Below are 144,179 nucleotides of genomic sequence, written 5' to 3' on the forward strand. Positions count from 1 at the left end.
TGCCTCATTTTTCTCTTCTGCAACATGAAGTGGAGAAGAAAATGGCAAACCACTCCAGTATCTTCACCAAAAAAACCCAAAACTATATGAGATCACAAAAAGTCAGATATAATAGAACACACTGAACAACTATAAGGAAATATTTCGGGACTGATTTCACAGGCATAATTCATATTATATTGTTTCCTTTCTCTTAGTTGGAGAGGCCTGCGAGGGAGAAAGAGAATTTAGAACTCAAAAATCTGATAAACAAAGAGGAATATTAAAAATAAACAAAAAAATTCCCAAATAATAAAAAGTAAACATATTGGGGTTCTCCTCCTAAGATACATTCACAACTTATTTACCTAAAAATGCAAAACATTCTTGGTAGAAACAAAAGGAGATATACAATTAAAATGTTGTTTAATAGTAATAGTTGGGTTACATCAATGTACTTAAAATTATGATAGTATATAAATTAATTTACAGATATATTGACATACTAATTGAATTGCCAATGGATTATTTTATAGGAATTGAAAATAATGAAAAAATAAGATGGAGAAGGAACAAAATAAAATTTCTCATGGGAAATAATTTTAAAAGTAACAATAAAGGCAGTCTAGAATTGTTACCTTCACACGCACACATACACATACACACGTAGTGCATGCATGGGTGCATTGAAATCGTAAAAAAAATATTCAGGACTCGTTAAAACTGCATAGGTCAAATATGTGCATTTAAATATCTTGTAAAAGCAAGTATTTGTGCTATTTCACTTTCTAATTTCTTTTTCAACTAAGATCTTACAATGAAGTTTGTTTTTCTCCTTTTCAAGTCTATTCAGTATTGTCTGTACACCAGAATATTTTATAAAATTTTTATTTTCATGCCTTAATTTTAGAAAACAAATTTAGACTTTATATAATTATTTGCTGTTTTTTTTCTTTTATGGATTGTGTTTCCTTGAGCATCAGTTTCCTAATCCATGATGAATTAAAATTCCCCAATTGTACATGCATTCATTTAATCCATAGTAACAGAAAATTCCTGCTTTTCTGGTTATATCTTTATGGTCATATTGTAGTATTGAATTGCTTTATTCTAACTAATGATGAGTTGAATATTACTATTTCCAGGATCTGAGACAACTTATATTCTTCACCTCTTGTTTGTTTTCTAGTGTTGATTCTTTGCAATTGTTTCTTTAACATACAAATTCTTCATTTTCCTTTCAGGTCCATTCCTCACTCAGATGCCTAAGTACACCTGTAACAAACATCCATCAGCTATTTTACCATACTGTGCTTATGAGGCTTTTGCATATTACCTTTAAAAATTTTGTTCTCCTTTCATGTTCACAAATAGAATAATATTGTCTATTTTCCATTTCTCTACAGACTATTTATTAACTTTTGTCTTTAAATCTGTTATTGATATGATTCTCTTGCTGTTTCCCTTGAAGCAATACTAAAGAGGATGTTCCAGAATTAGTCAGAATTGGGTATCCCCACTGTTGGGCATTCATCTTTGTAAATGCACATCGACAGTATATTTTATTTGCATATTCATTAACTGACCAAAGGTGCCACTTGTAGGTCAAGAACAGTAAGGGTCATATGCATATCTGATATGTATGTCACACTTCTCACTTGTTGCAGACTGTCCATATCTTCATCCTCAGGTACTACTTCTTGACACATTAGTCTCTTTGGCTTGACTTTGTGATTTAGGACTCAGTGAAATATAGTAAGTTCAGGAAAAAGGAAGGTTTTTCCATCAGAGTCAGGGATTGCAAGTAAATTCCATCTGGGAATATTCACACTAACCACATCACCTCCAATGAATTGGTAAGATCATGTGGAAATAGGCAGAAGACCATAGATTTGAACATTCCCTGAACTTTTCTTCAATGGAGTGAAAGACATTAACGACAAAAAAAGCATGAGGCTTGCATTTCACATCCTTCTTAATCAATAAGACCTGGTTAGTGACTGGAAGTGACACCTGGTGGCTAAATTAAGCATATGCCATTTGTTTTCTGGAAGTTTTTACCTGCTGGGAATGGAAGCTCAATTCCATGTGGACAGTCTCAGGCGGGTAAAGGTGGGAACTTCTAAATCTTAGAGTTCTCACGAGGCCCCCCAGGAAATGACTGGGAATCAAGGTGAACCGAGCTATCTCGTGTATTTCCGCCTCTTCCCATGAGAAACGTGATGGGAGGAGCATCCCCACTCTCGAGGCTGTCCCAGATCTGGGCACACCCATTGTTACCTAACAGGCACGGTATTCAGATGCAAACTATGCGGCTGGAGAGCTTAATTGGAGTCAGGAAAGCCTGAAAGTTCTCTTGGGCGGAGGGGCCACGTGTGAGGACAGAAGGCTCCGCTTTTCCTCTCTCTGCTCTCCCCTCCCCCTCTCTCCCCACTTACACTTCTACTTCCAATCTCTTATTGTAAGATCTTTGCCTCCTTGGGAGATCTTTCTCTCTCCCTCCTAAGGAAGAATTCCCCCTGCACTTGTAACCAGAACCCTGAATAAAGCTCAACCCTTGTTTCACTCTGATAGGTCTCTTCTCTCATCCGAGTATCCAGTTTGGCCAGCCGAAGACCTGCGAGAAGTAAGGTAAGAAGACTCGGGTAGCCCACAGGCCTCTAGGCCTGGCGTTTACCAATAGATATTCAAGTTGCAGTATTATAAAGCTAGAAAAACTACTTAAATGATATAAAGGAGAATGATGTGTTTTCTCAGTAAGTGACATGTTTTCACAATTTAAAAATGTAGGATTTTCTTGGGCATCACTTAACTGCCCAAGTGTAAATTATCTTACAGTATAGATTTTTAATGAATTGTTTTACTTGGGGTCAGGATAGAGTCCTCAAGATCTGGACAAGATCTTTTTAATTTTAATTAGTGATTGGACAAGATTTGTTCTAGGAAGGGCATACAGGAAGAACGCTAATTATTTCAATTTAAAAGATGACATTTGGTATTTTAAAGTGAAGATTAAAATGTAAAATTTACACCTGAAGCTGGATTGTGGGAATAGAAGGTGAGGAAAGAAGTAGAGGGAGAGAGAGGCAGGGGGCTCAGAGAAAGAATAGAAATCTTTGTTATTTTTGCTTTTGATATTTCAGAATATGCCTGAATTCCAGTGAGACCATTACCATTTAAAAGTAAGAATAATCAGGAGTAGAAAGACGCACATACACTAACTCTGAACCCACAGCTCATAAAATACCCATAAAGAAGAACTCTTAACAAATTCTAGAGCAGCAGAAGCCACAGAACAACAGAGTGGAGGACATTTCTAGCCCAGAGTGACCTGAAAGACTGACAGAGAAGGTCTGTTGCACCGAACACGAAGCAGAACCCAGCCCAGCCTTGACTGCATGGCACCAGGAGGAGCAGGACTGAGCAGGTTTCAGGGACAGAATCTCTAGCAGTAGCACAGATCCCTCAACCCACAGGTGCTAAAGGTCAGTGAGAGGGTTTTTTCAGCTGGCCCAGAAGGGAGCAGGGTGTCCCCATAACTCAGGCCTCCTCAGGTGGCAGCAGTGGAGGCAGCAGCAAACAAGGGCTCCCAAGACAGGCAACAGCCTACATCCATTGTTGAAGGTCTCACCCTAAAGGCCCTGAGGGAACTGAGTCCTGTGTAGCAGCCCTGTCCCCACCTGAGCAGCTGATCTTAATCTCACACTGAATACCAGCCCTGACCCCACCTAAAGCCCCTGAGGGATTTGAGCAGCTCATCTGAATCTCACTCCCCCGTGCTGGCTTGGTGGAACTGGAGACAAGGTGGTTGTGGAGAAGAAACTCAGAAGTCAAGTAACTGGCAGGGAAAGGGCCCAAAAAAGGGGAAAAAAATAAGACCATAGAAGGTTACTTTCTTGGGGAGCAGATGTCCCCCCCATCCTTTTGGGTGAGGAAGAACAAAGCATACTGTCAGAAGAAGTCAAGGCCTCTGCCTCCAGGCCTCCAAAGGGAACTTAAACGAGGCTCAGGCAATGGAAGAGCTTAAAAAACAAGTTAGCAGCTTACTAAAGGAGAATCAAAACAATGCTGAGGAAAATAACACCTTTAAAAAGAGGCTAACTCAATTGGAAAAAGAGGTCCAAAAAGCCAATGAGGAGAAGGAGGCTTTAAAAAGCAGAATTAGCCAAATGGAGGAGAAGGTCCAAAAGCTCACTGAACAAAATAATTTGTTGAAAGAAAGAATTGAGTTCAGAGGAATGAATGACTATGAGTTAAACCAAGCAGTCAGCAAACAAAACCAAAAGTTTGAAAAAATAGAAAATAGTGAGAAACATCTCCTTGGAAAAACAACTGACCTGAAGAATAATTCCAAGTGAAACAATTTAAAAATTATGGGACTACCTGAAAGCCATGATCAAAAAAAGTGCCTAGACATTATCTTCCATGAAATTATCAAGGAAAACTGCCCTGATATTCTAGAACCAGAGGACAAAATAAATGTTGAACGAATCCACTAATCACCTCCTGAAAGAGACCTGAACAGAGAAACTCATAGGAATATTGTGGGTAAATTTCAGAGTTCTCAGATCAAGGAGAAAATACAGCAAGCAGCTAGAAGGGAAGAATTTGAGTATTGTGGAAAGACAATCAGGATAACACAGGATCTGGCAGCTTCAACATTAAGGGATCGAAGGGCTTTGAATGCTATATTTCAGAGGTCAAAGCAATTGGGATTGAAACCAAGAGCCACTTACCCAGCAAATCTGAGTATAATTTTTCAAGGGAATAAATGGCCATTCAATGATGTAGAAGACTTTCAATCATTCATATTGAGGAAAAGGCCAGATCTGTATAGAAAATTTGACTTCCCAAGACAAGAATCAAGAGAAGCATGAAAAGGTAAACAGGAAAGAAAAATCATAAAAGACTCTCTAAAGCTGAACTGTTTGCATTACTACATAGAAAGAAAATATTTATAACTCTTGAATCTTTTCTCAGTATTTGGGTAGATGGAGAGATTGTACATGCACACACAGACACATATATAGATAGAGAGTACAGGGTGTACTGAATCAGAAGAGATGATATCCACACAAAAATAAAATAAAATAAAATAAAAATTAAGGGGTGAGGGAGAAAAATACTGGGAAGAGAAAAGGAGAAATGGAATGGGGCATGTTATAACTCATAAAAGAGATAGGAAAAATCTTGTTCAATGGAGGAGAAAAAGGAGAAAAGGAGAGGGGAAAAGTGAAACTATTCTTTCCACATGTGACTGAAGGAGGGAATAACATGCTCACTAAATTTGATATGAAAATTTATATCACACCACAGGAAAGTAGGGGAGGAGGTGAGAAGTGGGGTAAGGGAAATGATAGAAAAGAGGGCAAATGGGAGAAGGGAGTTACTAGAAATAGACACTTTCAAGAAGGGACAAGGTAAATTGTGGGAAGAAAAATGAGGGGGGATAGAGTAGGACAGAGGGCAATACAATTAGTATTACACAACATGATTATTATGGAGGTCTTTAGAAAAATGACACATATTTAGTCGGTATTGAATTGTTTGCCTTCTCAGTGGGGTTGGGGAAGGAGGGGGGAGGAAGAGAAGTTGAAATTCAAAGTATTAGCAATGAATGTTGAGAATTTTTATTGCATACAATTGGGAAATAAGAAATACAGGGAATGGGGTGTAGAAATTTATCTTGCCCTATAAGGAAAGAGAGAAGACAGGGATAAGGGAAGGGTAGGATGTGATAGAAGGAAGGGTAAATTGAGGGAAGGAGTAATCAGAATGCAAGGATTAGGAAGTGGGGGGGAGGGGAGTGATGGGGAGAAAAATTGGACATGTTACTAAGTGAGATAAAAGCAATTAGTATTAAAACAATTGACTGAATTAATTACTAAGAATAAATCAATGACATCTTTAGTTTGGGGAAAAGAATGTTAGTCTAAATTTCCTAGAGGAAGGGAACCTCGAGTAAAATTTTACATTGATGGAAAAGTTAAAGTTTTAATGGTAAATTTGATTTTGTGATTGCTATTTAACCAGGAACTAGAACATGTGTAGAAAGGCATATAAACCACTTAAGACTTGCCTCAAAAGATGTTCCTTAGCCAAAATGGAATTATAATCATATTTGAAACATAGTTATTGGAACTTGCCATTTTTAGATGCTATGAGACTATTAATTGACCGTTCTTCTGAGCCTAACTCCAGGTATGGATAGCAAGAAAGGTGATCTGAGCCTCCAATCCATGATGCCAGTAAGCCTGTGAGATGCTGGTATGAACTGCAAAAGGTGATCTCATGGAAAGGGTGGGAGAGAGGCTGTTCAGCCTGGGCTGAGGCAGGATTCTCCTGACTCAATTTCCTCACTGACAACTGGCATACTTTAAGCCTCACTGAATGCAAGTTGGCAATCTTCTTCTTCCTGGAATTGACATGAAGTTGGGGAGATATTGTATCCCTGTAATGTCCCTACTCTTGGTGGCAATTTCCTATAGTAAAAGTTTTGTAAGCTTAATACTGGATCTATTAAAGTATAGATTATTGGTAGGGGAACATCTGAGGTTAAGTCTAATATTAAGCTATTAGGCTTAGGACTTTAGACCAACAACAATAAGTCAGGGTCCTTTAATTTTTAGTAATACTGTGGAGACAATTAGGTCAAGAACTTGTGAAGCTAGCAACATAAATATTAGTTGTGTCTCAATTGGCTAATGTTAAAAAAAAATCTTTTGTGGTCCATATTGTAATTGCTTTAAAAAGAAGTATCACCTGGCCAAAAGCGTGAATTGTTTTATCAGTTATAAACTGTGTTAAAAATGAAAAATAAAATTAAAAAATAAAAGTAAGAGTAATCTTATTTTAAATATCTGTGTACTAAATCCTTCATGTGGTTAAAAAATAGTTAAGCACATTAAAACAAAAGTCAAATCTTAGAATTTGTGATATTAATGTTAAAGATCTCAATATATATCATTGGTAATCATAGAGCAGAATTATAAAACTTCAGAGTTGGAAGGAAATCTCAATAGCCATCCAGTCTAAAATGGAGTCTTCATCTACAACATATTGGACAACTCATCAACCAATTGTTGCTTGAAGACTTTTGTGAGGAGAAGTCACTATTACCCAAGGAAGATCAGTACACTTCTAATTTTTCACTCAAATCAGAGATGTATACACTATCTCACTAACTGAAGTTTGAGTAAATTCCAAAACAGAGGAAAGGTAACTCTGCTTCTTAACAGGAGGTATAAGGTAAACCCCATAAATCTCAATCATCTCTCCTGGATCTACTATTCAGATCACTTGTTTTTTCCAATGAAATATTTCACATTGTCTTCTTTTGTTTATTCTTTTGGTTTTGTTTTATAATTTTTTAATTTCTCTTAAAGTCATTAGCTTCCATCTGCTCCATTCTAATTTTTAAAGAACTATTTTATTCAATGAGCTTTTGAACCTCCTTTTCCACTAGACCAATTCTACTTTTTAAGGCATTCTTCTTGTTGACTTTTTGGACCTATTTTGCCCATTGGGTTATTGTAATTTTAAAGGTGCTATTTTCTTCATCATTTTTGGGTCTCCTTTAGCAAGCTGTTGACTCGTTTTTCACGCTTTTCTTGCATCACTCTCATATCTGTTCCCAATTTTTCCTCCATCTCCCTTATTTAATTTTTAAAATCCTTTTTTAGTTCCTCCATGACCTGAGACCATCTCCACTTTTTGGGGAAGCTTTGGATGTAGGAGGCTTAATCTTTCACTCTTCCTCCAGTTGTAAAACTTTGGTCTGACTGATTATATGCTTCAATCTTCCTCATCTGAATGAATGGAAGAAAATACTTTTCACCGGGAAAGTAGCCTTCTATACTCTTATTCCTGCCCCCCATTTTTGGTCATTTCCCCATTCAATTACTTGACTTTTGAGTCTTTGTCAAGTGGAGGATATACTACCCTAGGCTTCAGAGGTTTTGTGCAATTGTTCTCAGAGATATCTCTAGAGAACTGTAAGTTCCCAGTTCCTGCAAAGTGGCATAGTCAAAGGAGATGTGTCTACTCCTCTCCTGCCTATGGTCTCATCTGTGAGCAACCACAAGCACCCTTTTCTGCTCTGAAACTGCAAGGAGGATTCCTTCTCCACAGCTGCTACCAGCTCCATCATGCCAGAGCTCCTCCTCACCTCAGGTCAACAACTCAGGACTAAGCCCTAGATCAGCCACTTGAGTCACCCACAGTCTATAGGCTGAGAGGTCCAGAAGTGACCATTGCTGAGGCAGGAATGTTGCTGCCCTGGGACCAGGGCACCCAGGTGAAAGAGCTTTCTCACTGACTTTTGAAGCTCTCTTTGGCATTTCTGGGTTGAGAAATCTTGAAACCATGGCAGTTGCTTGTGATTCAGTGCCTTTAAGCCTGTTCCACTCCCATCTGTGCTAGTGTGGCCCACACTGGGCTCCACTCTGCTCTGACGCTGGTGTGATAGACACTTGCTATTTGGCTTTCCAGGCTGTCTTGGACTGGAAATCCGTTTCACTTTTGTCGTTTTGTGGCTTCTGCTGCTCTAGAATTTGTTTAGAATTATGTTTTACACGCATGTTAAGGACTTTGGAGGGGAAAACTCGACCAGGTCCATGCTTCTAATCTGCCATCTTGGCTCTGCCCCAGCTAATTTTACTTTTTAAGAAGTTCTTTTCTTCAGTGGATTTTTTCCCCATTTGGCAACTCGTGTTTCTTAAGGAGTTGTTTTCTACATTCAATTTTTGTCCTTTCTGTTCCCAACTGTTTACTCTCTCTTGCATGCATTTTATTTCTTTTCCTTTTTTAGTTTGAAAATCCTTCTTGAGTTTTTCTAAGAAGGGCTTTAGGGGCTAAGAAGGGCTAGAGATCACTTTATATTCCCCTTTGAGGTTTCAGATTTGGATATATTGACAATGTTACCCTTTTCTGAGTTTGTGTTTTGATCTTTTCATCACCATAATAATTCTCTATGATTTGTGTTCTTTTCTGCTTTTTGCTCATGATGTCTTTCTATATCTTGGTATTTAAAGTTGAGTTCTCTTACTGGGGCACATGGGTCACCGTCCCAAGCTTCTTTTGCTTGACTTCAGAGCCTGGATAATAGCTTTGTGCCCTGGGGCCTCAGGTGCTGATCTCTGGAGGCTGTAAGTATCTGGCAGTTTACCTGGCACTGAGCTGTCTTGTGAGTGCTGAGGTTAGGTGGGGTTTTTCTGCATTTCCCCAGGGCTAAACTGAAGCACTGGGAAGTCTGCTGCTGGAAGACTCCTGCCTGTGGGGCTTTGCTGGAGCATGTGGTGGTTCTTTGAGCTAGAGTCTGCCACGTTGCCCTGGTGGCTCTGAGGCAAGGAGTTGTTGAAGGGGAGGGTGTTATGGTGTTGGCATTTACCTGCTCCTCTGCTCTAGGGCTCAGGATCTCCTGCTGGTTTATTGAGGTGGAACATGAACTGGGCTAGCTAGGCTCCTTCTTTCTTGGACGATTTTCCACTTTTAAAAGTGATATGGACCTTATTTGCCAAACCTTTAAGTCTCTTATATCAAAAGACTGGTCCACCCCATCTTTCTATGGTTCTGCTATTCCAGGATCTGTTCTTGGACACTGTTTTATGGGTGTTTGGGGATGAGAATGGGAGAGGGATGGTAACCTACTGCTTACTCTGTCATCTTGGCTCAGTAAGATAGATTTCTATACCCAATTGAATATCTGTTTTTGTACCTGTTCTTCCATGCGGACAATTCTACTTTTAAGAAGTCCTTTTTTTCAGTGAACTTTTGTACATCTTTTTCATTTGGTCAATTCTGCCTTTTCAGGATCACATTCTATGGATTTTTTTGCCTCTTATAGCATTTGGATAATTCTTATTTTTTGGGAAAAGGGACTGCTATTTTCTTTAGTATATTTTTATGCCTCCTTTACCAAGCTATTGATTCTCAGTTCACAAATTTCTCACATCAGTCTCATTGCTTTTCCCAATTTTTCTCTACTGCATTATATGAATTTTATCTCCTACAGGAATTTTTCTGGGGCCTGTGACCAATTTATATGTTTTCCTTGAGGTTTTATTTGTAGCTGCTTTGATATTTCTGCTTTCTAAATTTGTGTCTTGACCTTCCCTTTTTCTATAGTACTTTCTATGGCCAGGTCATTTTTTTTGTTTGCCCAATTTTCCAGACAATTTCTTGACTTTTAACTTGATGTTAAAGTTAGGTTTTGCTCCTAGGATGGGGATGGGATTATCCCAAGTTCAATCCTTTCTTGTTGCTATTTTTAGAGTTAGCCCTGGGTGTTTTTGGTCCTTACAGTATGGTATGATCTATGGAGAGATGTAGTCAGTGCTCTCCTGTTCTGTGTCTTTACCCATGATGGACACTGTCCTTTTGTAGTCACCAGAGCTAGCCCTCCTCCTGTCCCTGTGACTGTGATCAGATACCTCACTTTCTTGCAGTGCAGCTGAAATTGTTAGTGCTCTCTTCTGTCTTGGAATTGAGACCAGTGTCCCTTGTCCCTTGTGATCAAACACAGGCACTCTTTTCTACCCTAGAACTATGACTAAGATCCCTCTTTCCCTGTGACTGCAAGGGCTAGCAATTCTTTTGGCTCTGGGACTCCCACCCCTAGCTCTGTATGGACAATGCATTATGGTCCTTGACTCAAAAAGTCCCTTGAAATCTCCTGAACATACATCCACCCACCTCCCTCCTCACACACAAACATGCATCATGCATGGACTGAAAGCTTTTGAAGCTGCTGCTATTGCCAGTGCAGCCAACCCTAAGGCTTGGTCTGTGCTGCTTCTAATGTACTCCCAGGGCCCACTACAGTCACAGTGAGACTGATATCTCCTGTGACTTCTTAAATTTTGTGGGCTCGAAAACTGTTTCATCAGACTTTTTTTTAGTCAGAATTCACTTTGGGGATTTATTTTAGAGTTGTTTGGAGGGAAATTTGGGAGAGTTCTGCTGAGTGCTTCTTTATTCTGCCATCTTGGTTCTACCTCTCTTATATCTTGATAATCATAAAAGCAGAATGGAGAAAGACTGGAAGAAGAATATACTACCAAAGAAAGATTTAAGAGAATTGTCTCATACAATCAGAATACACATGCAGAAGTCCATTAAAAGCAAAGAAATGACTGACATTTGAATCTTATTCTCATTAAAACCAAACAAAATAACAAACATTAGGTAAATATGGTAGGGTATAGAAATACATTTAACTCAACAGAGAATTAGAAGAGAAGCAGGAAAACATGGAAGGAGGAATTAAAGGGAGCAAATATTAAGAGAGGAATTAGTCTTAAACAAAACAAACCCTAACTAATGATGCAAAAAATTTGTGACATCTTATGAGGTGGGAACAAATTGGAATCTGAGAGTGTACAGATCAATTGCAGGAATGGATGAACAATTTATTGAGGAAATTGAGTGAATCACACTGACTCTGTCCTGTGACTCAATTCTGAATTTAGCTCAGTACCCTTTCTCCTCAATTACGAATGTAGTCAAATTTCCATCTATGAGAAAACTTTATCAATTATGGGAATTCTGAGAAAATGTTATTTCATTTTTTAAATCTAGCCCTGCATAGCCAGGAATCTGAGAATTCTGAGAAACCTTAAGGCCTATGTGAACTGATACAGAAAAACAATTTATAAAATGACTGTAATGGTGTAAAGAGAAACAACTTTTAAGGACCAAAGAATTAAAGGACCTAAGCAGAATATACATACATTTCTATCTGTTTGTGTATATATGTGTTGATTCTCTGACGACTGAATGAGAATCAAAAGAAAGACACAAATAACTAGAGTTCTATGGCACTGTTATAAAACTTATTCATGTTCAAGGACACAAATTCAGAAACTTAGAAATGCAGAAATATCAAATACTTCTTTCTTTGACCTACAACAAATAAAAAACAAATAAAGGGAACATAAAGAGTGAATGAATGAAAAGCAGAAAAAAACAACAATTAAGTACATTTCACATTCCATACATTATGGTAAAGACAGTATATCCATTAAAAAAGCAACATAATCCCTGCATTTGAAGAACTTGAATCCTCATAAGGAAAGACAAGAGTCAGAGGGAAGTGGTGGGCATTAGATGGTATTTTATTCTGCAACATACTGTGTATGATGAGTGGAGTTAAAGGGAGATTTATTGATATGTTGTTTTCAGGAACATGAATGTTTACTTGACTACTGTTCCAAGAACAAAAGTTGGAAACCGGGGGTAAAGTGGGAGTTTGTACCTGGATGGCAACATGGCCAAAAGATGGCCAAATTTATCACCAATCATATGAACAGGGTGGTGAGATAGAGGGAAGAAGGAATTCAACAGCATAGCAGGAAGATGACCTATGCATATCTTTTAAGTAATATAATCCTAAAGACTATGCTGGCTGAAAAAACAAAGAATCTGAGAAACAACAGATAATTTCATTAAATAAAATGAAAAAAAATGAACAGGATAATAAAACTTTTTGGGATTCATCCAAAACAGTCCTTAGATGCAAATTTATATCTCTCAATATTTTCTTCAATAGAGAAGGAAAATAATTGCATTTACAACAAAAAACTTGAAAAGAAGCAAGTTAATACTACAACTAAATACAAAAATTGATATTCTAAAAATGTCAAAGAAGAAACCTGCAAAATATAAAACAATAAAAGAAACCATTAGATAGATCAAATAAAAGTAGGGTCTTTGGGGGAAGAAATACTAAGAAAATAGAACAAAATATCAGAAATTATTTTAAAAGACCAAAACAAATTACCATACACCAAAATCTCATATTGTAGAAGTGGTAGGAGAGTCATGTAAAGGTCAATAACTAGTGGTCTTTTGGTTACTTTTATTGGGGTCATTAACAAAGTCTGAGTTTTTCCCACAACTTTAATATCTTCCCTTCCTTCATATACTTTATATATTGATCTGTCAAAGCCAGGGAAATTATAATACTCCCATTCTGAATCTCCTTTAAATAGGGGATTTGATATTTGACAAGCTGCCAGCCTTTAATCCTCAGTGTTTCACTAATATTACATACTTTTAAAAAAGTGAAAAAAGGCAAATAATGTCAAAGCCCACCTACAAAATCACAGACAGAAATTATATAAATGCAACTACAAAACATTCTTTATAGTTACAAATACAGAGAAATAATTGTAAGGATATTAATTATTCATGGTTGGAATATGAAAATATAGCAATAATATTACCTAAATTAATATATTGATTTAGTGCTCTACCAATCTACAACAGACAATGTTATAGTGGCAGAAAAATAATTTTAAAGATAACTTGAAGAAAATAATGTAAAATATCTCAAGAGAAATAGTAGAAGAAAACAGAGGAGGAGAATAAAAGGGCTCCATTATCACTAGAACTCAAACTATGAAGAAGTAATTGTCAAAAATATTTGAGACATTGAAATTTAGAAAAAAATGTTTAATGAAACTAATTAAGTAGACAAGATATATAAACAACCCAAAAGAGTAGCATAGTGCTTAAAAAATCTCAAATACTATCTACTGAAAGGAGCTCATTAGTTGACAGAAATTTCTGTTATAACTGGAAAATGGCATGGCAGAAATTAGGTTTCATGTACCATGCACCACAATAAACTCTAAAAGGACATATAGTCTAAATATAAATGTTCAGATTTTTTTATAAATATAAATGTATGAAATATGTTTCACATGTACATAATACAAATTATAGAAGGAAATCTAGAGTATTCTGGGAAGATGATGGAGTAGGTAAGAAAATCCCAAGCTCTCAAGATTTTATTCACAAAAAAGATAAAACAGCACCTCAGGGCAAACACACATCAGTAAAAAATAAATAAGAGAAGGGGCAGAACATGGGTCCTCCTGGGACAATTGGAGAAGTTCTGAGGAAAAATCTTGGGAAGAAGTTTGGTCCCTGTGAAGAGTAACCACCTCTGGTCTAGGGACTGCTTAAATAACAGGTGGTAAGCCCTGGGATTAGCTGGTTTGGGAGGATGTCTCAGTCCCACCCACAATGACTTCTTCCCCCAGGACAGTGAGGGGAATTTCATGGCTGATCCCAGGAAGATCCAAGGAACCACTACTGACAAGGAACACAAGACCCAGCTGTGCTGCAGACATGTGACTGGGGGCAAGAAGGAACCAGCACACACTCAGTGAGTGCAGAAATAGTGGGAAGGAGACATTGATAACTGTGGAGATTTATAGGAGGCTGGAGGTTTGGTTTGGATTCAGTGTCAGAGAGGAGAGGTAACAGAGGTTCTGAGGCCAGAGACACCACCACCTATCACTCAGAACTAGAAGTGATTACAAAAATTAAGCTATTATAAATGCACAGGCATAAGAGAAAGAATCTAACCATAGAGAGTTCCTATGGAATAGAGACGACCAGAATTCATTGTCAGAGGAGGATATTGAAGCAAATGAACCCTCTTCTACCCAAAGGAATAATACCAAATGATCACTTGCCCAAAAAGAATTCATTCAACAACTTAAAAAAGACTTTAAAAATCAAATGAGAGAGATTGAGGAAAAACAAAAAAATCACGTACAATCAAAGAAAAACAAGAAGATTATGACAAGAAAGTCAACCAATCAGAATAGGAGATCCAGAATCCTTAAGGAAAAAAATGACTCCTTGAAAATCATAATTGGGCAAGGGAAGTCAGTGTAGTTATGAGATCAAGAAATCATAAAACAAAATATAAAGAATGAAAAATATAGAAGAGAATGTGAAACCTCTTATAAGACAAACACTTCATGTGGAGAACAGATCAAGAATAGAAAACGGATAATTAGACTACCTGAAAGTAATGCTCAAAAGAAAAATTGAAAAAATAATGCAAGAAATAATTAAAGTTTTCCTGAAACATTAGAAGAAAAGGAGAAAGTAGAAACAGAAAAAATCCACCAGTTACCACCTGAAAGAGATACTAGTAAAACCCACAAGAATATCATAGTCAAATTCCAAAACCCTCAACTCAAAGATCAAATATTATGAACAACAAGGAAAAAGAAACATATGGCTTTGCCACAATTGCAACCATAAAAGACCTAGCAGTGGCAACTGTAAAAGACTGTCATTCTTGGAACACTATATATTGAAGAGCAAAAGAACTGGGTTTCCAGCTGAAAATATCATATCCAGCAAAGCTAGGCATAATTCTGAATGAAGAAAATAAAAACATTTAATGGATTGTCAGACTTTCAGAACTTTGTTAAATAAATGAATAAACAAACTGAAATTAATAGATTTGACACATAAGAGCCAAGAGAATCATAAGGTCAAAGGCTAGTTAAAAGGACTCAGTAAAGACAGACTGTTTACTTTCCATATATATATATATTTATTATTAGTAATTAGTAGTATTATTAGTAATTGGATAGTTCATAAGAAAGATTGGAGTAAATCTGAACATGATATGACTCCAAAAACCAAAACCACTCAGGAACAGTTAAAAAGAGTAATTATCTTGTACAAATGAGGTACAAGGGGAAGAACCAACACAGGGGAACTAGATGGAGGAGTAGGGCTGTTAGTTCTGGAAACCTAGTTTCATGGGGAATGGGTTCAAGAGGGAATAATACATACACATCTAGAACAGTGTAAAAGTCTTCTAAATTTAGAAAGAAAGAAAATGCTAAGGTGATAGGGACAGATATTTAGAGATGATGGTGAGGGGATAGGTCAAAAGGGCTTTAAAGTGGTGTTTAGATTTATGGGAATAGGAGGATAAAGGACGGATTTTGGGGAGGGATTGAGCTACGTAATAGAAGGGAAAGATAATGGGTAAAGTAGAGGAGTCACAAAGGATAAGAAATAAGAAATATATAAAAATGTAAAAACAAAGATTAGAAATAGAATCTCTTAGGAAAAGTATATATATATATATATATATATATATATATATATATATATATATATATATATATATATATATATATATATACACACACATATGTACATACATATACACACATATATGTATGTATGTATTTATATATATGCACGTGTGTATATATCAACATCTATATATAATTGTAGACTGGGGGAGGGGGAGGAAAACAGAGTAAAGAAAAAAGTAAAAAATGTACAGCAGCGAACGAAAGAAAATCTACAAGACAGCAAAGAAAAGATGAAAAGCTATCAAAAAATATAGGCTTTTTAAAAATAAAATATATTGCTATATATTTTGAATCCCCTCTTACATTCTTCTGTGCACATATGTTTTTCATTCTTTTCTAATTTTATATTTAGGTTCTAATAATTAAGTTTCTAACGTGTTTCTTTTTCTTTTCCAATGTATATGTTTTAGTGTTTTTCTAAAATAAAAGATAAAAAAGAGATAAGAATAATTTCATAGTGATGACTAAGGGAAGGCTAACTAACCAAAGAATAGAGATTGTTATAAAGATAAAATGCATAATTTTTATCATCTAAAATTAAATTTTTTTATTTTTTAATTTATTTTGAGTTCTTAACATTCATTTCCACGAAATTTTGAGTTCTAAATATTCTCTTCATCTCTCCCCTCTCCCCACCCCAAAACGCTTTGGATTCTGATTGCCCTTTCCACCAATGTACCCTCTCTTCTAACACCTCTCTCCTCTCTTATCCCCATCTTCTCTCATCCTGTAGGGCAAGATAAATTTCTATACACCATTACCTGTATTTCTTATTTCCCAGTTGTATGCAAAAACAATTTTCAACATTTATCCCTAAAACTTTGAGTTTCAACTTCTCATCCCTCCTCCCTCCCCACCCATCCCCAGTGAGAAGGCAAGCAATTCAGCATAGGCTATACATGTGTAGTTTTGCAAATAACTTCCATAACAGTAAGGTTGTGTAAGACTAACTATATTCCCTCCATCCTATCCTGCTTCCATTTCTTCCATTCTCTCTTTTGATCTTGTCCCTTCCCAAGAGGGCTTACTTCTAATTGCTCCCTCCTCCCATTTGCCCTCCCTTCCATCACCCCCTTCCCCTGCTTATTCCGTTCTCCCCTACTTTCCTGTAGTGTAAGATAGATTCTCATACCAAACTGATTGTGCATGTTATTCCTTCCTTGAGCCAAATGTGATGAGAGTAGGCTTCACTTTTTCCCTCTCACTTCCTCTCTTTTCCCCTCCATTGGAAAAACTTTTTCTTGACTCTTCTATGAGGGAAAATTTGCCCCATTCAATATCTCCCTTTTTCCTCCCAATATATTCCTCTCTCACCCCCTAATTTTATTTTTTTAGATACGATCCGTTCCTGTTCAATTCACCCTGTGCTCTCTGTCTCTCTGTCTCTGTCTCTCTCTGTCTCTCTGTCTGTCTGTCTGTCTGTCTGTGTGTGTGTGTGTGTGTGTGTGTGTATGTGTGTGTATAATCCCTCCGAATACCCAGATACTGAGAAAAGTTTCAAGAGTTAAAAATATTATCTTTCCATGTAGGAAAGTAAACAGTTCCACTTTAGTAAGTTCCTTGTGATTTCTCTTTCCTGTTTACTGTTTCATGCTTCTCTTGATTCTTGTATTTGAAACTCAAATTTTCTTTTCAGTTATAGTCTTTTCATCAAGAATGTTTGAAAGTCCTCTATTTCATTGAATGACCATTTTTCCTCCTGAAGTATTATACTCAGTTTTGCTGGGTAGGTGATTCTTGGTTTTAATCCTAGTTCCTCTCACTTCTGGAATATCATATTCCAAGACTTTGATCCTTTAATGTAGAAGCTGCTAGATCTTGTGTTATCTTGATTGTATTTCCACAATACTAGAATTGTTTCTTTCTAGCTGCTTGCAATATTTTCTCCTTGACCTGGGAATTCTGGAATTTGGCTACAATATTCCTAAGAGTTTGTCTTTTTGGATCTCTTTCAGGAGGCAGTTGGTGGATTCTTTCAATATTTATTTTACCCTCTGATTCTAGAATATCAGGTCCATTTTCCTTGATAATTTTGTGAAAGGTGATATCTGGGCTCCTTTTTTGGGGATTGTTTTCATTTTGTTATTATTTTTTTTAATTTTTTTTAATGTTCTACAATCACTACCATAAAACTTAGATTTTTACCCCTCCCCACACACGCCTACCCCACACCATCCTCCTCTCTCCCCAAGATGCCATATATTTCTATGTAGGATCTACATATACTTTCCTATTGAATACGTTTTCACGATAGTCATGTAACGTAGATGAACTAAAATAAATGGAAGAAATCATATAACAAATCAAAACATAACACATACACACACACACATGCACACACACACACACACATGATCTGCTACATTCTGTGAATGAATTCCATAGTTCTTTCTCTGAGTATGGAAGGCATTTTGCCTTAGAAAACCATTGGGAATTTTTTTTAAAGTTCTTGTGTTATTACGAAGTTCCAAGTCTACCAGAAAAAACTCTCACACACTGTGGTCGTTGCTCTGCACAAACTTCCGCTCCTTTTGCTCAGCATCAGATCATATAAGTCCTTCCAGGCCTCCCTGAAGTCTTCTTGTTCATCGTTTCTTGTGGTGCAATAGTACTCCATTACATTCATATATCATAATTTATTCAGCCATTCCCCAATTGATGGGCATCCCCTTGATTTCCAGTTTTTGGAAACTACAAAGAGTGCTGCTATAAATATTTTTGTACATGTGGGACCCTTTCCCATTTTTATGATCTCTTGGGGATACAGTCCTAGTACCGATATTGCTGAGTCAAAGGGTATGCACATTTTTGTAGCCCTTTGGGCATAGTTCCAAACTGCTCTCCAGAATGGTTGGATGAGTTCACAGCTCCACCAACAATGAATTAGTGTTCCACCTCTCCCACATCCTCTCCAACATTTATCATTTTCCTGTTCTGTCATGTTTGCCAGTGTTATAGGTGTGATGTGGTACCTCAGAGTTGTTTTGATTTGCATCTCTCTAATCAATAGAGATTTAGAGCATTTTTTCATATGATTATAGATATCTTTAATTTCTTCTTCTGAAAATTGCCTGTTCATATCCTTTGACCATTTGTCAATTGAGGAATCACTTGTATAATTGTACATTTGAGTCAGTTCTCTAAATATTCAAGAAATGAAGCCTTTTTACCTGAGATTAGCTGTAAAAATTCTTTCCCGATTTACAACATCCCTCTGAATTTTGGTTGCATTGGGTTTGGTTGTGCAAAAACTTTTCAGTTTAATGTAATCAAAATTATCCATCTTGCATTTCATAATGCTTTCTATTTCTTCTTTAATAAAAAATTCTTCCCTTCTCCATATATCTGAGAAATATACTGTTCCTTGCTCCTCCAGTTTGTCCATGGTATCAATCTTTATACCTAGATCGTGTACCCATTTGGATTTTATTCTTGTGTACGATGTCAGGCATGGGTCTATGCCTAGTTTCTGCCATAGTTATCTAGTTTTCCAAGCAATTTTTGTTAAACTGTGAGTTCTTATCCCAGAAGCTGGGCTCCTTGGGTTTATCAAACAGGAAGTTGCTATATTCCTTGCCTACTGTGTCTTGAGTGCCAAGTCTATTCCACTTGTGTACGCTTCTGTTTCTTAGCCAATACCAAGTGGTTTTGATAATTGTTGTTTTATAGTACAATTTGAGATGTGGTAGCTCTAGGCCACCTTCCCTAGCATTTCTTTTCATTAGCCCTTTTGATATTCTAGACCTTTTGTTCTTCCAAATGAACTTTGGTATTATTTTATCCAACTCTAGAAAATAATTATCTGATAATTTAACTGGTATGGCACTAAATAAGTAAATTAATTTAGGTAGAATTGTCATTTTTATTATATTAACTCAGCCTACCCATGAGCAACTGTTGTTTTCCCACTTACTTAAATCTGACTTTATTTGTGCAAAAAGTGTCTTGTAATTGTGTTCATATAGTCTCTGGGTTTGTTTTGGCAGATAAACTCCCAAGTGTTTTATAGTGCCTACCCTAGCTTTAAATGGGATTTCTCTTTCTATCTCTTGCTGTTGGACTTTGTTGCTACTATATAGGAATGCAGAAGATTTGTGCAGGTTTATTTTGTAACCTGAAACTTTGCCAAAGTTGTTTATTATTTCAAGTAGTTTTTTACTTGAGTCTCTGGGATTCTCTAAGCATATCATAACATTATCTGCAAAGAATGATAACTTAGTTTCTTCTTTGCCTGTTCTTATTCCTTCAATTTCTTTATCTTGTCTAATTGCTACAGCTAACATTTCTAGTACCATATTGAATAATAAATAGTGGTGATAATGAACATCCTTCTTTCACCCCTGATCCTCTAGGCTCTTTTGTTGATCATGGCTTTCAGGTAGTCCCATAATTTTTAAATTGTCTCTCCTCAATCTATTTTCCAGGTCAGTTGTTTTTCCAATGAGATATTTCACATTATCTTCCATGTTTTCATTCTTTTGGCTTTGTTTTGTAATTTTTTGGTTTCTCTTGAAGTCATTAGCTTCCATCTGTTCCATTCTAATTTTTAAAGAACTGTGTTCTTCAGTGAGCTTTTGAACCTCCTTTTCCATTTGACTAATTCTGTTTTTTAAAGCATTCTTCTCCTTATTGGATTTTTGGACCTCATTTGCCGATTGAGTTATCCTGCTTTTAAAGGTGTTATTTTCTTCATCATTTTTGGGGTCTCCTTTAGCAAACTGTTGACTCACTTTTCATGATTTTCTGGCATTGCTCTCATTTCTCTTCCCAATTTTTCTTCCACCTCTCTTATTTGATTTTCAAAATCCTTTTTGAGCTCCTCCATAGCCTGGAAGCATTTCATATTTTTTTTTGTAGGTTTTGGATGCAAAAACCTTGACTTTTATTTCTTCCTCTGATTGTAAACATTATTCTTTTTCATCTGAAAGAATGGGAGACAATAACTGCTCACCAAGAAAGTAATCTTCTATAGTCTTCTTTTTTCCCCCCTTTTTGGGCATTCCCCTAACCAGTTATTTGACTTTTGTACCCTTTGTCAAGGCTATACTTTAAGGACCTGTAAGTTCTCTTTTCCTCCAAGGTTACACAATCAAGGGAGAGGAGTTTACTCCTCAGGTGCCTCCAGCTCCCCCACGCCCCAGGACTATACTCAGGGCTGATGTTCAGATCAGCTGCTCAATTCCCCCAGGAGCTTTACGCTGAGCACTCCAAGAATGGAACAATGGATGTTGGCTCCTATCTGCCCTGGTCAGGCTAACCACTGCCCAAGCCTCCACCATTGCTGTTGCTTCGAACTCTGCCTCTGCCTGGGGCTAGGAGAGGACCCTGCTCCCATCTTGCTCAGGTTGAAAAAGCCCTCTCAGTAACCTTTCAGGACTGTGCATTAAGGAATCTGTGAACCCCTACTACTGCTGAGGATTTCATCCTGAAGCTTGCTCCATTCCTGCTTCTCCTGCCACGTGGCTAAGGCTGGCCTGGCCTCCACTCCACATTTGGTGCGACACACCTTTCCTATTGGTCTTCCAGGTCACCTTGGGCTGGAAATCTCCTCTACTCCATCGTTCTGTGAGTTCTGCTGCTCTAGATTTTGTTGAGGTTTACAGGTATTTTATGGGCTGTGGGGGAAGAACTAGATTATGTGTGTCTTTCTGCTCCATCATCTTGACTCCACCCCCTAAAAAGTTTTTATATAAAATAAATCAATGCAATTAAAATAAGACCCAGAACTACAAAATGAAGAAGTTGAATATTCTTCAATAAAAGTGTAAGATACAAGGTAAATAGGGAGCTGTTATAATTACATAAGAACAAATGTCATTCCTCAGACTATGCATGGTCATAGGATATGACCATCCAGTCTTTGAAAGAAGTCATACAAGCAATCAAGAAGAATATCTATCTATCTATCTATCTATCTATCTATCTATCTATCTATCTATCTATCTATCTGTCTGTCTATCTATCTATCATCTATCTATCTTTCTATCTCTCTCTCTATCATCTTCCTTTCTACCTGTATGCCTATCTATCCACATACATACATACACTCATGTGTGTATATCCATATCCTCATATATAAGTACATACATATGCATAAAAATGCTACCTTACTGATAAGACAAAGCAAAAAAACAAAACAACACTAAACCAACTGGAGTCCCACTTAATATCCATCCAGTTGACAAAAATGAGGAAAGCGGAAAGTTGCAATTGTTTGAAGGAATGTAAAAAAAAAGTCACACTAATGCCCACTTGATGGAGTTCTGAGATTCAGTCATCCTAGAAAGCGCTTTTGGACCATATCTTAAAATTCACTATCCAGTAACACTAGCATAAGTAACATACCAGAAAAAGACAAAGAGAAATGGCCCTATGATATTAATATCATCATTTTTGGGGGGATTATAAAAAACTGGAAGCAGAGTGGGGTATGTTGTAAATGAATTGTGGCATATCAGTGTGGTGGAATATTGTGATGTTTTAACAAATAAAAATATTACAACTTCAGAAAAACATGGAAAGACTTGATGTATGAAATCAAGTTGCAAGGAAAAGTGAGCAGAACTAGGAGAACCATTTGGATAATGACTATGATTATGTAAAGGAAAACATTTATAAAATCTGATAACTGGTGAATATAATGATCAATCATAATTTTAGAAGACTAATGATAAATCATGCCTCCCATCTCTTGCTAGAAAAGTGATTGATTTGAAGTACAGAATGAGACCTACTTCTTAAAACCATAAAATGTCCTATTTTCTTTTACTTAACTAGCCCCCCCCTCCCCTTTTTTTTTTTTAACAAGGGAAACATTCCATTTAGAGATTGGGATAAAAAACAAGAAAAAAGCTTAAATTAAGCATTTAAAATAAAGAACAATTAGATTCAGGAGGAACACAGAAAAGCAAGGAAGTAAAGCTAAATTATATTTCTGTAAAACTAAATTTAATATACATTTAAAAAAACAACTCTGTAATAGAAACGTATAGTTTCACATTTAATTATCACTTGTGTTCTTTTTTCATATTTGTTAACTTCATAAATCAAAGAAATATTATACAGATTTTCATCTGGCCATCCTTTATATCACTTTTATCCATTTTATTTTTCCATGTGTATATGTTAAAATTGCTATAGTGTAGTTGTCAATTGTTCTAAATGTGCTCTCATTAAGCTTTGACTTTGTCTTTTAACACCCTCAACCTTAGCTTTTTCCAGAATTATAATAATAATAATATTTATAAAGCATTTACTCCATGTCAAGTGCTGTGCTAAGTGTTATCTAAATGCTGTCTCATTTGATTATTATTATCCTAATTTTATAGGTGAGCAAATTGAGGCAAATATGGGTTGAGTGACTTGTCCAGGTTCACACAGATTTGCAGTTAGGTATTTCTTAATCCAGGTCCTATCTATTGCACCCCTAACTTTATCATTGATGCATCCCACATAGAGAAGATAAAAGAATTTCTAAATGATGCTATCATCTATATCTTCAATTTGACATCTGTATTAAAGCTTTGTCTTCAGTCTTTTTTTTTTTTTCCATAGGAGTACATAAAGAATTTTATACTCATTGGGTATAAATGCAATTGGAGAATTTTCATGAGGTAAAGTAGCTATTTAAGCTATTTAAAGTAGCTATTTAGCTATTTAAAGTAGGTAAAGGTGCTTTTCAGTGGAACAATATAATTTCTTACATGAAATAATAAATTACTTTAATGTGATTTCTTGTTTGACTTGAAGCCATACTCAGTACAATTAAAGAATGATGATAATGGAAGCAATGCTAGGCAGAATTATAACTGACCTAAAATGTTTCCTTAGAAGAATATGCCATGCTATATATCAATTGTTCTTATGTTGGTGGTGTATTTGAAACAAAAATTTTCATTGTGGGCAGCAAATATTCTAAAACTTTTCTTATATTACAAACAATTTTATATATTTCTGGCAATTTACTTAGCCATAAGGGTCAAATCAAGTTAGAAGCTTTGTGATAACCAACAAAAGTAGCATAAATCTTATGTTCTTGCAATATGGCCTGTTAAATAATCACAAAATTGGTAGATGTTTTTTAAACTCTTTAGAAGTTTAGGGTGCACTCTTTTGTCTCCTTAGCTAATATATTGTTTTCATGTAACTCTTTATAGATTTCTTTGAGTTAACAAGTTCCATATGCTTTGTTTAAATTGTATAAATTCATAACTGATTTTTATTTGCTGGAATATTTGGTATTATTTTTTGTTACCTGTCATATTTTATATCTGTTGTATCTGTTGCTTTCTGATAAGACAAAACAAAACAAAACTTGAGATTAGATTTCAACCAAAGATAAAGCTGCACAAGTTCTTTCCTGATGATTCACATGCCACCATGAAACATTTGAGACAATACTTCTGGAATATTTGAATGTCATGCATTTTGGTTTTGCAGAAAAGGGAGAGTTTCAATCATCCTACTTGATGTAACTTCTGTCCTTCATTACTTTAATAGCAAATAAGCTTTATCTTCTGTATTTGATACAACTTATGCCGTCATAATTTGGACTTCTTCTAAAAGAATAGACAATCAGGTCATTTTCTAAATTTTCCTTTGATGATTTTCTCTCTCTCCTTTCATTCTTTTTCTTGTTAGGGCTCTATCATAGAGATTTTCCTTGATGTTGAAGTGTTGATTTTGAACTTATCACTCGGTTTTACCTCAACCTTTTGGTTTTTTCCTCAAACCAAGAATTTATATCTACCAATTGTATGTGTGTGTGTGTGTGTGTGTGTGTGTGTGTGTCTATATATATAAATTTTATGTATATCAATGAGTATGTATCAAGAGTTTCTGATATTCCTTTTTTTCTTATTCTGTTCTATGTTTCCTTTTTTCAGTCCTTTAAACTGGTGCCTTCCCTCACTTTCTAATTCATGTGCTGAAATTGTGTGAAGGGGAATAACATGAAATAAGCCTTTAAAGTCAAGTTGGGAGAGGTGGAACCAAGACGGCGGAGTGAGAGAAACAACTCACCTAATCTCTTGGACAAACTCCTTCGGATACCTCTGAAAGCAGAATATGACCAAATTTTGGAGGTATGGAATCCAGTGGGAGACAGACTGTGATGGATTCAGAGCCCAGGTTAGACTGGAAGGTCCACAAGAAGGATCTATTCCATGGGGGTGAGCCTTTAGTGCACAGCACAGTGCAGCAGAGCAGAAGGGACCCGAGAAACCTGAGAGTGGCAGGTAGAACCATGGAATGGCACCAAGGGCAGGAGACAAGCTGAACTGAGCCAGTGAGAGCTGCTGAGAGCCAGATATCAGCGCAGCAGCTCCTGAGACCTTCAGCTGGAAGATTAAACTTCGGTAAGTCACCTACTTGAACTTCCGGGAGCCAGGATGGTGGAGTGATCAGTAAATGCCCTCTCCTCCCGCTTTGATGACCGTGAAAGAACCGTAAAATATTTCCCCAGAAAAATCCTGGATCAGCGGGAACAGCAGAAGGAGGCAAATAGTCTCATAACACCTGAGGCTAGGAAAATAGCTAAGGGGGATTCCTCCTACTGTGGCGGAGGCAAACTGAAAGGACAGAGAACCCAGGGCAGAGAAAACTCACACTAGGACCCAGGCAAGCCTCAGCGCCAGGAGAGGAGCCCCAGGAGGGGTGGGAACATGCATTAGCATCTAGGTGTGCCTCAGTCCTCCAAGGGAAATGGGAAGACAATAGGGCAGCTGGGATCACCATCCCCTGAGCTTGCCTTTGCCTCAGTTTGGTTGAGAAGATCTCCTGTGACCAGACCACTTCTGCTCCACACTTAATAAGCCAACCCCAGGGTTGATTGGGGAAACACAAAAAAAACCCCTGCTTTTAGCTTTTTCACACATCAGCTCAACACAAAGTTCTGCAGCTTCTGACTGAAAGAAACACTCAATCAACATTATGAACAAGAAAAAGCAGAAGGGTGAAAAAAACATAGAATCTTTCTATTGCAATAAGGACCAAAACACAAACACCAAAGAGGTCAGACCTGAGACTATACTTCCACCTGAAACTTCAGAAGGGACTACGAATTGATCGCAAGCACAAGCAGCTCTCCTGGAACAGCTGAAGAAGGAAACAGAAGAAAAACTGGCCAATGATTTTAAAATGATAAAAAAACAATTCACTGATGAGAACATCTCTTTGAAAAGGAAAATTGAACAAATGGATAAGGAAGTTCAAAAATTAACCAGAGAAAATAACTCCCTAAAAGGAACAGTTGATCAAATGGAAAAGGAAACCCAAAACCCAATTGGGAAAATTGGTCAAATGGAAAAGGAAGCACAAAACCTAACTGGGAAAATTGGTCGAATGGAAAAGGAAGTACAAAAAATAACTGGAGAAAATAGCTCCTTAAAAGGAAAAATTGGTCAGATGGAAAAGGAGATGCAAAAGTTAACTGAAGAAAACAATTTGATAAAGATTAGAATTGGGCAATTAGAAACTAATGACTCAATGAGACAGCAAGAATCAGTCAAACAAAATCTAAAGAATGAAAAGATAGAAGAAAATGTAAAATATTTAATTGGAAAAACAACTGACCTGGAAAATAGATCTAGGAGAGAAAATTTAAGAATTATTGGCCTGCCAGAAACCCATGATGAAGAAAAGAGTCTGGACAATATCTTCCAGGACATCATCAAGGAAAACTGCCCAGAAGTGCTAGATTCAGAGGGCAAAATAGTCATCAAAAGAATCCACTGTTCCCCTCCAGAAAGGGATCCCAAACTCAAAACCCCAAGAAATATCGTTGCCAAATTCCAGAGCTATCAAGTGAAGGAGAAAATATTACAAGCAGCCAGAAAGAAACAATTCAGGTATCAAGGAGATACAGTCAGGATCACATAGGACCTTGCAACTTCTATATTCAAAGATCTTAAGAATTGGAACCCAATATTCCGTAAGGCAAAGGAGTTGGGACCACAACCAAGGATCAACTACTGAGAAAAGTTCAGCATAACATTTCAGGCAAGGAGAAAGTCATTCAATGAAATAGGGGATTTCCAGAGCTTCCTGACCAAAACGCCAGAACTCAATAGACAATTTGATCTTCAAGTGCAGGTCTCAAGTGAAACATAAAAAGGTAAACAGGGGGGAAAAACAAAACCAAAAGCTTGTTACTCAATTAAGGCAAACTGTTTACTTCCCTATAAGGGAAGATGATACCTGTTAATCTTGAGAAATGTGCAGCTATTATGATAAAAGGGATATACATAGAGGGAGCAAGTATAAAGTAAATGATGTCATGTTAAAAATGTGATTTGAGTATGAGAAGGGATTGTAATAGGAGGTGTGAAAAGGAGGAAGCAGAAAATGGCAAACTGCATCACAGGAAGAAGTACAAATTATAGTAGAGGGAAAGAGGGGAGGGAGATGAGCATTGTTTAAGAGGTACTCTTATCCGATTTGTTTAAAGGAGGAAACGATAAACCTAAGTAGATAATCCTAACTAGCTCTATAGGCAGTAGGAGGGGAAGGGGGAAAAAAGGGGAGGGAGGCTAAAAGAAGGAGGGGAAGGCTGCAGGAGGAGGTGGGGAAAAGTGAATACTATTGAGGAGGGGAAGGGAGACGGGAGAGCTAAAAGCACAAACGGTGGGAAAGACGATGGAGGGAAATACACAGATTGTAATCATAACTGTGAATGTGAATGGAATGAATTCTCCCATAAAACAGAGACGGATAGCAGAATAGATTAAAAGCCATAATCCAACAATATGCTGCTTACAAGAAACATTTGAAAGGGGGGGTTACACGTAGGATAAAGGTCGAAGGACGGAACAGAATATATTGTGCTTCAGCTGGTGTAAGAAAATCAGGAGTAGCAATCCTAATCTCAGACAAAACAAAAGCAAAAATAGATCTAATCAAAAGGGATAAGGATGGAAACTATATCGTGCTAAAAGGCACCATAGACAGTGAAGCAGTATCATTACTAAACATGTATGCTCCAAGTGGTATAGCATCCAGATTCTTAGAGGAGAGGTTGGGGGAGTTGAAGGGAGAAATTGACAGCAAAACTATACTAGTGGGGGACCTCAACCTCCCCCTCTCTTAACTCCATAAATCTAACCTGAAAATAAACAAGAAAGGGGTTAAGGAGGTAAATAAAACTCTGGATAAGGTAGATATGATAGACATTTGGAGAAAATTAAATGGGAATAAAAAGGAATATACCTTTTTCTCAGTGGTACATGGAACATTTACAAAAACTGACCATGTCCTAGGACATAAAAATCTCACAGTCCAGTGCAGAAAGGCAGAGATAATCAATGCATCCTTCTCAGATCATAATGCAATAAAAATTATGTGTAATAAAAGGCCATGGAAAGATAAACCAAAAATCAATTGGAAATTAAATAATCTAATCCTAAAGAAGGAATGGGTTAAAGAAGAAATCATAGAAACTATCAACAATTTCATTCAAGAGAATGACAATAATGAGACAACATACAAATTCTTAAGGGATAATGCAAAAGCAGTTCTTAGGGGAAGTTTTATATTTTTGAATTCTTACATAAATAAAATAGAGAAAGAGGAGATCAATGACTTGGGCATGCAGCTGATAAAGCTAGAAAAAGAACAAATTGAAAATTCCCAAATAAATACCAAATTAGAAACACTGAAAACCAAAGGAGAGATTAATAAATTTGAAATTAAGAAAACTATTGAACTAATAAATAAAATCAATAGTTGGTTTTATGAAAAAAACTAATAAAATTGATAAACCTTTGGTCAATTTGATTACAAAAAAGAAAGAAGAAAATCAAATTCCTAATATTAAAAATGAAAGGGGTTAACTCACCTCCAATGAGGAGGAAATTAAAACAATAATTAGAAACTACTTTGCAACTTTATGCCCACAAATTTGATAATCTAAACAAGATGGATGAATATTTCAAAAAATACAAATTGCCCAGATTAATGGAAGAGGAAGTTGTATACTTTAACAACCCCATCTCAGAAAAAGGAATTGAACAAGCCATCAGTGAACTCCCTAGGAAAAAATCTCCAAGGCCAGATGGATTCACAAGTGAATTCTATCAAACATTTGAAGAACAGTTAATTCCAATACAATATAGACTGCTTTTGAAAATTGGGGAAGAAGGAGTCCTCTCAAATTCTTTCTATGATACAAATATGGTTTTGATACTCAAACCAGGAAGAGACAAAACAGAGAAAGAAAATTATACATCAATTTCCCTAATGAATATAGATGCAAAAATTTTAAATAAGATTTTAACAAAATGAATACAGCATCTTATCACGAGATTAATACATTATGATCAGGGAGGATTAATACCAGGAATGCAGGGCTGGTTCAATATTAGGAAAACTATTAGCATTATTGATCATATCAACAACAAAACTAAGAAAAACTACATGATTATCTCAATAGAGGCAGAAAAAGCTTTTGACAAAATACAACACCCATTCCTATTTAAAACACTGGAGAACATAGGAATAAAGGGAACTTTTCATAAAATAATAAGCAGTATCTATCTAAAACATTATATGCAGTGGGGATAAGCTAGATGCATTTCCAATAAGATCAGGGGTGAAACAAGGATGTCCATTATCACCACTATTATTCAATATGTTACTAGAAATGTTAGCTGTAGCAATTAGACAAGATAAAGATATTGAAGGAATAGGAATAGCCAAAGAAGAAACTAAGTTATCACTCTTTGCAGATGATATGATGATTTACTTAGAGAATCCCAGAGACTTAAGTAAAAAACTACTTGAAATAATAAACAACTTTGGCAAAGTTGCAGGTTACAAAATAAACCTGCACAAATCTTCTGCATTCCTATATAGTAGCAACAAAGTCCAACAGCAAGAGATAGAAAGAGAAATCCCATTTAAAGCTAGGGTAGGCACTATAAAATACTTAGGAGTTTACCTGCCAAAACAAACCTAGCGATTATATGTACACAATTACAAGACACTTTTTGCACAAATAAAGTCAGATATAATTAAGTGGAAAAACATCAGTTGCTCATGGGTAGGCCATGCTAATATAATAAAAATGACAATTCTACCTAAATTAATTTACTTATTTAGTGCTATACCAATTAAACCATCAGATAATTATTTTCTAGAGCTGGAGAAAATAATATCCAAACTCACTTGGAAGAACAAAAGGTCCAGAATATCAAAGGGAGTAATGAAAAGAAATGCTTGGGAATGTGGCCTAGTGCTACCAGACTTCAAATTGTACTACAAATTAGCAATTATCAAAACCACTTGGTATTGGCTAAGAAACAGAGAGGTAGACAAGTGGAATAGACTTGGCACTCAAGAAACAGTAGGCAAGGAATATAGCAACCTCCTGTTTGATAAACTTAAGGACCCCAGCTTCTGGGATAAGAACTCTCTGTTTGACAAAAATTACTGGGAAAACTGGATAACAGTGTGGTGGAAATTAGGCATAAACCCATGCCTGACATCGTACACAAGAATAAAGTCCAAATGGGTACATGATTTAGGTATAAAGATTGATACCATGAATAAACTAGAGGAGCAAGGAATAGTGTATTTATCATATTTATGGGCAAGGGAAGAATTTTTTACTAAAGAAGAGATAGAAAGCATTATGAAATGCAAGATGGATAATTTTGATTACATTAAACTGAAAAGTTTTTGCACAACCAAACCCAATGCAACCAAAATTCAGAGGGATGTTGTAAATTAGGAAAGAATTTTTACAGCTAAGCTTGTGGATAAAGGCCTCATTTCTGGAATATATAGAGAACTGACTCAGATGTATAACTATACAAGTCATTCCCCTATTGATAAATGGTCAAAGGACATGAACAGGCAATTTTCAGAGGAAGAAATTAAAGATATCTATAATCATATGAAAAAATGCTCTAAATCTCTATTGATTAGAGAGATGCAAATCAAAACAACTCTGAGGTACCACATCACACCTATAACACTGGCAAACGTGACATAACAAGAAAATGATAAATGCTGGAGAGGATGTGGGAGAGTTGGAACACTAATTCATTGTTGGTGGAGCAGTGATCTTATCCAACCATTCTGGAAATCAATTTTGAACTATGCCCACAGGGCTACAAAAATGTGCATACCCAACAATATTGGTACTAGGACTGTATCCCCAAGGGATCATAAAAATGGGAAAGGGTCCCCCATGTACAAAAATATTTATAGCAGCACTCTTTGTAGTTGCCAACACCTGGAAGTCAAGGGGATGCCCATCAATTGGGGAATGGTTGAATAAATTATGGTATATGAATGTAATGGAGTACTATTGTACCATAAGAAATGATGAACAAGAAGACTTCAGAGAAGCCTGGAAAGACTTATATGATCTGATGCTGAGTGAAAGGAGCAGAAGCAGGAGAAGTTTGTGCAGAGCAACGACCACAGTGTGTGAGAGTTTTTTCTGGTAGACTTGGAATAACACAAGAACTTATTTTAAAAAAAAATCCCAATGGTGGTTTTGTAAAGCAAAATGCCTTCCACACTCAGAGAAAGAAATATGGGAGTCATTCGCAGAATGTAGCTGATTGTGTGTGTGTGTGTGTGTGTGTGTGTTCTTGTGTATTATGTTTTGATTTGTTATGATTTCTTCCTTTTATTTTACTTCGACTACATAGCATGACTATAGTGAAAATGTACTCAATAGGAAAGTATATGAAGAACCTATACAGAATTATATGCTGTCATGGGGAGGGGGGGGTAGTGGGGGGTAGGTGTGGGGGGGATAAAATCTTAATTTTATGGCAGAGATTGTAAAACATTAAAAAAAATAATAATTAAATTAAAACAATAAAGTCAAGTTGGATGGGCTGTGAATAACTTTAAATGCTGAAATGATGACAGTATATAATTATAGATTACATCATTAAAAATTCTTAAGAGAGGAGTTGTTTAGACCTCTAAATATTCCCTTATTCCTTGGTTTTTGTGACTCTTTTGTTTTGCTTCTCCTCCTACCTTTCTGATCACCACTTCTCATTCTTCTTTTTTTTTTTTTTTTTTTTTGCCAGATCATCATACATGTCCTGACATGAATGGCAGAAGTAGTCTCCTTTTTCTTTCTTTCTCTTCACACACTCTTAAGTGATGACCAGGAATTCAATTAGAATGTGAGGCACTTGACTCTTCAAAATGCAGAATGTTTTCACATGAAAAATTACACATTTTAGTTATTGAACTATTATCCTTCTTCACATGTTTAAAATTTAGAAATTAGTTAGAAGAACTAGGCCTAAAAGTATGTTGATTACAAAAGTAATTTTTACATGAGGAAAATGCTGCTTCAAAAGGCAAACATGGTTTTTCCCATGAAGGTCTATGGGACTTTTGGGTAAGAGAAAGAACAACTGATGCAATTCCATAATGGCTGAATATAATGCACAAGTGCTTGGGATGCTTCTAGTGTCATACTGTGAAAAGTAGATAGAAGTGGAATATAGTAATTCAGTAAGCTAAGGATGAAGACTTCTGTATTTAGTCTATGGTAGTATCCCTTGTGGGAATATATGTGACCATATTCCTCCAGTAATTTGCCCATAACAGATATAGCAGTGGTTTCATCTAGCTCATGGAAAGGACTTGAAGAATCCATGAAGACGATGAATGGAATTTGTTAGAGAAATATCTAGTAAGTTAGAAACAAATGTGGTGAACTAAAAGAAAGACTGTCTCATATGCTTTAATTGGAACCCAAATTCACTTTTTGTAGGGTGCCAATGGTTTGGGATAGGCAATCTAGTACTAAATAGTCATAGAATATTTGGAAAATTAGACACAGAAGAATGAATTGAAAGAGCTGAGAGTTTAGCCTTAGCCTCGGATTAGCTCTAGAGTTCTCAAATTCTAAGCCTACATTTTATTTTAATGCTGTATCTGTTGTTGTTCAGTCATTTTAGTCATATCTGATTCTTCATGACATCACTTGTTTTGTTGTTGTTGTTGTTGTTTGGTTGTTTGTTTTGGCAAAAATATTGCAGTGGTTTGCATTTTTTTATCTAGCTCATTTTACAGATAAGAACACTGTGGCAAACAGATTTAATAGACTTGCCTAGGGTCACAGGGCTAGAGGGCAGGTTTGAAATGAGGTCTTCCTGACTTCGGCCCGATGTTCTATCCACTGCATCACCTAGCTGGCCTTTAATGCTGTATAAATAAATGTAATTTAATTCACATATTGTGAGGAATTCTTTCATTTTCACTCCAAATTGAGAAAGAAATCAAATCGCAATGGAACAGAATCTGAGCCATTAGAGATTTATGTATTATTATTTGAGTTATTCATACCATTAGATGGACAATCTGAGAAAGAGGTAGGTAATACTAAACCTGGAAAACATTCCAGTTTTACACATTCACAAGAATGAGATGACATAGATCCAGTTTTATGCTAGACACCAATTAATGCATTCAATGCTGTGCTGTCAAATGTTTGATGACAGGTTCTCCAAAATTAATAAATAAAGGAAGGACTTTTAAATTTATCTGCATTATTATTTTTTTATTATTTTATCGAGTTTAGACAAACAACAAAACAATATAACAAACCTTAGTTTTCCAATAAATACTAATATTCAAAATTTGATGGACTCTTTAAAGCTTATTTGAGTTGGTTCCAGCACACCCTTGAGTGTATTGATCAACTATATCAACACATTCCAATGAATTTTTTTTATCAAATTGGAGAAGTTTGGGACTAGAATGACACCTAGTGGTTTATTATTAGCATTCTGAAAAATCTGTTTATTGATAAAATGTGGCTTTGGTTTGGATTAATTTGAAGCAAAGTACTTCCTGGAGCAACTAGGTATTGCCATGGATATAACACTGGGTTTGGAATCAGGAAGACTCATTTCATCAATTCAAATTCTGCTTTGCCTCAGATACTTCCTAGCTGTGTGACCCTAGGCAAGTCACTTAACCCTGTTTGCCTCAGTTCCTCATCTGTTACATTAGCTGGAGAAGGAGATGGAAACCCACTCCATTCTCTTTGCCAAGAAAACTCCAAATGGCATCATGCAATCTGAAATGACTCAACAACAAAGTGTTTTATTAACAATCTAGAGAGGAAAGAGAAGGGGGTCTTTTGAAAGAAATCATTGTAGATGCACAAGAATTAATCTACTTCTAAGATTTTTGAAAGGTATATGTAGAAACTGGCTTCAAAGGAAAGCAATTAAACATACATTCTTAAGGCTATCAGTTTCTTTAAGACTAATTTAAATATTTGGAAGGTACTAATATAGAAGAGGGATTAGACATCTATTTGAGGCCAGAGAGTAGAATTAAAGGTGATGGCTAGAAGCTTTATAATTTTTTTTAAAAGAAGGAAATCCAGGCTCTATGTTAGGAAATCTTCCTACTAATGGAAACCGTCTAAAAGTAAAATGGACAGCTTTGTGAGGGAGCAGGCCACTTACACTAGATGGCTCACTAGAATAGGAGACTTCATGTTTCCTTGTTGGGCATGTTATTCAGATGATTTTTCTTGGACTAGATTACCTCTGAGGTTCATTCCATTTTTCAGATTCTTGGGGTCGATGAATTTTAACAGTTTTAGATTTATCTGTTTACTTATTTGTGACTTTCTTCAAGCAATTTTGCATAGACCAGTGAAAGTATTATGTGTATGGGAATCTGAATTGGGAATGGAGGAGAGATAGTCAATGCAAATCGGACTCAGTGATGGTCAAGCATGGACTTAACAATGGCATTATGGAATTAAGTGAATGGTACTGATCCTCTGGCCAAAGGGAAGCTAAATAGGAGAAGACAATGTAATCACAGTCTAATAACAATATACTCAAGAGAAAAAAAATGTTAGGCTTTCGGGTATCTTGCTTGAATTGCATTTTATCATGAATCTGAAAGATTAACCGAGGAAAAAAATGAGTGAATTTTGTAGGCAAATGTCTTAGTTTATTTTTCTGTGTTTGAACACAGAGCGAGCAATTTAGTTAACTTGATGATTTTCTCCTTCTACTGTCATCTCAGCCTATAGAGAAAGTAAATAGTCCACTTTTAGAACTCTTCTCACTTTTTTCTTTTGTCTCTGGTTACTCACACTTTCTCCGTAATGAGTTGGCAAGAGTCTAAAATGTCCTCCATCATGTCTATCAGTAATTGATATTAAAATGTTTTCAGACTGACCTCTTACTCCTATCAATAGCTGGAAAGGGATACATTTTTTTGTAAGTGACTTTCAAGGCAAAATACTCTGAAGTAATCAAATATGAGCTTTTATCCAGCTAATCAACAAACATTACCAGCATTCATCAATGTTCAGATACTTAATTCCAGAATTATTTATCCCCCAAAAAAGGAAAATATGAACATCAGAAGCATAGGCCCAAACATTGCAATTTTTATACTATGATAATTAGAAAAGGAACCTATTACCCATATTTATAATTAGTGACTAACATATTAAATGACCTCTAACATTTAACTTAAGCCCTGGATTTCTAGAAAACCAGAAAGGTTATGAATATCATATTAGTAATCTTTAATCTTTATTACTAATGTGAACAGAATTTTAATGATTTTTCAATAGACAGTGGTCACTAACATATCTCTATTAAAATAAAAAAATCATAAAATATTAAATGGATTAAGACTTCAAATCATCAAAAGTATTATCTAATTATGGAGTTCAGTGAACAGGCCAAGTGAAATGGTTGGTAATATTAGTTACTTGCCACATGGGAATGCCCAGGATTTATGCACAAATAGATTCTGCTTCTGTTGCAACATAGTAATTAGGAATTTGTCAGGGAAATTTGACCCTCTAGGGTAGAAATTACTTTGTAAAATAGGGATGGCAGAGCACTAGTCTCCTTGCTGCACATAATTTAACTTGATTATTTATACATCAAAGGGAGTCTGCAGTGGCTGCAGTATAATATTTAAGTAAAGGGATATTAAAGAAAGAAGCATCTAGTGAAATCTTTTTTCCCAAATCTCCGTGAGAAAATAGAGGAAATTTTCATAAAGCATTTCATTTTGCATATAAATTGGGGTCTAGATTGTGCCTGTGAATTTGCTGCTGTCAAATTTAATTTTTCTTTAATTCTTCAGACCCAGATGTGAAAAGCTCTGTGTGCAGGCTGCAATTTTCAATGCTTACAGGTAGCACCCAGATCAATAATGTGTCTTTATAAGAAATTACCATTAATGTTATTGTGTATGCATTTTGCTTTATAGGATAATAAGGTAATATGAGATGCCAATTCATTCATTAGAATAGACCTAAGTGCTTAAATGAAATGGGTGACAGGTCTAAAAAAAGATGTACTTATGAGAAGAAAGTCAGAATGGGTTTTTAATAACTTGATATCAAAGGTCTTAAACATTTATTTTCATTTTTTAACAAACTATTTATACTTTTAAATATGCTTAAATATTTAAAGTGCATTGAAATTTTACTTACTGAGACTTTTCAGAAATATCTAACTTTAAGTTATTATTCTAGAAACCTGTTCTGGGGATGACAAATAAACTTTATATTTTTATAGTCTTAAAGAAATAATTGTAAATTCACTGGGGTACAGTTGGGCTACAAGTAACAAGGTCGGATCAAATTTTAATTTGCAAAGGGTGGTATCATATATTATACTCTTAGCTGCTAAAATATAATGCTTCACGAAGAGATTATGGGGAAAAAATAAAACAAAAAAAATTCCATATTGAAGGAAAAACTAATTGAGTGCTTAATATATAGTCTGAATGACACTTTTCATCTTAATATCGGTTGTGAACTTTAAGACAACAGCTTCCTAGACGTAAGATGTCTATTTTGGATGATGAAAACCCTTTTATCTGGCCTAACCTTTAATGGGATACAAAATATTTTTATCTCAAAGGAGTCAATTCTACCATCCAAGTATCTTCTTTAATAGCTACAATTGTAGATTGGTCTATATGGTCATACTGTATAGATAACTATAGGATGAAAAACCATGTGGTAACTTCAGTCAAAACAGTTATTTGGTAAGGGAGAAGCAAAATTATATACATATATATATATGTATATGTTCATACACACATTTATACACACATATATTTGTGTATATATGTATGTATTTGTGGACTAAAATGACTGTTTGAGGGTCAAAAAGAAAGATCTCTGGTTCCATATAATTCTAATTATATTGTTAGAAAGGAATCACTTTGATGAAGTACAATGGAATGAAGCAAGACTTAGGATCAAATAATCATAGCATTAAAGATAAAAAGAAACTTAAAGGTAAATTCATCTAACCCTTTCTTTCACAAATTCTCAAATATTTGAAGTTTAGAGATGATAAATGACTTGCTTAACATCCACAGGAAATAAATAGTACAACAAGAAGCCAAACTCATATCACTTGGTTCCATATAAAATGCTATTTCCATTGTTCACTGTGATCTAGCCAAAAGAACCCTGACCTCTTTGACATTATGCCTGAAGCCAGGGTAAGGAGAAAAACTTAAGGTCATTAATAATGAAATACCAAGCTGTTAACAGCCATAATACTCCACCATTTAAGTATAAAAATCAGTGTATTTTCTTTCTTTTTCTTAATAATTATTTTATTTGTTTTCAGTGTTCTATAATCATTTTCAAATATCTTAGTTTTTTTCCCCTTCTTCCCTTTCCTTCCCCTCTTCCTCCAGACTCCCTCTCCAAGACGGCTTTTAATCTTATATAAGTTCTACACATACACTCCTATCAAACACAATTTTGCTACACTCATGTTGAATAGAAGAATTAAAATGAATAGGAGAAACCATAAAACAAAACATAACATAACACAAAAGAAAGTGGTCTGCTTTATTCTGCCATCTAATTCCATAGTTCTTTCTCTAGATGTGGAAGGTGATTTGCTTTAATAGTCCACTGGGAATTTTTTTAGGTCCTTACATTGCTATGAAGGACTAAGTACCAGAAAAATTCTTCATACACTATGGTTGTTGCTGTGTACAAGTTCTCCTGGTTCTGCTCCTTTCACTCAGCATCAGTTCGTATAAGTCTTTCCAGGCCTCTCTGAAGTCTTCCTGTTCATCATTTCTTATAGCACAATAGTATTCCATTATATTCATATAACACAACTTGTTCAGCCACTCTCCAGTTGATGGGCATCCCCTTGATTTCCAGTTTTTGGTCATCACAAAGAGAGTTGCTATAAATAATTTTGTACATGTGGGATCCTTTCCCATTTTCATGATCTTTTTTGGGATACAATCCTAGAAGTGTTATTACTGGGTCAAAGGGTATGCACAATTTTGTATCCCTTTGGACATAGTTCCAAATTGCCTCTCTAGAATGGTTGGATCAGCTCACAGCTCCACCAACAATAAATTAGTGTTCCAGTTCTCCCACATCTTTTCCAACATTGATCATCTTCCTGTTTTGTCATGTTAGCCAATCTGATATGTGTGACAGGTACCTCAGAGTTGTTTTGATTTGCCTCTCTCCAATCAATCGTGATTTTGAATGTATTTTCATATGACTATAGTTAGCTGTAATTTCTTCCTCTGAAAACTGCCTATTCATCTCCTTTGACCATTTTTCAATTGAGAAATGACTTGTATTCTTGTGCATTTGACTCAATTCTCTATGTATTTTAGAAATGAGGCCTTTATCACAGACATTAGTTGCAAAAATTCTTCCCCAGTTTTCTGCTTCCCTCCTAATCTTGGTTGCATTGAGTTTGTTTCTGCAAAAACATTTCAATTTAATATAATCAAAATTATCCACTTTGCATTTCATAATATTTTCTATCTTGTTTAGTCAAAAATTTCTCCATTCTCCATAAATCTGACAAATACACTATTCCTTGCTCCCTTAATTGGTTTGTAGTATCAATTTTTATACATAGATCATGTACCCATTTGGACTTTGTTCTTGTGTACAGTGTCAGCCATTCGGCTATGCCTAGTTTCCATCACATGGTTATCCAGTTTTCCCAGCAATTTTTGTCAAACAATGAGTTCTTATTCCAGAAGCTGAGGTCTTTGGGTTTATCAAATGGTAGACTGCTATATTCATTAACTACTGTGTCTTGAGTAACTTGAGTAACTAAACTATTCCACTGATCTACCTCTCTGTTTCTTAGCCAGTACCAGCAGCCAGTTTTGATGATTGCTGGTTTATAATGCAATTTGAGATCTGGTAGGGCTAGGCTACCTTCCCTAGCATTTCTTTCATTAGTTTCTTTGATATTCTAGACATTTTGTTCTTCCAGATGAATTTTGATATTAATTTTTCTAGCTCTAGGAAATAATTATCTGGTAGTTTAATTGGTATGGCACCAAATAAGTAAATTAATTTAGGTAGAATTGTCATTTTTATAATATTGACTCAACCTCCTCAGGAACAACTGATGTTTTTCCACTTACTTAGATTGGACTTTATTTGTGCAAAAAGTGTTTTGCAATTGTGTTCGTATAGTCACTGGGTTTGTTTTGGCAGGTAGACTCCATAGTGGCTGTCATAGCTTTAAATGGGATTTCTTCTATCATTTGCTGTTGGGCTTTGTTAGTAATATATAGAAATGAGATGATTTTTGTGGGTTTATATGGTAACCCACAACTCTGCCAAAGTTGTTTATTATTTGAAGTAGTTTTTTACTTGATTCTCTGGGATTCTCTAAGTATATCATCCTGTCATCTGCAAAGAGTGATAACTTAGTTTCTTCTTTACCTATTCTAATTCCTTCAATTTCTTTTTCTTCTCTTATTGCTGCAGCTAACATTTCTAGCAGCATATTGAATAATGGTGGTAATAATGGACATTCTTGTTTCACCCCTGATCTTACTGGAAATGCATCTAGCTTACTCTTATTGCATATAATGCTTGCTGATGGTTTTCAGTACATACTACTTATTACTTTATGGAAAGTTCCATTTTTTCCTATGCTCTCCAGTGGTTTCAATAAGAAAGGGTGTTGTATTCTGTCAAAAGCTTTTTCTGCATCTATTGAAATAATCATTTGGTTTCTGTTAGTTTTGTTGTTGATATGATCAATAATGCTAATAGTTTTCCTAATATTGAAACAACCAAGCATTCCTGGTATAAATCCTACCTGATTATAATGTATTATTCTTGTGGTAAGTTTCTGTATTCTTTTGCTAATATCTTATTTAAAATTATTGCATTTATAATTTCCATGGTCTTTTATTACATACAATTTATTAAATTTAATTTTTATTGAATTATGATCTGAGAAGGATGCATTGACTATCTCTGCCTTTCTGTACTGAATTGTGAGGTTTTTATGGCCTACTACATGGCCAATTTATGGACTAAGAAACTGGTCTATAATTTTCTTTCTCTGCTTTGGCTCTTCCTGATTTAGGTATCAGAACCATATTTGTATCATAAAAAGAATTTGAGAGGACTCCTTCTTCCCCAATTTTCCCAAATAGTCTATATAGTACTGAAATTAACTGTTCTTTAAATCTTTGATAGAATTCACTTGCAAATATGTGTGGCCCTGGATATTTTTTCCTAGGGCATTCATCAATGGCTTGGTCCATTTCTTTTTCTGAGATGAGCTTATTTAAACAATCAATTTCTTCTTCTGTTAATGTGGGCAATTTATATTTTTTTGAAATAATCATCCATGTCATTTAGATTGTCGAATTTATGGGCATACAATTAGGCAAATTAATTTCTAATTATTGTTTAGATTTCCTCTTCATTGGAAGCTAGTTCAACCTTTCCATTTTTGATACTGGCAATTTGGCTTTCTTCTTTCTTTTTTTAAGTCAAACTGATTAAAGGTTTATAAATTTTATGTTTTTTTTTTCATAAAACCAACTCTTAGTTTTATTGATTGGTTCAATAGTTTTATTACTTTCAGTTTTATTAATCTTTCCTTTGGTTTTCAGTGTTTCTAATTTGGTATTTAATTGAGGGTTTTCAATTTGTTCATTTTGTAGCTTTTTTAGCTACATGCCCAACTCATAGATCTCCTCTTTCTCTATTTTATTCATATAGACATTCAAAGATATAAAACTTCCCCTAAGAATTGCTTTTGCAGTATCTCATAAGATTTGCTAGGTTGTCTCATTATTCTCATTCTTTTCATGGAAATTGTTGGTTGTGTCTATGATTTATTGTTTAACCCACTCATTCTTTAGGATTAAATTATTTAATTTCCAATTAATTTTTGGTCTATCTTTCTATGGTCTTTTATTACATGTAATTTTCATTATATTATGATCTGAGAAGGATGCATTGACTATCTCTGCTTTTCTTCACTGGATTGTAAGGTTTTTATGGCCTACTACGTGGTCAATTTTTGCATATGTGCCATGTACCGCAGAGAAAAAGGTAAATTCCTTTCCATTTCCATTCAGTTTTCTCCAGAAATCATCTCTACCTTATCTAGAATTTTATTCACTTCCTTAACTTCTTTCTTGTTTATTTTGAGGTTAGTGAATCAGTGTATTTTCAAAAGCCAAGTTGTAACCCTAAGCTTCAAGATCTGTTACATTAAATCCAGACACTAAAAGAAACTTTCAAATTTTATTTCTATAACACTATGACTCACAGTTATAGTGGGACTGCTCAAGCAATGTCAAGCAAGACAGTATACATTTATTAGGTGCCGACTATGGGCAAGGCAAATAATAAAGAGACAGTCCTTTCTCTCAACAAGTTTACAATCTAATGAATGAAGACACCCCATAAAAGAAAGTGAAAATACAGAGGAGGAGTGGACAGATACTCAGGGTTGTGATGATATTGGAGTGAAAACCAAGTCATATAGCTAGTAGAAAATGAAGAGTTGGCTGAGCTTTTGGATTCTCTTTAAAGGGAGGCTTTGAAAGTGCTTTAATCTGACCTCTATTGCTCAGATCAGAAGGACTGAAACTACTGAGAGCAGTAATGAATAGTAAATAGTAAAATGGAAACAATTTCCATGGTAATGACTTTCTAGGTGATGATGAGTTTTTGAGTTGGTTGGAGGGAATAGAGGAAGATGGTGCAATGATGTTGAATCAAAACAATGTAGGGCAGCTGGTGGGAAATGTAGGTTCAACTTTGTAAGAATCTTAATAAATAATTAGAAAGATTCTCAATAATTAAATAGTAGCTTAGGCCCCACTCATGGCTCAGGTGGAAAGTACATCTGAATTTTATTCATTTCTAGCTTTCTTCTCTGGATATTCAAGCCTTAGATAACAGTCTAGTAATAAACAGTGAAACATAGAATGGATTCGTTAAAAGGCAAGAAAAAATTGGAAAAGCAACTTACATCTGAAACAAGTTCTTAAGCAAATTATTATTCCTGGTATTTTGTTGAATCTCATTTTTTTCTTTACCTTCCTGATGCTCTGCAATACATAAATATTCAATGATTAAACCCATTGATTTTAAACATAGATAGATACCAATTAGAAGAGAAGGGGAAAAGAAAGGCAGAAAGGAAAAATAGAACATTTATTAAGCACCTATGATGTATCAGGCACTGTGATAATAACTTTATAAATATTTTCTGATTTGATCCTCACAATGACCCTGTGAAGTAGGTGTTATTATTACCCCCTTTTAGAGTTAAGAAACTGAAGCAAATAGAAATTAAATGACTTTTCTAATGTCACAGAGCTAAAAGCTAAGTGTCTGAAGCTGAATTTGAATTCAAGTTTTCTTGACTTCAGTTCCAGATCTCTTTCTATTGAACCACCTGGCTGTCTTGAGGCTACTGATATGCTTCCCAAAAGGACAGATGACATTGATAAAAATCAGTCTGCATTTAATTACTGTTTTGCTTCCCCCTGGGATATGGTTATTCCCTTTATTCCAACATCTACTGCTTTTATCTTCATTCCTGGATTCCCTCCATCTCTCTATATTGTCCCATAGTTGTTCTGGCCCTGGAAGCTTCTGGTTCAGTCCAAGAACTGCTCAGCTCACAGTTGGAAGCCAATCACACAAACAAAACAAAACCATTTATTAAGTATTTGCTATTTTCCAGACACAGTGTGAAGTCATGTGGATACAAAGAAAGGTGCATTCAAATGAGAGAAATAACATTCAGGTAGCTATACGCATATAAAATATATTCAGAGTAGATAGAAAGTAATTCCACAAAGAGGGTAGTGAGGTAATAGAGTACTGGGACTCGAGTCAGGAAGACGTCTTCATGAGTTCAAATATGAACTCAGACACTTACTAGATGTGTGTCCTTGGGCAAGTCATTTAATACTGTTTACCTTAGTTTCCTCATCTGTAAAGTGAATTGAAAAAAGACATGGCAAACCACTCTGGTGCCTTTGCCAGAAAACCTCAAATTGGGTCAAGAAGAGTCAGACATGACTGCAATGACTGAACAACAACAATTTCACAGAGAAATCATGAATAATGGTGTGGATCAGAAAAAAAGTTTTGTGCACCTGCGAGTTGAGATTTGAGGGAAACCACAGAAGCCAAAGGACAGAGGGGAGGGGTGGGGAGAGTACAGTTCCTCATTTCAGAGGTCAGTGGCATGGTAAATCTGGAATATCTATGAAAAAAATTTTGGCCTTCCATTTGTACTAGAAAAGTTTGATTTTTTTTCTTTCATGGGGTGTTTTCAGTACGTAACTATGAAATCTGGGTTAAATATGTGGTCATAGGTATCTGTCTTCTGCTAACCTTCATATATCTTCTATAGCTTCCACAAAAGTCCCCCAAAATGCCCATTTAATTTCTTATGCTGACCTGTGACATATCAAAACCATGATGAGGAAAATTGTGATGTGGAAGGGATAACTGTATCCCAGGAATGGGTGATAACCAGAGAAAATGCACATCTCCCATGCCTCATGGCCATGCAATTCTGAAGCTCTTTTCCAGCCTAAGTAGGTCCAACTCCTTTTCATATCTTTTTGACATTATGTGAAATGACAGACTAAATAAGGGACTTATTAAGATTAAACTGTTTGCATTCCTACATGGGAAGATAACATTTGTGACTCATAAGACTTTTATCAATAATAGAGTAGTTAGAAAAAGTATATATGGAAAGAGGGCACAGATATGAGTTGAATATGAGGAGATGATATCTAAAAAAATAAAATTAAGGAGTGAGAGAAAGGAATGTACTTGGAGAAAGAGGGAGAGGTAGAATGGGATAAATTATCTCACATAAAAAAACAAGGAAAACCATTTTTGCAGTGGAAGGGAAGAGGAAGAGATGAGAGGGAATAAATGAACCTTACTCTCATCAGAATTAGCTCAAAGAGGTAATAACATACACACTCAAATGTGTGAAGAAATCTACCTTACCCTAAAGGAAAATTGAAGGAGAAAAGGATAAGAGAAGGGGAAAGTAAGAGAAGGGAGGGCAGAATGGGGGAAGGGATAGACTTGAGGAGGGACAGGGTGAAAGGAGAGGAGAATAGAATAAAGATTGAAGGAATAAAATGGAGGGAAATACAGTTAGCAATAGCAACTCTGGAAAAAAATTGAATCAAATTTCTCTGATAAAGTCTTATTTCTCAAACATATAGAGAATTTGAGTCAAATTTATAAAAAGCAGAACCATTGCCCAATTGATAAATGATCAAAGATATGTTCAATTTTCAGATGAAGTAATCAAAATTATCTATAGTAAAATGAAAAAAAATACTTCAACTCACTATTAAATGGAGAAATATAAATTGAAATAATTCTGAACTAGTACCTCATGCCTAATAATTTGTCTAACTTAGCAGAAGTGGTACATGGCAAATGTTGGAGGGGATATGGGAAAAAATGAGACATTAACGCATTGTTGCTGGAGTTGTGAACTAATTCATCCATTCTGCAGAGCAATTTGGAGCTATGCTCAAAGGGCTATAAAACCATGTGTACCATTTGACTGGCAATGTAAATATTAGGTCTGTATTCCAAAACAAACAAACAAACAAACAAAAAGGAAAAGGCTCTGTATGTAGAAACATTTAAAGCAGCTCTTTTCTAAAGGCAAAGAATTAGAAATTTAATGGATGTTCATTAATTGGAGAAATGGCAGAACAAGTTGTGATATGTGATTATAATGGAATTGGTTGTTGTTGTTTTTTCTATGAGGACCAAAATGACATCACCATGATAAAGTGAAATTTCAGTGTGTCCAACTGTGGCTGATCAAACCAATATGAGCTCAGAATGCTCTACCACAGGTTGGGCACAGACAGTCCATGTGAATATTTGGGGTGGATATCCAAAATTTGCACGTCCTGCAGTTACTTTGTGCTGTCTCAATTCTACTTTGCTCAAAGAGCACAGCACCCCTTCTGATGTGGGCATGCCATGCTGAGCAGTCCTATGTCAGTGTCTCCCATGTTGCAAGTCAAATCCAAAGTTCTTGAGAGAGACCTTGAGAGTGTCCTTGTATCATTTCTTCTGGCATGTGATCTCCTACCCTATGTGAGTTCTCCATAAAATAGATTTTTTGGCAAGCGTGCAGTTTGCATTTGAAACAATGTGGTCAGTGCATCCGAGTTGCATTCTCTGAAGCATAGTTTGGATATTTGGCAGTTCAACTCAAGCAAAGACTTCAGTGTCTGGCACCTTATCCTGCCAGGTGATCCTCAGAATCTTCCTAAGACAGTTCAAGTGGAAGTGATTCAGTTTCTTGGCAAGGTGCTAGTAGATTGTCCATGTTTCACAAGCATATGACAATGAGGTCAGCACAATGGCTCTGTAGACCTTCAGTTTGGTAGTCACTCTAATATCTCTTCTCTCCCAAACTTTTCTTCAGAGCCTCCCAAACACTGAGCTAGCTGCGGCAATGTGCACATCAACCTCATTGTCAATGTGTATATCCCTGGAAAGTACACTATCAAGGTAAATTAACTTATCCACAGTGCTCAAAACTTCTCCATCTGTTGTAACTGATGGTTCCATGTATGGATGGTGTGGTGGTGACTGATAGAGCACCTGTGTTTTCTTGGTGTCAATTATTAGGTGAAAATTAGCACTGGCAGCAGATAACTGATCCATACTTCGTTGCATCTCAGCTTCAGAGGCTGCATTGAGTGCACAATCATCTGCAAACAGAAAATTGTGCACCAATACTCCTTCCACTTTGGTGTTGGCTTGTGACCTTTTCAAATTGAAGAACTTGCCAACAGTATGGTAATTGACCTTGATGTCATGTTCATCATCATTGAAAGCATTTGTCATCATGGCTGAAAATATCATGCTAAAAAGCATGGGAGCAAGCTCACATCCCTGTTTCACTCCACTGGTGACTGGGAAGGCACAAGAGTTTGGTCCATTATCCAGAACCCGGGCATACATGCCATCATGAAACTGATGTACAATATTGATGAACTTCTCCAGACAACCAAATTTTGACATAATTTTTCATAAGCCCTCAGGACTAACAGTATCAAAGGCCTTGGTCAGATCTACAAATGATGTGTACAGACCTCTGTCTTGCTGCTGGCATTTTTCCTGGAGTTGTTGGGCAGCAAACATCATATCAACTGTTCCTTGGCCCTCTCTGAAGCCACACTGACTCTCAGGTATATGACCATTGTCCAGGTGAAGGATCAGCCTATTAAGGAGGACTCTACCAAGAATTTTGCCAGCAATGACTAAGATAGAGATCCCTCCATGATTGCCACAGGGCAATCTATTCCCTTTACCCTTATAGAGATGGACAATGGAGTCATCCTTGAACTCCTGGAGGATAACATCCTCTTGCCATATAACCTGGAAAATTTCAGTTTAGTTTTTGTATGAACAGTGGACCCCCTATCTTGTAAATCTCAGCTGGAATAGAAACAGCCCCAGGTGCTTTGCCACATGAAAGGAGCCTAATGGCTCTCAAAATCTCTTCTCAGTTGGAAGTTCAGCTAAGGAAGGATTGACTTCAACCTGAGGTAAGCAGGCCAATGACCTTAGCATTGATGATGGTCTGTTTAGAACACTATAGAAGTGTTCAGCCCATCTCTCTAGGATCATGTCCTTATCACTAACCAATGTGACTCCAACAGCAATGAGTAGTTGTGATGCACCATAAATTTTTGGTCTGTAAATAGTTTTCAGGGAAGCATAAAAGTGCTTTGGATTGCTACTCTCAGTATCTGCCTTCTTACTGAGCCAGGAATCCTGCATCTTTCTAAGCTTTACTTGTACTTTGCTTTTGATGGAATTAAATGCTGCCTTCTTAGAGGTGGATGAACTATCCTGCTGGTAAATCCCGTGGAGTTCTTGTTTTTCATTTAGCAGCTTCTGAATTTCCTCATCATTTTCATCAAACCGGTCTTGGTGTTTGTGAGTTGTTCTGACCCAGATGAGAAAATGCAGTACTGTACACCAAATCTCTGAAAGCTGCCCACTCCTTTTCTGCTCCACTGCTGCCAGCTGTGTGTTGCCTCAACTTTCCCTCCAAGTAAGCAACAAACTGTTCACACTCAAAGAAGAGCTCCAATTTGTTGACATTAATTCTTCTGGTAGTCATTTTGTCTTGGGGGCAGTGCTTTTGATGAATGCGAATATTTAGCATGGAAAGAATAAGTCTGTGATGAGTGCAGCACTCTTCACCATACATTGCCTTTGTTACTCTCACATCTTGTCTATCTCTTCTCCTTACAATCACATAATCTATTAGATGCCAATGTTTGCTACAAGGGTGCATCCATGAAGTTTTATTGGGTTTAGGTAAATGGAATACGGTGTTCTTGATGAGAAGGTCATGGGATGCACAAGTCTTCAGGAGTAAATGATCATTGCTGTTGCTGTTTCCAACTCCATTCCTCCCTAGGAATTCCTGCCAAGCCTGGTAGTCTGAGCCTACTCTAGCATTAAAGTCTCCCAGAATTATATGCTTGTCCTCTTTTGGCACATTGACAATAAGAGTCTTTAGGTCTTCATAAAATTTTTATTTGACTTCATCAGGCTTTGTGATGGTGGGAGCAAAGGCAATGATAATGGTGACATGGCATTTTACTGTGAGTGGTAATTGTATTGTCATGAGCCTTTCATTCACTCTTTTTGGCAGGCATAACAGCTTGCTGATTAGATTAGTTTTGATTACAAAATTCATGCCAGATTCACAGCATTCCCCTTCACTGCTCCCACTCCAGAAAAAGGTGTATCCAGCTCCATTTTCAGTAAGCTGGCCTTCATTTGTCAGTCTTATTTCACTTAGGGCTGCTATTTGGATGTGATACCTGTTGAGTTCTCTTGAAACAAGGGCAGTCCTTCTCTCAGGTATACTGGATTTTGTGTCGTCTATTAGCGTGTGCACATTCCATGTGTTGATGGTGAGTGGAATCATCTTTGCCGATGTTTTCGTACATTTTGTATGTTTTTAGGGGTTCCAACCACATAGTGGGATTCCCCACCTGCCGTGGTAATCAGGCCAGGGTTGGGTAAGCAGACAATGTTTAGGGCGCCTTTTCTAGTCCCCTTTCTCACACCAGGAGGTGAGCAGTGTGATCCTTAAAAGTCTGCTTAGACACCCAGGGGACTGCCAAGTCCCACTGCTGCTTCCAGTGAGAAACATCCTTATGGCCTGGGCTGCCTGTGTACAGGCTTGTGACTAGAGTTCCCAGTGTATCCACACCTGCTGCTTCATCACTTGCCTGTCACCACAGGCATTTGAGACATAGTAGTGAAGTGAAATGGGTGATGTCTTTTGATTTGTGCATGAATTGGTTTTAAGTGAGGCAGAGTTGCATGAAGTTGTCAGACTCACTCTCTCCTCCAGGGTCATCATAGTCCAGTGGCAGGACAGAGTCAAGATGCCTGGCGATAGCTCAGGGTGCAGTGGATGACTTTGGCATCTTCAGCGTCTAACCAAGCTCTAAGAGCTCCACATCACCTTCTTCATCTGCCTTCTGGCCTTTGGAAGAAATTGTTCTAATCAGCTCATTCCACCAGAGGAAGTCTTCACATGCTTGGGATAGACACCCCTCTAACTCACCAATGGGTCTGAGAACTCTTGGTTACCCTCAGCCTGGTCTGCACCATCAGCCAAAATGATTTACTGGGATGAGGCTGCTGCATATGCTGCAGCTTCTTGGAGCCACAGGTGAGAGTTAGGTGAAACAGGTGGACACCAAAGGTGGAAAAAGCCCAGAAAAGGACTTGGCAGCCGTCACACCAAAGGTACTAGTCCTCCCTGAACACACCATATACTCCAATGTAATACTATTGTACTATAAGAAATGACGATAAGTGGCTGAACCAAGATGGCAGAATAAAAGCAAGAACTTCCTTGAACTCTCCCCTCAAAGCTGTCCAAATGGCTATAAAAGATTATTCTAAGCAAATTCTGGAACTACAGAAACTATGAAATGACATAGTGAAATAAATTGACAGCCCAAGACAATCTGGAAAGTTGATAGGAAAGGTCTTTCACAGCAATTATGGAATGAAGGACAGTCACACCAGCAGAGACTGGTTGGAGAAGGCCTCAGGAGACTGAATCATGGGCAACTGTGGCAATTTCCATATTTCTCAACCCACAAAGACCAAAAAGGTCAATGGCAAAACTCTGTGGGACCTGAGTGAAAGAGGAGCAAGCAGCCTGGCCAAGTCCAGCCCCAGCTTCAGGGCAATGGCAACAACAGGAGCAGCAGTTGGGCCTAAAGAGGCTGGAGGATGAAGCAGATGATATAAAATCCCCAAAGCCTGGGGAAGTAAATCCATCCCCACCCCAATCCCCACTGAAAGCACAGCCCTATCTTTGCAAAGAGTTAGAAAGTGAAGTGTTTGACTGGCAAGATGATTAAACATCACAAAAGAACTCAGACTCTAGATGACAAGGAAGAAGGGGGCATTCAACCAGAGGAGGACAGCAGAGTCACAACTCCTACATCAAAAGCTTTTAAGAGGAATATGAATTGGTCACAAGCCATGGAGATTTAAAATGATTTTGAGAATCAAGTAAGAGAAGTAGAGGAAAAATTGGGAAGAAAAATGAGGGTGATGCAAGAAAATCATGACAATCAAGTCAACAGTTTGATAAAGAAGATCCAAAAAATACTGAAGAAAATAAAACCTTAAAAAATAGACTGATCTAAATGGAAAAAGAAGTCCAAAAAGCCTATAAGGAGAAGAATGTCTAGAAAAGCAGAAATAGACAGATGGAAAAGGAGATCCAAATGCTCATTAAAGAAAATAATTCCTTCAAAATTAGAATGGAGCAAATGGAAACTAATGATTTTATGAGAAATCAAGAAATTATAATACAAAATCGAAAGAATGACAAAACAGAAGAATATGTGAAATATCTCATTAGAACAACCAATGATGTGGAGTGGAGCCAAGATGGCAGTGTAGAAAGACTCACATATCTATCTTTTCTCCCACAGCCCATAAAATACTTGTAAAGAAAGACTCTCAAGAAATTCTAGAGCAGCAGAAGCCACAGAAAGACGGAGTAGAGGAGATTTCCAGCCCAGGGTGACCTAGAATGCCCACAGGAAAGGTCTGTTGCACCAGATGTGGAGTGTAGCACAGCCCAGCCTTGGCTGTATGGTGCTGGAAGAGCAGGACCAGGGCAGGCCTCAGGGATGGAATCTCCAGTAGCAGTGGAGGTTCCCAGAACCCTCAACCCACAAGGATGAAACAAAGGTTCAAAGATCAGTGAGAGGGCCTTTTCATCTCCATGACAAGGGAGCAGGGTCCTCCCCTAGCCCTGGGGTCATGTGGCAGTGGCAACAGCAGAAGGTGGAGGAAGCTGCAGTGGAGGTGACCCCAGAACGCAGCAACCAGCTTCTATTGTTGAAACCTTAGCTTAAAGCCCCTAAAGGAATTGAGCAGTTGATCTTAATCTCAGCCTCAAGGCAGGGCAGGGAGTAAAATCCTCTCCCTTGATTGTGCCACCTTGGAGGAACTGAGACCTTACAGGTCCACAAAGTATACCCACCTCTGGACAAGGGACCCAAAAGTCCAGTAACTGGTTGGGAAAATGTCCAAAGAAGGGAAAAAAAATAAGATTATAGAAAGTTACCTTCTTGGTGAATAGGTATTCTACCCCATCCTTTCACATGAGGAAAGACGATATTTACCATCAGAGGAAGACATAAAAGTAAAGGTTTCTGCATCCCAAACCTCAAAAGTAAATATTTAATGGTCCCAGGCTATGGAAGAGCTCAAAAAGGGTTTTGAAAATCAAGTAAGAGATGTAGAGAAAAAATTGGGAAGAGAAATGAGAGCAATGCAAGAAAATCATGATAAGCGAGTCAACAGCTTGCTAAAGAAGACCCCAAAAATGCTGAAGAAAATAACATCTTTAAAAATAGGCTAACTCAATTGGCAAAAGAGGTCCAAAATGTAAATGAAGAGAATTTTTTAAAAAGTAGAATTAGCCAAATGGAAAAGGAGTTTCAAAAGCTCACTGAAGAAAATAGTTCTTTAAAAATTAGAATGGAACAGATGGAAGCTTATGATTTTATGAGAAACCAAGAGATTACAAAACAAAACCAAAAGAATGAAAAAAAGTGGAAGATAATGAGAAACATCTCATTGGAAAGACAACTGACTTGGAAAATAGATCCAGGAGAGACAGTTTAAAAATTATGGGACTACCTGGAAGCCATGATCAAAAGAAGAACCTAGACATCATTCTTCATGGAATTATCAAGGAAAACTGCTCTGATATTCTAGAACCAGAGGGCAAAATAAATATTGAAAGAATCCACCAATTGCCTCCTGAAAGAGATCCAAAAAGAGAAACTCCTAGGAACATTGTAGCCAAATTTCAAAGTTCCCAGGTCAAAGAGAAAACATTGCAAGCAGATAGAAAGAAACAATTCAAGAATTGTGAAAATGCAATCAGAATAACAAAAGATCTACCAGATTCTACATTAAGAGATCAAAGGGCTTGGAATATGATATTCCAGAAGTTACAGGAACTATGATTGAAACCAAGAATCACCTTCCCAGAAAAACTGAGTATAATACTTCAGGGGAAAAATGGTCATTCAATGAAACAGAGGACTTTCAAGCATTTTTGATGAAAAGACCATAGCTGAAAAGAAAATTTGAGTTTCAAACACAAGAATCAAGACAAGTATGAAAGGATAAACAGGAAAGAGACATCACAAGGGACTTAATAAATTTGAACTGTTCACATTCCTACATGGAAAGATTATTTTTGTAACTCTTGAAACCTTTCTCAGTATCTGGGTAACTGGAGGAATTATACACACACACACACACACACACACACACACACACACACACACACATATATATATATATTGAGAGAGAGAGAGAGTGAGCACAAGGTGAGTTGAATAGGAAGGAATAATATCTAAGAAAATAAAATTAAGGGGTGAGAGAGGAATATATTGGAAAGAGAAAGGGAGAAATGGAAAGGGGCAAATTTTCTCTCATAGAAGAGGTAAGAGAAAGCTTTTCTAATGGAGGGGGAAAGGGTGAAGGTGAGAGGGAAAAAGAAGCTTACTTTCATCACATTTGACTCAAGGAAGGAGTAACATGCACACTCAGTTTGGTATGAAAATCTGTCTTACGCTACAGGAAATTAGGGGAGAAGGAGATAAGCAGAGTGGGGGGATGATAGAAGGGAGGGCAAATGGGAGGAGGGAGCAATTAGAAGTAAACACTCTTGTGGAGGGACAAGGTCTAAAGAGAGGATAGAAAAAATGGGAGGCAGGACAGGATGAAGAGAAATATAGTTAGTCTTACACAACATCACTATTTTGGAAGTCATTTGCAAAACGACACATGTATAACCTATATTGAATTACTTGCCTTCTCAATGGGGTGGGTGGGGAGGGAAGAAGGGAGAAAATTTGGAACTCAAAGTTTAGAAAGAAATGTTAAAAAATTGTTCTTACCTGCAACTGAGAAATAAGATATACAGGCAATGAGATATAGACATCTTTCTTACATTTCAAGAAAGTAAAGGGGAAGGGGATAAGAGGGGAATGGTAGAAGAGAGGGCAGATTGGGGGAAGGGTAATTAGAATGCATGCCATCTTGGGGTGGGGGAGGAGAAAGATGAGGAGAAATTTTGAAGCTCATAATCTTGTATAAATGAATGTTAAAAATTAAAAATAAATAAATTTAAATCTTGAAATAAAAGGAAATTATGACTAGGATGCTCTCAGAAAAACCTGGAAAGACTTTCATGGGCTGATGTAAAGTGAAATGTACTGTGTACTAAATAACCCCAATATTGTAAGATTATCAACTGTGAACCTTTTAGCCGTTCTTAGTAATTAAATGATACAACACAACTTTGAAGGACATGATGAAAAGTCCTATCCTTCCTCAGAGGAAGAAATGATGGTATCTGAATACAGATTGAAGCATACTTGTTTTACTTTATTTTTCTTGAGTTTGTTTTATTTTGTCTATATCTTATTTCACAGCATGACAATTGTAGATGTGTTTTGAATGACTACAAAAGTATAATCTATATTGAATTACTTGCCTTCAAAATGAGAAGTGTATGGTTGGGGAGGGAGCAAGGGAGAAAATTTGGAACTCAAAGTTTTTAAAATTGTTATAAGTTGTTTTTAGTATATAACTAGTGGGAAATAAAATACTAAATAAAATGTCCAAAAAATTGAAAATCTCAAATCTGATCCCAAAGGGTCAGAGATGACTGAAATAACTGAACAACAAAAAGCTGTAGGTACTGGTATTATAGTAGCAAGATTTAGAACAATTTACAAGAGAAGAGCCATTATTTCTGTGCCTGAGGTAATTATTTCAAGATGCTATTCGCAAGAAATATATCCCAGCAATACATTTGGTAGCTCTTTTTTGATACAAGCTATGGAATTGAGGGATATCAATGAACTGGTGCATTTCTAAATAAGTGATTGTATGATGAGTACTATAGAATACCATTGTGGTATTAAGAAATGAAGGGGAAAGTTTTGTAAAATCCTGGATGCATGAACTGATGCAGAGTGAAATAAGCCAAAGAGATGAGTAATTTATGCAATAATAACAACCATAAAATAATAATAGGAAAAATCTTTGAAAAATAACAAAATATCAAAGTAAAATATCATAAAATTCTTGATGACACATGCTGTTGATATCCTGATTGTATATTAAAGGAACTGGAATGTAAAATGAAACAGATTTTGGATGTGGCCAGTGAAGAAAAATGTTTTTCTGAATAACGCATGTTTGTTATGTGTTTTTTTTCTTCCTCAGTGGGAATTGGAGAGGTGAGGTCAAAGGAAGAGAAGGTGGAGAAGGTGAAATATAATAATATATATAATCTATTAAAATTTAATTTATCATCAAATTAATTTGATAATGTTTAAAAAGCTAGAAAAATATATATGTCAGCAGAACAGTTGAGACAATTAACCTGGAAGTAAGTAAATACTGTAGTCCACTGTTTGAAAAACAGAGGAACAAAAGCTGGGAAAGAACTGTATTACACAAAAAACTCCTGAGAAAACCAGAAATCAATGCGGCAGAAGTAAGTTATGGACAGTAACTTATTTCACATAGCACAATAAATTATGAATAGAGGTGCAAAACAAATATAAAGATACAGTCATTAAAAAAGACAGAAATGTATAGGATCTTTCACTATGGCTAGAGAAAATTTTTCACATAAACAAGAAATAAAGGAAACCATAAAAGAGAAAACAGTATACATTGCATTTAAAGAATCTGGAATAAATAAAATCTATGCAATTAGATTAAGAAAAGAAATAGCCAAATGGGAAAAATAAATCAAACATCTTTTATTTGACTTGCTATCCAAGAAGTATAAAGAAGTGATACAAATTTATAACAAGCAGCTATTTCCCCAAAACAAGTGCTATAACTGATTAATAAAACTTTTGAAAGAAAGAATTATAGGGGGCAGAGTCAAGAAGACAGAGTAAAACCTGGGACTTGCTGGAGTTTTCCTCCCATACCACTCTGATTACTTGTAAAAATGACTCTAAACAAATTCTAGAGCTACAGAACCCACAAAATGACAGAGTGAAACAAATTCCCAGCTCAAGACAACATAAGTTGACAGGAATGGTCTTTCAGACCAGACTGGGAGCCGAGTGCAGTCTGGAAGGAGCCATGCCAAAAAGATGGAGTTGGAGCAGTTCTAAGGGTACTGAAGCACCGGCAGCTGTCGCACTTTGCAGACTTCTGAACCCACAAGTGCCAAAGACAGCATAGAAGGTCAGTGGGAAAATTCTATGTTACCTGGATGAAAGAGGATCTTGAGGTGTGACTGGATTCTGCCTCAGCCCTGGAGTGGAGGAGGTGGTGGCTGTGGGGGTGGCAGCAGCAGCAGCTGGACCCACAGAGAGTGAGGCATCGAGCAGCTGATACAAAACCCCTGAAGCCTGAGATGGTACATCCACTCCCACCCCCATCATCACTGAAAACAAAGTACTAATTTGAAAAAGAATTATAAAGTCAAGTATTTGGGTGGGAAGATGACCAGACAGCATAAAAAAAATCCCTCAGACTATACAATCTTACTTTGGTGACAAAGAAGATCAAAACATACAAGTAGTAGAAGAAAACAAGTCCAAGCTCTTGCATCACATGCCTCTAAGAGGAATATGAATTAGTTTCAGGCCATAGAAGAGCTCAAAAATGATTTTGAAAATCAGGTAAGAGAAGTACAGAAAAAATTGGGAAGCGAAATGAGAGTGATACAAGATCATGAAAAATGAGTCAATAACTTGATACAGAAACTCAAAAAATTCTGAGGAAAATAACACCTTTAAAATTATACTGACCCATATAGTAAAAAGATCCAAGAAGCCAATGAGGAGAAGAAAGCCTTTAAAAGTAGAATTGACAAAATGGCAAAGGGAAGTCCAAAAGCTCACTGAAGAAAATAATTCCTTCAGAATTAGAATGGAACAAATGGCAGCTAATGACTTTATGAGAAATCAAGAAATTACGAAACAGAACCAGAAGAGTGAAAAAAATAGAAGATAATGTGAAATATCTCAAGGGAAAAACCACTGACCTGAAAAATGGATCCAGGAGAGATAATGTAAAAATTATTGAACTACCTGAAAACCATGATAAAAAAAGAGCTTAGACATCATTTTTCAAGAAATTATCAAGGAAAACTTCCCTGATATTCTAGAACTAGACAGTATAATAGAAATGGAAAAAATCCACTGACTGCCTCTGGAAAGAGATATTAAAAGAAAACTCCTGTAATATTGCAGCCAAATTCCAGAGTTCCCAGGTCAAGGAGAAAATATTGTAAACAGTCAGATAGAAACAATTCTAGTATGGTGGACATACAATTAGCATAACACAAGATCTAGCAACTTTTCCCTTAAGGGAATGAAGGGCTTGGAATATGATATTCCAGAGGTCCAAAGGGCTAGGATTAAAATAAAAAAAATCACATACTCAGAAAAGCAGAAAATAATCCTTCATTGGAAAAAATGGACCTTCAGTGAAACAGATGACTTTCAAACCTTCTTGATGAAAACACCACAGTTGAATAGAAAATTTGACTTTCAAATACAAGAATCAAACACAGTATGAAAAGGAAAACAGGAAAGAGAAATCATAAGGTACTTTTTAAAGTTGAACTATTTACATTTCCACGTGGAAAGATGATATTTGTAACTCCTGACACCGTTCTCAGTCTTGGGGTAGTTGAAGGAGGTAGATAGATAGATAGATGTAGATAGATAGATAGATAGACAGACGGACGGACGGACAGACGGACAGACGGACAGACAGACAGACAGACAGACAGACAGACAGATAGATAGATAGATAGATAGATAGATAGATAGATAGATAGATAGATAGATAGATAGATAGGTAGGTAGGTAGGTAGGTAGATGGCACAGGGTGAGTTGTATATGAAGGGATGATATCTAAAAGTAAAATTAAGGGTTTGGAGAGAAATATATTAGGAGAAGGGGAAAGGCAGAGATAGAATGGGGTAAATTATCTCACATAAAAGAGGCAAGAAAAAGATTTCACAATGGAGGGGCAAAGGGGGGACGTGAGCGGGAATGAGTGAACCTTAGTGTCATCAGATTTGGCATAAGGAGGGACTAATATAACCCACTCAACTGGGTATCTTACCCTACAGGAAAGTAAGGCGGAAAGAGATGAAGGGAGGGAGGAAATGATGGAAGGAAGGGCATATTGTTGGAGGGGGTATTCAGAAGCAAACACTTTTGAAAACGGACAGGGTCTAATGGTAAAACAGAGTAATTGGAGGGAGGGATAGAATTAATGAAGATATAGTTAGCCTTTCAAAACATGACTATTATGGAAGTATTTCACATAACTACACATGTATAAACTATCTTGAATCGCTTGCCTCCTCAATGAGGATGGGTGGTGAGGGAAGAAGGTAGACAGTTTGTAACTCAAATTTTTTTTTTTTAATGTTAAAAATTGTTTTTACATGCAACTGGGAAATGACATATATAGGCAATGGAGTATAGAAATCTGTTATACAAGAAAGTAAGAGGGAAGGGCATGGGAGGAGGCAGTGATAGAAGGGAGGGCAGACTGGAGAAAGGGGTAATCGGAAGGCATGCCATTTTCACAGGCAGGAGGGTGATGGAAGGTGTGGAACTGAAAATCTTGTGGAAATGAATGTTGAAAACTAAAAATAAATTATTTAAAAGAAAGAATTGTGTACTATCAACAGTCATATAAAAGATTGATCAAAGTTATTCATAAGAGAGATGCAAGTTAAAAATAACACAGAGGGTGCACATTAATCAGATTAAAGTGAGAAAAGATGCAAATTATTTTGGAGATTCTCCTATGGGGATGTGGGCAAACAAAATTTCTATTTTTTTTTAATTTATGAATTGATTGAACTGTTCTGGAAAACAACTTGGAATTATGTGAGAAAAGTTATGGTAGTACAGTGGGATAAGTGCCCATTGTAGAGTCAGAGACGTTGGGTTCAAATACAACTTAAATGTTTACTAAATGTGTGAACTTGAATAAAGGGGCAGTTGGTGGTGCAGTGGATAGAGCACCAGTGCAGGAGTCAGGAGGACCTGGATTGAAATCTCACCTTAGTCACTTGACACTCACTAGCTGTGACCTTGGGCAAGTTACTTAACCCCAATTGCCTTTCTCTGGGTCATCTCCAGTCATCCTCATGAATATCTGGTCACTTGATTCAGATGGCTCTGGAGGATAAGTGAGGCTGGTGACCTGCACAGCCCTTCCTCACTCACAACAAAGTCAAGTGCAAGTCATGTCATTATTTCTCTGATGGCATGGTCTTCTTTGGCAGTGAAGGACGAACACACACACTTGGATAATCTACTTTTTCTTGTTTTCTGTTTCCTCACCTGTAAAGTAAGGGGGCTAAATTAGATTGTGTATGAGATCCCTTCTACTTTGATTTATGATTCTATAATCTACCTAATGAACAGAGAGATATCCTCTGGAGGTCAACAGGGGAAAAATTTCTTTACATTACAAGGCAATAACTTATAATAGCAACATTTCTGTGATGACTCAAAATCATAACAAAGTTAATAATTTGTGGAAGATATACTTGAAGTAAAATATTAGAAAAATAAAATGGAATATTATTACACTGTAATAAATGATGAATATAGGAAATTCAGAGAAATGTGAGAAGACTTGCCTGAACTGATACAGAATAAGAGAACAAAAGAAAATATTTATGACTAACATAGTATGTGAACAAATACAACATTAAACATCATTTTGAGTCGTCATAATGAAGTCTAATTTGGTCCAAAGAGATGGTAAATCTTAACAGGGAGAGAATTAGCCTCTCAGCCAGAAAATCAAGTTTAGCGTGTTCAATTATAATCACTGACATATGTTGCCTGGATGATCCTGCAAAAATAATAACTTCAAAATTCACTAGTCCAGTGATGCCAGCCTCAGATAGAAATGAAGTCTACTAAGCCATATATTAGGATCTCTGAAGGCTTCATAATGACTTAATTTTAAAATGTAATAATATCTTTGTTTTGGCATATTTTTATTTGTTTGGCTAAATGTTCCCTAATTACATTTTTTTTAATAATTAAATTTATTTATTTAACTTTTAACATTCATTTTCACAAAATTTTGGGTTACAAATTTTCTCCCCTTTTATCCCCCCCCCGAAACCCAAGCATTCTAATTGCCCCTGTGACCAATCTGCTCTCTCTTCTATCATCCCTCTCTGCCTTTGTCTCTGTCTTCTCTTTTGTCCTGTAGGGCCAGATAGCTTTCTATACCCCTTTACCTGTATTTCTTATTTCCTAGTGGTAAGAACATTACAGTTGATCCTAACACTTTGAGTTCCAACTTCTTTACCTCCCTCCCTCTCCACCCCTTCTCTTTGGAAGGCAAGCAATTCAATATAGGCCAAATCTGTGTAGTTTTGCAAATGACTTCCATAATAGTTGTTGTATAGGACTAACTATATTTCCCTCCATCCTATCCTGTCCCCCATTACTTCTATTCTCTTTTGATCCTATCCCTCCCCATGAGTGTCAACCTCAAATTGCATTCTCCTCCCCATGCCTTCCCTTCTATCATCCCCCCCACCCTGCTTGTCCTGTTGTCCCCCACTTTCCTGTATTGTGAGATAGGTTTTCCTATCAAAATGAGTGTGCATTTTATTCTTTCCTTCAGTGGAATGTGATGAGAGTAGACTTCATGTTTTTCTCTCACCTCCCCTCTTTCTCTCTCCACTAATGAGTCTTTTGCTTGCCTCTTTTATGAGAGATAATTTGCCCCATTCAATTTCTCCCTTTCTCCTCCCAATATATTTCTCTCTCACTGCTTGATTTCATTTTTTTTTTAGATATGATCCCATCCTCTTCAATTCACTCTGCGCACTCTGTCTCTATGTATGTGTACGTGTGTGCATGTGTGTGTGTGTACTCCCACCCAGTACCCAGATACTGAAATGTTTCAAGAGTTACAAATATTGTCTTTCCATGTAGGAATGTAAACAGTTCAACTTTAGTAAGTCCCTTATGACTTCTCTTTGCTGTTCACCTTTTCATGGTTCTCTTCATTCTTGTGTTTGAAAGTCAAATTTTCTTTTCAGCTCTGGTCTTTTCATCAAGAGTGCTTGAAAATCCTCTATTTCATTGAAAGACCATTTTTTCTCCTGAAGTATTATACTCAGTGTTGCTGGGTAGGTGATTCTTGGTTTTAGTCCTTGCCAGGTCTAGAGGCCTGAGGGCTACCCGAGTCTTCTTACCTCACCTCCCGAGGTCTTCAGTTGGCCAAACCAGATGCTCGTATGAGAGAAAGGACGTTCCAGAGTCGAACAAGGGTTGAGCTTTATTTCAGGGTCTAGTTACAAGTGCAGGGGGATTCTTCCTTAGGAGGGAGCGAAGAATCTCCCAAGGAGGCAAAGATCTTACAATAAGAGATTGGAAGTAGAAGTATAAGCGGGGAGAGAGGGGGAGGGGAGAGAGGAGAGAGGAAAAGTGGAGCCTTGTTTTCCTGTCCGCTCCGCGCCCCTCCGCCCAAGAGAGCTTTCAGGCTTTCCTGATCCTACTTAAACTCTGCAGCAGCATAGTTTGCATCTGAATACCGTGCCTGTTAGGTAACTAGGTGTGCTCCAATCCGGGACAATCTCGAGGGCGGGGAGAGCTCTCTCCCATCACGTTTCTCACGGGAAGAGGCGGAAATACACGAGATAGCTCGGTTCACCTCAATTCCCAGTCGTTTCCTGGGGGGTCTCTTGAGAACTCTAAGATTTAGAAGTCCCCACCTTTACCCACCCGAGACTGTCCACCTGGAATTGAGCTTCCATCCCCAACAAGTCCTAGTTCCTTTGACTTCTGGAATATCCTATTCCATTCCCTTCGATCCCTTAATGTAGAGGGTGCTAGATCTTGTGTTATCCTGATTGTATTTCCACAATACTTGAATTGTTTCTTTCTAGCTGTTTGCAATATATTCTCCTTGACCTGGGAACTCTGGAATTTGGCCACAATGTTCCTAGGAGTTTCTCTTTTTGGATCTCTTTCAGGCAGTGATCGGTGGATTCCTTGAATATTGATTTTGCCCTCTGGTTCTAGAATCTCAGGGCAGTTTTCCTTGATAATTTCATGAAAGATGATGTCTAGGCTCTTCTTTTGGCTTTCAGGTAGTCCCAAAATTTTTAAATTGTCTCTCCTGAATCTATTTTCCAGGTCAGTTGTTTTTCCAATGAGATATTTCACATTATCTTCCATTTTTTCATTCTTTTAGTTTTGTTTTGTGATTTCTTGGTTTCTCATAAAGTCATTAGCCTCCATCTGTGCCATTCTAGTTTTGAAAGAATTATTTTCTTCAGTGAGCTTTTGAATCTCCTTTTCCATTTGGCTAATTCTGCTTTTGAAAGCATTCTTCTCCTCATTGGCTTTTTGAACCTCTTTTGCCAATTGAGTTAGGCTAGTTTTCAAGGTGTTAATTTCTTCAACATTTTTTTGGTTCTCCTTTAGCAGGGAGCTGATCTGCTTTTCATTCTTTTCTTTCATCTCTCTCATTTCCCTTCCCTGTTTTTCCTCCACCTCTCTAACTTGATTTTCAAAATTCTTTTTGAGCTCTTCCCTGGCCTGAGCCCATTGGGTGGGCTGGGACACAGAAGCCTTGATTTCTGTGTCTTTGCCTGATGGTAAGCATTGTTCTTCCTCATCAGAAAGGAAGGGAGGAAATGCCTGTTCTCCAACAAAGTAGTCTTCAATAGTCTTATTTCTTTTCTCTTTTCTGGGCATTTTCCCAGCCAGTGACTTGACCTCTGAATATTCTCCTCACACCCACCTCGCCTCCTGATCCTCCCAGCCAGCATTTGGGGTCTGAGATTCAAATGCTGCTTCCAGCCTTAGGGCTTTTGGCGGGGGCAGGGCTGCTATTCAGTGTGAGAATTAAGTTCAGGTGGTCAGGTCGGGGCAGGGCCGCCTCTCAGGCTCAGTTCCCTCAGGGGGTTTATGCACAGACCTTCCACAATGGATTCAGGCTCCTGCCCACTTGGGGAGCCCCGGTCTGCAGCCGCCTCCCAGCTTCTATCTCCCGGGGGTGCCCGAGCCATGGGGGCACCCCACTCCCCTCTCGACCCACCAAAGAGACTCTCTCACCGATCCCCATCACCTGTGGGTGGAGGGACCTACGTGGCCGCTGGAGATCCCGTCCCCGAAGCCTGCTCGGATCTGTATCTCTTGGTGCCGTGGCTGCAGCAGATCTGGGCTGGGCTCTGCGTCTGCAGCGCGACGGACCTTTTGCGAGAGGTTTGCAGGTCCCTCTGTGGGTGGAGGGACCCACGTGGCCACTGGAGATCCCGACCCCGTAGCCCGCTCGGATCTTTTCCTCTCAGTGCCCTGGCCACGGCAGGGCTGCCCTCTGCTCCCAGTCCCGGCGCCCAGTCTGCAGCGCGAAGGACCCCCCGCGAGAGGTTTGCAGGTCCCTCCGTAACAGAAATCTTCCTCGCTCCAATATTCCATGGCCTCTGGGTGCAGAATTCACCGTGAGTTACTCCCCTGTAGCCGTTCTATGGGTTATGGGTTCGGAGCTATGTGTATGTGCGTCTTTCTACTCCGCCATCTTGGCTCTGCCCCCCTAATTACATTTTAATCTTACTTAAAGCTGCACTTGGGAGTGGTGTGGAGTTAGTGTTTGTCATCACTGTTTTAGATAACTCCCTAAAGACTATTAAGTTGCAGAGAAGGTGCCAGTCTTCATCGATAAGAGAAATTTCTCATTAAATTTTTCCATCTGTCAGTGAAATCACAGGTTGAGTATTTGTCCTATTTAATATTGGTCTTAAAAGAACTGATAACAAAACTTACCTTCTTCCTCTCAGTAGAGAGTTGTAGGGAAGTGAGACAAAGAGAGAGAAATGGTGGGAGGTAATTGATGTGAAATATGGCATGAAACTTCAAAAGTTAGTTGGCTTAAATTAAATGGTTTTTTTTTGTCTTAAGTAAGGGTTTAAGATAAATCATATTGCTAAAAAAAGAGGTATTGATAGCATTTTATTTAGGCATAATATACATGGGAAAATATTAAAGTTATAGAGACAGGTTTGAAGTGACCAAAGTATTCCAAATATAATTTTTAAACAAGAGATATCATTAAAGTTTTGAAGCCATCCATTGTCTGCCTAATGATATCAAATTTACTATGTATATATACAACGAAATAATGTCTAGGTAATCTTCTATTCAAATGTTTGATTTTTCAGAATTAGATTAAATATTGATTTCTAACTTTGGCCACCTTTTAAAGAGTCAAAAATTGGCCACTACAGATTAAAATTGGTATTTTAGCTATTTATCTAAATCAATTCTTGTAACTTTCCAGAAATAAGAGAGGAATCCTGGAACAATAATATAGTTACATGTATTTCCACCAATAATTAAGAGAGTGTTCAACATAAATTTCTTCACCCCAATCTAGCTCAAGTTAAATGTAAACTTTTGCAACTAATGCTACAGATTAATAAAACATCAATAATATCTTAAAGAAAATATTACTAAGCTACATTAGATAGCCTTAATAGGTTATTTTATACTTTTCAAGCCAGTGTTATAAATAGCATGCAGGACATGTAAGGGAGTGAGGGGCAGTAAAGCCACATAAAAAGTTGCACTTATTTGGCTTACAGGTGTTTGAATTGTATTTGTTATCTAGTTACTTTTTAATATTTGATGAACTGGAAAAAAGGAAACTAGGAGGGGATGAGGAGCTCTCTACACAGATAACCCATAGAGTGAAAGTCATGCTTGATCTTATAGGGTAGCAGCATCTACAAAGCTCTCAGCATTGGAGTCAAAATGTCAATGTTTACTTATTTACAGTATTTATTAAAAGGAGATTTTCTGCTTTTGTAATCTTGGCAGGTCTCTGTTGCAAGTTAAAAAAAGAAAGTAAAATTGTTGCAACTTTATTGTAATTAGACTTTCCCAATATTATTTTCTTTACAAAAAAGGAGCTTATATTTTAAATTTCTCAGTCACTTAAAATGCAATCCCAGTCAGTGATGACTCTGACAGATAGTGCACAGAGCAAAAAGGGCCTTAACTTTATCCTCAAGTTCATGTTCTTGACTTAAATGTGAGTTGCATGAATGTTTTTAAAGACAGAATTATGTATCTGGTCAGAGAATGTGAAGAAGAAATTGTTTCTTAAGAAAGATGGTAATTTAATATTGTAAGTTTCACATTCTTATGATCATTCTCTTTCTGATTAAGATTGTGCGTTACTAGAAATTCAATTGTCATGGTATTTTACACATCTGATTAAAGAACAATGCTTCTAGACTTCTCCTTTCTATTGCTCTCATCTCTCCTCATCCCCGACATTGAATCGATAATTTCCTTTGCTGCTGTGTCGAAGAGGAGTCTTCCAGCTTTTCGAGGAGGGGCTTCACTTTTCATTTCTGGGGGCTCAGAGGGATACAAACTGTCCTGTTCAGTGTCAGTGTCAGTGCTCCTTCTCTGTCATGATGTTGACTGCCAGCAAGGAGAAGCCTGTGGCTTCTGGTTGTGCCTTTCCTGGATTCAGACATTTGTTGAAAATTATCATGTGTGGATATATATGTGATTACCAAGAAAATAATTAAGAACGAGGATAAAAGACTGACTACTCAGTCAAGATCAATGGAAAAGAGACTTGTGGAATATATTTGTACATCTTATGGAGTAAAGGAGGACCTTTCTCTTTTGGGAAACCCCACTTATTGTACCACACTAGATACTGTGAATCACATGTAAAGTATATAGAACTATACCATCAATACTTTACAAAGGGAAGAATAATATACTTTCAACTTCCTAAAGGTTTTTTTTCTTTTTGGCTTAGTGATGGCAATATTTTGTCTTTATTATTTGCAAAACCTAGTTCCTTGTGTACTGGAGCAGTGCCAGACCCAGGACCATATAGTTTCATACTTGGCTAGAAAAGTCCTTTATTCCGACATAATTAATTTAACCATTCTGGTTTGATCCCATGGTGAGAAATTAGGTCTTATAGCAGAGAGATTTTCATTCATAACCTATATCTGACACTGACCATAGTTAAACCAATTCAACAAGTCTCTGTAAAGCTTCCAGTTCCAAGAAAAAATTTTGATGTGGTTTCATATTGGCACAGCGGTAATCATGAATGTGTGCATCTACTAACATTAGTCTGACGTGTAATGCTTGACTTTGACCATATGAAAGGAGATTGGACTATTTTCCCCCCACCATTAGTTATTTCTCTTAGCTAAGCCCCGTATTTCATGCTATACTTATATATACATTACTTTAATTTTTTGTGTTTTTAATTCTGTGCTTTTTCAGAATGAGTATTACTCTAAGGAAATGTTCAGAAGTTATAGCACTCAAAGAGGACACTTCAATTATATTTAGAGCTATTGAAACAGTTATTGATGTTGGGAAGTCAAGTATTTCAAGGATAATTCAGGCCTACAATTGAACAGGATTAGTAGCACTGAAATTCAAATAAAAGTACAGTCAAAAGTGATAAACAATATCAGGAAATAAAATTATTTCTCTGAAACAGTGTAACGAGTCCTCACAAAAAACCAAAGATATTCAGAAGAACCAAGCAGATGAAGTGTTATTACTTATTTCTCAACAGTGGGGCATATAGCTTGTTTAAAAACAAACAAAACAAAAACCTTTTCTTTGTTTTTAAATTTTATTTTATTTTTTCCGCCAGGAATTTATTTTCTTTTTTCTACCCCTATTGAATTATAACAACAAAAGAAATATAAAACTCTCCAATAATATTCAGCCAACTGAAGCAAATTTCTGATCTGAGCATTTACCAAAAATTGCATATCTCATTCTTCATGTTTTGTCTACCATGTCTCTGTCAGGTGGTAGTATCATTTCTTATGGTACAATATTTTCCCATGACATTCATATGTCATAATTTTTTATAGCTATTTCTTAATGAGGAGAGAGAAGATTCCCTTTGTTTAAGCTTTTTGATACGACATCATTCCTTGTTTGTTCATAAACTGTATTCCTATTCATAGACCCAAAATAGTTTTTTCTTGCTTGCTCCTCTATTTTACTTATGATGTCAACATTTATAAGTCATGTACCATTTGGAATTTATCAAAGTATATGGTATGGAGTATCAGTTTGTAATGAATTTCTGCAAGACTTCTGTCTAGTTTACCCTTCAATTTTTTATGAATGTCCAGTCCTTATAGCAGTAACACTATGACTGTTAATTTTCATCTATGGGTTTTATACCTATTCTGTTCCCCTGAACTTCTGTATTGTTTTATCCAGTACCAAATAATTTTTGATGATTATCGTTTTGTAATATAGTTTGAAATCTGTTACTATTTAGCTCCCTGCTTTACCACTTTTTAAAAATTCCCTTGAAATGCTTAACTTTTTGTTCCTGCTAATGCATTTCAATAAGATTTATCCTAGCTCCATAAAATAATCCTTTAGTAGATTGATATTGCACGGAATAAGTAAATTTGTTCTAATTTATCAGGAGTAATCAATATTTCTACATATATTTCATAATATTTGCATGTCTTTATTTTTGTAAGAAGAGTTTTGTAGTTAGATTGATAGAGTTGCTGACTATGTCTTGGAGATATACATTCTCTAATATTTTATATTTTCTAAAGCTATTTTGAAGGATATTTCTTTCTAGATCTTCCGACTCACTTTTGTTGGTAATGTAAGTGAATGTGGATTTGTTTTATATCCTACAACTTCGCTGAATTTATTGTTTCAATTAATTTTTAGTTAACTCTGTAGGGTTCTCTATGAATGACACGAAAATTGTGAAAAATCAATTTAATTTGATTTGTTTGCTCTTTGTCTATATTTTTTCAATTTTTTTTGTCTTATTGCTATAGCTAGCATTATGAGCTCTCTTAATACATTCATTGTGATAATGCACGTTCTTACTTTACCCTTGATCTTGTTGTAAATGCCTCTAGCCTTTTCCCATTACATCTGTTTGCTTTTAGATTTAGATAAGTGCTATTTACTACGTTATGAAAAAAAATCTATTTATTCCAATTCTTTCTTATTTTTAAACAGAAATGGGCAATGGATTTCTTTCAAAAGCTTTTGACATCTGTTCATATAGCAATGCTGTTTCTATTATTTATTTTATTGATGTGATAATAAATTATGTTTGCAGTCTTCATATAAAGTATCAATCCTGCATACCTTGTAAAAATCCAACATGGTCATAGTGTACATTATTTTTAATATGGTATGCCTCTTTGCTAATAATTTATTTTAAACATTTCATGTTAATATTCAATATGGATATTACATTGTAGTTTTCTTTCTTTGCTTTATCTATCTCTGTTTAAGATATCAAGGAAGAATTTAAGGAAGGAGAAGGAAATAATGATTTATATAGCACCAACTATGAACCAGGCACACTATTAAACTTTACAAATATTACCTTATTTGATCCTCAAACATCTCTGTGCAGTAGGTTCTGTATTATCCCCATTTCACATATCTCACAACTGAGGAAATGTAAATTAAGTGATTGGTCCAGGGTCACACAGGTAGTAAGTATTTGAGGCTAGATTTGAACTCAGGTCTTCCTGAATCCGGTCCAAGAACTCTAAAAATTGTGCCAAAAGCTGTCTTATATGATATTTTTGTCATAAAGTTTGGCAAGGTCCTGACTTCCTTTTTTTCAATTTGTGTAGCATGGGAATTAAGTTGTATATTCATTTCATAAAGAAATCCCCACCCACCCTCTTTGTAATTTCACTTATGACTTATTCAATTACCTTTTCTGATATTTGATTATATAAATGATCTATTTCTTTGGCTAATTTGAATATTTTACTTCTTAAAAATTATTCTGCATTTTCTCTAAATTATCAGTTTTGTTGGCATATAATTTGGGAATTTTTTTTTTGGAAATGTCTTCATTTAATCTTCAATAGCTATGAATTTTTCTCTTTCGGTTGTGATATAAAGAATTTAGTTTTGCCATCTTTTAAAGAAATCAGGTTAACTGTTTGCCTATTATGTTTTTTAAAAGAGTTCCTAGTCTTAGTTACCAACTCAAAACTTTGGGATTGTTTTTTTTACTTTCGATTTATTTATTTTTTATTTTTGGAATTTCTGTTCAGGTTCTTAGGTTTTGTTAAATTTATTGTTGTTCTAGAGTTTTTTTTATTGGATTGATCAGTCTATTCCTTCTTTTGTTTGTTGATGAAAAAACGAGAAAAAAGTAAAAAAAAAACAAACTATAGGCCAATGGGTTTACTTTGATTTTATCAAAAAACCTTGAAAGGATCTTTAAAGAAGTGGTTGTTGAATATCTAGAAAAGGGGAGCAGTAATTATGAAGAATCAGAACATCTTCATTAAGACAAAATCATGAAAGAATAATCTCATTTCTTTTTTGAAAGAATTATTAAGCCAGTGGACAAAAGGCAATGCTCTAGATACAGTTTGCCTGGATAAAGTTTCAGAGAGTATATCTCATACTGTTATTGTGAAGAAAATAGAAAGATACTGGTTAGATGTAATATATAGTAATATATAGATGTAATATATAGATGGATTCATAAGCAATTAGATGTCTGAATTCAAAGAATAGTTTTTAAAGACTCAATGTCATTATAGCAAAAGATCACCAGTGCAGTTCCCCAGGGATGCGTACTTGACCCTATGTTATTTCAGAGTTTTATTGGTGATTTGAATAGATGCATACATGATATTTTTAGATGACACAAATTTGTGAGGGGTAACTAACACACTGGATGACTGACTCAAAATGCAAAAGTAACAGTCAAGAGCATTAACACAACTCTAATAAGGTAAAGTTCAATAGGATAAATGTAAAAATAATACTTGGGTACCAAAAATAATAATTCTACAGCAGGTATAGATTCACATAGAGTCAACATGAGGCTCTGAAGTAAAAACTATTGCATTTCAGCTAGAGATTAAAAAGTAGATTAACAATCTCATCACTTACAATGAGTGATGATTAAAAAGATTCAAGAAACATAGTTTCTGGGAAACTTAATCATTTTATTAATAAGGTTAACAGGTTATCTAATCTCAATGTTGATGACTTCTGGATCTATATATCCAGCCTGAGTATCTTCTCTAAATTTCAATCCTATATCATCCATTTCCTAGTGGACATTTCAAAGTGTTTCCCAGGGACGTTGTACACTCATAATATTTAAGGTGGAACTCATATTTTCTCCCAAACAGTTCAATTTTTCAAATTTCCCTACTACTGTAGAAGGAACCACCATTTATCAGGTCTCTCATGCTAGTAACCTTGGCATTTTTCTTGATTCCTAACTTTTCCTCATCTGAATACACAATCAATTACCATTTTTCTTTATTCCCCCTCCACATTATACATCATATCTTATTCCTTTTCTAAATCTATAGAACTATTACTTTACTTCAGGACTTCATCATTTCTCCTCTAGATTATTTCAATGTCTTCCTAATTTTTCTTCCCAACTTATCTTTCCTCCTTTTAGTCCATTCTTCACACTGCTGCCAAAGTAATTTTCCTTAAGCTCAGATTTTACCATGTTATATCCTTGTTGAGCAAATGAAGCAACTTCCTATCATCTTTGCAATCCAATGTTTTTCTCTATTTAGATTTGAACCTCCTTCACAACCTTGTCCCACCTATCTTTTTAGTCTTACTGGACATTATTCTTCTTCCCATACAGTGTGATACAGTCAAACTTTCCTTCCCTTTTTCCCCTCTTACATGACATGTTATATCTTGCAACGCCTTTGAACAGACTGTCTCACTCGTGCCAGGACTATATTCTCTCCTTACTTCCAGCTCAAAGAATCACTGTCTTCCTCTTATAAATATCTCAATCACCATTTTACTGATCACCAGTGGAACCCCTCACCTGCTGGTGCTCTCTCTCCCTGTCAAGTTATGAATTCTTTTTGTATTTGGTCTGAACATATTTCTATATTAGTTTCCTGTTATCTTCACCATTAGATTGTAAGTTCATTTGCAGGAGGTATTGTTTCTTTCTTTCTCTCTCTCTGTTTCTCTTTCTTTCTTTCTCTCTCTCTGTTTCTCTTTCTTTCTTTCTCTCTCTTTCTTTCTTCCACTCTTCCTTTCCTCCTTCCTTCCTTCCTTTCTTTTCCTTCCTTTCTTCCTTCCTTCCTTCCTTCCTTCCTTCCTTCCTTCCTTCCTTCCTTCCTTCCTTCCTTCCTTCCTTTCTTTTTTCTTTCTTCCTTTCTTTCATCTTTCTTGCCCTGAAACTAGCATAGTGCCTGACATGCAAGCTCTTAATAAACACTAGTTAATAGATTCTATAACCCCTTCAAGGTCCTTTTGTCTTGTTTTTTTCTTTGTATTGCTCCTGTTATTTTGGGATTTTTCTTTTTTGGTTATAGTTTTTTTCTTTCCTCCTACAAAGTTGACTATATATAAACTCTTTTGAAATGTAGGACCAAAGGCATTCTGAGTATGTGAAGTGGTACACTTAAGTGGATGTGGATATTTTAAAATGCCTTTAGTACACTAATACAAGTACAAATTAGACTGGGATTATTCTTTTAAGGTGAAATCTTATGAGTAATTTCTCCTCCAGATCACTTATTTTCTATTAATGTTATAGCTTGTAGGGCTTAGCAGAACGGAATGAATGCTTGCTTCTATCCTAAATGTCAACCGTTTAAGTGCTTTGACTTTTATTTTCTATTTACTTTGGTCAGTGTCATTTTCTATAGGTTTTGCTGGTTGGGGGAAAGGGGATTTGGTGATCTGTAGTTCTTGGTTATTAGTATTTGACTTTGTTAGTGCTATCTGTTTACTATACGACTTGTCAGGGGAAAAAGCAGATATTAGATCACAGTCTTTAAAATGCATGGTGAGTGTGATCACACATTGTGCCTTCAATCTCTGTGTTGCTGCTCTCTTCAGACTCCAGTTTATGCACTAAAAGACTTCTAATCTTTTGCGAATTTTATTTTCTTGATACAACTATGGACTTTCACTGAGCACTCATGATACTTGGAATATTAATCTACCTTTTTAAAAGAAACACTCAAATGAGTCAGGACAGTAGTTCACTTAACAGGACAATTTCTGAAACCATGAGGTTTGTTTTCCTTTTGCTACTGTCATCAGAGTTTAGGAACATGCTCACAGTCCCCAGTATTGAATACTGAAAAAAGAACATTGCACTGAGAACTCAGTGAGTTGTGTCTTAGTTGCAACACTCTCCTCTACTGGTTGTGTGACCTTGGACAAATCACTTAAATTTCCTTTCCTTAATGTAAAATGTTTGGGACACATTATGTGTATGTCTTTTTTGAACTTGAAAATTCAGTAATTTTTTACCTCAAACTTACCCATCTTTAATAACTTTCAAATCTGATCACCACTTCTGTGCTTACACACATATATGTATTATGTATATATATGTGCTTATATACATATGCATATTATATGTGTGTATACGTGTAGTTGACTTCTCCCCAAATGTCCTGAAAGAGAGAGCCCTACAATAGGCAGCTGAGATAATGTTTTTTATTTTCAACGTCTAAGATCATTGTTTGCCAAATAGTTCACTAGACATATTAGTTTCTAAGCCAGAGACGTAAAATGTATAGTTAAGACAGAATCACAAAGAATCACACATGCACTCGACCACACACACATTTCCATTTTGCTTTACAGGTGACTCTATTCAAGGCAAAAGCTTCAACTTTCTGAGCTTTGAAAGTAAATGAATGGAGTGAGGTAGAATGAGGGACAGATCGGTTTTCATCTTTGCCTAAACATAATCTGTCCCTTCCATTTTCTTCCTGTATACAAATTATAGAATGATTAATTTATAAGGCAAATAAATGTCTGTAAAGCTATGGGCATGAAGTCAAGAAGACCTGAGTTCAAATCCAGCCTCAGATACTTTTCAATTCAATTCAATAAACATTTATCAAGTGCCTACCATGTGCCAGGAGCTGGGATAAGTGCTATGTATGTATATAAGAAAAAGAAAAACAGTCCCTGTCCTCAAGGAGCTTCCAATCTAATAGGGTTGGACAATGCACAAAAGGAAGCTGAAAAGTGAGGAAGCAGAATGGTGGCACATGAGGAGGTACCCATCTCTAGGGTGTGATATTCTATGGATTAAAAATCCAAGCACAGCTGCAGATGGAAAATAGAAAGTTCTTATCTGAGATTTCTATAAAGGAAGTCTTTGGAAGGAGCTTATTAATGCATCCCCAGACCTCTGAAATCAAGTTCTTCAGCCTATAGCTTCCCTACTCTAATCTCTTCAAAATTTTTTTAAAAACTTGATATTTTGCCTTATATAATTTTTGGTACCCTTCTTGTTCTCTATATTCTTTTTGGTATTATTGACAGTGTTTCAGGAGCTACATCCACTATATTCTTATAAATGAATTAGTAAGTTAACAACCATTTATTAATTACTGGGATATTCAAAAACCAAAGTAAAACAGTTTTTGTCCTTGAAGAGCTCCTGATTGAGTTGGGGGAGAAAACAAGTATATCTGTAGGCAAATATATGAAAAAGATATAAGATTTTTTTGTGGAGTGGGTTCCTCTACTCACTAGAGAGATTAAAAAAGGATAGATATAGAAGATGACTGGCTTTGGCTTGAAAGAGACTAATGATTTTAAGATGTGAAGGTAAAGGGCAAGTGGATGCTAGGAAGGGGGAAGGTCAGTGAAAAGACATCAAGATGAGAAATGTAGTGTGTGTGTGTGTGTGTGTGTGTGTGTGTGTGTGTGTGTGTGTGCATGCACACCCCTCCCCCATATATATATATATATACATATATATAAATGACACTTTAGAAACCATGAAAAACGGATTAAAGAGAATAATTAGGAGGTTATTGACATAATCAAAGTAACAAGTAATAATATCTTAATTAGCTTAGTAATTATGTGTGAAGAAAAAGGGATAGATATTTTTGATGTAGAAAAGTAAGAGTGAAGAATTGAAGATGGCACCAAAGTTGAACACCTGAGTGACTGAAATGATTGTTATTCCTTCAATAGAAATAGGGCCATGTTGAAAAATGTTACATTTGGGGAGAAAATGAAAGAGTTCTATATTGGACATGTTGAGTTTAAGATGCTTATAGGACACTCATTTTGGAATTGTCCAATGGACAGTTGATATGACAGTGTTCAGGAAAGAAACTAGGGCTGGATATTGAAAGATCAGATAGTAACAAGAATCAAGCTATTATTTTGATTCATGTCTTCAGGGTAGGTCACCAAATGAAAGAGAAAAAGGCTTTGAAGAAAATCTTGGTTTAAACCCACAGTTAGAGGACATACCATGTTTGATGATCCAGCAAAGGACACCAGGAGGACAAGTAGGAACAAAAACAAAAGAGTAATATCTCAAAAACTAAGAGAGGAATTAAGGATCTAGGTCCAGAAAGCAAACAACAATTCCAAATGTTTCAGAGAGTTTCACAAGGAATATAACTGATAAAAGGCCACCTGCTTTGTCATTGAATTGATTATTGGTAACTTTGAAGAAATACAGCTAAACTGCACGAAGTGGAGTAATATGTAATAATGCTTGATGTCAGAATGCAAAGGAGTGAGCAGGATGTGAGGAATTAGAAGCATAGGATGTAGACAGTCATTTTTTCTCTGCCCAAGTAAAATAAGAGACAGGACGATAACTTGAGGGGATGGTAGGGAAAAGTATACATTATTTTAAAGAAAGGGAAATTCTAAGCCTGTTTATATGCAATGTGGAAGAAGTCAGGAGATAAAGAGAGACTGATGATTTTAATGATGATCAAAACTATCTATTACTGGATTTAAAAAAAAAATAGATTAGCCTATATAAGAAAGTCCTAAAAACAAAATGAGCTAAACAGTGTGCAATACTTTTCCTTCTTTCCTAATATGGAGAATCTGCTCTCTGGCTTCTCTATGTTTTCATCTATAGTGCCTGAACAATCACAGAAGGGAACCTTTGATAGATTTGTATGTTTATATAGCTAGCCAAGTGTAGTACCCTATGTGCTTTGCTGAAAAATGACAGGGACTGCTTTTGTTAATCCAACATATATCTAAAATATGCTAAGAGCATATTTCTGGAGAAATAGATGAGTTACACAGAAAGTTTTGCCCTTTACTGTTTTGTTTCAACAGATTTTTAAATAGTTAGTGGTATTAGTCCATGAACAAGTACTCTTAACTGTGAAGCATGAAGTAGATACCTTGGCAGCCACTGGGTGACAGCATTAGCAAGACAGATCTGCTTCTCAACATTTGCCAGCTAGCAAGGTTTTGCTTTTCATTGGTTTATTTGTTTGTTTACTTTTTTCCATATGTAAAGAACAAAGCAGAAAATTTGAATCACCTAAGAAAATAACAGGAAAAAATCTGGAGGAGCACTCCTTGTTTTTTTGAACACATGCCTAACAGAGCATATGCTTGTATGTTTGTGATGATCCTTCTCCTTTGAAAAGGAAAGAAAAAACAACCACCACAACAACATTTTCAGGAGTGTCTTACAATAACATTGAAACTTGATGTTAGCATATAGAACATGCATCCTAGGAATAAAGTAAGATATAATTACAGAGCAACCAATTAGTTTAGTTTTGTTTTTTTTCTAAGTCTGAAATTGTGTCATTCCATTTCAGAGACAGAAGGAGACTTTAAAATTAAAATTGCCCAAGACCCCACAGTTACATTCCAAACATAAAATATTTCTTGATAGAGCTACCTTATTTTATGATGTTAAATAAATAGGCATAGAGAATTCCAAGCTGGAATACTTAGTCCAGGGCACCTATTTTTGGCAAGGAAGAAGTTGAGGCATTTAGTGGTTTAAGTGAGTTGCCTAAGGTTTGAATCTCTCTTTCCAATTTAACTATACATTATACCTTCCTCTATGCTGCCATACACTCAGGATGGACTTCTTGTTATTCCTAACAGTTAACATTGATTTTACCATCACTATGACATTATACTGACTACCTAACAAGCTCCTCCCCCACAAACTTCTCTTCCTTGGAGTATGTTGGCTCATTACCCCAATTTGTAAAATCCCAAGTTTTTTCTAGGCTCTCCTATAATAAGCTGGGAGTCAGGATGGCATAATGAACAGGACACGGGAGTTGGAGTCAGGAAGAGTCACATTCGAGTCCTCCCTCAGATACTCATTAACTATGTGAGCCTAGACAAGTCACTTGACCTCTTCATCCTCCAGTTTTCTCATATGTAAAATGATTGGTTTGAACCCAGTGGAATCTGAGGTTGCTTTCAGTTTTGAATCTACGATCTTCTGATCCTTTCCTTATCACTAAAGATGCTAGCTCATTCCTCTCTCCAAAATTATCTCCTTTTGGGTATGTATTGTGCAAATACTTTTACAGGTACATGGCTTCCATGATAGAATTTAAGTTTTCCAGATGACTAAAATTACTTCATTTTTTGTTTTCGTATATCTAGTGCCAAGTTCAGTGCTTGGCACATAGTAGGAACAAAATAAATACTTGTTGCCTCATTGATTAGTTAAATAAGATGCATCTTTCACACCTCTAGCCCTCTATGTCATTATTGTCATTTCTAATCACTCTTGTTATTTTGGACTCCTTTTCCTTTTGTCTAAACACTTGCCTCCTGGTTTCCAGAAAGCTCTTTTTCTGGAAACCTTCTCATCAAGCCTGGTGTTTTGAACTCAAGGCATCATTTAAAAATAAGTCTTTTTAAAAATTGGCTTTCTGAGTTGGGCCTATACCATTATGACTATGACTCTTAATTAATCATTGCATATGATTGCTACATACAAAATATCTGAATATTAAAAATGTTTATCTTTTGTAGTAATTTGTCAGTTCTGACATGTAAATGCATTTGTATTCTAAATAAAAATTATAAAAAAATAAATGAAACTTGCAAAGGTCCTAAAGGGTAAAAAATACAATGAATAATAAGCTTTGCATAAAGCAAATTATTCTGTAATTACCTGGCTACCTTTTCTTTCAAAATAGCACAATAAATAAAATAAGAGAATAAATAATTTGTGTTATATATTAGTATACTAGTGAAGTGAAATGGCATGAAATATAATAAAATGTTATTGCCAAAGTTTGGATGAAAACAATTTAAGACTGCAAGTATATCTGGGTTTACCAGAATAGTTTCAAGATGAATGAAACCTTTTTTTGTCTCAAGATTAATGTAGGTAATTGACTTCTGCGTACATTTCAGAGGCACTTGTATTCCCCTCTGTGACTAACACTTGGAATTAATCAATCATCAATAAGAATTCCAGTGTCTATTAAATGTCAGTACTATGTGCTATGGATACAAAGATAAAAATTAAATAATACCTAGCCTCAAGGATTTTATATTTTGCATTCTTATCGTAGAAAGCAAATATATGTATATGTATATATGTATATATATGTATATATATGTATATATATGTCTCTATGCACTTGTACATACAGACATTGTTTATTCATATAGATACACATCTATAGACACATGTCTACATATACACATGTGTGATATATGCCTGTAAACACATATACACACAAATTTAAGACCCATACAAAACAAATACAAGGTAAAATTGTATGGGAAGGCACTAATAATTGACCTGGACAAGAGAAACCTCATATATTAAGTCACACTTGAAAAGAGTCTTAAAGGATCCAGGAACTCTAAGAGGTGGAGACAAAGAAGGGGACGTGTTTCAGGTAAAGGAGTCAGCCAATGCAGTTGCAAAACAGTCAGAGTTAGAGCATCTTTCATAAAGAGTAGCAAACAGACAAGTCTGACTGGATCACAGAATGTATAAAGAGAAATGTGTAAAGGACACTCAAAACGATGGAAGAGTCCAGGTTGGGAAGAGATTTAAATTTCAGCAAATGAAGATTATACTTTATCCTAGAGGTTGTAGGGAGTCACTTGTGATTATGAGGGTCAGGTAGTCAGATTTGATTTTTAATAAAAGTACTTTGTCAGCTTACTGTATTTGGGATGGAATGGAATTTAGAAAAGCTTGAGTCAGGAAGAATGAGGAGGAGGCTATTACAATAAGCCAGAGGAGATAAGGGTCTAATTAGCATGATAACTATGTGCTCTGAAGTAGTGGTTGTAGAAAGAAGAGTATATACATACACACACACACACACACACACGTGTGTGTGTGTGTGTGTGTGTGTGTGTATGTATGTATATATATATATAATAGATTTTCTTGGCAATTGAACTCACAAGATTTGGCAAGTAACTAGATATATCAAGTGAGGAATCTAAAATTGAGGGGAGTCTAGGTTGAAAGCCTTGGTGATTAAGAGGATGGTGGCACCTTCAAGAGCAGGGTTGGGGAACCTGTGGCCTTGAGGCCATATGTGGCCTTGAGGGCATGGGCTCACCAGACCTGTTCAAGAGTAATTGGGAGATTAAGAACAGTTATGGGTTTGGGAGTGAGGTGGGCCACAATAATGAGTTTTTCTTTCTATGTATTGACTTTTAGATTCCAAAGTTGTGTTAATTTTATGTGTGGAAAAGCTTTTCCTTTTGGCATGGTCTTATAGTCAAAATAATTAATTTTATCTTTAGTGACCATTTTAAAATTTTATTTGGTTAATGATTCACCCCCTAGATATGAAAAGTGTTATGCTGAGTACCTGTGTGTATGTGTTAAATTATGATTTGAAATTTAATATTCAGATCGTTAATCTACTTTGAGTTTTCTGTGGTATATAAAATAAGCAAAGTCACTTTCAAATCTGAAATTTATGATTCTATACTGTTAGCATTATAATTACTTTTGAGTGTTTATTTGATCGGAGAAAGACCTTGTTGTTTGAAAGAGGAATTCAGAAGACATGAGAATCCTCTGTTATGTGAATATCTAACAAGGGAAAGGAAAATCTAAGCTGCATTGTCTTTTGTGGCCATCTATAGATTTTAAGGTGGAAGCCTCTCACTTTGTCTTGCTCTTTACTGTCACCTAGCGCTTGAGAGTGGGAAAATCCTCAGTGTACAGGTAGCAAATTGCAGAGAAGGAGCTAATAATGCTGACTCAGAATACAGTTAAGGAATCTGACTTGCATAACTCTGCAGACTCATGAACTTTTACTGCAGACTTTCACTAAAAGGACTTGAAACTGCTTATCCGCCTGAAAGTGGAAGTCAGCCAAGAAGTAGAGAGGTCCAGAAGAGGACTGGCTTCCTCTAGCAGGTAATGTGTAGTAGAGATTGTTTCCCTAAGGAAATAATAGACATCAAAGCCAGAATTATGAGATGATCTGAATATGTGGATTTCCTAATTCATGTGCCTTCCAACTTGGCCTCTGAAACTTGTGCTGACTCACTTCTCTGATAGTTGATGGATGCATTGGTGGGGAAGAGTTTTGAATTTTGAATAGACTGTTATGATTATTCTTGTTTTTGCTTTCTTGCTTAGTAAATGTTTCATGATCGAGTTATTGGTTTCAACTTGACTCTTTTGTTTAAGTAGGAAGCACACCAGTGACAACTCAGCATTGCATTTGTTCATAGTATATGTATATCTCTTTCATACCAGAATTACCCTGAGGACCCTGACAGTGAACTGTAACCTTATGGCCACCTCTTTGTGGAACCACCTTAACCTGGAATTATAGATATGGGTAGAATGAATGAACCAGCCATAGATAAAGACTTAAAATTGTTGGTAGGTTGGCACCACACCCACATTAACTCTGAGCAACATATTTGGGGATTTTGTTTTCTTATTCATTCTGCCATTCTGGACAGGTACATAACCAGCACTCACAGGCAGGTGTCACTTCAAGGAGAGTGTATTTCTTATCTGTGATTTTTAAAAATTATTATTTAGCAATATGTCATTCATAAAAAGCTTTCTTTAGTCTTTAGCTATAAAACATGATAGATACCAAAGTAATCCCTTACAGAAACAGAATGGTTAGTAAAAGAAAGAATTATTTGATTTAAACAAATTCATTCTAGCCTAAGAGTTGGGATATCAGGTTTACAATACATGTTCTGCCACTACCTCACTTATGATGTTGGGAAAATCAATGAAATTTCTTAGGCTTCAGTTTCCCCATTTATAAAGTGACAAGGTGGACAAGTTCTAAAATTCTGCAGTAAGTTTATTAAGTATGATGGGGAATATAAAGTTAAGACACTGTAGAATATGCACTTAAAATCAGAAGGAGAGATAACAATAGCATTGAACAGCATTTTTTAAGCATCTACTATGTGCCAGACAGTTTGTTCAGTGCTAAGCATATGTGATGAAAAAAGGAGGTCCTTTAGTGAGTTTACATTCTACTGCAGAAAACCAATATTACCATACTTTTGTCAATAGTATCGACTTTTGGCAATAGAAAATATATACAAGGAATAGAAAGTAAATTTTTTGTGGAAGAACATTAGAAATAGGAAAGATCGGGATAGTTTTCCTGTAGGGTTGACATGATAGGGATTTTGAACAAAAGTAGGGATTCTAAAAAGTAAAGACAATGAGTGAGCACATTCTAGGCTTCCTCTGTAAAAGCACCGAGAGTGGAAATGGAATGTCACAGAAATCAGCAGATAAACCAGTTTTGTTGGAATACAGAGTAGATGAAGGAGAGTAGAATGCAGTAAATCTAGAATGGGAAACTGAGACCAGAAGACAGTCGGTTATAAAAGTTAAACAGGAGTATTTATAGTTTATTACAGAGAAAATGGATACTTCTTTACAGTTTTCTCATGTGTAAAATGAATGTGTTAGAGTCGGTGATCCTGAATTTCTCTTCTAGCTATTGATTCTATACATAGAATCTTTATTTTTTCTTTATTCCTGGTAACAGAAGGACAGTGCTGTTTTTTCTGTCAGAAAGGTAAGACAAAAGACTCTAGTTCCTTTCAGTCTTCTGGATTTAATTCGTGTCACTGGTGTGGACCACAATTGATATGGACATGAATTTGGAAGGGAGATAAAATTAATTTTTGCACTTAAATTAATTAAAAGATACCAAGTAAAAGAAGTATCAGGGAGAAAAACACAATTCAAAATGCTGATATGAAAGGTTTAAGGGTGATTCTACTTAGCTTGCTGAGTGTAGATGACAAGGATTTACATCAAAAAAGAACTGAAGATATCTTCTAGGTCTAAAAGCCAATGATCTTTCTCTCTGTGAAGAAAAAATATTTGTTTGTACACACATACGTATACGTATATATTCATGTATATATATATATATATATATATATATATATATATATATATATATATATATATATATATATATATATATAGAGAGAGAGAGAGAGAGAGAGAGAGAGAGAGAGAGAGAGAGAGAGAGAGAGAGAGAGAGAGAAAGAAAGTATTTGCGATAGATGAAGGCCAGAAGATGGCAGCATAAAGAAGTAGCAGTTTAGTATAGATGCCCAGAAAAAAAGTAGCAGATAGTAGTTGTTCTGAAGTATTGGAGGTATGTATTTCCTACATACATGACCCTTCACAAATTTTCCCTTGTCATATGTCATTCCTATGTGTCTTCTCCCACATTTGTATTGTGATAATCTGAAGAAAAGTATATGAGATGAGGAAGAGTGTTTATCGTCTCTTATTTTAATATGCTGTTGAACTAAATGCATTTTACTTTGGCATTACATGTCTTTTATTTAGCCTAGTTTAAGAAAACACATATAAAAGAGTGAAGAACATTAATATGAGTAGATTTAAATCTGACCAAGACTTTAAAACCTTAGAAGTAAGTAGGTAGTACTTTAGTAGCTCTGCAGGAGACATTTACCTAAATGATTGGGTGGGTACCAGAGAGCATTATTATAGAATCTGTCTAACTCTTTAATTACAACTAAAGAGTTATCTTTCTTTAGGTTTACATCATGTTGATTAAAAGTAATATCACTTATTTCCAAGTGATTTCATTTCTTATAAAGTCTGAAAACCTTGCAGCTGTTCTCTTCTATCTTTTAAATGAAAGGGTGATAGGAAAAGGTGAGTCTCAGAAGAGTATCTCTATATGTTGTAGAAGCAAAAAGAAAACTTTAGATGTGTTGGGATTGGAAGCTCAATTCCGTGTGGACAGTCTCAGGCGGGTAAAGGTGGGAGCTTCTAAATCTTAGAGCTCTCACGAGACCCCCCCAGGAAACGGCAGGGGATCGAGGTGAACCGAGCTATCTCGAGTAATTCCGCCTCTTCCCGTGAGAAACGTGATGGGAGAGAGATCTCCCCGCCCTCGAGATTGTCCGGGATCTGGGCACACCTAGTTATCTAACAGCACGGTATTCAGATGCAAACTATGCGACTGAAGGTTAAGTAGGATTGAGGAAGCCTGAAAGCTCTCTTAGCACGTGAGGAGCCAAGAGGACAATAGGCTCCGCTTTTCTTCTTTCCTCTCTCCCCTCCCCCTCTCTCCCCGCTTGTACTTCTACTTCCAATCCCCTAAGATCTTAGCCTCCTTAGGAAATCTCCCCCTCTTCCTCCTAAGGAAGACCACCCTGCACTTGTAACTAGACCCTGAAATAAAGCTCAACCCTTGTTTGACTCTGGAACGTCCTTTCTCTCATATGAGCATCCGGTTTTGGCCAACCGAAGACCTCGGAGGTGAGGTAAGAAGACTCGGGTAGCCCACACAGGCCTCTAGGCCTGGCATAGATGAGCGTAGAAGCAGTTGCTTTCACTCTTTGATTTTCATTACCATATTAATTACAAGTTGAGTAGGAAAACATCTTCCAACATAATTTATTGGAATTACATTCACATAAACATGCTCTAGGAGCAATTTAAATGTGAAAATACTTTGCCATTACCTACTTTAACAATGTACAGTTTTCAGCCTTTAAAAATCAAATTCAAATTGGCTCAGATTTTCAAAATGGCACACAAGGAGCAACCAGGTAATTCTGAGTGATTTTCATAAAAGCTGTGTAGCTCACATGGGTACTCATTACTCAGTAAATAGATCCCTCAATCTTTAATGAAGACTACAATGTACTTAAGCAGCAGGGATACTTTTGATACTTATGATGCTTGAGGCAAAGAGGCATTAGCATAGTTAGGGAGACCTCTGGAACTTGGAATAGTCCCCAAACTAAACTCTACCTTTCAAAGAACTAAAAAGTTAAAAGACTGGAAGACTGTGAGAAATGTGGCATTTATGGTTTTGTTTCTCTGTTATTTATTTCCTTTCCTCAGGAATAACAATAATAATACATAAAAATTTTTAGAATCTCAGTCCCCAAAGGATAAATGGTAAAGTGGATAAAATTAAGTGATTCTATTGAGGTTACCATCTAAATTAGAAGAAACATCAGTGTGAGGACTGGGAGCAAATACTTTAAGCATTCATTATTGTCTAGATTGCCTTGAAGCAATGGGTGCAAATTTTCAGTCTTTCAGAGGATTTAGTGGCATAACTCATTACATTTTAAGGGAATCATACATTCTAAAACATATAAAGTTCTAAAAATTTTCTCCAAAGACTTTTCAGTTTTTGTTTTGTTTTAAAACTTAATGAACAAAGTAGCTTAATATCATAGGAGTGTATGCTGGCAAGAAAAGACTTTATTTCTGGTTCAGATTCAGGTCAACAACAATGGTCAGTACATTGGAGCCTAATACAACTATGGAAATTTGAATACACTAGAGCTGGCAGTACAAGTTACTCTGTAGACACAGAAGTCTTCAAAGAAATTGCATTAGGGGTAGAATGAAATGTGAAGCATTAGATGAATAGTACCTTTCTTCAGTGTATGGTAGCTGAACATATTTTGACTGTTTATTAAAACTATTTCGTGTATGTGTCATATAAACATAGGTTATGAGAATTCTAAGTGATGTAATAAGCTATATATTGAGAAAATAAAAATGGAAGTGGAAGAGAGAACATGGAGATGACACTTTTGGAACAGACAAAAACAACTAAAACAATAAAGAAGTTGAGAAACTGAGGGAAATATTAAAATAACATTGAATGGAAGCTTATGAATTTGGATTCTAGGATAAATCTGTTCAAGAAATGGGTTCAAGAAAAGCCTACTGAAGTAGGCTTGAGGGAAGGAAGCAGAGATATAGAAAAGGTAGTGAAAATCATCCAGAAAAGAAACTTTTTTTTTTCTCAAAATCCTGACAGATGGCATCAAATTGTCCTGGAAGTGAAGCAGGATGAATCTAAAGAAAAAAAATAAAAAAAAATATTTAAATCTGAACTCTGTAACTATACAGCGTATTTTGAATTTGCTTGCCTTAATAGAATTTGTAGCCTGAATTTCTTCAGAATGTAGTTTTTGCAACATAAATAGTTAACTAAACATACATTAAAGCAAATGACTAACTACAAAATAAGGATACTAAACAGAATGGAGAGGCCAAACTGAGATTTCAAGATTCATTTCAGTTCATTGAACATTTATCTACATTGTGAAAAACATTCTGCTTGAAAATGAGCATTGTGTTTGGGAAAGATTGCATCCCTTCCTTCAGGGAATTTATAGTCTGCTGAAATGGGCCATTTCCAGTAGTCCTGGTTTATAACTTGCCAATGGACCCAAGCGGCTATGGATGAGAAAGTGAGGCTGGTGACTTTGCATAGCTCCCCATCACTTAAGTCCAATTTACTTGCAAGTTATGGCATCACCATCCTGATATTATGATCCTCTTCAAGAATGAAGGACAACCAACAACACATGTGCTGGAGCTCAGAGGTCACAGTCTAAAAACAAAAGTTGCATGGGTTATTTTGGTGGTAAAAACTATTGCTGTTCAGCGTGGAATGGGAAAATAATAATAGTAGAAGTAATTTTCAAGCATTAAGTGGGTCCCATGGCAACTTTTTCATGGTTCATCAGGAACGAGTTGTACTACAAGAAACCTCTTAAATAAAGATCTTCTTAATATGGTCAGTCACTGTTAAAGAGCTATTTTTTCTTTCCATGATATCTATGGAGTATATGTTGCTAACTTTATCATGCAAACTTACTAGAGGAAGGACAGCGTCTCTACATCAAGTGCACTGCACTTAGGGAGTGTTGTAGGGTAAGAACAAAACCCCAAACCTAGAAAGGTTTTTTAGAAATGATTTAAGTAAGTCATTTGACAGAGGATCGAGACAGAATAAAAGATATGACTCCTTCCTGAATCTTGCTTATATGTAAGCATTTTCCAAAAAAGGTATTTTCCAGATGTTGCTTGAGAAGTACACTAGCAGGCAAGTATAAACATTAAATGAAACTTGATCTTAAGCATTTTGGGTGAAGTCAAGATCTGACCAAAACAAGATATTTATAGAGATTAATTAGACTTTGCACAGATCTCTGGCTTCCTAGGATGGTCTCAGCATTATACACACCTTATATTTTAAGTTAAACAATATTTAGCCACTTAAAACTACCTTCAAAAAACATTAATAAATAATATTTATCACCAGAGCAGCACTGAGGTGTTGTATCAAAGGTGTTCCAATATGGTTCATGTAATCATTGACTTACAGTTGAGTGCAAATTAATTGGGACAAAGTAAAATAATTACATTTATAGACATATATTAAACCTTCTAATTTTCATCTTTAGTTGGGAATTTTAGTAATTTACGGCAATTTTGTTTGTCAGTCTATCAAGATATTCATCGGAGCTTATCATTTCCTCAATGATGACAAGGTTTCCAGTCTTGAAAGTTTATAGAAAAAGTTAAAAAACAAATTCTCTCGTATTTTTTGGGCTGGATATTATTCATCTGATGAAATTACACATATCAGATAAGGTCACCTGGACTTCTTCTAACAATGGTTTTGCTATGAAAAATAAGTTCCAATGGTAAAGAAAACCAAAATGAAAAAAAATACCAAAAGTATTTTTTCTTGTCCTCAGCACTTGTCTCTGTATTGTTTTACTCATGACAAGCATTTTTTCTTCATCATAAGGGTTAACAGTTTTTTTGTTTCAAACTGGTCTTCATACTATACTTGAAGCTTCAAGAAGTCTTGCATCATAGTATAAAGGAATTTATAACAATATGTCTAACTCTCAGGTCTCTCTGAAGCTCTTTGCTTGTTTTCTGAGTATTAGTTTAGCAATAATAGCTTGGTTTGAGCATTATCATTTTCTTTTTTGCCAGCACTTTTCTTTGACCTTCATTGTGACCGATGATGTTTCATTGTGAACTTGAATGATCCTTGAAATGTTTGAAATCTATGTACCAATAGCATTTGTAATGCCCACAATCATTGCAGTGTGCTCTTTCAGTACATAATATTTATTAGGTATCTACTATGTTCTGGATGTTGTAGATATAAGTAAAAAGAAGGAAACAATCCCTATGAATAAAGACTTTACATTTTAATGAGTGAGAAAGTAAATACATATGTGTGTGTGTGTGTAAACACATACATATACTCAGGATCAATTAAAATGAAGAAAAACAAATAAGGTTAATAAAAACCTAGTCTTCTAGATGTATGGCACAAAATTAGATGCTCAAATTACAGAAAACTAACTAAAGGTAGGGAAATGAAGTGAAGGTGCCAAGATTTCATTTGGTCAAGGTCATATGTCAATCTAGAGTTAGCAGAAGCATATATATGTGGTCACAAAATGGAACCATATCAAAATTAATGTTGGTGCTAAATAATTTCCACATGAATGTTGAATTGGAAAGGTCTTTGGAGGTCAAATGTTCCAACTCCTTCATTTTACAGTTTAGGAATAGGATCTGGAGAAAGTAAGTGATTTGATGAAGGTCACATAGATACTAAGTTTAGACTGTATTTTCCCCACCATTATATCTTTTTTGGGGTAATACTGCAATTATTCAACAACCATCTATTTTCACCACATAACCATTTGTCTTATCTCAAATAGATAATAAAGTTCTATAATGCAAGGACTATTTATCCTCTTTGTTCCATAAATCACATTCTACTACTATTCTTCTACAAGTCTCAGTATTCTGTGATGGATTAGTTGGTGATATTGCAAGAAGTGCATCCTTACCTGGCACCTAAGAAACAAAATATCTTTGATCTTGAAACTTCCATATCTCTTTATCATATTTTAAATAGCTAAGGGGGAAATATGGCAAAGAATTGAAAAAAACCCTGAAAGTCCATAGTGAAGTCTTATTTTTGTTCTATCAATCAGCCAATCAATATCGATTACGTGCCCAATATGTGTCAGGTACTGTTCTAAGTTCTCAGAATATGAAAAGAAGGAAAAGAGAGACTCTACCTTCAATAATTTACAATCTAATTGGGGAAGTTATATACAAACAACTATATGCAAAGCAAACTACACACAGCATAAAGAATGAAATCATTAACAGACAGAAGGCACTAGAATTAAGAGGAGTTGGGGAAACTTCATAGAGAAAATAGGATTTTAATTGGCACTCAAAGGAAACTAGAGAGGAATAGTCAGAGCAGAGTAGAGAGTCTTTCAGGAATGGAGAAAGAGAAAATGCCCTGAGCTGAGACATAGAATATCTTGTTTCTGGAAAAACCAAGAGCCAGTGTCATTGGATTAAGGAATATACATTAGAGACTAAGGTGTAAGAAGGTTGGAAAGGTAGAAAGGAGCTACTTTATGCAGGGCTTTGGATGCCAAACACAGACCTGCAGAAATTGGTAGTAGGTAGGGATCAAAATTAAAATAGACCAAACTTCTTCAGGTCACAAAGAGTTTTCTAGCAGTTCTCTTTCCAATAAGGGTATAATTAATGATTAAAGTATTTTGAAGATAAATCACATTTTATTTTCAGGTTTTCTTACTGCATACATTTAGTTAATGGGACATATTACACTTTTTGTTAGCTTATTATATTCTGGAATCATGTTTGAAAGAGATATTTTTAGAAATCTGAAAACTAGATTTTGTAGCTGCCTCATTTTCTGAGTTTATTTTCTTGAAAAGCAATGATTCCCCATTGATATTTTTCAACAATATGAACACTTTAACTTGTCTTTCATTGGTGTCCAATTTGGTTAAGTAAGGATATTTTAATTCAAAATGGCAATGGAGATTGCATTCCTTCTGAATGGCTATTACTTCTTGATAAAAAAAGACCAATATTTTGTCTCTCATGTAAGTAAAAATACATCTATTTGTCCAGTCTGGATTAAACACTCTATGTTCTGACTTGATTTTCCATTGCCTTTTTATCACCCATTTTACAAAATCACCCCCAAAACTTTAAAATTAGAATGAAGACATCTCCACAGTAACTGCTCACATACAAAGAAATACCAAATTGAGTGTCTGACCTTGGAGAGAGTATCAGACACTCATGTAACTTGGAGGGAGATCATGCAGTGAGAGAGAGGAAGAAACCCTTACATTTTTCTGCTCATCACATAGTGGATATCAACTACATTGGCAAGTGGCTGCACTTACTTTGACCTTAATCAATGCCAGTAATAACCAAAAATGCAGTGAAAAGACATGACTCTCACTCATCTCAGAGACAGATTGATGGGATGGTTGCTACAGATCATGTGACAAACAAGAGAGAGTACACAGTGGCAATCCACCTGCCAAGTTACATGGTGGACACAACAATGACTAGTGGAAGACTGATTAAGTGGGACATGGACAAAGTACTCGTTACAGCTTACTTTCACATCCTCTACATCTTTTGTGGGCCACTCAGGCCAAAAGTGGCCCACAGGATGCATACTGTGCAGGCCTGACCAAACAGGACATTTTGCATTTGTTCCTGGAGGTTATAGGAAGCCAATAGAATTTATTGAGTAGGTGGAATGCATGAATGGATTGTCATTTTTAGAAAACTCATGTTAGTAGTTAAATGGAGGATAGATTGGAGTGGAGAGAGACTTAAGAAAGACATGAGCTAATGAGGGCCAACATTAGAGTGATGACACAAAGATAAAATCCACAGCCTGTGGCAACAGCTTGGATATAGGTAAGGGTTGAGACCAAGGTATCCAAGATTACTCCTCTATTCTGAGCCTAAGGGACTTGGAGCATGTTGTTGCTCTCTATAGTAATAGGGAAGGTAGAAGAGAAGGGAGGGTTTAAAAGGAAAGATGAGTTGATGGACATATCAAGTTTAAGTTGTCTACTATACATCTAGTTTGAGATATCCGAAAGGCTGTAGTAGAAAAATTGAGACAGACTGGAGATTAGTAGAGATTACGGAAGGAAAGTCAGATCTGAGTATCATAAGCTTAGAGATGGTAGTTAAATACATGGAAGCTAATAAGATGACACAAGTTTATAGAGGAAAGGAGAAGGACCTGGACAGAGCCCTGAGCAACACCTATGGTTAGAGGGCATGATCTGGAAGAACATGCAGAAAAAAGAGACAGAGGAGGAGTGATCATATAGGAGGAGGAAAATCAGGAGAGTGGTGTCCTGAAAAGAGTATCAAGGAGGAGAGAATGATCAATTATGTCAAAGGCTACAGAGTTGTCAAGGAGAGTAAGGATTGAGAAAATGTCATTGGGCTTGGTAAATGAAAGATAATAAGTAATTGAAGAGAATAGTGTGTCTGATATATTTTAATTCCTTTTCCATAAGAAAAGTCTAAAAACTCAAAAGTGGAAGAAGGAAGAGCTGGTTACCATTAGTGTATTAAAGGTTGTACAAACAACCTGTTGTAGGTTGGGCTATAAAGTCAGCACTCTCTTAATTCAGGTTCAACCTGGGGATGGAAATGAGGCATTCATTTGTCATTGAACATTTGAAACAGTGGACACGGACTTTACCCAAACAGAGTAAAATTATACAAAAAAAATATAGTACTATTTATTTTCAGCTTTGGTAGAATCAGCCTCTTTTGCTTTCTCAAGGAAACCCATCATCTGATCAGTAAGTCTGCAGAATATCATGACTCAAATGCTCTTAGATACTCATAAAGTCCAAGAAGTCAAAAGTTCATGACTTAGAATTTTTATTGAGTATACGTCAGGAAATTGTGTTAAAGAAGATGGAGCCAATTAGATTTCTTAGAATGAAGAATCTTCACCACATCATCAAGGAAATTATGAATGGAAAGGAAGTTGTGTAAAGTGACTGCTGTTCTATCATACTAGATTTTACAAATCTTTTTACAAAGATTTTTACAAAATAGATTCCTCAGACAAATCCTTCAACATAGGTAATGAAAGAATTATTAATTCCCTTTTCAATACTGAGTCTATTGATAGCTCTAATTTCTTCTTTTGAAAACTGCCTGTTCATATCATTGACTATTTCTCAATTGAGGAATGGTTCATATTTTTATAAATTTGACTCCATTTATACATTTGCAAAACGAAGCCTTTATCAGTGAAACTTGCTGTAAGTTTCTCCCTAGTTTCCTACTTTCTTTCTAATTTTGACTGCATTGATTTTGTTTGTGAAAAAAAAAACAACATGAATTTCATGTAAACAAAATTGTCTATTTTTCTTTCTATGCTCCTTTCTCTCTCTTGTTTGGTCATTACCTCTTCTGTTATTCATAAATATGAAAGGTAAAATTTGCCATGCTCTCCTAATTTGCTTAGCATATCTCTTTTTATGTGTAAATCAGGGGTGCGAAATCTGAGGCCCCAAGGCTACGTGTGGCCCTCTATATAAGTACTAAAGTATGGCCCTTTAACTGAATCCAAACTTCACAGAACAAATCTCCTTAATAAAATTATTTGTTCTGTAAAATCTGGACTCAGTTAAAAGGCCACATCCAAAGACTTAGAAAGTCACATGTGCATTTTGTTAATATGTGGAAATGCTGATGACTTATGTGGCTTTATTTTATAACCTGCAAGTTTGCTAACATTGCTAATTGTTTCAATGGTTTTTTTTATTTGAGTCCATAGAATTCTCTAAGTGTACCATTATATTATTCACAAAAGTGATGCTTTGTTTTGTCATAACTTAATTATACCTTCATTTTCCTTTTCTTGTCTTAGTACTGTGGATAGAATTTCTAGTACAATATTGAAAATAACAGTGATAATAGACCCTCAACTCACCCCCGATCTAATTAAAAGGCCTTCTAGTTTATAGCCCTGATAGAAAATTCTTACTTTTGGTTTTAGACATATGCTACTTATTTTGATAAGAGTTCCATTTATTCCTATGCTTTCTAATTTTTTTAAACAAGAAAAGGTGTTGTGCTTTGTTTTAAAATGTTATGCATCTATTTATATAATCATATGATTTTTTATTGATTATATTATTGATGTGTTACATTTTATTAGTTTTCCTGATATTGAACCAGTTCTACATTCAAAGCATAAATATTTTTTTCTCATTTAATTTACAATTTTTTTTTCAAATTATAAGGGAAATATTATCTCTCTCCTCCCTTCTCTACCTTCCTAGAGTTGGCAAACTGTTTAATATAGATTATACATGTGCTAGTCATGCAAAAATTTTCCCTGTTAGTCATGTTGCAAAAGAAAATTCAGAGAACAAAAACACACCAGCAAAGTTAATAAAGAAAGTAATAAAAATACTCTTCAATCCTTATTCAGACTCCATCAATTCCTTCTTTAAAGGTGGAAAGCATTTTTCACAAGTTCTTTGGAATAGACTTAGAACATTGTATTGCTGAGAATTTTCAAGTCATTCACAGTTGATCATTATACAACATTGCTATTACATTTTGAAAGGTCTCTTGCTTCTGATCATTTCCTTTTTCAGCAGTTTAGGTAAATTTTCCCAGGTTTTTCGGAAAGCATCCTGCTCATCATTTCTTATAGCATAATAGTATTCTACTACAATCATACACCACAACTTGTTTCTACATTCCCCAATTAACAGATTTCCCCTAAATTTCTAATTCTTTGCCACCTCAAAACAAGCTACTTTAAATATTGTACATAAAGATCCATCTCTTTGTCTTTGATTACTTTGGGGCACAGACCTAGATGTGACTTTGCTGTTCAGGCACAAATCTAATCTGGTCTTAGTGTGTGATCTTTGTGATAGATTTCTGTAATGTCCTTGCTAGTATTTTATTTTAAATTTGTCCATGAGGGTGGTGCTGGTAGAGTCAAGATAGAGAGAAAAAGCCAGGGACTCACCTGAGTTCTCCCAGATACTCCTCTGAACGCTTTTAAATAATGGCCTAAAACAAATTCTGGAGTAACACAACCCATAAACAGATGGGATAAATCTATTTTTCAGGTAAAAAACAATTTAGAAGGTCAACAGGAAAGGTCAGTTGCACTGGGGTGTGTGTATTTGTATATATGAAGATGTGTGTCTATAAGGAAAACCTACAAGAATATGAGTAAAATTCCAAAATCCCTAGCCCAAGGATAAAACATTACAACGAACAAGAAAAAAAAAATAAAGCATGGTGGCGCCGCAATTAGAATTACACAAGACCTAGCAGCAGTGACACTAAAAGACCTGTGGTCTTAGAACACTATATATCAAAGATCAAAAGATCTGGGCTACCAGCAGACAATACACCCAACAAAGTTAAGCACATTCCTGAATAAAACAAAATGGATGTTTAATAAATTTTCAGACTTTCAGGATTTTTTAAACAAAATCCTGAATTTACTAAAAGTTAGGCATATTAAATCCAAGTTAAATGTACATACCAAAGACTTATTACAAAGGCCTCAGTAAGTACAGACTACTTATCTTTTATACAAGGAAACTTAAAGCATATGTCTAAGATTGTTATTAGTAATTAAGTACTTCATAAGAAAGATTGAGGTAGACTTGAGTATGATATGATTTTAAAAAGTGAAACCATTTAGGAACAGGTAAAAAAAAGTGATTGTTTTTACAAATAAGTTCCAAGAGGAAGAACTGATACAGAGGAATTGGATGGGAGAGGAGACTGGTAGTTCTTAAATCCTACTTTCATCTGGAAGGAGTTAAGAGGGTAGAAGTATATAAAGTCTTCCTTAAGACATAAAAGATTAAGGGGATAGGGAGGAGGAGACAGAATAAGAGAAGGATTTCCAGAGGGAAGGGGGAGGGAATATAACGAAGTGGGGGAAAATTGAATGATGTTTAGATTAATGGGAATAGAGAGATAAAGGAGGGATCCTTGGACAGGGTGTAGGTTAAGTAATAGGAGGTTAAGGTAGCAATTTGAAGTAAAGTAGAGCAGTCAGGAGGGATAGGAAATAGGAGATATGCATAAACACAAAATAAAGATCAGGAGAAGAATTTATTAGGGAAAAAAGCAGGAATAGTAGTTACGATCTCAAAGTTAAAGGTAACATAGATTTAATAAGAGAGAAATAGGGATACTATACTACATGTCACTCATATTATTCAGTATTGCTATAGATCAGGGGTGTAGAAATTGAAGCCTCGAGATCACATATGACCTTCAAGTCTCTTGGGTGCATGCATCCTTTTGATTGAATCTAAGTATTACAGAACAAATCTGTTTATTAAGGGAATTTGTTCAGTGAACCTTGAGTTCAATCAAATGCCCACACTTGAGGACCTAGAGGGTCACATGTGGCCTCAAAGTCTCACATTTACACCCTTGTTTTAGACTATTTAAAATGACTAGACAATATAAGACAGAAATATTGCTGTGGTAGACAAAATGATGAGTTGGTGAACTTCGAAAAATGTGGACTCAGACTTATGAAGGAAGAAATTATCTACTTTCAGAGAAAGAGAGGACTAATAAATATAATACACTATTGCATAGATGCATATGAATGTATGTCTTTATATGAGTATCATTATAGATATCTAAGCAAATGTATGCAAGTACATGTATCTATGTGAATATGCATGTAAATATCTTTGTGTGCATATATGTATACATGTGTGTATATGTATGTATATATGTGTGTGTATCTGCACTTAATTGAACTTTCCTTGGTGGAATGAAGAGGAAGGGTAAAAAAAAGAACGAAGTTAAAAGTGGATAGAAGAGAACAAAAGAAAACTTACAACAAAGTAAAGAAAAGATGGACAGTTCGGAACACAATGTGTAGTATTTATTACATTGGCTTTCCTGAAATGGAAATTTATTCCTGTGTGTTTTGAATCCTCTCTTAAATTTTGCTGTGCACATGGCAATTCTTTTTTTCTCTTTATTTTGCATGTTTCAATATTTACATTTATGATGTATTTCTTTTTCTTTTCTTATTGTGTATTTATATTTAAAATGAATTAATAATAAAGAAAAAAATAGAATTGACCAAGTAAAAGCTAATGATTTCAGAAGATGTCAAGAAACATTAAAAGGAAGCCAAAAGAATGGATGAATAGAAGACAATGTGAAATATCTCATTGGGGACAAAACAACTGACCTGGAAAATCGATGTAGGAGAGCTAATTTAAATATTATTGGACTTACTGAAAGACATGATCTAAAAAAAGAGCCTAGACATCATCTTTTAAGAAATTATCAAGGAAGACTTCTCTGATATTCTAGAATCAAATGGGAAGAAATATAAATTCAAAGAATTCCTCGATCATCTCCTGAAAGAACTTCCCAAATGAAAACTCCAAAAAATATTATGGCCAAATTCCAGACCTCTCAAGTCAAGGAAAGAATATTCTTACCAGGCAGAAAGAAACATTTCAAGTATCATGGAGCCACAGTCAGGATAACATAAGTTGTAGCAGCTTCTACATAAAAAAAAAAAAAAAAAAAAAATTAGAGGGCTTTGAATATGATTCCAGATGGTAAGAGCTAAGATTGCAACCAAGCATCAAGTATCCAGCAAAACTGAGTAAAATCCTTCAGGGTAAAAAATATATTCAATGAAATAGAGGATTTTCAAGCATTCCTGATGAAAAGACAAGAGCTTAATAGAAAATGTGACTCACGAAAAGCACAAAAAGGTAAATAGGAAAGGGAAATCATAAGGGACTTAATGAGTTTAAACTGTTTACATTCCTACATTCAAAGTTCATATTTGTAAGTCATAAGACCTTTCTCATTATTAAGGCAGTTAGAAGGAGTATTCATACAGACAGAGGACAGATGTGTGAGTTGAATATGAAGAAATAATATCTTAAAAATTAAAATTAAGGGGTGAGAAATAGGAATGCACTGGAAGAAAGGGAAAGCATATGGGGCAAATTATCTCATATAAAAGAGGTAAAAACAAAGTTTTCAAGTGAATGGGAAAATGGGGGTGGTGGTTGGAAATGCTTGAACCTTATTCTCATTGGAATTTGAAGAAAAAAGAAATGACATGAACACTCAGTTGGGTATAGAGATATCTATATTACCATACAGGAAAGTGGAAAGGGAAGGTAAAAATGTGAATCTTTTTTAGATCATCGTAACATAATTAAATTCTGTCCATGCCCTCTGTGTGGACTCCTTGTAACTGTTGTAATAATGATGATCTTGGCATTCAATGCTTCATCTTCCCAAATGAATATAATTTTTTTTCTTATTTTGTCCCTCATGATGTGCCATTCATTTTTACCTTTTTGATGCTTCTCCTTGAGTCTTGCTTTTGCATATCACTTCTGCTCTGGTTATTTCATCAAGAATACTTGAAACTTCTCTATTTCATTAAATTCCATTTTCCCCTGAATAATTATATTTAATTTTAATAGGCAGATTATTTTAATCCTAAATTCTTTGCCTTCTAGAATATCATATTCTAAGACTTGTATTCTTTCATAGTGAAAGTTATGGAATCTTGTGTTATTCTGATTGTGACACCAAAGAATTTGAATTATTTTTTCTGAATGCTTGCAGAATTTTCTCCTGGACATGAAAATTCTGGAATTTTCCTAATAACATTTTTGGGTGTTTTAGTTTTGGGATCTCGTTCAGGGCATGATTGTTGAAATCCTTCAATTTCTACTTTTTCTTCTGGTTCTGATATCTGGGCAGTTTTCCTTTATACTATTTTAAAATATGATGTCTAGACTTTTTTTTATCTTGGGTTTCAGGCAGTCCAATAATTCTTAGATTGCCTTTCCTCAGTCTATTTTTTAAGCTTAATTATATTTTTTTGTTGAATAATTCACACTTTCTACATTTTTATTATGTTATTTTGTTGTTTCTTTATATCATGGAGTCATCAGTTTTCACCTGATCAATTCTAATTTTGAAGGAGTTATTTTATTTAGTGAGGTTTTGTTCCTCTTTCATCAAGCTATTAATTATCTTTTTATGCTTTTCTTGCATTGCTCTTACTTCTTATTCCTATTTTTCCTCTATTGTTCTTTGATTTTTTAAAATGATTCTTTGGTCTCGTAAAATGTCTTTCTTTAGTTTTCCTAGGAATTCTTGTTGACTTTCTATCAAATCTCTCTATTAACTCCTCATTACTTCAGGTATAAAGTAAAATACTCTGTTTAGTAAAGCATTTTACTCTTCACTCTTGTCCACCTTATCCATCTTGTCAATGGTACTGATCTGACAAAGTAGTATTTTTCCTAGAACAGAGGTCTGACCATGTCACCCTCATACTCAGTAATCTAGAATGGGTCTCTTTTGTGCCCAGATTCAAATACAAAATTCTCAGTCTGGTGTTTTAAGACTTTCATTAACACCCTCCCTTCGTACACACAAATACCTGTAGTGCCAATACGATATTCACAGTGCCTACGGTGGCCATGAATATCCCAGTGAAATTCTGAATTGAGAAATACAACAGACTCTCCATGTGGAAGACAGAACCAAAACATTTATTCAGACACCAGAAAGCCAAATCCGTCATAGTAACAAAAATTTATACACAGTAATAATGCAGAGGACAGTACCATCCCCAAACCTTTCCCCTGCTAGGCTTCCCACAAACCAGCTCCCTTAAACAAATCACAAGCAGATGCCCTTAAACAAAATCACAAACAAGCTCTTTCACTCATGATAGCCAGCTGCCTGCTTGCCTATATCCTTCCTAGCTCTAACTGCTCTCTCACCAAATTTCTTCTCAGCTCTGCTGTAGCTTTTACTCTTCCTGCTCCATCCATTCAGCAAGCTCTTCCCACCATAGGCGCCATATGACTCAGACTTCCATGTGACCCAGGCAGGACACATAGGCCTATTAATGAATGAGAAAGATCACCTCATTTAAATGACCATTAAAACACCATTCCAGTTTTTTTTAATATCTTATATTCATCCATATACTTTTTTGATCCAGTGACACTCATCTCCTTGCATTCCATAAACAAGACTCTCCATACTGCAGCTCTGGCTATATTTTCTGGCTGTTATCCATGCCTGGAATGTTTTCCTTTTTCATCTCTGCCTCTGGACTTCCCTGACTTCTTACAAATTCCAATTAAAATCCTACTTTCTACAGGGAGTCTTTAATCCCTATTAATTCTAACACCTTTCTTCTGTTAATTATTTCCTATTAATCATGTATGTAGTTTGTTTGTGCCTATTTCTTTATTTGTGGTCTTTTTTATTAGCTTCTGAATTCCTTGATGGCAAGGACTGTTACTTTTTTTCTATGACAAAAATTATACCATTTATTTACATGGAATTGGGGAACAGGGTAGGGAAGAGATGTCTGTTCTCTACTCTCTTGGTCTCCAACCCCAGCTAAAAAAAGTTGCTTCATCACCACTTCCTCTTTCAAATAGGGTTTTCTGGCATAGAAAACAAAAGGAATAAATTAGAGGAGGGAATGAACACAGAGGTAAGAAAGGCATAGGCTCAGGATGCAGAGGCTGAGGGCCCCCATTCCTCTTCTATCTAATAATCTTAAAGCAATTACCAGTATACAGAGGTTGGGGAAATTATGTACATGTGTATGCATAAGTGTGTGTGTATGTATGTGTGTGTGTGTGTGTGTGTGTGTGTGTGTGTGTGTGTGAAGGGGGAGGGAATGGTTGGGTGATATCCCTACCCCTTTTCAAAGGGATATGTTCATCCTTGTTTGTCATCAAGACTTCTGCATACCAGATACTCCCATCCTGCCCCCCCAGAATGGCAAACTCCCATTTCTCTTTAGTAGAAATAATTCTGAAACTAGAATATTGGATCCTCCCCCTTGAGACATCCCTGAAGTGCAAGGAGAAAAAATCCCAGCCCTTCTGGGGTTAATTTCTAGGGGATGGCCAAAGGCACTGGTCTCTTCAGAACTGAACAAGCCCCTGGTGGTCTTGAGCACATAGAGAATGTGTTTGTGTCTGTGTTGAGGGGGAATTGTGGGGGAAAGGTGAAAGAGAAGGGTATTAACATGCTGTGCTTGGGGGTTATGTAGTCAACAGGGATCATTGTGGGTATTGAGAATTATCTATCTTCTCTTCCTTCTAATCCAAATCCCAAATTAGGATTTATAAATTCCTTCTCCTGTATTCACTCTCCACCCCAGTCTAGCAAACCATTATTTGCCCATAGGGTTGCTGACTTTTTCTAGCTTCTGATGCTTTACCCATTCTGACCTGCTCCAACAACTAGGCCATCCGCTGTCTTCTCCATGAAGCTTCATTGTACCCTACTCCATGTGTGCAGCACTGATGTCAAGAACCCTATCCAGCAGCATCATTCCACCTTGTTTCTATATCCTGAGTGATCCATCTCTCTCCCCAATAGGGAAACAATTTCTCCTTTCCTCTCTCACAGAAGAGCCCATAAAAGAGCTGTGAACATAAATAATGTTCCAGAATAGGAGTATATACTGGGGGAAAGGAAAAGGGAATGTCTTAAACAGAGTAACTGCCTTCTCTACTTGCCAAACAGAAGACTGTTTAGAAGCAAAACTCACAATCCTTCATAAAGGAGGAGGGTTAAGTTTGGAGATGGGACAGGTGGGAAGTATGCTGGGAGTGCTCCAATAAGAAAATTGGAGCATGGCCAGAATTAGACACAATAACGATTCCATTATCAGTTAGGAGAGGCAGACAAATATCTTTGGATAGATTAAGCCAATCAATCAATTCATCTCTTGACTCAGTTCCACTAATGATAAGTTTATGAAGAATATGGAGGTCAGTAAGGGATAGAGCTGGGAAACCCCTCCAAAAAGTCAAAATTGCTTAAATTTCTTTTGCCAAAGGACAGATGGGGCAGAAGGTAGGAGAGATGTACAATTAGAACCAAGAGACTCAAGACAGAGGTATGAGATTAGTCTGCCATGTCCCAAATGCCTTTCCCCTTACTGTCTGAAGAGGCTTGAAGATTGGTGAGGGGGTGGCAGGGGAAGAGTCATAGGAGATGAGATTATATATTTGGAGAGGTTGGGGGACTGTTAAAGGAAGTAAAGGATGCAGGGGAGGTCAATATTTACTTGGACACATATGGGGGATGGGTGGGGTGGAGTGGAGGGGATGGACTCAGGGATTAGGAGAGCTGAGAGCCCAGCAGTCTCTCAATGGCTGCATTAATATCCCCATCCTTAGCAATCAGGGCTTTCAAGTTAGCCTTAGTTGATGATCCCCATGGCATTGAGCTACTCCAGCTATTACTGAAATCAAATCTCTGGTGTTTGCACTTGGGAATTTCCTCCTCCAGCCAAAAGCTGAATTATTTGTTACACCAGCTGCTGCTAGGGGTTGGTGGTGCCTCCTCCTGAAGGGGCACTTGCTGGCATGGAGAAGGAAGTAATGAAGGGGGAGTTCTGGGTCACTGCTACTTCCTGAAGGAGGAGGTGGGATCCAGGTTGCCCCAAAGTTTTCAAGTCTGGGCACCAGCTCTGGGGCCTTGGTCTACAAAACGTTCTTCAGCCCCTGTTGAATCTGTAGCAGGATCTGCATAGCCTGGATGGCAGTGAGAATGGACAACAAGTCTGGGTTCTGCATCTGTTGTAGAAAGACAGGAAGCTGAAGCATGGGCTGCTCCTATAGCTGGGGGTTTCCCCACAAACATTGGGACATTGATCATCATCTGAGCAGCAAAGTCAGGGTCCTAGGCAAGTGTCTTCATCATGCTTCACATGTGTGGATCACAGAGCATGTTTTGCATTAGCTGGAAATTCTCTGAAATTTTCTGTAGAAGACCAAGCATTTCAGGGTATTAAACATCCCTGATCCCAGGCTAGGAGCATTGATCCCAAAAGGGTTGGAGACTGTTGGGTGCACCTAAATGGTTCCTGAGCCTCTGGTACTTTGTCCAGTGGTCCCTGGAACCTGGGAGCTTGGGACTGAGGGGTTTTAGGGATTAGGCTTCCAGTTCTCATTTAGGAGAGGTTGGGAGGAAGGGCTGTCAAAATTCCCCACCAGTGAGAAGAAGGGGTTATTCCTGAACTGTTCCCCACCTGCACTGAACATGGACTCCTGGATGTCTGTGTACATGCAGTACAATGAGGATCAAAACATACAACCAGGGGAAGACAACAAAGTCAAAGCTCCTGCATCCAAAACCTTCAAGAAAAGTATTAATTGGTTTCATGTCATGGAAGAGTTCAAAAAAAGATTTTGAAAATGAAGTAAGAGAAGTAGCAGAAAAATTGGGAAAAGAAATGAGAGTGATGCAAGAAAATCATGAAAAATGTGTCAATGACTGACTAAAGGAAAACATGAAAAATTCTGAAGAAAATAACACTTTTAAAATTAGACTAATCCATATGGCAAAAGAGATCCAAAAAACTGATGAGGAGAAGAATGCCTTAAAAACCAGAATGGGCTAAACTGAAAAAGAGGTCTAAAAGCTCACTGAAGAAAATAATTCTTTAAAAATTAGAATGGAAGAAATGGAAGCTAGCAACTTTATGAGAAATCAAGAAATTACAAAACAAAACCAAAAGAATGAAAAAAATAAAAGACAATGTGAATTATCCCTTTGGAAAAACAACTGACCTGGAAAATGGATCTAGGAGAGATAATTTAAAAATTATTTGACTACCTGAATGAAAGTCATCATCAGTAAAAGAGTCTAGACATCATCTTTCAAAAGACTATTTAGGAAAACTGCCCTGATATTCTAGAACTAGAGGGCAAAATAGAAATGGAAAGAATTGGCCAATCACCTCCTGCAAGAGATCCCAAAAGAAAAACTCATAGGAATATGGTAAGGTCAAGGAGAAAATATTACAAGTAGCCAGAAAGAAACAATTCAATTAATGTGGAAACACAATCAGAATAACACAAGATTTAACAGCTTCTACACTAAGGGATTAGAGGGGTTGGAATATGATATTCCAGAGGTCAAAGGAGATAGGATTAAAACCAAGGATCACCTACTCAGCAAAACTGAGTATAATACTTCAGGGGGGAAATGGAACTTCAGTGAAATAGAGGACTTTCAAACATTCTTGTTGAGAAGGCCAGAACTGAATAGAAAATTTGACTTTCAAATACAAGAATCAAGAGAAGCATGAAAGGGTAAACAGGAAAGAGAAATCACAAGGTACTTATTCAAGTTGAACTGTTTATACTCCTACATGGAAAAATGAAAATGTAACTCATGAGACCTTTCTGAGTATCAGGATAGTTGGAGGGAATATATATGTATGCATGTATGTGTATGTATATGTGTATATATATGTTTGTATATCTATCTATCTACCTATAAATATATATGTATGTGTGTGTGTGTGTGTGTGTGTGTGTGTATATCGAGAGAGAGAGAGACAGAGAGAGACAGAGAGAGAGAACACAGTATGTGCTGAATATGAAGGAACAATATGTTGAAAAGAAAATTAAGTTCATTTGGAGGAATGTACTAGGAGAAATAGAAAGGGAGAGATAGAATGTAGTAAATCATCCCATAAAAAGAGACAAGAAGGAGTTTTTACCATGGAGGGTAAGAAGGGGAAGGGGAGAGGAAATAAGTGAGCTTTCCTTATATCAGATTTGACTTCAGGAGGGAATAACATACATAATCAACTGGGTATGAAAGTTTATCTTACTCTACAAGAAAGCAGTGGGGAAGGGGATAAGAGAGGGGGGTAATAAAAAGGATGACAGATCAGGAGGAGTAATAGAAGCACATACTTGGTAAATGGACAGGTCAAAGGAGTAAATAAAATAAATGGAGGGCTGGACAGAATAGAGGAATATTTATTTAGTCTTTCACTACATGACTTTCATGGAAGTGTTTTGCATGAGTCCACATCTATAACCTATATTGAATTGCTGGCCTTCTCAATAAAGGTTGGTGGGGACGGAGGAAAGATGAGAATGTGGAACTCAAAGCTTTAAAAATGAATGTTGAAAATTGTTTTACATGTAACTAGGAAATAAGATACATAGGCAATGGGGTATAGAAATCTATCTTGCCCTACAGGAAAATAGAAAGGAAGAAGATAAAGGCGGAGGGAGGGATAGAAGAGAGGGCATATGGGAGTAAAGGGTAATAAGAATACAAACTTTCCTGGTTTGGGGGAGGGGGAAAATGGAGAGAAAATTTGAAATTCAAAATTTTGTGGAAATGAATATCAAAAGCTGAAAATAAATAAAATTTTAAAATAAAATAAAAATAGATTACTAAAAAAAGTCTACTCTTCCAAGTTGGTTGTAACACAATCTTATACTCATGAATTCATGTATATATATATATATATATATATATGTTTATTTTTTGCATAAACTATGGGACACATTTCACCCCACTTTGGGGTCTATATCTTAGGCTAACAGAATATGAACTTGGGACACAAAATTTGGGATAGTTGATATGTAAAACCTTGATTCTAGATAGATAATTTTAAGATAGGATCAACTGATAATAAGATGCTTCTTAATCATAGGAAAGATCAGACTACATAGATCATTAAGTAAAACATCTTCATTTTAAAGATGAGTAAACTGGAGCTTGGATAGGTCAATTGACTTGCCCAATATCACAAGATAGTAAATGGCAAAGACGGAATTTGATCCCAGATACTGTGACTCCAAATACAGGGGTTTTTTTAATTGCATCACAATACTTATTCTATAGAAATAGATGTTTAGAAAGACCATAACACATATGAATGTAGGATGGATTGGAGTGGAAAAATTATAGTCAGAGATAAACTTAGAAGTTGTTAGAGGTGTCCAGATTTGAAGTGGCCATTGAATTTTCATAGGTCATAATGAGGCATATGTATTAAATGCTTTATTTTTTAAAACTAAGACACATCAATCAATCATGCAACACATATTTATTTGGCACCTGGTATGTGCCAGTTGCAATGCTAGGTACTAGGGACAGAAGTGTAAGGAAATAATCTATGATTCATATATAGTTTACATTTTAGAATCAACCATGCTGAGGTAGACCAAGAGCTGAATTCGGAGCCAAGAAGAGGGGTTCAAACTCTAATCTCTGTATATATTAATCATGTGAATCTGGAAAAGTTAATTAATATTTTAGTAATTATGGGCAATTTGCCAAGACATTAGAGGTATTAATCTGTATTCATAAAGAGAGTTTATTCTTTTAATGATGAAATCATGAATCTGGCCTTACATACCCTCCTATTCACTTGGAGATGTTCGACAAGCAGGTAGTGATGAGAAACTGAATCTGGGAGGAGAGATAAAGGTTGGTTATATTGATCTTGAAGTCTTTAACAAGAAAAAAGTGCTAATTAAGCTAATGGTAACTGATGAGATTACAAAGAGAGTCTGAAGAGGGAAAAAAGGAAGGGGAATAGAATAAAGCCTTAGTAAATCCATGTTTAAAGAGTTGACATAGATGATAATTCATTAAAGGAGACTGAGAAATCAACCAGATAGGAGGAGAGGGCAGAAAGTGCAGTGTCCAAAAATCTTACACAAAAAGGATATTGAAGAAGATGTGGTGGAAACAGTGTCAAAATCATGAAAGTTAAAGATGAAAACTGAGAAAAGGTTATCAGATTTAGCAATCAAGACATAAAATAGAAGCAGATAGCAGAATGGATTAGAAACCACAGTCTACCAATACGCCCTTTACAAGACAGACATTTGAAACAGAAACAAACACAGGAAGTTAAAATTAAAGGCAGGAACATAATTTGTTGTACTGAAACAAAAAAGAAAGGGGTAGCAATCATGAACTCAGACAAAGCAAAAGGGGACCTAATTAAAAGAGATTAATTGGGGAAATTACATCTTGCTAAAAGTTACCATAGACAATGAAGTAATATCAAACATTTTTACAACAAGTTTTTCTGGCAAAGGCCTCATTTCTTAAATATTTAAAGATCTGAGTCAAATTTATAAAACTAAGAGTTATTCTTCAATTGATAGTCAAAAGATGTAGTTTTCAAAAGAGAAAATCAAAGATATATATAGTCATAGGAAAAAATGTTCAAAATTACTCTGATTAGAGAAATGAAAATTAAAACAACTTTGATTTGCCACCTCATACCTATTAGAAATAGCAAATGCCAGAGGGGATGAGGGAATATAGGTACATCAATAAAAGTTAATGGAGTTGTGAACTGATCCATTCTGTAGAACAATCTGGAAATTATACCCTAAGGCTATAAAAATGTACCTGCCTATTGACCCAGTAACCTCCCTACTAGATTTGTATATCAAACAGATCAAAGGAAAAGGAAAAAGACCTATTTGTGCAAAGTTTTTATAACAACTTTTTAGAATTAGAAATTGAGGGTATGCTTATCACTTGGGGAAAGGCTGAACAAGTTCTGGTATATGATAATGATGGAGTACAGCTGTGCTATAGGAAAAGAGGAGGGGGGTGCTTTCAGAAAAAAATATGGCAAGACCTTTATGAACTGATGCAAACTGAAGTGAGAAGAATTGGGAGATTGTTATCCCAGTAACAGCACAGTAACAGCAAAGTTGCAATGATGATGGGAAAGAAAAGAATTGAATAGGAATGACTAAGCTACTCTGATTGACACAATGATCCAAGACCATACCAAAGGATTCATGAAGAAAAACTATCCACCTCTAGAAAACTGATAAACTCTGAGTACAAATTACAGTATAATTTTCTTGCTTTTATGGAGATAAGGCTAAAAAATAAATATGGTTTTCATGGCTTCATATATGTAATCAATATTGTTTTTCTTGCCTTCTTAGAGGCTGGGGGAGGGATGGGGTGTCAGGAGAGAATTTGGAACTCAATTGAAAAAAATTGTTAAAAATAAATAAATAATAAATCTAAAAATAAAGTCTGTGCCTCAGCATATTCAAGACCAATGCCAGAAGTCATGAGACTTAGCTGCAGGTGCTTAGGGTATATAGAAACTGCTGAAGGGACGAAAGACCAACATGTTGGCTCCAGGTTAGTTCTTATGATCAACTATTCTTTTCATCTTCCCATAAGACCACCACTATCATTTGTTGCAGAGGGCAGGGAGGGAAAAGAGGAGGGGGTCAAGAAAGAGTTAGGATGTTTTATTTCACATAGGAAATGGAATTCCTCAGAAGATGGCTCTGTACCAATCAGAAAAAGCAGATTAAGTGAAGGGGTGTGAGGCATATTCACATAATTTAAAGTATTAATAGTAAATCAAGAAGATGGCCTGTCCCACATTTAGACCTACACAAATTCTGGCCCCTTTCCACACATTTTCCCTTTGTTTATCTCCTGAGAGATGCCCACATGTGTACAATACAAAGAGCCAAGTCTTAAAAGCAGAGGCCTGTTAGCCTCCCTAAGGACCAATTAATGGTGCTCCAAATCTTGTGGGCAGGCAGATAAAAAGGACTGGGTGAGAGAAGGGGAGGAAGATGAATACTCAACTAGAATAAGGCAGGAATTTTATTTTAGATGTTGCTAGGGACTTCTTTAGCTATTCTTATTGCACTTCTTTAGGGTTTGTGAGTTCTTTTCTTCTCCCATCTGCTTCTGTGGTTCCCTCCTCCACTTCCAGTTGTAATTTGACCAGAGGAAAAAGTAATAATTTAAAATATCAGTTAAGTTTTTCTCCAAACTGATAACAGCATGTGCCCAATTTGAAAAAGAGTGTGTGTGGGGGATTAGGGATGTATCTATCTATCTATCTATCTATCTATCTATCTATCTATCTATCTATCTATCTATCTGTCTGTCTGTCTATCTATCTATAATCACATCTTTCTCCCTTTACTTTTATGTATTGGAAGCTTTATTGATAGGTGCTTGAGTTTTTATTACAATTTGTTTCTCCAAGCTGAATATTACTGTGAGTGCATGGGCTTTGTAGTTCAACCTTTAACTCCAATCTCACCCCCTGCGACTCCACAGGCCTTTGAACAGCAAAGAAGTAAGACTTTGAAATCAGGAGTTGAAAGGGTTTGACATAGAAAGAGGAGCTTGAAAGTCTTGCTCTTTGAACCTTTTCTTTTCAAAGTCCCATAGAAAGTACAGTCAGAACAATAATGGACAGTCTGGGGGTCCTCTGGGTGAAGAGGGCATATATGGTAATGAGATTTTAAGCGTTTCAGCAGCTACATCCTAATCTCCTTCCTACCTGATGGAGAATTAAAATCACCTTAAAATAACATAGAAGTCCTTTGGTTTTATACCCACACATCTATATGTATACACGCACACACTTACACATGTATGAATGTGCATATGTATATCTCCTCATAGATACGCTTATACAGATATGTATATGTACATGTATGTATAGATGTGTATATATAATCATAGATGTATGTGTATATATACACATGTGCATTAACTTTATATGTGTATATATACACATGAGCATATGTATAACATATAACTGTATAACATACATATATACACATGTACATATGTGGAAATAAGAAAGTCAACATCAAAATATTTCCTTGCCAGTGAAATTTGAATTTGTATTGTTTTGCACTCTGATATTTCTTTGCTGTAGAGTTAGAATTCAAAATTCTTATTTGATGAATGAGGAAAATGTGGAAAAAGTTCTTATTCCACAGAATTTGAAATTGATCATGTTTTTCTTAAACCAAATTTAGATTTGACATGTTAGTGAGAAACTGTCCAATTTTGATTCTTGGTAAATTTGGTTCTATGTCACAAATAGAAGAAGCCAAATAATTGGAAAAGTCAAATCGAAAAATAAACCAAAAACAGCCCAATTTTACTTGTATCCTTCATTTCAAAACTTGTTTTTAATTTATGATGCAATAAGATTATTAGATCATTTCATGAGAAAGATTTTTTTTTATCATTGCTAAAGATAGATTCCTAATGATGAACCCAGACTCTCTTACTCTTTTTGTGATGGTAGATACCCATGAAAAACATATGTGAGATCTGACCTTGGAGAAAATTTGACACTAATGTATATTATTTTATGTTTATTTATTTATTTTTTAACATTCAATACCACAAAATTTTGAGTTCCAAATTTTCTCCTCATCTTTCTCTTCCCACCACCACAAAACATCATGCATTCTGATCACCCTATCCCCCTATCTGGCCTCCCTTCTATCACACCCCTTCCTTTCTTTATTCCCATCTTCTCTCTTTTCTTGTATGGCAAGACGATTTCTATACCCCATTACCTGTATTTCTTATTTCCCAGTTGCATGCAAAAACAATTCTAAACATTCATCCCTAAAACTTTGAGTTGCAACTTTTCTCCCTTCTTCCCTCCCCACCCATCCTCACTGAGAAGGCAGGTAGTACAATATAGGCTACATATGTGTAGTTTTGAAAAAGACTTCTGTAATAGTCACGTTGTGTGACTAACTATATTTCCCTCCATCATATCCTGACCCCCATTTATTCTATTCTCTCTTTTGACCTTATTTCTCCCCAAAATGTTGACTTCTAATTACTCCCTCTTCCCATTTTCCCTCCCTGCTGTCATCTCCCCTCACCCCTTATCCCCTTCCCCACTACTTTCATGTAGTGTAAGATAGATTTTCATGCCAAATTAAGTGTGCATGTTATTCCCTCCTTAAGCCAAATGTGATGAGAGTAAGCTTCACTTTTTCCCCTCTCACCTCCCCATTTTGCCTCCATTAAAAGAGCAGTTTTTTGCCTCTTTTATGAGAAATAATTTGTCCCTTTTCATTTCTTCCTTTCTCCTCCCAAAAAATTCCTCTCACTCCTTCATTTTATTTTTTTAGATATCATCCCTTCATATTCAATTCACCCTGTGCCCTCTGCCTATATCTATCTATCTATCTATCTATCTATCTATCTATCTATCTATCTATCTATCTATCTATCTATCTACCAGTGTGTGTGTGTGTATAATCCCTCCAACTACCCAAATATTGAGAAAAGTTTCAAGATTTACAGATATTATGTTTCCATATAGGAATGTAAATAGTTCAACTTTAATAAGTCCCTTATGATTTCTCTTTCCTGTTTATCTTTTCATGCTTCTCTTGATTCTTGTGTTTGAAAGTCAAGTTTTCTATTCATCTCTGGTGTTTTCATCAAGAATGTTTGAAAGTCCTCTATTTCATTGAATGACTATTTTCCCACTGAAGTATTATTTTCCGTTTTGCTGGATAGGTGATTCTTGATTTTAATCCTAGTTTCTTTGACTTCTGGAATATCATATTCCAAACCCTTTGATCCCTTAATGTAGAAGCTGCTAGATCTTCTGTTATCCTGCTTGTATTTCCACAATATTAGAATTATTTATTTCTGGATGCTTGCAATATTTTCTCCTTGACATGAGAACTCTGGAATTTGGCTACAATATTCCTAGGAATTTTTCTTTTTGGATATCTTTCAGGAGGTGATGAGTGGATTCTTTCAATATTTATTTTACTCTTTGATTCTAGAATATGAGGGCAGTTTTCCTTGATAATTTCATGAAAAATGATGTCTAGGCTCTTGTTTTGATCATGGCTCTCAGGTAATCTCATTATTTTTAAAATTTCTGTCCTGGATCTATTTTCCAGGTCAGTTGTTTTTTCAACAAGATATTTCACATTGTCTTCTATTTTTTCATTCTTTTGGTTCTGTTTTGTAATTTCTTGGTTTCTCATAATGTCATTAGCTTCCATCTGCTCCTTTCTAATTTTTAAATAACTATTTTCTTCAGTGAGCTTTTGCATCTCCTTTTCCATTTGACTAATTCTGCTTTTTAAAGCATTTTTATCCTCATTGGATTTTTTGGACCTCTTTTACCATTTGGATTTGTCTATTTTTAAAGGTGTGAATTTGTTCAGCATTTTTTGGGATCTCATTAAGAAAGCTGTTGACTCGTTTTTCATGATTTTCTTACACCACTCTCAATTCTCTTCCCAAGTGTTTCTCCACCCCTCTTACTTAATTTTCAAAATCCTTTTTGAGCTCTTCAGTGACCTGAGGTCATTGCATATTTATTTTGGAGGTATTGGATGCAGAAGCCTTGTCTTTTATGTCTTCCTCTGATGGTGTGCATTGTTCTTCCTCATCCAAAAAGACAGAAGAAAATACCTGTTCACCAAGAAAGTAATCTTCTATAGTCTTATTTTCCCCCTTTTTGGGGGCATTTTCCCAGCCAGTTACTTGACTTTTGAGTCCTTTGTCAAAAGGAGGGTATACTCTTGGGACCTGTAAGTTCTCAGTTCCTCCAAGGTGGCCCAGTCAAGGGAGAGGAGTTTTCTTCTCTCCTGGCCGGCACTCTTGTCTGTGAGCAACCCCAAGGACTCTGTTCTGCTCAGGATCTCTGAGCAGGATTCCCTGTCGACAGCCTCCACCATCTCCACCAGCCAGTCTCCTCCTCACCCTGGGCCATCACTCAGGGCTAAGAACCAGGTCAGCAGTTCAATTTCCCCAGGGTCTTTAGGTTTAGGGCTCCAAAAATGGGCATTGCCACTGCAGTTACTGTTGCTGTCAGGGCCAGGCCATGTTCCCTTCTCACCCAGGTGAAAAAGCTTTCTCACTGACCCTTGAAGTTGTCTTTGGCATTTGTAGGTTGAGGAATCTGAGAACTACATCTGCTGAAGTCTGTTCCAGTCCTGTTCCTGCTGTGCCTTGTGGTCAAGGCTGAAATTTGCTCAGCTCTGAGCCTGGTGTGAAAAACTTTTTCTGTTGGCCTTCCAGGCTCTCTTGGGTTTGAAATCTCTTTCACTCTGTTGCTTTGTGGCTTCTGCTACTCTAGAATTAGTTTAGAGTCATTTTTACAGCTATTTTATGGGCTAATGGGAATAGCTTCTACAAGGCTGTCCGTCTATTCTGCCATCTTGGCTCTACCCCTGACAGTAATTTTTCACTTTTATTATTCAAAGGTTAGAAACATATCAATTATAGCTTGTTGCCAAGTGATGTTCATCAGGAATAATTAAAAAGAACAAAATGATGACAACCTTTCAGGAATAAATATTTTTTAAGATTTGTGATGGTATTACAGTGAATTTTCCTTGAGTATTGAATTATTCTTACCAGTCTCTGTAATTTCTCCTGCTTACAGACTACCTAATGAAACTGGGCAAAATTATGAATCTGCTGATAGGATCCATTAAAAGTTTATGTTACATAATCTCAACTGGCGTTTTATTATAGAAAAGAAACCTTCTGACACCTATCCTACTGACTTCTTATTCCACTTCTTGGTCAGCCAGGTGGTAAAATATATCTACTGGACTTAGAATCAAGAAGACTCATCTTCTTGAGTTCAAATCTGGCCTCAGGCACTGACTAAATGTGTAATTCTGCCAAGTCATTTAACCCAATTTGCCTCAGTCCAGCTTGTTTTCATTTTCTTCAAATTTCCCAGAGCTCCCTCTCTTCTCACTTTTTCAGCTAAACAACTTGCTTCATTTTACTGAAAAAATTGAGACCATTTATTGAAAGCTTCCTCTTTTCTCCTCTTCAATTTGTGTCTCCCAACTACCTTCAGTGATTGTCTCCTCCTTTTCTCATATTTCTAGTTTTTTTGTTTAGTAGCATATTTTTCCCAATTACACATAAAATCATTTTTATTATTCGTTTTTAAAACCTCAAGTTACTAATTCTCTCTCTTCCTTCCTCCCCACACCCCTTATTGAGAAGGCAAGCAATTGAACATAGGTTATAAATGTGTAGTCATGAAAAACATATCCATAATAATCATGTTGTGAAAGAAAATATAGACAAAGAAATTTCAAAAAATTAAGAATTTTTTCTAAAATGTATGCTTCAGTATGTATTCAGACACTATCCATTCTTTTTCTAGGGATGAATAGCATTTTTCATCAGAAGTCCTTCAGAATTGTCTTGGATCATTTTATTTCTGAGAATAACTAAGTCATTCACAGTTGATCCTCTAACAATACTGCTGTTATTTGTACACAGTATATTTCACTTTGCATCAGTCCATGTAAGCTTTTCTGGGTTTTTCTGATAGGAATCTGTTCATCATTTCTTATAGTACAATAGTTTTACATCCTAATCATATACCCACAACTTGTTCAGCCATTCCCTAATTGATGGGCATTGCCTCAATTTCTAATTCTTTGCCCCCTAGAAAAGATTTGTTACAAATATTTTGTACATGTAGGTACTTTTTCTTTTTATTTGTTTATCTCTTTTGGGATGCGTACCGAGTAGTGGTATTGCTAGTCCTCTGTATGTAGTTCCTAATTGCTCTACAAAATGGTTGAAAAAATTCACAACTCCACCAACAGTGCATTAATATCTCATTTTCCCACATCCTTTCATACATTTGTCATTTACTTCTTCTGCAATGTCAGCCAATCTAATAGGTAGGATGCAGTGCCTCAGAAATGTTCAATTTGCATTTCTCCAACTAGTAATGAGGTAGAGTATTTTTTCATATGGGTATGGATAGCTTTGATTACTTTATCTAAAAAACGATCATATCTTTGGATCATTTATCAGTTGCAGAGTGGCTCATATTTTTTATAAATTTGACTCAGTTCTCCATATGTTTAGGAAATGAGGCCATTATTAAGTTTTTTTCAAAATTACTATTGCTAACTGTATTTTCTTCCATCTTGGCCCCCTATTTATTCTATTTTCCTCTTTATGTTAACTCTTTCCCTCCTCAAAAGCTTTTTGCTTCTGACTATTCCCTCTCCCAATCTGCCCTCCCTTCTGCCATAAACTCCTTTTTTTATACCCTTCCCCTCCTACTTTCTTGTATGGTGAGACAGATTTCTATACTCAATTGAGTGTGCATGTTATTATGTATTTAAGCCAATTCTGATGAGAGTAAGGTTTACAAGTTCCCCCTCCTCTCCCTCACTCCTGCTTCTCTGCCACTGTAAAAGGATTTTTTAGTCGTTTTATAAGAGTTAATTTATCCCATTCTATCTTTCTCTTTTCCTTTCTCCCAGTACTTTCCTCTCTCACTCCTTAATTTTATTTTTTAGATATCACCCCTTCATATTTGACTCACATCTGTGCCCTTTATCTGTATATAATCCTTCTTAACTACCCTAATAATGAGAAAGGTCTTATGACTTACAAATATCATCTTCCCATGTAGGAATGCAAATAGTTTAACCTTATTAAGTCTCCTATGATTTCCCTTTCAGTTTTACCTTTTTATACTTTTCTTGGGTCTTGCATTTGAAATTCAATTTTTCTATTCAAGTCTGGTCTTTTTTTTTCAAGAATGCTTGAAAGTCCTCTATCTTATTGAATGTCTATTACCCCCCCAAATGACTATACTCAGTTTTTATGGGTAGATGATTCTTGGTTGTAATCCTATCTCCTTTGTCCTCTGAAATATCCAAGACCTCCAAACCTTTAAAGTAGAAGTGCTAAATATTGTGTTATCTTGACTATGAATCCACAAAACTTGAAATTTTTCATTCTGACTGCTTGTAATATTTTCTCCCTGATCAGGGACCTCTGGAATTTGGCTATAATATTTCTGGCAATTTTCATTTGGGGAGCTCTTTCAGGAGGTGATCAGTGGATTCTTTCCAGTTCTATTTTACCCTCTGGTTCTAGAATATCAGGGCCATTGTCCTTGATAATTTCTTAAATGATTATGTCTAGGCTCATTTTTTTTATCATGGCTTTCAAGTAGTCCAATAAATTTTAAATTATCTCTCCTAGATCTGTTTTCCAGGACAGTTGTTTTTTCAATGAAATATTTCACATTGCCTTCCATTTTTTTCATTCTTTTTTTTTTGTTTATTGATTTCTGATAAAATCTGCTTCCATTTGCTCCATTCTAATTTTTGAGGAATTATTTCCTTCAATAAACTTTTAGAACACATTTTCCATTTGCTCAGTTGTGTTTTTTAAGGCGTTCTTCTCCTCACTGGCTTCTTGTACTTCTTTTACCATTGGAGTTAGTCTGTTCCTTAAGGTTCTATTTTCTTCATTATTTTTTGCATCTCCTTAACCAAGCTGTTGACTCATTTTTTTTCATGATTTTCTTGCATCACTCTCATTTCAGTCCCAAATTTTTCCTCTACCTCTTTTACTTAATATTCAAAATCCTTTTTGAGTTCTTCTACGGCCTGCAACCAATTCATATTTTTTCTTGGAGGCTTTAGATGTAGGACATTTGACTTTATTGTCTTCTTCTGTGTGTGTGTTTTGTTCCTCCTCATCACAATAGTAATATTTTATAGTCAGCATTTCTTTTTTTTCCCATGATTTGCTCATTTCCCCAGTTTATTATTTGACCTTTTAACTCTTTGTTAAAGTAGAACTCTGTTTCCAGTGTGGAAGTTGTACTGTCTCAAGCTTTAGGAGTTTTGTGTAGCTGTTTTCAGAGCTACTTCTAGGTATCTGTAAGTTTTGTGTTCTGCCCAGGTGGTGCAATTGGAAGATAGCTGTTTACTACTCTCCTGATCTGTTCTCTGGTCTGTGAGAGACCATAAGCACTCTTTTCGGCCCTGGATCTGTGAAGAGGGTCCCCCTTCCACTTTGGCAGGAAACTCTACTATGCCAATGTTTCTCCTTGCCCTGGGACCACCACCTAGGACTGTGACCCAGATCTAAGTACAGGCAAAGCAACAGAGTTCTGCTAACCAAATGCTATCTGTAATCTCCTGTCTAGTTGTTCTATCTTTTCACTGTCTGTAGATTCAGAGCTCTAGAAGCAACAGCCACTGCTGATTCAGTCAGTATTGGGAGTTCTTGGGTCTGCTCCTGGTTTCCTAGGGCTGTGACTGTGATGATGTGCTCTGTGCTGAACTGTGTAGCACTCTCTCCCAGGTGTAGTAGACCTTTACTACTGGCCTTCTAAGTTGTATTTGGCACCTGTGAGCTAATTCTGGAAACCATCACTTCTGTCAGTTATTCAGTCACCCCAAGCCTTCACTGGGTTAACTGGGTCCTGGTTTTTTCTGGCATGGCCTGCACTGGTCTGTGCTCCTCCCTCAGCATGATGCAGTAGACTCTTCTTGCCATGGGTTCTGCTGTTCTAGAATGTTTTTAGAGACATTTTTTAAAAAAGTTATTTGGGGAGATTTAGGGGAGAACTCAGGCAAGTCCTTGCCTTTACTGTACCATCTTGGTTCCATCATCCCTTTCCTCCTATTTTGCATGAAAATTTAGACCCCCTCTCCTTGCCAAGTTAAAACCCATTACATGCATAAGCAATCCTATTTCATCCATCCAGAACATTGCCCTCCTCCTCCTACCCCATTATCTTTTTCTTGTTCAGGTGTTTCAGTCATATCTTCCTCTTTATGACCTCATTTGGGGTTTTCTTGACAAAAAATATTACAGTGATTGTCCATTTCCTTCTCCAGCTCATTTTACAGATGAGAAAAATGAGACAAGCAGGGTTAAGTGATTTACCCAGGCTCACAGAGCCATTAAGTGTCTGAGGCCATCTTTGTACTCAGGAAGGTGAAGTCTGCCTGACTCCCAGCTTAGTGCTCTAAACACTACATCACCTAGTTTCCCATAATCCTTACTCTCTCACTAATCTTCAGTTTTTTTCTGACCTATTGGCTCCTTCCCTATTACCTACAAATAATGTCCATGTCATTACTACTTCAAAGACTTCTTATTTTGCTCATGATCTATCACTCTTCCCTTTTGTAACTAAATTCCTTGAATAGTCACTCTACAATAGATGTCTACATTCCATTTCCTCTTACTCTCTATTTAACCTTACAGTCTGGTTTCCAACCTGATTATTCAAATGAAACTATGCTCTTCAGAATTATTAATGAGCTCTTAATTGTCAAAGACAATGACTTTTTTTCTTCAGCCTCATGCTTCTTGATCCCTCTATAGTTTTTGATGCTGATGATTACTTTCCTCTCCTTGCTCTTTCATGATTCTCCTACTGCCTGTCTGACTACTGTTCTGTTAGTTATTATTTCAAACACAGCTTGGAGGAAGATAATCTTGTTTAGCATAGATAAGGGTTCTATACCCCCAACTCCCATCCTGTGCCCATGTTGCTGGTCCATACTCTTTAATGATCTTTTTAGGTGACCAAGTATCTCCCCATCCATTAGCATTCCCTGTGTTAGTAATGGATGTGTCTATATTTCTCCTTAATCTCTCTAGATCATTGTACAACTTTATTCCTAAGTGGTCACCCTCTTGACCTGGTAGGAGAAAGAATTTGGGTCTAATTAGGTCTATGCAACAGATCCCAATTCAGTCCACCAGGAGGTGGGTGTAAGCAGTAAACCCACAAATCCAATAATGTCCTTTCAATGCAGGATTCCTACCTTGAAATAGCTTTTGCCCATAAGCAGGGGGAAAATGGTGCAAGTCTTCCAGACCCAGGGGTCTCCCTCTCATGAATGTTGAGTTACACCTCCACAATTGCTGCTTCTCTTTCCAAGTACAATTATATAGCTTCCCAGTTATGTTGTATGTACTCCCAAACAGACTAAAGAACATTCTTGTCCCATTCCTTTCCCACCCGCATTTCAGTGTCTTAATTTCTATATTAGTCTTAGTACTATTAGCCTCCATACAATGCCACATCTCTGGCTCTACACATATTGATTTTCATCCCCTAATAGCAGCTCTGAATCTACAACTATTGTTTGCATGAGATTGGTACATGGTATAATGAGTGCATTTTATTACAGCACCATTTGTACAAGTTACCCCAGTCAGGGTCCACCTTCCCTTATACTTAGTACAATCAAGAGTACATGGTGACAGGCTCTCAAGTTGACACTCTGGCCTCCGTGTAAATGTCCATTCACAACTACTTTCTCTAAGCCATGTCCCTTCTGCCATCCAATATTTGCCCTGCAAAAATTCTGCCAAAGGCCAGCCATGTTCCTCATGTTCGACCTAAAAGCCAGTACCAGAATGTATCTGAGACCTGTTTCTGAGAAGTCATTCAGGACTCAGGGCCAAGATTCTAATTGTTGAGGTCCCCAATATATCCAACAATGGGTGAGGTTAAAACTACCTGCTATTGCCTCAATCAGTTGTTCAAATTTATTCCCTTCCTTCTGCCAGGGTGCTTGGATGGGGGCAGTGGCTTCGAGATAAGAGAGACACTACTAAGATCAATATTAAGGAAAGCCCCATGGTGTTACACTATTATTACAAGTAAAGTGGCTACACAGAGGAATGGTGATACAAGTAAAAATACTTGAGACTAGAATCAGCAGCAGCAAGTTTGGGATTAATGAGTTCATTAATATAAAGAGTCTCATAGGCATGGATAGATAAAGGTGCATATGTCCAGACTGTGGGTGGCCCTACCTGAGGTGTATCTTTAGTCCCTACAGCCCCTCAGTGTCTACAGAGTCAACTGTTCACTCTGCTGGAGGAGTTACCCATCCTTTGACTCAGATATGATGAGTCCAGCCATGCTCTTTGGTTTGGATTGCTGTGTCAGAAGTCAGTAGGACTTGAATTGGTCCCTCCCAGAATGGAGCAAGCTTCTCCTCCTTCCAGGTCTGAATCAGTACCCGGTCACCAAGTTGGTGTCAGTGAACAAGAAATCCCAGAGGTGGGGTCTGGGCAATCAATCCCTTTTTCTGTAATGAAAGTAAAGTTCTGGCCAAAGATTATATGCATTCTCTCAGAAATCTGTCTTTATTGGGAATAGTGGGTATGAGGAAAGTTCAATATCCCTTTGGGGTTTAGTTCTAATCTTTAACAAGGCTAAGGGAAGGCATTTAGTCCATGGAAACTGAGTTTCTAAGGCTAATTTAGTCAGCTGCCTCTTAATCTCCTGATTCATCCTTTCTATCTTACCTGAGGTTGAGGGATGCCAGGGAGTATGGAAGTCCCAAGATATCTCAAGAGCTATCATTATAGACTGGAGGATCTTTGAAGTAAAGTGTGTTTCCTAATCTGAATCTATCCTCTCCATTAGGTCATATCTGGAAATGATTTGTTCTAAAATAATTTTACTTACCACTGAGGCAGGGGCATGTTCCAAGGGGTAGGCTGCCACCTAAGAGGTTAGGCGATCTACTACCACGAGGAGGCATTTGAGTCTTCTGATAGGGAGTAGCTCAGTGAAGCCCACCTGGGTGCTTTAAAATGGCCAAATACCCAGAGGTCTCCCTCCTCCCAGTGCCCAGCATAGAGCAGTCTTATTTGTCCTTCAACAAATAATGCAACCATCCACTATCTGATGAGGCCAGGACACAAATCTCAGGAGACACAAATCGGGTCAAAATTGCATCACACAGGTTTTGGACATCCCAGTGACTCCCCTGATATAGGTGTTTTAAAATCTGCCTCACACTGGCCTTATTAATCACCTCTCTTCCATCTCTTAGGAGCCACTTCCCTTCAGCATTTTGTATAGCTCCTAAACTCTGGGCCGTTTTCTTTTCATCCCCAGATAGGCTAGGTGGGCCAAGATTTGGGGGAAGGTCAGGAATTAAAACTAATATCCTAGCATCCCTTGTTTCATACTCCCCTTCACCCTCTCTCTTTGCTTCCATATCAGCTAATCAACTCCCTTTGGCCTCAAATGAGTGTCCTGGCTGATATCCATTTTCATGGTCCATGGCTATGCATTCAGGCAACTGTAAATTTTCAAGAACCTGAGAGAGGAGGGTGACATGAGTCAGCTCTTTCCCCTTACTGTTTATCTATCCCTTTCTTCTCAAATTTTTTCAAATTTATGTACCACTTTCCAAGAGTACTTGGAGTCTGTATACATGTTTCTTCTTTTTCCTCTTAAAACTTTTGAAGCTTGATTCAAGGCATACAACTTCACAGGTCTGGGCTGACCAAGTTTTGGCAGCTTCGCTGCCTCTACTAATGCTGTTCTATTGTCTTCCACAACAGCATACACATTCTGTCTCTGTCCCTCCATAGCCCTGGAGGAGCCATCAATAAACAAATTAACTGCCTCAGGGATGGGAGACTCCTTCAGGTCCACTCTACTTTTGGTCCAATAATCTATCATTTCCATACAACATCGTTCCATCTCTGCCTGCTCCTGGTTACATAAGGCTGACAAGAAAGCGGCTGGATTCAGGTTAGGGTTTTCTGCTAATACTAAATTATCCTTCTCCAAGAGGATGGTCTCATACTTAACAATTTGTGAGTCTGTCACCCATCTGCCTGCTCTCTGATTCAGAATAGACCAGACCTGGTAAGGAACGCTCACTATCAGGGCCCCCCCACCAAACATCAACTTTCTACTTTCTTTTACCATAATTGCAGTGGCAGCAACTACTTGAATACAAGTAGGCCACCCCAGGGCTACAAGATCTAGGAGTTTCCATAGGAAGGCCACTGATCTCCTTTGCCCATACCCTTTTCACTATTTATAAATAAGTGGAAAAGTTTATCTAATGAGGGGAGGGCAAACACTGCAGGAGATGGGGGGGAGAATGTCTTTAACTTCTGGAAATTCTCTTGTCTCTCAGAATCCCATTAGATAGAATCCAATCCCTCTTCTAATAGACAACTATACAATGGTTTACTCAATACTACATATGAATCAATCCAATTTCTACAATACCCAACCAGACCTAAAATTTTTCTAAGCTCTCTTTTTGTTCAGGACAAAGGCATGTGTAGGATTCCCGAGATTCTATCGAGATCTAGCTTCTTGCTTCCCTTACTGATTTGATGCCCCAGATATTTGAACAATTTCATCAAACTGCAATTTACTCTTAGATACTCGCAAGCTCATACTTCCCAGGTAATTCAAAAGCTCAAGAGTAGTATCACTGACTGTGCTTCTCCTTTCCCTGCAATTAACGAATCATCTATATAATGGAGAATGATGGCAAAGGGTGGGATCCTAATTTTTTCAAGGATACTCTCTGAAACTTGACCAAACAGGTTTGGTGACTCAGTGTACCTTTGTGGGAGCATGCTCCACCAGAGTTGTTGTTTTCTCTCTGTGTCTGGATCCTCCCACTCAAAAGCAAACAGATCTCAGCTTTCTGGGTCAAGGGGAAAGGCCCAAAAGGCATCTTTCAGATCCACCACACTGAACCATTCACTATCATAAGGGATTTTTCCTAGGAGGGTGTAGGGATAGGATACCACAGGGTATGGAGGATAATCTTATTAATTTCTCTCAAGTGCTGAACCAACCTTGAAGAGCCATCTCCTTTTCTTTCAAGTAATATTGGAGTATTATAAGGAGACCAAGACTCCAGGAACCCATCTTCTATCAGTCCCTGTATTATTGTTTTAAGTCCCTTCCTTCCCTCCAGGGGTATGAGATACTGTTTGACTTGGACTATCATACTCCAGTCTTTGAGTCTAATCTTTATGGGAGTAATATTAACCCACCCCTGATTCCAGGGTTGAGCCCAGACTTGGGATTCAATCTTATTCTCCTCCTCTTCTTTTGATACCAATACTCTTTTGGGAATAATTTTTGTCCCTTGAGGGACTAGCTGGATAGATAGCTTAGTTATAAGGTCTCTCCTTAACAAATTACCTCCTGCCTCAGGAATCAACAGAAGCTTTTCCAATACTTCACTAACAGGTACAGGGTAGAAAGGATTTTGTTCCCCCCAGTTTTGTTCCTTTTAGCATTGCTGTTATTGAAGATCTTGTAGCTCCAGTATCAATTAAAAACATAACCTCCTCACCTAATGTCCCCACCCTCATATTTATCAAGGGTTTGGGGTGGGTTTGATCTGTGAACCACTGACACCCCTAATCTTCCATTTCCATGAGGGAGAAGACTTACTGATCTTTACTCAGTTGGTCGCAGTCTCATTTTAAATAACCTTCCTGGACACATTCCCAACAGCTAAGTGGGGTCCTCGGACCAGCCCCTCTCCCTTGTCCCATTCCTGGGTGAGGCCTGGGCATCATCCAGAAGATTGTTCCCACCCCTTCCTCTTCTCTGAAGTCCTAAATCTTGATTTCTTGGGTTCTTCTTTACTGTTCCTGCCACAATCTGAACTGTCCATAGCATAAGGTTAGTCTGTTCCTCCTGTTTCAAGGTTTGTAGCATAATAAGGGAATGCTTGTCACATCCCTTCTTCTCTTGCTACATACACTTTCTGGGCCACCCCCAAAAGTTCTTCCATGGGCTTATACTGCCATCTTTCTATCTTTTGTAATTTTTTGTTAATATCAGTCCATGAAGTAGTCACAAAATAAACCCAGAGGAAGTTTTGAATTGTAGAGTCCTCCAAATTAAGACCTGAGAATTTTCTCATACTCTCTTTTAATCTAAGAATGCTGAAGAGGCCTCCTTTCTCTCCTGTACCTTGTTTAAGTTCTGGTTCTTTCGTACTGTGTTTCTAATTCCTTAAACAATGATCTCCCTGAGTTCTCTCATATTTCCCCTGTGAGCTGCATTATTGTGATCCCAGTTGGGATCCTGGAGAGGAAACTTCTCCTCACCTCGGGAACCCCCTTGGGCTATTGGGTATACATCATTCTAAGCTTTCATCCCAGCCCTCCTAATCTGCCCTTGTTCTTCCTCTGTGAATAGAATATCCAATGTTGCCATCATCTCTCCCCAAGCATAAACATATGATCCTAAAAATTGATTAATCTGATCAGTGACCCAGGAACACCTTACTACTTTCAGGGTAAGGAAAGGTTTCTTGGTCTTTGAGCAATTGGTTCAATTGCCTCCTGAGAGGTGTGTAAAGAGTGTCACTTGGCCCCACCAAATCAATCATATCCTCTCCGTTGCTTCCTCCTGCAGGAGTTTGGGGGGGCAAGGAAGAAGAAATTGGGGCCTGTACCAGGGTGGGACTGGTGGAGGAAGGTAAGGAGGAGGAAGAGCAAGAAGCAGGTCCCACTGGTGGGATTTCTGTTTTTCCTCATCCTTGTCCTTAGGTTTCTCTTTCACAACAAATTGACTCATCGAAGACAACCAAAGAGCTGCATAGGAGCTTTCTTCTTCATTAAAAGGCTCTTGAAAATCAACATAAAGGTACAATTCTTGGCAAACCCAGTTTGGGGAGGATCCGTACTTTGATCAGAAGACATTTCCTCAGAGTTGGGTGCCTGTCCAAACAAAACAACAATACTTGTTCATTTTCTTCTTATCCATACCCCTGTCATTTGGAAGTTACTAAGTCTAGATCCCAAGGGACTATCAGCTGGCACACCTGGTAGCATTTCCTTGTCTCCACCAGATTTTGAATTTGATTTCCCCATCCTCTTGAATGGCCACTATACCAACTCAAAGAGTCTGGGTGGGCTCATAAGCTTTCCCTCACAAGACTTCAGTTCCCTCAGATGTCTTATGGACCTCTCTGCTTAGACTTTGGGGAACTTGGCCACCCAGAAGGTTGCTGTTCCAGGTTTGCAACACCTTATGGGCTTGTCCTGTTTAGATTTCAAGCCCTCCTGGGCCACTTACCTGGTTCTGTGCGCACAACCTTACATGACTGAAAATTTCTTCCACTTCACACAGGTGGTCGTGGTGGTCTTCTGCTACTGATGCTGTGGAACTTTTGTTCTGCTACTCTGGGATCTCCTTTTGGGTTTTTCCCTCCTCAGAGGAGAGTTCCCAACCAGCTGAAACCCAGAGGCCACCAGAAAAGTCTGGCATGGTGCCTGCCCCAGATTTTAAGTTGAGGGAGTCCCCAAAAAGGGGGTACAAAAAAATCGCAGACGTGCCCCCATAACAGAGACCCTTATGAATAAATCAGAGACTCAGAGATATTAAGCAGAAAGAGCAGTTTGTTTATTATGATGAAAAATGCTATCCATTTCCAGAGAAAGAACTGATGGTGTGTAAATACAGATTGAAGCATACTTTTTAATTTTCTTTATTTTTCTTGTGGTTTCTTTATTTTTGGCTTGTTTTCTTTCACAACATTAGTAATACAAAATTGTCTTTCATGACTACACATTTATAAGCTATATCTAATTTCTTGCCTTCTCAATGAGGGGGAGAATGGAGATGGAGGAAGGGAGAGAATTTGGAATTCAAAATTTTAAAAACAAACATTAAAAATTGTTAAAGATTGTTTTTACATGTAACTGGGGAAAATAAAATACTAGACAAAAAAGATTTAATAATACATTCAAAAGACTTTGATACAACATTTTTCAGATTTTATAATATATTTTTATCAGAATGCTTTGGAAAATTCTGCTTTATGATGTTTTGAAGGAAACACTTCACTGAACGGAATAAATTATACATGTATGTATATATGTATGTATGTGTACATGTATCTATAATACTCACATATACTGATATCTATATTTATCTGTGTATAGAAATAGACATAGAATTAGATGATAGGTGATAGATATTTGTTACTCAGATAATTCAAATACTTTGTAATGTTGTAATTTATTTTAGCCTTCATATTTCCAAGACAGCTTGTAGAGTCTCTATTACTGATCTCTACTTTTTATTTTAAATTCTGACAGTTAAACAAAATCACTTATGATGAGGACTATATTCATAATCGTTATTCTGCTGTGACCTTGGTAAGCTTTAATACTTTCTCTTCTTTTTACTTGCATATCTTAATTGCAAACTAAACATATCCTACCTAATTTAAAGAAGTATTAGGTAGGGGAAAGAGCACTGGATTGGGAAATCATATTTGGAGTACTGCAGTTGAATTATTGACTAACGAATCATCTGGAAGGGTAACTATGACTTCACCACCAATGTGTGAGGTGCATGTTATACTTCATGAACTTCAGTCCTGTCACTGCCTTCTTCCTCCAGACAAGAGCTAAGCTTAATTTTTCTGCTGAAATTTCTATTTCCCAGGAATCAGTCTTCTTTTGCTCTTTCTTTCACCTTTTTTGTGAATGCTCTCAACAAGGCCCGTCTGGGAAGGATGTTATCTTGAAGTAGTGATAAAATTCATAGAAGGGTCACAGTTTTGGCTGTACATATTGTGGAAGTACTAGACTGAATGGAAAGATAAAAAAAGTTATGTTTATATTTATTTCACCTAGGCCTTCAGTAGCATAAAAGCATCCTCCCTCACCCTTCTAAAGGAGGTCTTGAGTCATTTCAACCCTTGGTTTGTGACTCCAACTGATGGGGCTACTCTGCCTTTGGTAATTAGTTATCTGTTACCTTAGAAAAGCAACAAAAGATTATAGATTCAGAGATAAGAGGGACATCAGGGATCATCTAGAATTATCCCTCATTTTGCAAATAAGCAAAAAAAAATAAGACTTTAGGGAGATTAAATGATCTGCCTGGAGTTACACAGGTAGTGACAGTCATGACAATAAAAAATCATTACTAATATGTATATGTTTGCAAACAACTTTGCATACATTGTCTTATTTGATCCAAATTTTACTCCAAATCCAGTGCTATTTTCATAGATCTCACAGTTATTGCTACCTTACAACTCACACAGGATCATTACCTTACTTCCAGCCCCCATGAATTTTCACTTAGACTATTGTTTGTTGTTATTTTGTTCATTCTTGGTTCCAGAAGAAGACCATACTATCAGAAGAGTGATAACATGACTTGCACTTGATTTTGTTTTGAGTGAGGGAGGGTTGTGCAAGGTTACCAGCCTCACTTCTCCTCTAGAACCATCTGTTCCAGTGGCCAGATATTCATCAGAATGTTTGGAGATAGCCCAGGATGCAATGGGAGATCTTGGCCCTTTTTAGGCCAATGCCAATTCAGGTACTCACTTAGAGTGAGCTAATGCCATTCAGCGAATAGGCCTGTTTAAGAAATAGTCAAGGTATGGCCCTTTAATGAGGGGAACAGCAACAGTTACTATTGATGGTCACTCTTAAGTCAGGAGGGTCCTGAAAACAACCCTTCAGTGGAGCTTGGGGAGGGGTCTATAGTGTTATAATCTATGGGCTTCAGAGAACAGTAGGTTTAAGGTTTTGGGAAAGGAAAGGAAAGGAAAGGAAAGGAAAGGAAAGGAAAGGAAAGGAAAGGAAAGGAAAGGAAAGGAAAGGAAAGGAAAGGGAAGGGAAGGGAAGGGAAGGGAAGGGAAGGGAAGGGAAGGGAAGGGAAGGGAAGGGAAGGGAAGGGAAGGGAAGGGAAGGGAAGGGAAGGGAAGGAAAGGGAAGGGAAGGAAAGATCTAGCCAGTAAACCTCAAGTTACCTGGGCATCCTCTGGCCATCCAAATTTACCTTCCTTTGGGTAGGAGAAGGAAAAGGAGGGGAAGACAGAGAGGCGAGGAGAAACTGAGTTACCTAGCTAGCTGGGTCCCCATTCAGCCAGCTGGATCTACTTACAGATTGTTGTGTTCATCCTTCATTCCCCAAGAAGTCCATGCCATCAGAGAAATGATGACATGACTTGCACTTGACTTTGTTTTGAGTGACGGGGGGCTGTGGAAGGTCACCAGCCTCACTTCTCCTCTGGAGCTATCTGGATCTAGTGGCCACATATTCATCAGGATGACTGGAGATGACCCAGGGTGCTATGGGAGAACTTGGCCCCTTTAGGCCAAGGCCTCCTCAGGTACTTAGGGTGAGGTAACACCCATTTAGGCTATTGGAATTATACTGTCACTGAATTTCTTACCTCAAGTCTCTCCGCATTCTAATCCATCTTCCACACAGCTTTCAAAATTATTTTCCTTAAGAATAGATCTGATAATGTATGACAATATCACCTCCTTACTCAATATACTCCAGTAAACATATTTAAGACAAACTAGAAACTCCTTTATTTTGCTTTTAAAGACTCTGCTGAAGTCTTGAACCAAATTGGTCTTTGAAGACTAATTGTATATTACTCCCCTTCTTGTACCGTCTGGTATAAAGAAACCTAACTTCTTTCTGTTCTTTATACAGAGTACTGCTGGTTGGCCACTGTCCTTATGAATCCCTGCAGTAAATCTGATTTCGTTATTCATTCATAAAATTCTCTGGTAACCACTCTTACTTTTCTTCATTGAAACACACTGGAGTTAAAATCCCTGTTGACTTACTTTTCACGAAATTGGTCAAACTCACTTCAGTTTTCTGGGTTTCAGTTTCTTCCTCTGCGAAATGTGGAGATTAAGCTAGAAGAGAGCTTCCCTAACTTTCTTGGCTCATGGTACTCTTATAATGTTTTCATACAACTTCTTGTTCAAAAGAAACACATAACAATTCAATTTCTTTAGTACTTAACTTCAACTTTATAAGTATTTCTATCCAACAATGTAGCAGCCATTAGAAAAAAAATACACGTAAAATAGAAGAGAAAACTGCAATTATGTATGAGGGAGATACACACACACATATATTTATATGTATATATTGAACACTGAACAACTTCTAAACCTTGGAATCAGATTACACCTGGCTATTCTCATTGCCTCTCATTGAATTTCATACAGTACCTGTTTTATGTTCCACAACCATTGTAAATTCAGCAAACAAACATTTGTACATGTCTTATTAAAATGCAGATTGGTTGACAGTTTGGCAACTACTGGACCTACAGTGTTTAAGACCTTATATTTTTAATTTTTGATTTCTTATTTGCATTTCTAGAATAGCTATCCATTCCACTCTTGGAACTGACACAGATTTTAATAAAACAAACCATTAGCTATGTTATATCAGTAGTTTATTGATGTGTACATTGTTAATTCAGTCAAACTGGCCAGACTGGGTTGTCTGAATCTATCAGTTTTTTCATAAGATCAAACAGTTCTTAGCATAGTGGACTCTCAATAAATATTAAATGATGTTGCTGATAGTATATATTTTTAGTCAAACTTGTAAATTTGTGAAATGAAAATAGCACTAAACAAAGATTTCTAATAACTAAGAAAGGTTTTGCCTTGGCTATGTCACTAGCCGTCTAATCTTAGGTATATCACTTCATTTTTAAGGATCTGCATTTCCTTGTCAGATTAAGCTGACTTTTAAGGTGTTTTCTCCCAGGTACAAAATTCTAGGATTTTCTTCTATATTTATCTTAAATTTGGGATTTTTTTCCCTCCGTTCTAAAAGCTGTACATGTTCCTGTTAAATTTCATCTTCTTCGTATATTACACTTTGGAAAAATGCTTGATGTGACCTTGAAAAGCTAGTAAATGGATTGGAAACAAACAAAAATACCAAGATAAGGTCAAAATGGATGCACGATTTAGACACAAAAGGTGATATCACAGGCAACTTAGGAGAGCATGAGATAGCTTATTTGTCATATATATATACATATATATACATAGATATGTAGATATATATATATATATAGATAAATATGGGAAGAATTTAGGATCAAACAAGATATAGAAAACATCAAAAAATGTCAAATGGATTATTTTGGTTAGATAAAAAAAATTTTTAAAAGCTTTTACACAAACCAATACAGCTAAAATCAGAAAAAAATGCAGAAAACTGCAGAAACTTTTTGTAGGAAGTATATCTGATAAAGGTCTCACTTCCAAAATCTGTAGAGAAATGAATCAAATTTATAAGACTACACTTCAGCCCCCAATTAATAAATAGTCAAAGGATATGAACAGGGAATTTTTAGAGGAAGAAATCAAAGCTATCTATAATCATATAAAAATGCTCTGAATTACTATAAATAAGTAAAATGCAAATGAAAACTACTCTGAGGTACCTCCTCACACTAATCTGATTGGCCAATATGACACCAAAGGAAAATTTCAAATGAGGTATGTAGGAAAACTGGGACACTAATGAAGGTTTGCTGGAATTGTGAATTGATCCATCCATTCTGAAGAACAATTTGGAACTATATCCAAAGGTCTATAAAATTGTCCATGTCCTTTGATCCAGCAATATCACTTCTAGGTCTGTATCCCCAAAAGCAATTCTTTTAAAAAAAGAAAAAGGATATGCATGTACAAAATTATATATAGCAATTATTTTTTTGTGGTGACTAAGAATTGGATAGAAAGAGGATGTCCATCAACTGGGGAATGACTGAACCTGGTATGGTATATGATTGCAATGGAATGTTATTGTGCTATAGCACATGAAAAACAGGATGATTTCAGAGCAACCTGGAAAGACTTACATGAACTGATAAAATGTGAATGAACAGAATGAGAACATTGTATATAGCAATGACAATAGTGGATTATTAATTGTGAATGACTTAGTTATTCTTTACAATGCAGTGATCCAAGACAAACCCTGAGAACTCATGATGAAAAATGCTATCTACCTTCAGAGAAAGAGCTAATGAACTAAATATCTCAATGCAGACTAAAGCATACTATTTTTTCATTTTTTCTTCCCTTATTCCTGCTTTCTTTTACCTTTCATGCTTTCTTTCTCTCTTTCTTTCTCTCTCTTTGTTCAAATCTTCTTACATAAAATGACTAATATGGAAATGTTCTACATTATTGTACAAGCATAACCTATATGACATTGCTTATGTCAGTTAGGGGTAGTGGAGGGAAAGGGAAAGAATTTGGAACTCAAAACAAAAGAAATAGTAAATATTGTTTCACATGTAATTGGGGGAAATAGACTATTATTTAAAAAGAAATGTACAATTATATTCTTGTTTTGAAATTTTTAATTGGTTTATTGTATTTTTTATAAGTGCACACTCCAGTTGATTTAAAAAGGAGAGAGAACAATATTGAGATTGTATTGCAAGAAAGGAAGATGAGTAATTAATGAGCTAGAAGAAACATAATAGACAATCCAAGGGGTGGAAGGGACATTAGTATTTTCAAAACTAAAAGGACAAAATTGTTATAGGGAAATATTTAGGTGGCAACTGCAGGCATAAATATAAAAGATTCTTGCTCCTTGGAATGAAAACTAAGGCAAATATGAGAAGCATGCAAAAATCACCTTGCTGACAGATATCTACGTACTTGAAGCTATGGTTTTTTCACTAGTTATATATGGTCATGAGAGGTGAATTATAAAAAAAGTTGAGCACCGCAGAACTGACACTTTCAAATTTTGGTGCTAGAAAAGACTTTGAAGGTCCTTTTGAGAACAAGGATATCAAATCTATCAATACTTCAATAAATTAATTTTGACTACTAATTGGAAGAATAATATTTGGTGTGAAGCTTCCATACTTTAGCAACATAATGAGGAGACATGGGTAAAGGATGCATTGGCAAAGACCCCAATGTCAGGAGAGAAGGCAAAAAGAGAAGAGTTCAGAAGAACATGAAACAGAGAGGTAGTGTCACGGAAGAAACAAATATGAATAGGGATAAATTTTGGAAAGTAATGGAGGATAGAAGGGCCTGGTATGCTGTGGCATATGGGGTCATGAAGAGTAGAACATGAATGAATGAGTGAACAAGTAAAAGGGGTAATTTTTTCATTCTGTGACAGTGGCTTCCAGGAGCAAAACTGGCTGAGTAAGAAGTAAATCTCTCTCACCCTCCCTTATTGACCTCTGAAAACCCTGAAATTATTGCCCCGGGAAAAACCCTGAAACAACTGAGTCACCAGAAACACAGGGTACAACAGTCTTGTAGCCCAGGAAGCTTCAGAAATTAATGGAAAAGACTCTTCTCACTCTGGGATAGAGGGAGCAGTACAGGATGGGAGATGTCCCATCAAGCCCTACCTCAGAAAACTTCGGGCAGATCCTGAGCCCTAGGGTGGTAGAACAGGCAAAATCCAACATCAGGACTCCCCTTTCCCCAGTGCCTCAACACAAGCAGGGGAATCAGTAGATACCAGCTTAGAAAACAACCACATGTGCAGGTGTGTTCCAGCAGTCAAATCTCCCCTGCTTCATCACAACTCTGGGAAAACAACTCCAGGAGGCACAGCTCCAGGGTGGCAGACATTTGCCAGCAGCCAAACCTTCAAGTGCTTTTAAGAAGCCCAGGTGAGCAACACCCCCATGCCAAGAATTCCAGTGTTGTTGACTCCAGCTCAGCATGATATAAGCTTCCAGTTTTCTACATCCTCTAGCTGTCAGAACCTGAAGCCCCAGCACACAAAGCCAGAGACCAGGACAAGAAGCCAGAGGTCAAGACAAGAAACTTGAATCAGTGTCTGCTGTGTGTAGCCAGAGAGCTCAACTTTAAAAGTGAAGAAATAGACAAAGATGATGAGCAAAAAGCAGAAAGAGGTAATGACCATAGATTCTTATTATGGGGAGAGGGAAGATCAAGGCACAAATTCAAATTCAAAACACCCTCATCCAGAGCCACAAAGGGAAACTTGTCTCAAGTGCAAAAAAGCCTTCTTGGAAGAGCTCAAGAAGAATTTTAAAAGCCAAATAGGAGAGGTAGAGGAAAAACTGGGAAAAGAAATGAAAGGTATGGAAGAGAGAGTCAATACCTTGGAAAAGGAAAGACAAAAATTGACTGTAGAAAATAAGTTCTCAAAAATACAATTGACTAAATGGGGGGGAAAAAAAACAAGTATACTGAAGAAAGCAACTCCTTGAGAAGTAGAACTGGCTAAATGGAAAAGGAGGTGCAAAACTCACTGAAGAGAACTCCTTAAAAAGTAAAATGGATCAAATGGAAAATGAGGTACAAAATTTTATAGAAGAAAACAATTCATTCAAAATTAGAATTAGAATTGTACAAGTGGAAGCCAATGGCTCTATGAAATCCCCCAAATCAGTCAAACCAAAACAAAAGAATAAACAAAATAGGAAGCAAACCTAAAATATTGCATTAGTAAAACAATTCACCTGGAAAATAAATCCAGGAGAGACAATTTAAAAATTATAGCCATTCCTGAAAACCTTGTTGAAAAAAAGAGCTTAGACAACATCTTTCATGAAATCATTAAGGGTAACTGCCCCGAGGTCCTAGAACCAGAGAGTAAAAGAGTCAGCAAAAGAATTCACCAATCACTTCATGAAAGAGGTCTCAAACTGAAAATGCCAAGGAATACTGTAGCCAAATTCCAACATTACCAGGTTAAAGAAAAAAATGCTTTAAGCAGTCAAAAAGAAACAATTTACATGTCATGGAAACATGCTTAGGGTTACGCAGGACTTTGCAGCTTCTACATTAAAAGATCAGAAGACGTGGAATATCATAATTCATAAGGCAAAGGAGCCTAGATTACAACCCAGGATTAACTACCCAGAGAATTGAGCATAAACACTCAGGGGAGGAGATGGAAACTAAATGAAATAGGGGACTTCCAAACCTTTCCAATGAAGAGATCAGAGCTCAACAGCAAATTTGATTTTCAAATATGAGACTCAAGAGAGGCATAGAAAGGTAAACAGGAATGAAAAAAAACATATTAATAAGGGCAAACTTTATATCCTCACAAGAGAAGATGATGCATAACTCCTGAGAACTCTTTATTACAATATCTATAAGAGACATAATATAGACAGAGGGTGTGGGTGTAAGCTGACTTTGATGTGACAATAAAAAATGTAATTAAGTAGTGAAAAGGGATTGTACTGGGAGAAGAGGAAAGAACAAAGCAGAATATGGTAAATTACATTGCATGAAAAGGCACAAAAATCTATTACAGTGGAGGGGATAAAATGAGGGACATGAGCATTATTTCAACCTTACCCACATAAGATGTGGCTCAAAGGGAATAACATACTCAGGTATAGAAATTTAACTTAGTCTATATGAAGCAGGATGGTACATAGGGAAAAAAATGGAGGGGGTGATTCAAAGGAACATAAGAAGTAGTAAGGGTAAAGAAGAAGAAAAGGGAAGAGGCTGATAGAAGAGAGAGCAGACTGAGAGGTGGCGTTTGAAAGAGAAAAAGGAAGAATAAAAGCATAAATGGGGTGAAAACAGGATTGAGAGAAAGACACAGATAGTAATCATAACTGTGAATACAAATAGGATAAATTCTCCCATAAAATAAAAGTAGAAAACAGAGTGGATTAAGAACCAGAATCCTATAATATGTTTAGAAGAAACATCTTTGAAGTGAAGGGATATACACAGAGTAAAGGTAAAAGACTGGAGCAGAATATATAATGCTTCAGGTGAGATAAATAAAAGCAGAGGTAGCAATCCTGATCTCAGATAAAGCAACAGCAACGATAGATCTAATAAAAAGAGATAGGGAAAAATTCTATATTATGCAAAAATGTACCATAGACAATGAAGTTATATCAATACTAAACAAATATGTACCAAGTGGCATAGCATCCAAATTCTTAGAGAAGAAGTTAAGGGAGTTACAGGAAGAAATAGGGAGCAAAAGTATGTTAGGGAGAAATCTCAACCTCTCCCTTTCAGAGCTTATAGATAAAAAGTCAGAAATAGAACAAATTAAAAATCTTTAATTAAATACAAAGTTAATAATTCTGAAAATCAGAGGAGAGATTAATAAAATTGAAATTAAGAAAATTATTGAACTAATAAATAAAACTAAGGTATGTTTTTATAAGGAAAATAACAATAAGATAGACAAGCATTCAGTTAATTTGATTTTTTTAAAAAAGCAAATTACCGGTATAACAAATAAAAAGGGTTTATTCTCAATGAAGAGGAAATTAAAACAGTAATTAGGAACTATTTTTCCCAACTGTATTACAATAAATCTGACAAATTAAGTGAAATTAATGAATGTTTACAAAAATATAAGTTGCCCAAATTAACAAAAAAGGAAATGAAATACTTACATAATCTCACTTCAGCAAATGAAACTGAGCAAGGCATCAAGGAATTCCCTAAGGAAAAAATAACCTCTAGGGACAGATGGACTTACAAGTGACTTCTACCAAACATTTAAAGAACAATTAACTCTAATGCTCCATGAAGTCATATCAAATACTTTTTATGATACAAATTTGGTGATGATGCCTAAACTGGGAAAAGCCAAAACAGAAAGAAAATTAAAGACCAAAAAAAGTTGCACATACTCTAACTCTTCCCCCATATCCCATAAAATACCTGTAAAGAATGATTCTCAACAAATTCTAGAGCAGCAGAAGCCACCAAACAACACAGTGGAGGAGACTTCCAACCCAAGGTGACCTGGAAGGCCAACGGGAAAGGTCCATCACGCTGAACATGGAACTGAGCACAGTCCAGCCTTGGTTGCATAACACTGGAAGGAGCAGGGCTGGAGCAGACTGCAGGGGAAGAACACCCAGCACCAGCAGAGGTTCTCAGATCCTTCAACCCACAGGTAACAAAGACACTTCAAAAGTCAGTGAGAGAGCTTTTTCAACTGGAATGAGAAGGGAGCAAAGTCCTCCCCTACCCTCGGCTCCAGGCAGTGTGGAGGCAGCAGCAGCAGCAGTGGGAGGTGGTGGATGTGGTGGCCATGGCCATGACAGGCATCAGCCAGCATCCTTTGTTGGAGACCTCAGCTAAAAATCCGTGGGGGTATTGAGCAGCTGATCTGAACCTCATCCCTGAGCTCTGTCCTGGGGTAAGGAGGAGTGCTGTCCTGGCAGAGTTGGAAGCCATTGAGGAGTAACCTCCTCTCCCTCGATTGCTCCACCTTGGAGGAACTGAGATATTACAGGTCCCTAGACTACACCCTACTCTTGATAAAGGACCTAAAAGTCAAGTAACTGGTTGGGAAAATGCCCCCAAAAAAGGGAAAAAATAAGACTATAGAAGGTTACTTTCTTGATTCTCCCATCCTTTAGGGTGAAAACAAACAATGCTTACCATCAGGAGAAGACAAAAAAAATCAAGGCTTCTGCATCCCAGCCATCCAAATTAAATGTGCAATGGTCTCAGGTCATGGAAGAGCTCAAAAAGGATTTTGAAAATCAAGTAAGAGAGGTAGAGGGAAAATTGGGAAGAGAAATTAGAGAGATGCAAGAAAATCATGAAAAGTTAGTCAACAGCTTGCTAAAGGAGACCCCCAAAATGCTGAAGAAAATAACAACTTTAAATATAGACTAACCCAAATGGCAAAAGAGGTCCAAAAAAACAATGAAGAGAGGAATGTTTTAAAAAGCAGAATTAGCTAAATAGAAAGGAGGTTCAAAAGCTCACTGAAGAAAATAGTTCTTTAAAAATTAGAATGGAACAGATGGAAGCTAATGACCTCTGACTATAGAAAGTTACTATGATGACAGGGAAAATCAAAACATACCCTCAGAAGAAGATGGAAAAGTCAAAGCTTTCATATCCAAAACCTCTAAGAAAAATATAAATTGGTCTCAGGTTATAGAAGAAAGCAAAAATGATTTTGAAAATCAAATAAGAGAGATAGAGGAAAAAATTGAAAGAGAAGGGAAAGTGATGTAAGAAAACCAAGTGATAAAGAGTCAATTGCTTGGTAAAGGAGACAGAAAAAAATACTGAAGAAAATGACACCTTAAGAAACAGACTAGGCCAAATGCCAAAACAAGTCTGAAATACAATGAGGAGAAGAATGCCTTAAAAAGAAGAATTGGCCACATAGAAAAAGAGGTCTGAAAGCTCATTGAAGAAAATAATTCCTTAAAAAGTTATTATGGAGTAAATAGCAGCAAACGACTTTATGAGAAATCAAGAGACAATAAAGTAAAACAAAAAAAAGAATAAAAAAATAAAAGACAATGTGAAATATGTCATTGGAATAAAACAATTGAACTCGAAAACAGATCCAGGAGAGAAAATTTAAAAATTATTGGACTGCCAGAAAACCATGATCAAAAAAAAAATCCTACACATCATCTTTCAATAAATTATCCAGGAAAAGTGTTCTGCTATTCTTGAACCAGAGAGTGAATAGAAATTGAATCTACCAATCACTTCATTGTAGAGGGCTAAGGGGAGTGCGAATCCATGATCAAGGGCATAGCTGAGATGAAGTCTGTTCCCCTGGGATTTGTGCTTACACAAACCCTGGCAGAAGCTCTCCACAACCCTGGAACCTGATGTTCCAGCAGATACTGACGTTCTTTGCAGAAAAGCTGCACTTGGGCCTGGAAACTCAGGAACTAGATGCAGGAGCAGGATAAGCTCTGTTACTTGCTTAGGGTACAAGGACATGTGTGAGTCATGGGATGGTGAAGTAATGTCACGGGATGGTGAAGTAATGGGATGAGCTCAGCCTGCACATGATTGTGGTTACAGCTCTTAAATACCCCGACCCTCAGTTGAATAAACACATCACTCCCTTGCTTTCCTGCCTGCCCCAGATCTTTCTTCTCATGTCTCAATGAAGCACTCCGTGGACTGGTGCCGCAGTACTTCCTGAAATCTCAAAATGAAAACTGCCAGGAATACTATAGACAAATTCCAGAGTTCTGAGGTCAAGGAGAAAATATTGTAAGTGGCCAGAAACAATTCAAATATCACACAGTGAGCCACAGTCAGGATATCACAAGATTTAACAACTTTTACATTAAGAAACAGAGGGCATGGAATACATTCTGGGGGCAAAGGAGATAGGATTATAACCAAAAATCATCTACCCAGCAAAACTGAGAATAATCCTTCAGGGAAAAAAATTGATATTCAATGAAATAGAAGACTTTCAAGCATTCTTGATGAAATAACCACAACTCAATAGAAAATTTGACTTTCAAATAAAAGACTCAAGAGAAATATAAAAGGGTAAACAGGAAAGTTAAATCATAAGGGAATTAATAGGGTTTAACTGCTTTCACCCTGCATGGGAAGATGATATTTGTAAGTCATAAGACCTTCCTTATTATTATGGTAACTAGAAGAGGTACACACAGGGAGCACAAGTGTGAGTCAAATATGAAGTTTTCATATGTAAAGAAAATAAAATTAGGGAATGAGAGAAGAAAGTACTGGGAGAAAGGGTGATGTAGAATGGGGTAAATTATCCCACATAAAAGAAGTCTCACAGTGGAGAGGAAAAGAAGGGAGGTGAGGGGCATCTCATCAGAATTAGCTCAAAAAGAGAATAACATACACACTCAACTGGTTATAGAAATCTAACTTACCTTAGAGGAAAGTAGGAGGTGAAGCAGATAAGAAAAGAAAGGGGTGATAGAAGGGAGGATTGATTAGGAGAAGAAGTAAACAGAAGGAAAATGCTTTTGAAGAGGAACAGGGTGAAAGGAGAGAGAGAATAGGACAAATGGGGTGGAAGAATAGATTAGAGAGAAATGTAATTATCAATATTAATTGAAAAATATTTTGAAGCAAATTTCTCATTTGAAGGCCTTATTTCTCAAATAGATAAAGAATTGAGTTAGATTTATGAAAGAACCATTCCCCAATAGATAAATGATCAAAATATATGATTAGTTTTCAGATGAAGTAATTAAACACATGAAAAAAATACTCTAACCTACTATTGATTGGAGAAATCAAAATAAAGCATTTCCGAGGTACTGTCTCATACCCATTAGATTGCCTAATAGAATAGAAAAGAAAAATAACACATGTTGGAGGAGATGTGGGGAAAATGAGTCATTAATGCATTTTTAGTGGAGTTGTGAACTGTTTCAACCATTCTGTAAAGCAATTTGAAACTATGTCCAAAAAGATATAAGGTCATGCATACTCTTTGACTTAGCAATACCACCATTAGGTCTGTATCCCCAAATACACAAAAAACAAAAAGGAAAAGTACCTATATGTACAAAAATATTTGTAGCAACTCTTGTCTAAGGGCAAAGAAGTAAAAATTGAGGGATGCCTAAAAACTGGGTAACTGCTGAGCACATTGCGGTATGTGATTATGATAGAATAGTATTACACTATAAGAAATAATGACCAGCATGCTCTCAGAAAAACATGTAAATATTCGCATGGGCTGATGTAAAGTGAAATGCACTGTATACAAAGTAACAGCTACATTGTAAGAGGATCAACTGTGAATGACTTAGCTATTCTCAGAAATACAACAATCTAAGACAACACTGAAGGACCTATGATAAAAAATGCAATCCACTGATAGTAGATAGATAGATACTATCCACTGTCAACTGATGTTGTCTGAATACAGATTGAATCCTACTTCTTTTTAAAACTTTCTTTAATTTTCCTGTTTGTTTTTGTTTATGTTTTTCTTCATAACGTGGTTATTATGGATATGTTTTGCATGACTACACATGTATAACCTATATTGAATTGCTTGCCTTTTTAATGAAGGGGTGTGAGAAGGGAGAAAGGGAGAGAATTTGGATTTTATTTTAAAAATGAAGGTTAAAAATAGTTTTTACATGTAACTGATGAAAAACAAAATACTAAAGTTTTAAAAAAAAGTCTTACCAGGATTTTAAAAAAAGGAAAATTGAAATGACATTTAAAACTTAAAAAAAAATGGAGAACACAACTGAGCTAGAGAAAGTAACTACATTGTAAACTGAATAGGTCCTCAGAAAAGAGGAAGTTGTGTTTATTAAAAGATTGACACTCAAGATATCTGAAGACTACTTTCTCTTATTTCTTTCAAATATGCTTTTAACTAGAGAGTTACTGAAGTCTTTTAGTCTCTTCTAACTCTGAAATTACATGTTTCTGTGATTTATTCCATGATGAAAATTTTTCTTTAATTCCTTCCTTCATTCTTTCCTTTCTTACTTCTTTCCTAACTGGTGAACACCCATTGTGTTCAAGATACTGTATATGGATTTTCTACTGAGTAAGAGAATCTCACCATGGGAGAAAGCATATTTCTCTTACCCAATAGATATTACTTTAAATCTGATTTTCATTATGTTATCTTTCACATGTTCTGTTTTAAAACTCCAAATGTACTGTAATGTGCTCTTTTCTACTGAAAATATGAAATAATTTGGATAGGTTTTTTTTTTTTTTGCTTCAAAAGTCTAGAAAAAGATAGTTTTATAGAGGTGAAACAAATTGTTTCAAATGTGCTGAATAGGGTCATTTTGGCTTATGAGTAAAGCATGTAATCATGATTTTAAAAGCATATCATTTACCCAAAAGACTAAAATTATTTATAAAAGAGCTTTTCAAGTCCTTCATATAAATACATGTTTAGGAAAAATATTATGTGTTTGTGGTAGCGTAAAACATTTTATAAATCTGTCTGAAAGTGAGATAGATGATTTTTAATATTCAAATTATATTCAAGCTTTAATTTTTCTCCTAATTCAGATAAACACATTACATAACTCCATTCATTTATTTAAATTATATTTTTCATCTCCAAATCAGGCTTTCACAAGTCATATAGATGAGATGATTCAAATAGTTTTACTTATAGTCAATTACAATTTAATCAAATGAAACTATTTTATTTCACACAGTTCCACTTATTTACTTTTAGATTTTATTCTGCTTTAGTTTGGTCATTGTGTGTCATTCTATTTAATTGGTTGTTATTAATTTTTAATGTTTTTGCATTTTGGATTTCCATGAACTTCAAGAATTGCAGAATTATAGCAGTTTTCATAATGACTCCATTTCCAGTAAATACTGTTTGAATGGGATATTAGTATGATTTGCCATTTCTGAAAATAAATTTTTATTGTTGGTTTTGAAATGTATTTACTTTTGTGGTTCATATAAAATTCGTTAATAATAGCTCATATTTCTGGAACACTTTGCAGCATACAAAGTGTTTTTCTTACATCAGCCTAGTAAACTTAATCCATTAATGATCTGGGATTTCTTCCTTTAGGGAACTCCTTCACCACACCTCATTTCTTAGCTAGCCTTAATCATGGTATGATCATTTCCTCAATCAAACTAAGATCTATTAAATACCTTAACTTAAAAAGGCTAAGGTCTCCCACTACTTCTAAGGCCATCTCCAGTCATCCTAATCTTGCCCCTAGACTCAGAAGGCTCTGAGGAGAGAGTAAATCTGGTGACTTTGCACAGCTGCCCCTGACTTAAATCCAATTCAGTTGCATGTCATGGCATCAGCTCCCTAATGTCATGATCCTCTTCAAGAACAAAGGACAAACACTAACAACCAGCACAAATAGCAAATTTCTTTGAATTGCTAAGTCTTACAGAGTTTCCTAGTTTCAGGTTCAATGACTTCCCCAATGACACAGCACTGATAAATAATAAACAAGATTTGAAATGAGATCTTCCCATCTCCAGGACCAGGATACTATCTACTATCCACCACTTGTTGAGGTAGTTAGTACAACTACAAGTTCCTTTTACACAGCAGAGTTAACTGAAAATCAGAGAAGTTATTGCTAAACATCAAAGCAGTTTCTTTCAGAATACTCCTTTTTCTTCCCTTTGTTTATTTGCTTTTCTTCTTTTATTCTAACACTTAACATTGTGCCTTATATTTACTCATCACTTACAGAATCATTGGATCATAAATTTAGATATGAAAGGAATTTTAAATGTCACCTAGTCTGAGTAATCTACTCATTTTACAATTAGAGAAATTGAGGTCCAGGAATAGGTAATATTAGAGGCAGGACTTCAAACCAAGTTTTCTGAGTATAGGCTTTCCATCACTACATAGTGTCTACTTCATCTATCATTATTTTGACTAGAGGACTGAAGAAATTTCTTAATTGTAGATATGTTGCTTGTTTTTATTTTCAATATCTGTAGCAGGGGGAAATCAAGGAGTACAGAATTATTTTATTCTTTGACTGTTGAAATAGATTCAAATTGTTTTACATCTGCCCATGTGAATTTGTTGCCAACTTGAAAATACTGCCTACAATATTTTGAAATCTTTTCAAAACTAGGGAAGTATCAATTTTTCACTTTCTTCCAGACTAATTGGTGTCTGTTAATTTGAATTAAATTCTACTTCATAGGACTACATATTTTAAGAAAGGAAGCAGCTCAGAGACTATTTTATTCAAACTCATCATTTTACAAACAGTGAACCAGAGGGTCAAAAAGGTTACCTGAGTATCCTAAGTCATATTGGGGTTAGTAAGTAATGTCAAAGCAGTGACATGAAACTAGGTCATCTGATTCCAGATCATTCATATTTTCCACACTACTATGCTGTTTCTCTAAGTAGATCTATTTGAAGACTGGTTCATTTTGTTTTCTGGTGATATTTGGTTGAAAGATTATTTTATAGTGCATTTGGAATTCAATTATTTAATAAGTCAACTAACTCCCTGAATAATTTTGACTGAGTTAATAATAAAGGTAAAATACATTCCATTATCTCCAATTATTTCTATAATTATATATTTCTATAAAAATATATTTATATTTTAAAAAGAAAGGAATAATTGCTTCTCATGTAGGAGTATGTTGTGGTGGTCTGCACTATTCTAAGTAACTAAAATTTAAACTAATTCTTTCCATCAGTTGTGTGATGTTGGCTTTATGCTACTGTGTGCAGATTTGTCCCATACTGGATATTTTAATTCCTGAAAATGGTTATATACACTCTTGCTAAATCCATAGATACCACAGATCACAAAATATTGAAAGATGGATCAACAAACCAGGCAAAAAGAAGAACTATAGGATTCTCCATCCATTGAACACTTGCCTCTTGCTTTTCTGGAGGAAAATTTAAGCTTCTTTGCTTCCTCCGTTCCACTAACTGCCATTTCGCTGACTTCATCTCTCATTACATCAATACAAGGACTCTTCAACCCACTCAAGCAAATCTGCATTTTCTCTTCTTTGTGAATTTGCACATCCCACTAGGATACACCTCTCTGCATCTTTCTATCTTCTTATCTTCCTTCAAAAACCCAGTCTAAAATTAAGTCCTTCAGCAAGGGTTTACTGAATAAACTTAATTAGATTTAATCTCTTCTTTTTCCAGGATTTCACCAAAATTTATGTAGTTATATTCTGTATTATTACAGGGCAGCTCAAAGCTATATATATGCACTATATATATGCACAACAAGGGAAGAAATACAGAAGGAACAATAAATGATCAGGGTGATGCTTTCAAGCAGTTTGACCTAGGGGATTTTGTTCTTTCCTTTTCTTTATCCTATTTATTTTCATGATAGAATGTGACCTAAAATTGTCTGAAAAAATAAGAGCTCAGTTACTTGTTGCATTTTATACTGTTTCTGCGTTCACCCTAGCTCCCCTCTCTGTCTGAGCTTAGTTCAAATTAATCTTCACCTTGATGTGCAAATGAGATACCAGATAAGTTACATAACAGATTTGTTATTTGTATTTAACTTCATTTTCTTTTCTTTTGGCTCACTGGAATTTTAGTCCTGCAAGACTGTAGCCTATGGCTCAGATTTGATTCTCAGAGAGAATACCTTTGATCATGAAGAAAATAATTATAGTCTCTGCACAATTATTTCATTCTTAATTGTGTAATGCCTTGAAGATACTAGCTAGCACGTTTTCTAGTTTGCTGTAGGACCATGCAGGACTCAGAGTGCATGTTGTGCTTGTTCTTTGCCTTTATCTGAAGGATCTTTGGATCAAAATAGCAATAGTTACTCTCATCTGGGGCTATTCCAAAAAAAGACAAAGTGATTTATGAGGTCCAGGTATTTTGTAACAAAATGTACAACAAGATTAGAATTAAAGAAGACCCCCTATAAGTCCACTGTTGAAGTTATCCACTAGGTGCTAGATTACTGTAAATTCACTGAAGCTTTGGTTCACTTAAGCTCAGACACCTGCCCCATCAAGAAACTTATGACAGAGGTTTCTGGTTCTGGGGCCAAGATGGTGGAGTGATCAGTATTTGCTATCTCCCTCTTCTTGTTGACTTTGACAAACTCAAAGAATATCTCTCCTGGAAAAACCTGGGAGCAATTGAAGGTGTAAACAGACTCTTAGCCCTTGAGGTTAGGAAGAGTGCTAAGGAGAGTTCCTTTTGCTGTGGCTAATGTGCAGTGCAGGATCAGAATTGACCCAGACAGCCACACCTCAACAAACCTGGAGAAGATTCTGAATCCCAGGGTGGTGAGGCCAGTAACTGCCAACACCAGGACTGCAGGTGTGCCTCAGCACCCCAGGGGAATTGGGAAGACACTAGCACAGATGGGATTATCAGCTGCTGAGCTTGCCTATTCTCTAGCTCAGCAGAGGAGACCTCCTGTGCCCAGATTATACCTACCTCACACTTAGCACAGCTAGCTCCAGGGTAACTATGAGGAAACTCATAAAGACCTCACCGAGCCTCAGTTTTCCAACACCAGCCAGCTCAGCACCAGGCAAGCTACAGCATTTTAGTTTCAACCTGAAAGAACCAGAGGCAATAACAAACACAGCCTTAAGTTTTAGGCACAAGAATTGTGGGACAGAGACTCCTGTGCCCCAGACACAGAGATCTATTTTTAAAGTAGGGAAAAGGATGATTATCATGAGGAAGAAGCAAAGCAGAAAAGACCGTAGAATCTTTCTATGGGAACAATGACCAAAACACAAATACCAAAGAGGTCAGCATTGAGACTGTACTCCTATCTGAAACTTCAGAAGGGAATATGAACTGGTCTGAAGCACAAAGAGTCTTCTCAGAAGAGCTCAGGAAGGATTTTAAAAACCAAATTAGAGAAATAGAAGAAAAAATGACCAATGACTTTAAAATATGAAGAAAGAAATCACAGAAGAATTTAAAAGGACAATCTGACAAATGAAAAAGGAAGTACAATACCTAACTGGAGAAAATAACTCCTTAAAAGGAACAATTGGACAGATGGAAAGAAGATGCAAAGTTAACTGAAGAAAATAATTTGATAAAAATTAGAATGAGGTAAGTAGAAGCTAATGAATCTATGAGACATCAAGAATCAGTTAAACAGAATCTAAACAATGAAAAGATAGAAAAAAATATAAAATATCTAATTGGAAAAACAACTGACACAGAAAATAGAGCCAGGAGAGAAAATCTAAGGATTATTGATCTGACAGAAAGCCATGTTGAAAAAAATAGCCTGGACAATATCATCCAAGAAATCATCAAGGAAAATTGCCCAGAAGTCCAAGATCCAGAGGACAAAATAGTCATTGAAAGAATCCATGGTTCACCTCCTGAAAGGGAAACCCAAATAACACCACCAAGGAATATTTTTGCCAGATTCCAGAACTATCAAGTGAAGGAGAAAACACTGCAGGTGGCCAGAAATGAACCATTCAAATATCAAGGAGTTAAGGTCAGGATCACACAAGACCTTGCAGCTTCTACATTAAAAAGATTGAAGGAATTTGAATGTGATACTCCATAAGGCAAAGGACCTGGGATTACAACCAAAGATTGATTACCCAGCAAAGTTGAGCATAATATTTCGGGCAAGGAGATGGACACTCAATGAAATAAGAGGTTTCAAGACCTTCCTGATGAAAAGACTAGAACTCAATAGAAAGTTTGATCTTCAAATGCAGGTCTCAAAAAAGGTACAAAAAGGTAAAAAGAAAAAAAAAACAAACTTATTATGCAATATGGGCAAACTGTATACACCCTTACAAGGCAAGATGATACTTGTCAATGTTGAGAATTGTATATTTAATATGAAATATAAGAGGGATATACATAGATAGAGGGATTGGGTATAAATTAAATGATGTGATGTTATCAAATGTGATTTAAAGGCGCAAAGAGTTTGTAACGGGAGATGTGAAAAGGAGGAGGCAGAAAAAAATAAATTCCATCACAGGAAGAGGCACAAAAATATATCACAGTAGAGGGCAAAAGAGGAGGGAGATGAGCATTGTTTGAGAGGTACTCTTACCTGATTGAATTCAAGGAGGGTACAATAAACTCAGTCAAGTATAGAAATATAACTATATAACTAGCTCCATAGGCAGTAGGAGGGGAAGGGGGAAATAAAAAGGAGGGGAAGGGGGAAAGAAAAAGGAGAGGAGAATTAGTAAGGGAACATGGGATTAAAAGGGATTGGGGATGAAAGAAGAGAGGGAAGACTGAAAGAGGTGATGCTCAAAAATTAAAACTCTATTGTGGAGTAGAAGGGAAAACTAAAAGTGTAAACAAGGGGAAAATGAATGGAGGGAAAGACATAGATAGTAATCTTGACTGTGAATGTGAATGGGATGAACTCTCTCATAAAAAGGAGAGGGATAGTAGAATGAATTAAAAACCATAATCCAACAATATGTTGTTTACAAGAGACATATTTGAAGCAGGGGCAAACACACAGGGTAAAGATAAAAGGTGGGAGCACAATATTTTGTGATTCAGCTGATGTAAGAAAAGCAGGGGTAGCAATCCTAAGCTCAGACAAAGCAAAAGCAGAAATAGATCTAATCAAAAGAGAAAAGGAAGGCAATTATATCCTTTTAAAATGTACCATAGATAAAGAAGCAATACCATTAGTAAACATATATACTCCAAGTGGAATAGCATCCAAATTCTTAGAGGAGAAATTAAAGGAGTTACAGGAAGAAATAGACAGCAAAACTATACTAGTGGGGTCCTCAACCTCTTCCTCTCTGAACTTGATAAATATAATCTCAAAATAAAGAAGAAAGAAGTTAACGAGGTGAATAAAACTCTGGATAAGATAGATATGATAGATCTATGGAGAAAATTAAATGAGAATAGAAAGGAATATACCTTTTACTCAGTGATACATGACACATATACAAAATCTGACCATATACTAGGCCATAAACACCTTACAATCCAGTGTAGAAGGCAGAGATAGTCAATGCATCCTTCTCAGATCATGATACAATAAAAATTATATGTAAACAAATTATATGTAAACAAAATGGAAATATAAATCAAAGCTTAATTGGAAACTAAATAATCTAATCCGAAAGAATGAGCGGGTCAAACAAAAAATCACAGAAACTACCAACAGCTTCATTCAAGAGAATGACAATAATGAGACAACCTAATAAATCTTATGGGTTGCTGCAAAAGCAGTTCTTAGTGCAAGTTTTATATCTTTGAATGCCTACATGAAAAACACAGAGAAGAGGAGATCAATGAATTGGGTATGCAGCTGAAAAATCTAGAAAAAGAACAAATTGAAAGTCCTCAAGTAAATACTGAGTTAGAAATACTGAAAACCAAAGGAGAGATTAATTAAGTTGAAATTAAGAAAACTATTGAAGAAATAAATAAAAGTAAGAGTTAGGTTTATGAAAAAATTATTAAAATTGATAAACCTTTGGTCAATTTGATTTAATAGAAGAAAGAAGGAAAGGAAATTATCAATATCAAAAATGAAAAGTATGAACTAACCTCCAATGAGGAGGAAATTAAAACAATAATTAGAAATTACTTTGCCTCACTGCATGTCCATAAATTCAACAATCTAAATGAGACGGATGAGTATTTTTAAAAAATATAAATTTCCCAGATTAACAGAAGAGGAAGTTGAGTACTTAAATAAACTAATCTCAGAAAAGGATATTGAACAAGCCGTCAATGAATTCCCTAGGAAAAAATCTCCAGGGACAGATGGATTTACAAGTGAATTCTATCAAACATTTAAAGAACAGCTAATTCCGATAATATATAGGCTATTTGGGAAAATTGGTGAAGGAGTCTTATCAAATTCTTTTTAAGATACAAATATGGTTTTGATACCTAAACCAGCAAGTGTCAAAACAGAGAAAGAAAATTATAGACCACTATCTCTAATAAATACAGATGCAAACATTTTAAATAAAATATTAGCAAAAAGAACACAGTGACTTTTCATGAGAACCATACATTATGATCAGGTAGAATTTATACCAGGAATGCAGGGCTGGTTCAATACTGGAAAAACTATTAGCATTATTGATCATATCAACAACAAAACTAACAGAAACCACATAGTTATCTCATTGGATGCAGAAAAAGATTTTGACAAAATATAGTACCCATTCCTATTGAAAACACTGAAAAGCATGGGAATAAACTGAATTTTCCATAAAATAATAAGCAGTATCTACCTAAACCATCAGCAAGCTTTCTATGCAATGGAGACAAGCTAGATGCATTTCCAATAAGACCAGGGGTGAAACAAGGATGTCCATTATCACTACTGTTATTCAATATGCTATTAGAAATGCTAGCTGTAGCAATAAGAGAAGAAAAAGAAATTGAAGGAATTAGAACAGGCAAAGAAGAAACTAAGTTATCACTCTTTGCAGATGATATGATGATATACTTAGAGAATCCCAGAGAATCAAGCAAAATCTACTTGAAATAATAAACAACTTTGGTAAAGTTGCAGTTACAACATAAACCCACATAAATCATTTCCATTTCTATATATTACTAACAAAGCCCAACAGCAAGATATATAAAGAGAAATCCCATTTAAAGCTATGGTAGAGACTATAAAATATCTGGAAGTCTACCTGCCAAAATAAACCAGATCTCAGATTCTATTGTATAGCAGCCATCATCAAAACCACTTGCTACTGCCTAAGAAATAGAGGGGTAGATCAGTGAATAGGTTAGGTTCTGAAGACACAGTAGTCAATGAATGTAGCAATCTACTGTTTGATAAACCAAAGGACCCCTGCTTCTTGGAAAAGACCTTACTGTTTGACAAAAATTGCTAGGAAAACTGGGTAACAGTGTGGCAGATACTGGGCATAGACCAATGCCTGACAGTGTACACAAGAATAAAGTCCAAATAGATACATGAACTAGGTATAAAGATTGATATTATAAACAAATTAGGGGAGCAAGGAACAGTGTATTTGTCACATTTATGGAGAATGGAGAAATTTATGCCCAAACAAGAGGTAGAGAACATTATAAAGTATAAAATGAACAATTTTGATAACATTAAATTGAAAAGTTTTTGCACAAACAA

At 36.3% G+C, this 144,179-nt stretch overlaps 1 pseudogene; it reads right to left on the bottom strand.

Annotated features, from left to right (window-relative positions):
• Window positions 1–97,986: 97,986 nt before the first annotated feature.
• On the bottom strand, window positions 97,987–98,945 carry LOC140531324 (ubiquilin-4 pseudogene; annotated as a pseudogene).
• Window positions 98,946–144,179: the final 45,234 nt, after the last annotated feature.

This window comes from Notamacropus eugenii, chromosome 3 (genome assembly GCF_028372415.1).
Source record: "Notamacropus eugenii isolate mMacEug1 chromosome 3, mMacEug1.pri_v2, whole genome shotgun sequence".
Lineage (NCBI taxonomy): Eukaryota > Metazoa > Chordata > Mammalia > Diprotodontia > Macropodidae > Notamacropus > Notamacropus eugenii.